Consider the following 144179-nt stretch of genomic DNA (forward strand, 5'->3'; position numbering starts at 1 on the left):
CAGAACCCAATCTTTTGATGAAGCCCAGGGAAATTTGGGATTCAGGTGGGTGGTGTTTGCAATGAGATACTTCTGAAAGTTACGTCTGTGCTTTCTCCTTGGTTTGCTGGTCTTCTTCCACCCCACGCTTGTTCTCGATATACCATGCTGGTGAGGGATGTGAGAGTGCCTGCACAAAGATGTATGCAAATGGGTACTTACCCTGGAAGTTAGTCAAGGAGTAACTCTCAAGCTGCTGCCGCCCCAGATGTGAGAAGCAGGAGGCCAAAGAGGTGGAGGAGAAGGAAGGAAAAATCTGAGAGCAGAAAGTGTAAAGTGCTGCCAGGCTCATCTATGGACATACATCTGTCTAGAACCTTACCTGGGTGCTCAATTCCAACTTCGAATCATTGAGCATGCAAAATTGTGAGGACCACATGAAACATTGGAGTTCATCTGAGCAGTGACACAGACAGTGAGAGACGGAAGAGATACAGTTGTGCTGCTTTTTTTTTTTTGGCAGTACCTCAAGTTTGACAGGATATGACACTGTAAGTGTTCTTACTAGGTCAGGGGTCATAGCTGGGCAGACCAACACCATGTGCGTTACAGTAAGCTAAGATGCGATTTGCTATGAAAGTTAAAATAGGATGAAGCAAAACGTGTCCCACCGCCTATTCTTCAGCCTCTTGGGTCAGCAGCTCCAAATGCAGTTTGTATGGCTTGGAGGAATATACACAGACATTGCTTAGAAACTTGAAGTAAAAGTCTCAGGTTTTTGAAGAACATCCTTCATCTGAAAGGCTCAAGGGGTTGGTTATTAATTACCAGTGACCCTTTGCTTGTAGACCGACAGTCTGACATTATCCCGCTTATTGTCTTAAAGCTATTGCTGTCCCAGAGTGACACAGTGGTGGATGTAGGAAGGACTGTAGGTTTTGTTATACGACTGGTTATACCAGCGTTCGCTGGTGTACCCTCAGAGATGCAAAAGCGAGGATCTCCGGTACAGTGAGGCATTTCAGCACATGCTTAAAAGTAACCGACGCTTAAGCAGGCAGGCTGGCCTCCTGCCTTGCTCAGGGAAACCCCCCACCACCCCCTTGCAGACCCTTGGCAAAGCAGCGTGGGGAACCTCTCCGTGCCATAGCCCGGGCCGTGTTTGTCCTGGATGTGACGCAGGACTTTGCTCTCCCGCGCCGTCAGTCCGGGCGCCTTTCGGGAGCACTGCGTTCGCTTCGCCGAGTGCACACGTGAATTATTGTTTACTCAATAACAAATCAAACAAATCCCCTCTCCTATTCAAAACAAACTGCAATGATAAAAGAGGGCTCGTTTCCAGTATTATTGGCGCCGATTAATGTCTTCCCTTCACTTGATTGTCTCTATTTCACATACAGGTGGCTTTTTTGTCTTTTTTCTTTTTCTTTTTTTTTCATTCAGAAATGTCATCACCACTTAATTAGCAACGCGTTGTTACCTGAAAGTAAAAGCAAGCCTATCTTAGGCCATATGGCAGGAGTTTAATCTGCACTGTCACGGTATAATCCTGTCGAAATGGCTTCCCTTTTCAGTCAAAACTACATTTCACACTTTACTAATATGGGGCTTTTCCTTTCCTGTTCCAGAGTAATATAGCCCGGCCGGTGCAGCAAGTGCAAATTAAAATAGCTCCCAGCTCCAACCAGCAGCAGGAGGGGAGAGCGAGCGAGCGAGTGGTGCGGCTGGAGTGGGGGGGAGGGAGGAGGACCCCATCCCGAAAGGGGAACACGTGCTCTTTCTGTGATCTGCTTCTGTGAAATTGGACCAAATGAGTTTGGGCTCCATTTCAGAAGACAATCCCCACCCCTACCGCAAAGGCCTGGACTGCGCCACTGGGGCTAACTGGCTATAGGGGTCTTTGTCATTTTTACCTTTTCTTCCCTGGTGCTATGGGGAGTTTATAAAAGCAGAAAGCAAGAAAACAACGTGTTGCCGCAAAGTAGGAGTAACCAGCAGAAAACTTGGGTGACTTTACTGCTGCAGTTGTTTACAGGGTCTAAGAGAGAGTTGAAACACACGGGTGACGTTTTTGAAGGAATTTTGATCCCAAGCAGCTTCCAGGTAACGTTTTGGACAACAGGCAGATGTTTGCTCTGATGTTTTAGGGGAAGTGAAGCTCTTCTGGGAAAAATAAGTAACTGTCCCTCTCTGGGGTGGTAGGTGAAGAGCACAAACAGGATTGAATCCTGTTCACCGTGGGATGAAAGGAAACATGGATTATCTGTCCCCCAGAAAAATAAGGCAGACTATTAATATGCACTGGCTCTTCCCACAGCACTTTGCACAAGAGCAGAATCTGGATCTGCGACCCCCTCTGCCCCGCCAGCTTTCTCACGTTCTCCCAGTGCTGCATATCCCCAGGCACCTGTGAGGAACTACTCATGGTCTCTGCTTAGCATTTGTGGATCTCAGGCTAAAAGATTGAGACAGGACCAAATCACAGCCAGCAATGAATCTAGATAGCTTCGGTCCAAGATCAATGCCTTGTTCCAAAATGTCTTGTTTCCCTTAGTTGTCCTTCCCTGAAATTTTCCCCCAACCTCTCCCTCTGCTATTAGTATAGTAAGTACCAGGTAGCCAGAGAGAGGGAGAAAAGGGACCTCATGAAACTTCTCCCATCTCCTGCTCATGGCTCGCGTTTGCCCAGGACAAAAGTGTCAGAGCCCATGAAAGTACCAGCGCTCGGTGGGGCTCTTCCTTTGCTGACATCCTTCTGGGGACACGCCTGGCTCCATGGCCGCAAGAAACGCCTGCCTTCTCTGAAGCGGGGCGGCGAGGACCAGATTGCCTGGATGCTCTGTGCTGCTCCAGGGCGTGAGTGGGCTGGAGCTCCCATCCCCAAGGTCAGAGCTCCTTCCCTGTAGGATATGTAGGAATCGCACGGCTCTAGCCATGGGCAAAGTCTGACTTGTCTTTCTTTCACATGTCGTCTGAGCTGTGTCGCTGTGTCCCTTTACTGATATAACCGCCTAGAACACCTTAGATGAGGTTTGGAGATACTCCTTTTCTTCAGTCACTTCATATTTTGCTGGAATTTTTTTTGTTTTTTCAACCTCCACGCGAATACTACAATACACAGCAGCACTCTCCCCTGCTCTTGCCCCCCTCCAGCAAAAGGCTGGCTGTAGAAGCTGCGCAGTACTGATCTGGTCCTTATCAGGTAGTAACATATACATGTATTTGCAGTGGGACAACAAAGGCAACAAGGGAAAAAAAGAAAAGGGTTTTAGGTGATGGGCTGAGGTTTTGCTTACAGTAAGAGAAGGAACAGAGCTCTCTTGTAATTTAAATGCTTGGGAAAAAATCCATGCTTTGGCCAGGAAAGTCAAAGCCTAGATGTTCACTTACAGGCAGTGCAAGGGAGGCTTTAAATATTTCGATGTCCTCGTCAATAGGTATTTCACTAGGGAAGAGGACTCGAGCATGTCGGTAGTGGATCTGGGTAGTTAAAGCTGTACATTTGAAATACATTTTCCTAAAACAATCTAAAGAGCGAGATAGCTCTGGTGCTATACGTGAGCACGGCTCCTCTGACGTGAGGTGCTTCAGCCCAGCTGCGGGTCAGCCACGCTGGACATCTGCACGGCCACAGACACGGAAACTTAGGAGCGGGACTTTGGAGGGAGCAGAAAGCAAAAGGTGGTAACAGCTCTGCCATGCCGCTGTTTCAGCGGGCACCTCACGTGCGCTTTGCGGGATCGATGCAGGAAAGGGTCGAAGGTGCGGAGCGACGGCGTGAGTGCGTGCGATGATCCTGAGAGAAAATATAATTCTGGAGCATGAAACAGAGGGATGAATATCAAGAGGGAACATCCAGCTGCAGGTCCTTTCCCCTTCTTTTCTTCAGCTTTTGGGTGAACTGCAAAGCTGAGGGGGACTGTTAACTGCCTGGGCCTGTCCATTTGTCTCTCTCTCTTCACTTCTCTGTCCCTAACCCCCCGCTCCCTCTCCCCTCCCGCAGCTCCGGAGGGTGGAGGTGCGATTCGCTATGCCAGTTTTTTATTTCCAGCACGCTTGACAGGCTGGGCGAGGAAGGCGTTAATGTTTTCTGACAGGCCCCCTCTAATTGTTGGAGCTTTTCTTCTCTGCCTTTTCTGTGAAATTCTGACTTAGGCGAGCAGCATAACAAAATGCTCTGGCATTGAAATGTGCGCTTGCACTACACTGGGCTCGGGGAAACAGCATTATTCATGAAGATTTTCAGCTGTTTTTGTCTTTTAACTAACCTTTGAGTTTGATCAGAGGCTAGCCGGGCTCCCTTTCTCAAAAGGCGGTCTTGGCAACCCGACAATGGAGCCAAACTGTTTTCCCTGTTAAAGAGATAACTATGCCGTTGAGTTGGTACATGGGGGAAATTAATCTTCAGGCGCATACAAATGATAGCTTTACCTCGGTCTGCAATCGCCTGCGTGGGATTATTAATAGGACGGGGGTTAGGAGCAGGAGAAATTCAGTCTGGGGCAGGGAACTTTCAAAAAAAAAAAAAAAAAAAAATCCCAACCCCAAACCCATCATCCCTTTTGATTGCATAAAGCCTGCGATTGATTCCTCACCACTTGCCTTTTGCAGCAGGAATTAGCCCTGCATTGTGCGGGCTGACACGCTAAAAGCGAGCTCGCTTGGGAGCAAGAAGTTGCTTTGCGCTGGGACGGACCGGGGTGGTGGTGGTGGTGGGGGGGGGTGGTTGTGGTGGTGGTGGGGGGGTGGTCGCTTTTCCCCGCTCCCCTTTCCAAAAGGCGAGGAGCGGGGGGAGGAGACACAGAATCCCCCCCCCTACACTTCCAAAGCGAACTAATCCTTGAATGCACTGAGTAATACGCGCTGCATTACGGCGAGCCACGCCCCCCCCCCGAATCCTTCCCCCCCCCCCCCGAGCCCCCGCTGCCGGAATAAAGGCTGAGGCGTGACACGCGCGGGGGCAGCGCTGCCCGCTGCCTGCCCGGCCCCCCCCCCCCGCCCCCCCCCCAACCTCCCCCCCCCCCCCGCTTTGTGCCCCTGGGAGCCCGCACACAAAAGGCAGGACCTGCTCCGCGGGGAGAGGGGGGGGGGGAAAAAAAAAAAGGGGGGGAAAAGGGGGGGGGAGGAGGAAAAGGAGAGGAAAAAAGAAATGAAAAAACGGATTAAAAAAAAAAAAAAGGAAAAAGAGAGGAAAAAAGTTTTGGAAAAGGGGGAGAGCGCCCCACGCTCCCCAGAATTTGAGGGGCCGGGTGTGGGTCGGCGGCTTTCTCCGGGGGGGGTGTGGGAGGCTCTCCCGGGTGCCCGTGTCCCTTTCCCGAGTAGGGCCGGGGGGGGGTTTGCCCCTCCGCTCTTACCTGAGCGCCGGAGGGGAGGGGGGCGCGGATGTTCCGCGGGGTCGGCGCTGGTCCCACGCGCGGAAAAAAAAAAGTTTGGGGAGCGGGGATGGGGAGCGAGGGGAAAACCCACGCCGCGGGGGGGGGGGGGGGGGGCCCAACGCGGCCGCCGTGGGGGTCTCGTCGTGTTTCCCCGTCGCTGCCCAAAGGTCTCGATTTGGGGGCGGGGGGGGGGGGGACGACACACGGACTTCGGGGAGAGGTATTTGTTAACGGGACGTTTTTCCAGTGTTACGATAAATAAATACATAGGTAAATAAATTAATAAATCCGTGGCCCAGCAACCTCCATCTGCCCCCCCCCCCCCCCCAGCCCTGAGTAGCTCTAAAACTTATACTGCGCCCAAAGAAGTCCCTGATTTATGGAGTTTACTAATGCTAACTGAATACTGTCTGTCAGGCAGCGCTGAAAGGCTCTCCGCGCTAATACAAGAAAAGGCTTTGTGTTGCTAAGCGATTAGAGCAGATGTAATGAGATTTACCCCAATCCTGCTTTGCCCTTTCCCTATCTTCAGTAAAATTGTGTGTGTGTGTTTTCTTTCTTTCTTTCTTTCTTTCTTTCTTTCTTTCTTTCTTTCTTTTCTTTCTTTCTTTCTTTCGGGAGGGGGCTGAGGGGAAAAAGGAGGGAGGAGGTGGTGAATTTCTGAGCCTGCCTTATACATTGTAGCGAACAACAGCGTAACTTTGCCTTTAGTTTAATGAGTCTGGATATTTACTATTCAGAAGTGAGCAAAAAAGAACACCTGTCTACACAAGGAAGAGAAATTTCGCCTTTGTAAGAGAATGAAACATTATCCTAATGTTATATTCATAGCTATAAATTACTCGCTACACTTTCTTTGCATACCTTATCTGTGCACTTGCAAAAGTGGGTAAATAAAAAAGGAGATGCTGTAAAGGGAGAGCGGATGGAGGCATATAACGGTTATTATTTTCATAACTAAACATTAGTTCCACGAGCGGTTAAAACAATGAGCGTTTGTGCTGAAGTAATGAGGGATTTCGTGACCCCAGCGTGTCCCGTCCCGTCACCCCCCACCCCCCCCGATTAAATCACATATTGATCATTTCAGGGCGTGAGGGGAGGAGGCGAAGGGGCAAATGCGCGTATACGTTTAAAGCAATGCAGAAAGGACTGTACATCGATATGCACCAGTATATATATATGTCCATGTATGCATATATAGTTACATCTACATACACACACAGAGAAAATTCCAGGGTGCTCCACCAAAGTTTTTCCCACCTCTTTTTTAAAAATAGCGCATCCCTCGCAACTCGACGGCACATTTGTAGCGGAGCGGGCTAGATTTTTTTTTTACCTCCGTACAACACACTGGCTCTCCCCGGTCTTTGTTGGGGTTTTTTGTAAGATGCATTTTGCGCTTTGCTTTCCGCTTGGCTTGGTGCACGCAAACTGAATTTGCAAGTGATGCAGGAGCCAGGCGAAAAGGAGAAGGCGAATTCTGGTCACGTCCTTGCTAACTGACAACAAGCAGGCTAGCCAAAAAAAAAAAAAAAAAAAAAAAAAGCAAAAAAAAAAAAGCGGGGAGGGGGAGAGTCCAATTTCTTTTTGAGTCTTGGTAATTGGGTACTTTTACAGGCAGATCACGCTATTGGGGTAGAATACCAAGCTTAGAAAGACCAGTGTCTCTGAGCTGCCACCCATTTCTACTACTTTATTTATTTATTTAATTTTATCTCCCTTCGCCTCTCGCTTCCCGTCTTCCCCCGACGGTTTTATTTCTCCAGGCACTGTTTTTGCAGAGACAACACGGCAGCCGGTGTTTGCGGTGGCCGTGCCTTCCCCCGTGTTTTTCTGCCCCGTTGGGTCAGAGCCGCGGCGGACAGGGTCACGCCGCCGAAATGCGGGATGGAGCGCCCTCTTTTTTTAGGACTTACTTGGGCTTTTGGGGGGAATTCTTGAATGTGCAGTGATTTCGGGAAGGACAATGCAATCATTAATCATCCCCTCGCCTTTTGATTCGGAGACACATTTGCAACACAGAAGGGCAAGAAAACAATGGTGATACCGCTACATCTTTGCATATTTATATAGAGATAGATAAAGATATATATATATGTGTTACATCCATCAGGTACAAACACTTCATACGCAACTTAGCTCCGGCATAACATCATTTAACATTTTGTCCTTACATTCACCGTTGTCAATGGCAGAAAGAAAAAAAAAAATTGCATGCAGTAGGCAGCCGGTCATTTTAATTAAAAAAAGTTTTATTACGAAACTAGTTTGTATAAAACAGGGTTATACAGGACCTTTGTCAGTTTGTAATAAAACAGTAAGAAAAGGCAGTGGCATAGGGGTTTCTTGTTTGTTTGCTTGCTTGCTTGTGTATTTTTCTTTTTTTTTTTTTTTCAAAAGGCAGCATATAAAAACAAATGGCTACCATTTTGCGTTTGGACAATAGCTGCATAAACTTTGTTCACTTTGAACATTGTTTAATAACATTATTAATACATTAACAAAGTTTCTATAAAGTAAGACACGTCGGTGCTAAAGTACATCTGGAGGAAATCCAAGTCCTTTACAAAACCACGTACAAAAATGGCAGTTGTAAGGTAACGTCGACTACAAGTCTAAACATGAAGAGGTAATAAGCATTACATATTAAAAAAAGTATCAAGATATACACATTTTAAACCATTTGTACAAAACCTCTATAAATCTCTCTCTCTCTTATGTACAAAAATAGCTTAATATATCCCCAACCTGGTTAGGATAGATACAAATAGATTTTCTTATAATAAAAAAATTCACAAAAAAGATTGGAAGCATTCTATGATGGAAACGAGAGGAAAGGCTCGGAGGGAGAGGCGCGGGGAGGCCGGGGGGGGGGAGCAGACGGGGCTCCGGGGGCTTCTTTGAGTACAGCATAGCTTAATTTCAACAACTCCACAAACATCGGGGAACTAACTTTGTCCACAGAGTGATGAACGCCAGTCTCTGAAGGGCCGCGGCGGCGGAGATGGGGGGGGGGGGGGGGCTTTTTGCTGGGGAGGACGAGGCCGAGGAGCGCAGCCCCCTTCCCCGCGGCCCGGAGCGACCCGGCCGGGACCTCCGCGGTTCCCCCGCGGGACACCCACTCCTCCGGGGCTCGGTCCGTGGCGGTGCGACGGAGTGCAAAAGCCGGCCGGGTTCCGGGGCTGGGGGCGGCCGCTCCGCCCGCCCCCGCGGCGCGCAGCGCTGCGCCCGCCCGCCGAGAGACGTGCCCGCACCGCCCTCCGACGGCGGGGGAGCGGGAAATGCAACAGGTTCTTTTTTTTTTTTTTTTTTTTTCCTGGCTGGATTTTTGTCTGTCTTTCTGGGTGTGATATATTTTTTGGGGGGTTGTTTGGTGGGTTTTTTTGTTGTTTTTTTTTTTTTTTTTTTTTTTTTTCCCCCTTTTGCAACTGTCCTGTAACAACAAAAGAGAGAGGAGATCAGAGCCGCGCCGGGACCAGCGCAGCGCCGGCCTGCCGGAGCCGCTCGTAAGTCCCGTCCCCCCCCCGGCCTGCGACCCCCCCCCACCCCGGCGGCTTCACCTCCCCCCCCCCCGTCCGCCCCGCGCCCCCCGGCCCTCCGCGGGCGCGTACCCACCTACCGCGGGGCGGGGGGGGGACACGGGGGACACGGACCGCCGGCTCTCAGAACCAGCTGGTGAAGTCGAGCAGCTCCTGCTCCTCGGGGCTGAGCGGGTCGTAGGAGCCCTCGTCGGAGGAGTAGGAGGAGACGGGGGAGCCCGCCATGGAGTTCATGTCGTGGGAGTAGCTGGGCGAGATGGTGGGCGAGAGGACGCCGGCCTGGAAGGCGGCGCTGACGGCGTCGTGCTCGTCGAGGAGCTGCTGCAGGGCGCGGATGTACTCGACGGCGGAGCGGAGGGTCTCCACTTTGCTCATCTTCTTGTTGGCGGCCCCGTTGGGGACGTGCTCCCGCAGGGTGGCGAAGCCCAGGTTGACCAGCTTCACCCGGTTGCGCTCCCGCTCGTTGCGCCGCGCCACGGCCGCCGGCTGCTGCTGCGGCAGGCTGTACCCGAAGCCGCTGAAGTTGAGCCGCCTCTTGCAGCGCATCAGCTCCGGCGAGGCCGAGCGCTGCCGCTTGGCGGCCCGCGGCCCCGAGGCTTTGCCTCCCGGGGAGGGCTGCCCGCCCGCCGGGCTCAGCTGCGGCGGCGGCGGCTGGGGCGGCGGCCCCGGGGGCGGCCCCCGGTGGGGCGGCGGCGGCGGCGGCCACCGCCGCGGCGAAGAAGCACGCCGGCTGCAGGAAGGGCGGCTGCCCGGCGCCGCCGGCCATCCTGGCGGGGCTACCGCTGGCCATGGCCGCGGGGGCGTCCTGCGAGGCGGGGGCGACCGAGCGGCGGCCGGTCCCCGTCCCCCGTCCGTGTCCCCCCCCCCCCCCGGCCCCGAACCCCCCCCAAAAAAAAAAAAAAAAAAGAAAAAAGAGGAGAAAACAAAAAGGAAAAAAAAAAAAAAAAAAGGATTCGCGGCGAGAATGAAAAAGCGAGACACAAAAAGCGGAGGGCAAGGGGGGAAAGGGGCAGCGGCGACCAGAGGGAGCGGGCGGCGGAGCCGGGCGGGCGGCCGGGGCTGGCGGGCGGCTCTGCCCGCCCCCCCTCCCTCCCTCTCGCCCCTCCGTGCGGCGGCCGCGGGGAGGCTCGTGGCGCTCGCGTGTGCGCAGCCTGCTTTAGCAAAGCCCCTTTTGCAAAAAAGCGGCTGGGGATTGTGTCTCTTATAAGGGGCGGACGGGGCTCGCCCCCCCCCCCCCCCGAACACACACACACACACACACACACACGCACGCACTCGCCCCCCCCCCTCCCCACACCCCCCCCCCCGCAGCCCCCGGCGCACACGCGCTGGCCGCCGCTCGGCCCCGCCCCCCCCCCCCCCCCCCTCCCGCCTCACAACCCCTCGCGGGTTTGTTGTTGCAAGTGCGTGCGCCCGGCGCGTGCCGCGCTCCCGGCCCTGAGCAAACACCCGCGCCGGGGCGCCGCGCGCGGGGAGGGGCGGGGCGGGGCGGGGCGGGGAGTGGGGGGGGGGGGGGCGGTGGCGGCCGCGGCCCGACGGGGCGGGAGGCGGCGCGCGTGGGTCGCCGCGGGGAAAGAGGCGGGAGGGGGGGGACACCCCCCCACGCGCACACGGGACACGCAGGTGCGGGGCATCCTCTGCACCTGCCCGGGGTTCGTGAGGGGAGAGCCGCCGCCGTGCGGGGAGCGCTGGCGCGGAGGAATCCCGTGGCGTGGGCAAGGCAGGGTCGGTGCATCCCCACGGGAGAAACGTCCCGGCCGGCGCCGGGAGGCGGCGTGTGGATGTGGGCAGGGGGGCCGGGAAGGGAAACTTCCCCGCGCTCGGCACCGCCGAAGAGCCGGCGGGTTTGTGTTTGCCCCGGGGAAGCGCCGGGATGGCCGGTACCGCTTCCTTCGCTCAGCCGGTGCTGCGAGACCGAAATTTCGTGAGTGTCCGTGACCCGCCGCCCCGGGGACCGCTGCCCTCGCAGCGACGGGAGCCGCACACGCCCCACGGGTGGCCCGACGGCTCTATTAGCTTGAGGCCACGGCGGCGTGGGTGTTGGGAGGAGCGCTGCTCAGAGCGGCGGGTGCAGGACCTCGGGAGAACTGAGTCACCTTGAGTTACCCCTTCGAAAGGCTTCGAGTGCCGAGGGGCGAGCGTGTCTGCAGAGAAAGAACAAACCCCTCTCGGGAGCGTCCAAAGTGGACGGTACCGGGAAGGTCTGGGTGCCACGGTACTGCCGCGGGTGCCGGGGCGGGGGGAGGAATTTTGTCTCAGAGGGCAGCGTGAAGCCTTGCGTGTGCTAAGCAGAGCAAGTGGACGTGGAGTCAGCTCTCCCTTCACTGCCGGAGCCCGTTTCCCAGGCCACGCGGTCCGCTCGCTAGTCCCGGGGGATTCGCCGAGGCCCTCCTGCCCTCCGTGGCACCCCGCAAAGCGGGAGCAGGTCACCACCTTTCCAAGCGGGCGATGGCATTTGCTTGTAACAACTGGGGAGTCGGGATGGACCTGGCCTGTGCCGGGGAAATTATCCCTGCTGCCAGGTAAAGTCTCGCTTGTGGCTCAGGACCAACTGTGGAAAAGCGGTGCTGAGAGCTTGAGGCTGGCACGGCTTGGTGCTCACACCGACCCTTGGGGCTGCAGGGGTGCGGGCAGCCTGGGAGACGTGGCCAGGCTTTGCACTGGGACGTGCTGGTGGCCCCGCTCTTGGCACGAGCAGCAGTGAGGAGCGCAGCGTGGCCTTTCCCTGCCCTCCTGCCTTTCACGTATCCACGTATCTGTGCAAGCTTTAACGCATTTTTGTGTCTTCAGCTCTGCCTCATCTCCACCTCTCCCTGCACCTCTCCACTCTGCAAACTCAGATGCGTGTATGCTCTCTAACCCCCTACAAAAAGCAGAGCCGTGGTACGACAGCCTTGCCGTGGGTGAGATGATTATCCCTCTAGGAAGTCCCTGGCAAGTGGCTTTCATCCCTGCTGCTCACACCAGCCCTAAAGCATGGAAGGAGGGGAGCTGCACGGTCCCTGTTCAGATTTCAGTGGAAATGAGTGCAAAAATAAGCCCTGCGCTGCTGCTGGCCTCGATTACAGCAGCCTGGAGCTGTAAAGATCGCTTCTTCTCATCTGCCACCGGATTCCCCCACCCTGGCTGGGTATGTGACTTTAAACAGTGATAAGCAGCAACGTCGTGTGGCAGAACCTTAATGTGCACCTGCTAACTAGTCTTTCAGTAATTTTTCACGCGGCAGCTTTTAATGCACCTGTATGATGAAAAAGGTGAAGTAGTTCTGTCCGGTCTAACCTCTGTCATATTTATTTCAGGGCCCTCTTCACTGATCACTGAGTTTCTTTCTGATTTTTAGCCTGCTGTCTCATCGCATGTGAAACATATTAAATGATTTTATTCTCTCTTGGGCAGGACAGCCAGACCTAAGCAGGATACCACATTCGGTTTTATTTTCTGTACAGGGAGCTATCCCTCTTCAGTTCCAAGTCTTCTGGCCGGTCTGTTCAACATCCCTTGTCTGACATCAGAATTCTCGGCGCTGGAAATAGTCGTTGCATCATCAGCTCCACGTTGGGACATCACTGGAGCGAGAGCACAGTAATGAACCAGCCTTGTGATTCGCATCCCACCGCTTTGGGAAGCGGCAACAGAAATACCAAAATAATTGCAGCCCTGTAAACGATATACATATTTAAACAGAGTAATTTTTCTGGAGCAGCCTGCTACCAGAACTGGCGTGGAAACACCACGTAGGGAAATTCCTGCCCTTTTTCACCGAAAGTTTCTGGGTCCCTCCTTCTCAAGTCTCGGAGGGCTCTTAAAAAGGCAAAAGACAGAGGTCACCGAGTATAACTCGCGTGTAATTTTCCCTCCGTGGCTCTGTCCCCACGGCCGGGGGGGGATAAGGGGGAGGGCAGAGCCTTTCCCTCCTTTTGCCCAGCACATCCCTCCCCATTCCGCTGCCGCCGGGGAAGGAACTTGCCCCTCGCCTTGTCCGAGGCAATGCCAATCTTACCAGCTCCCCTGTCTGCTCACCGCACAGAGCACGGGCTCTGGGGCTGCCAGATTTATAGATAATAAATATTGTTTCAAGGTCCCCTGCCTCCACCCACTCGTAGGCACAGTCCTGCACCTGCACTTTGAAATTCTTAATTCTAACATAGTGATAAATAGCCCTCGCCCTTTTCATTAGGCTTTTTTTTTTTTTTTTGCTTTTTTTGCCTTTTTTTTTTTTTTTTAATCTGGAACTGTCATTATTTTATAGTGGCTTTTTTGTGTGCCTAAATTGTAGCCACACTCATGAGGTCTTTTGAAGTCCTTGCTTTTTTTTTTTTAAAACTTTGGGATGCCTTTTTTTTTTTTTCACCCCTTTTCTTTTTTAAAGGCCATTTACGTTATGATTAAATGCCGTCTTGGAAAAGCAGAACGAAAGTCGTTAATCTATATAGATCTTCAAAGAATCGATACATTCGGGACTTCTGTAGGATTTGTTACACTCCATTTTGTTACAGTAGGCAGCTCGTCTGGATTTGGGCACATGTGTTTCTCTCCCTCCCCTCGCCCTCCCCCTCCCCTTTCCAGCTTCCCCCCCAAGAGTGAAAATAAAGTAAAAGGTCTTTCATGGTAAACAAAACCAGCTTATTCTCCACATAGAACACATGAATAGCTGGAAAAAAAACTTACAATAAATGGTGCATTTTTTTCTCTGCTGGGTATAGCATTCAAGATCAGTCCAGTATTCAAGAAGCAGTCCATTTTTTGCTCAGCAAGAGAGTTTAGAAAAGAAGCGTGGGGTCTATTCAAGGATCTTTTCCCCCTTCACAATTGCTGGGCTTTATGAAACCTATCTTCCATGCCTTGTCAGAGTATTTCTGGGGACCAATTAGTGCTTTGTTGCAAGGCTTCTTTGCTGAATCTTTGAGCAGCAAGAAAAAGCTCTCTTGAGTCTCCCCTTATTTTGACTATTTCAGTCATTACTCAGTGTAATAATTAATATGACAACTGGACGCTGAAGTTTGTATAGAAACACCTCGGCTGCAGGAGAGAGCGTGCAGTGGGTGGTAACAAGCTACAGATCAGACCGAGAAGCCACACACACAAGGAAGGGGGAAAAAAAAAAAAAAAAAAAAAAGAGGGAGGGAGAATAATGAATGAAAAGAGAGAAAGAATAAAGATAAATAAATAGTTGGCACAACCCGAAGAAACATAATGCAGACTTGGAAGGAGAAAAAAAAAAAAAAAAGGCAATTAGGAGAGAGGGGGAGCGACCCCCGAGAGGTAAGCTTATTTTGAAACAGTTTCTGTGTGAATATAATTTTCAAAACTTTGCTACTTTCAGAAGGCAGGAAAGCGATTTTTCCCTGACGGCTGTTCCTTCGGGTAAGTCATTTTTCAAGGAGCATCTGCCTACACTTTTGCATACTTGATAAACTAACTTTAACGTCTCTTCCTAAGCGTCCGTTTACAGAAAGAAGGACTTTGAGCATTAAACCGTGTTCGTGAGTAATTGTTGCCCATCCTGCCCAGGGTGGAGAGAGGCTAGTCCTCGGGATAGCGAGGCGTATGAGTTCTCTTAGCGTTGTATCCTCTACAAGAGGAATAAAGCCTGTGCCCCAAATGAAGAATTAAAAATGACGTTTGACCAGGGACACTGCTGAATTCTCCTCGAAAGGCGTCTTGGGATGAACACTCATCACTTTGCAGACATTTCTTGGGCTGCCAATTAGGGCATAATAAATAATTAGAGGTTTTAAGCATATTAGATACAGCTCATGCTAATGAGCTACATCAGGTCTTGTGCTAACCTGAAGTGACAGTTTGCATATAGGGCTGCAAAAAAAAAAAAAAAAAAAAAAAAAAAAAAAAGGGAAAAAACGAAAAAAAGGGGAAAAAAAAAAGGGGAAAAAAAAAAAAAAAGAAGCAAGCAAGAAAAAAAAGCAGCAGCAGCCGCGGCAGTTCCCCCCGCCCCGGCCCGGTCCCGGCCGGCTCTCCCCTCCTCCGCTCCCGCGGGTCCCACCGGGCGCTGCCGCCCCCCAGCACCGGGGTACGCGCTCCCCCCCCCCCCCCGGCCCTCCGCGCCCGCGGAGCGGAGCCCTCCGCCCGCCGAGCCCCGCCGGGTGGCCCCATTGAGCGGCCACGCGTCCCGCGTCCATCACAGCCCCGGGGGATAAATCACACCGGGCTGAAACCCCCCCCCTGCGCCTCCCCCCATCGCCACTTTTTTTTTTTTTTTTTGGAGAGCTAAATTTTGGAGGCTGGGGGATGGATTTTTTTTTTTTTTTTTTTTTTTCCCGGCGCCTCCGAGGCGGCAATCCCCTGGCAGGAGGGTTGGGGGGGGGGGTTTGGGTGATGACTGGCTGGGAAGCGGGGAGCCCCCCCCGGGGGGGGGGGGGGGACAGGCAGTGTCACCCCGGGTGTCCCCCCCCCTTCGGCGGTCTCTGCCGTGAGGACACAGTGCCACCTCCCGGCCGCACCGCGCTCCGGAGGGAAGGAGACCGGGGCGGGGGGGGGGGGGGGGGGAGATAATAAATCCTCGGGGGAGAGGATGGGCTGCGGCCAAAAAGCATTTAGCAGCGGGCTGCAGGGGATGTCGGGGAGCCCAGCTCTGCAAGGAATTGGGGGGGGGGGGGGGCGGGGAATGTGGCTGGGTGTTGCAACCACGATGTAGACCCGGGTGTGAGGAAATGCAGCCTGGCTGGCACGTAACGGAGACCTGCAGCACCTGGAGACCTCTGGTAAATGCATACACGATATCGGTAAGGGGGGGCTCACCCCGCTCCCTGCCATCACACATCCCCCCTGGGCTACTCACTGAATCCTCATTTGGGAATTTTTCAGGTTTTACTAGAAAAGCTTCTCTCCATTGCTCGCCGCTCCCTCAAACCGACTGGGACATCCTGAAGCAGCAGGGCAAGGCAGGGAGCTCCAGGCCAAGGATTGTCCCAGTCTCCTTGCCATGGAAAGGGGCATCCCTGCCCAAACCAGAAAATGCACAGCTCTGGGGAAGCCGCCGCTCCGCAAATACTGGCTAAAGGCAGAGGCGGGAAAGAGCAGTCTGAGAAGCAGCCAAAGTCCGTGGCCCTTTGAACTTGCGTCATGCCGGCCAGGGGAACCTGCCAACTTTCAGTGTAAAGAGCCCTCGTAGCTGTGGCTGAGCAGCACAGCCAGGACTGGATGCACGCGTGTGTGTGTCCCAAGAAAGCGTGTGTTTCCGAGGGAGAAAAGGTGGTTTTAGATGAAGGCAATGATGTGGGACATCAGTGCGTATTTGCAGACGGTTGAAAGGAGTGGGCTTGCACGGTGCTGCAGAGCAGGTCTAGTAGACCCGAAACTCAAGTGCTCACCCAGGGCCTGGGGAACCAGACACATGGGGCAACTTGAAACCCGAGTGGGAAATCCCAGTTAGCAATGTCACTGCAGGGGGACGAACCTGTGCTCGGTATGCTGAACTAGTACTTCAAAGAGGTCGGGGAAGCTCAGGGGATTTGGACTCTGAAATGGTCCAAGGTAACCAGTACTGATGCAATTGTGTGTTCGTACTGTAATGGCACTGGGACACACACACACACGCACACAACTTTGCTCCAGAACAAGAGAATTTAGGAATTCTTCCTGGCAAGAAGGAGCTTTGCTTCCTGCAGCCAGTGCCTTTTGCTACCAGGCAACCTCTGACAGTCCAGGCTCATTAAACAGTCAGCTGGTGGCAATACACTGGTGATCGTATTATGATTATGTAGCAATAAGAGTAAGAGATAAGGTTGCAACATAAATAGAAAAAGCAGGGGGTAGGAGGAGGCAAAATAGATAATTATGAGGATTTGGCATAAGCAGTATTTTGCATACCCTATATTTCACTTTGCCTTGCCATTACTGTCAGGGTAGAGTGAACACAGGGTGTAGTAGTTAAGAAAAGGGGTGGAAGCAAGGAAAAAAGACCAAATGCCTGTAAAAAACACAGAGAAGGAAAAAAGATTGATCAAAGGCTAGTGAAAAGAGAAGGAAAAAAGAAAGAAAAAGGAAGGCACAAAAAAATGACAGAAAAAATAGTTTATGACTTTGGATGCCATAGTTATTTTGGCCAGCCTTAGGACATCCATTTCAGTTTTTTAAAATCTGGTTGAAAAATACACCAGGTAGTGAGGCATGGTGTGTGGGGAAAGTAAACAAGACCGGTTGCTGGAGGCTGTCCTGCCCTGCACAGGGACTACTATAAGCAGTGTTGTCACCATCCTCACCTCACTGCTTTTTTTTTTTTTTTTTGCAAGGTGGTCTTCAATGTCCCTATCATAGATAGGACTTGTGCCTGGTGTTGCACAAACACAGGACACAAAATACTGCCTTCCGTAGTGAACTTATTGGCCGAGCAGTTCAAAACCAGTAGTTTTTATACTGCTGGCAATTACTAAGGTTAACCTCCCTTTCCCCTACTGCTCCATCTCTCCGTGCCCCAACCCGCTGCCACGGTGTCAGCAGGACCCGGTGTGTTATGTGTGTATTGTATTTGGCTGCCTACCTTGACCTGCCAGCCCGTACCACAGGCTTGCCGATCACTTCAGAAAGTAACTTTCTATCCCTGCGTGGAGCTGCAGGGTGCCCAAACAAGCAGTTCTTCTGAAAAAGGTATGTATTCATGCCCAAAGCACTGAGTTAGTTACTTCAGGTGCTCATTATACAGTTGATAGTTTTGGTGGGCTGGATTCTGACTCTGCAGTCATGGGGTTCAACATGGGTTCGGACTGAGAGCCCTGAAAGTGGCTCCACTCAGTTTCCCTACTATAAGGCTGATTGGATTTAGCAGCTATTGGATTTTTTAAGTACCAATAATTCATGATAAGTCTTTGTTAGTATTCGTCAATCTGAGTTTGCATTGGTGCATGCAGCAGAGCTTCCCTCAAGGCTAAAATAACTGTAAACAGATGATTTCTCTATTCCATAGAATTTATCTTTGTCACAAAAATATAGCAAGATTACCTGCCTTGACAGAGTTTGTCTCGGTACAGGTAGATACCAAGATAGATACTTGACCAGTTGTTTTTTTTTTCACCTGCCCTCCGGTATTGGGCTACAGCTTTCCATTATTCCCTCAACCCCTTTGATGACTCTTTCTAAACCAAAGCTGGGCTTTTTTATATCAGACCGTTACCAACCTTTTCTGAAATCATTCATGCCCCCCCACTCCCCATGTAGATCTCCGTGGCTGATGCTCTATAGAAGCCCACATACACCTTCTGCAGTTCTTCTGCATCCTCCCGCCCTCTAGCTCTGGTCATCTTTTCCCTGCTTCTTTTCTTCCTTGACCTTCTTCCCTTTCTCCATGATCAGACTCATATCCCAATGTGAGGTTCACGCAGCTAACTCATGTCTCACGTTTCCTTTACACCGGGTCTCTCTCTCCAATGTCTGGCGTGTGGAGCGATGTCTCCTGCTCTCTGACCTCTTGGATACAGCCCAAAAGGTCCTACTAAAGGACAAATCCCTCAGCTGCTGAGCTGTGTCCCAGCCCTCCCTGGCTTGTGTCTGGCACGTGAAGAGCGGATTCTAGAGAACATCTGATCCCTGGTCACGTGGAAGCGAGCCCCGATGGGAAACCCACCTGAGGCTGGACACGCACGCGGCGGTGGGAACGGACGGGGGGGTTGGCTGACCCACAGACGCCGTGTTGACGTGCAAAAATGGAAACAGCAGCTGATGTTGATCAGGAGGAGGAAGGCTGTTAATTCAAAGCATGCCGCTCGTCCACGTTGGGCACAGATAGAAACAATATGCTGGAAAGCAGCTACGTGCCGGGGTGGGACTTTGCAGGGGCCGGCGTGGAGTGGCTTGTCCATGTGCCAGGGGTGGGTGGGGGGGGGTGTAGGGAGAACGCCCCTTTGGCACGCTGTCCAGGGGAGGGAGCTGGGGAACTGGGGGGAAGGGGATGGCTTTGCCTTGCTTGCTCCACTTTAAATACCTTTGCACAGAGCTCTGGCCACTGCAGCAAGGTCAGAAGGCTTCACCTGCAGCGACCAAGGGGCCTCCCTGCGTGGGCATCACTGCTTCTGCAACATGGATGCGCAGCACTGCAAAATGAATGGCGACCCTTTCCAGGTAAGCGATGGGGTCTGTGTGCCCGCTCTTTGTAGGGGGGGGGCTGTGACTGCCTCCCTCCTGCCCCCCACCACCCCCCACCACTTGCAAATCTTGTTCCCCACTCTCCGAGAGGCAGCGTGTCCCAAGATGGGAGGAAACAACGCGCCCGTCTCAATGCTTTGCCTGGTTGCCACCGTTCTCCCTTTTGGCAGCCAGCATGCTTGTCTGTTGTTAATTGTGCTCGCAAAAGTGCAGTGGGAACGAAAATGAACATTGCAATAGTATCCTTGCATATATGGCAGAGCAGCAGCAAAGACCAGCAGTTAATTAGAGGTCTTAAGCCTGCGTGATGAAAGCAAGCTGTCTTCTTCTGTTAAAGGAAAGCAGATGAAGTTATGTGCTCTTCTGGGAGCTATTTGTCAAACTTTGGGACTCCGATGTCCCCTTTTTTAATGTTTACTGACTTACTTTGAACCCTTTGCTTTGGGAAATACAGGAAAGTTCTGAAGCCCATGCCTTTCAATTACAGGCGCTATAGTTACTGCATGGGCAAGTGACATATAACCTGAGGTCAGCTTGGTTAATTATTAGGAACAAACTCTGCATGTACGTGTCCTATGCAATGCTGCTGAACCCAGAGACAAGCTGCAGAAGATGTGCAAAAAAGGGCTTCAGTTTCTACATGCCTTTTTGAGAGCGGAGCAGCTAAAGAATCCTGGTTTCCTACTGCTTTGTGTGCTGAGTCTGAACTCCCACAACAATTCTCTAGGGTCTCACCTTGCTGCTTTTCCAAGTTCTATAATTGCTTGGTCTCAATGGCATCTATGGGAGCCGAGCATCTAAATGCCTTAAGAAGTCTGACTTGGAAACTAGCTCCAGTTTCAGAAGTAACTTGGGAATCTTACTTCCTTTGAAATATTTTTCCCATTTTTTTTTCCTACTATTTTGTATATCTAGTAAGTCTAGAATTTATGACACAGAGGTGAATTTTTTCTCTCATTGAAACTGCAAGCAAAGCTTCCTCTGGCTTTAACAATGTTGGAATTCATTCTGAAGGGCTTTATCTAACCAGATGAGAAATGGATTAGAAGGCTGACAGGTCTGTTTTATTGACCTCCAATGCTGCCACATGTGTCAGAAAGGCAATATTAATCTGTGTGCGAAGTGGTTGACTAAAAATGCAGATTTGCACTGCGCTCAGGTAAACCCATCCTTGTACCTATTATCACCTATCATTGAGACTGTACTAGGTCCAGGAATGGATGTTCACGTTCATCAACTGGTACTTATTTTACTTCCTTAAAAAAAAAAAAAAAAAGGAGCTGGAAGAAAATTAGAGCTTTAATTTATTCCACACTACATTTATAAATCATGTATACATGTCATATAGGCAATATTTCAATGTCAGGGAAACAATTTGTTCAATTCTTAATCATAATCACAGTAGTAATAGAACAGTAGAACTACCCCAAAGTTGCAATTCCTCTCTATATGTTAAAAAGCAAGAAATTAGAATTGAGAATGGATAAACTGTGATCAACGGTTAAAACTATGCATAGGTACTGCAAAAAGCTCAGCAATAGATGTGAGTGCCTGTGTGTATGTTGATGTATATTACCTCCAGTGTATATGTTGATGTATATTATCTCCAGCGTGTATTGATGTATATTGCCTCCATGTATATTGATAAGAACTGGGTGCCAGGAAAGCAGTCATTTTACTCTTCTTTCCCCTTGCAATGAAAGCTGTCATCTCTATGGACAGACTCAGGCATGAACTAACGTTTGTAGAAAGATCTTCCAGTGAACTAAGTGCATATGCAGATGTGCAAGGAGTTAAGCAAGTATCACTCTGTTGCAGGCTTAGTGCCTACTCCCTACTGCAATGTCTTACTTTTAAGCATCAACATAAATCAATTTACTAGAGTGGGAAAATGAGTGAGGACAGATTGAAAGTGACTGATCTCAACACGTCAAGGCTAGTGACCGATGACAATCTGTCTGGGTTGGAAAGAAGGTTTTTAAGGCATTTTTGGGTGTTTGCATGGTATAAAGAGATCAATTAGCATCAGAATTACCTTGCAGGACTTGAACCTTGCATTATATTCCCTGAAGGTGTCCAAACCACACAGTCTTCCTTTGTCAGGTGGATTCAAGTCAACCTGCCATAGAAGTTTGTCTGCGGAGCATGCTTTGGCAATGGTATTTTAAAAACATAACTGTGTGGCATTTAAAACAGTTCAGTGCAGACTATGAAAACCAAATTCTCCGTCCATCGGGCAGACACTGGCGTAGCACAGTCCTGTCCTTAAGATCACTTTTGGTTGTGGTGGGGGAAAGCAGAAGGGCAAAGCAATGCATGGACAGTATTTCAGATGACAGTTTTGGTTACACTATCATAAAATTTCAGGACTACTGATGTTTGGTTTGCCTTTTGACAGACTCCTGTCATTGTTTTCCCTTGTGGTTGCTTGAGGTGTTAATGGGTTTCATTAGCCAGTTGCCACATTACTCCTGATTGCTTTTCCTCTTGGACCCCATCATGTGAGAGCTGGGCTGGCTCCCTGGCTGGGTGGGAACCCAGGAGACACAGGGATGCTGCGGGAAGTGTCACAGTTGAACAGGTGACAATCTTCCTTCTGGTGCATAAAACTAGTATTTCCACTACAGTTCCCGCTAGAGGTTCCCCATAAAGGTGGAAAACTTTTGGATAACCTTTGCAACCGCTGGAAATAAAGCCAGATGGAAGAACCTGTTGCCAGTCTCTGACAATGAATTCTCAGGTTAGCAGCAGCCTCAGATGGCCTGAAGAATCAACAATTATTTACATTACAAGGGAAGGCAGTTCCTTATGACACTGCCTCAGAAAATGTAGCCCCACCAAGAACTTTATGGCTTCAGGGCAGCTGGATTTGATTATTAATTTGTCTGCTACAAAGACTGTCTTTTCTGAGGACAATATTTGGGAACTGAGATTCTTTATACTCTGATTTATATGTTAAATTAAGCAATAGCTATAATGAGGGCAGGGTCTGACTGAAAATACAGATACAAAAATTGAATGGATACCTTGAATCAAGTTTTGGCTCAGGACTTGTTACATCCGTACGGTCTGTGTTGCAGCCGTCTGGTGTGATCTTTGAAATACCAACCAGGGGCAATTTGCCCAAGGCCAGTAGTCGTTAAAGAAACCCCAACCAATAAGGCATTAATGTGACTTCCAAAAGTTTGTGATGGTTGTGCACCCGATTTACGGTGACATCAGAAATATCAAGTGATTCTGGAAATGTCAGTAGGCACTTACCTGCCATGTCAGGTACCCAGATAATTTTGGAAATCTGGCCCCACTCTAGGACTCAGTTTCCTGTTTCTGAAATGGTGAAATAGCTCTTCCCTATTTAACACGGGTTTTGTGAAAAGAAACACATGTACTGAGACATACCAAGGCATTCTGGTAATGAGAACCATGAAAACAATTAAAATAAACATTCTCCTTGTCTGGGAATACTGGAATTTGCCTTTTGGAATTTGCAGAGCATAAAACCAATAAGAGAAAGGGAACAAACATAAATGAAAACACGTCTTGCCCTAACTGAGTCTTTACTCACTGTGGGATTTAGGGAAGACCCAAATGTTTGCTCCAACATTCTTCCCTTTTTGTTGTTGTTGTTATTTTGTTTTTAAACCACCTTCCATATCCCTCTTGTGAATACCACCTCTCCTGCAGCTACCTGGAAGGTACAAGCAGAACTGAAGGGAAACGTAGATTGCGGCCAGCATCTCTGCACAGAGCTCATCTACATTGCTCTGCTTAATCCTGAGTGTTAATGAAAAGAAAGCCTGAGGGAAGGTCTTTGCACTGTAGCTGAAACCAAAGTGCAGAAATGTTTCCAGTCATCCGTGAGCTTGGTACACTTGAGAGGTGAAGCAAGGCAGAGATGATATTAGACTATTTTCATTTCCTTTTTGACTACCTCGCTTCTGCATGGGTCCTAGTTTGAAAGAAGGGATTTGTGTCTCTACCTTCATAAATCAGAGCAGCCCCAGAGCTGCTCTACTTCTGGCAGCAACAGTTGCCTTGGTTCCCACTTAAAGTAACTTCCTACCCTCTTTACATTGCTGATGCCATGCAAAAGGGAAATGGAGTAAAGAATATCTGACTCCTAGGGTTAATGTAAATGTTTTGTTTGTTTGTTTTCTTTTCTTTCAGGAATCTATGTACATTGAAGAGTCCTCAAATAAAAGTGGTGTGATTTCTTTGATTTTCTCTCTGAAAGAAGAAGTTGGGGCATTGGCTAAAGTTCTGCGCACATTTGAGGTAAATATTTTCCTTCAGGAGACCTGACCAAGTCTTTACATTTTTGCATTGCAGCAGCATTTGCTCAGGGTGTTTGTGGTCATGTTTGTGGTTCCATTTCATTGCCATAATGGGGGAAAGCAGCATGCATTTCTTTTCTGGGGTTAAAATCCCTTAAAGTCTTGGAACAGAAGTAGCCTTTTTAAGTTAAAATTTCATTTCAAACTTTTAAATTAAAACCTCTATTTTGAACTGATATGAGGGTGGAAAAACCCCTCATTTTCTCCATTTAAGAAGGAAATATTCCACTGTAAGTGCTTGAGTAAGAGACAGAAGAGAATTGGGCCATAACCTGAGACTGACATATGAGTATGTATGTGTATGTATATTTGTATATGTATAGAAAGGCAAATATAACCTGCATGTGAGCCATGTGACTCATAGTGCATGTTGCATGAAGTATTTCTACTGGGGGCAGCTGCCGTCCCCTTAGCCCTTGTCCACCTCAGTAAATCTGATATAAACAAGCTCACCATCTTCCCACCAGTGGTACTTCTACGGAGTGGGTAGAGGATACCTACAAAACAGCATCAAAATGACAGCACTTGGTTTACACCAAAGGGACCCAGCAACTTGCACTGACTGATTTGGAAACCTTTTGGGGAAACAAGGAGCCATTTACCTTTCAGGACATTGTGTGCCTATTTATTCTTGCAGAAATATTTCCCAGATGTCATGGATGCTGTTTAAAAAGCACGAAATCCTTGCAATTCGGGATGGTTGTGTTGCAACACACAGAGCTCTGTACTCTGTCCTCCCAAGCAAATACAGTGTTATATTGGTTTTGTGACCTTGTTTTTCAGAACATCATCATGTAATAATTGTGCCTGAAAGCAGCTCTTTCTATAGAGCACTGTAAAAAGTTGTGGCCTGCATACTTTCCATTCATAAACTGAATTGACTAGGAAATGAAAGGTTTGTGTGGTATTAGTACAAATGAAAAATAATTCCGAGTTATAGGACATATTTGATTCATTAAGATGAAGGGAAATTCATACCAACGGCAGCAGAGCTAGTCTAAATCTGTGAACTGACAACTGCAATACAGTCCTGCAAAATGTCCGTACGTCGGTGGCGTGCACGTCTGTAAGTGAATTAAGGAGGCTGTTGATATTCTCTGGTTAAATGCATTGCTGTCTACTAACCAAATTGCTGTCAGCCCTGAAGGAAAATCTGCAGGGGAGCTAGTATAGGGAAGAAAGAAGTAGCATCTTCTTGGATGTGACTCTTCTTGCCCCAAAGCAGGTACCTAAACTAGACCGGCTGAGTCATGGTTTTCCCCAGTGACCCTGATGGCAACTGAGGGAAAGGGCCTCAGCTGAAGAAGTCTGCGCTGCTCCCTGGGTGGTTTCCCATCCCAGCGAAGCCAATTCTTTCTGTGCAAACTTGCGGTCTCCCCCAGCACCAAGGCTTGCCAAGAGACCTGGCATAGGTGCTCTTATATCAGATTTGCATGCTGTTAGCAGTGTAGTAGGGAAACGGATGGGTGGCTGGAGGAAAGGGATTTAGTGGTACAAGCCTGACCTGCAGCTTCAGCTCCTCAGGGCTGCCATTAGTGAATTCATAAGCGTTGGGGTGTGTAAACCAGAGCAGCCCTTGGGCTGTTCTAACTCAGTGCAAAGGATCTCGCCCTGTATACAGTGGTGTAAGACTCCTGTGCATGCACGGCTGAGATGATAACCTCCACCCTTCCCCACCTGGGCCATAACCATGGTGCCTCAGAGACGCAGACTTTGTGCTCAGTGACATCCGCAGCAGAGTTGGGGAAGGTGGTGATAAGCAGGTGAAGTGTGGCAACAAGGAGGAAGATCTCGAGAGGATTTTTTCCTCTTGTACCCCTTCCCTGCTTAATAAAATCAACTGTGAGGTGCAGATTAGCTACAGGAGTTAGTTCAGACTCTCTGTTGGTGGTGTCCTCTGGGCAGGGAGGCCCTTCGCCTTGTGCCAGGGTTTCTGTCGCTGGCCCGGGGAATCGCAGTGGGTTTGTCTCAGGGGGATGGCACAAGGAGGAGACGTGGGGAACGGCTGCTCTGGCTGTCATTGCCTCACGCAACCACATAAAGTAGGAAAAAGGAAAACACAAAAGCCACAAAATACGATCAGAGTGTTCCCCGGAGCAGACGCGGCACTGCAGCCGTCGACGGCCACAGAGGGCCAGACCTTGTGTGGCCGCCGGCGCTGACGGCCGTGCGTGGTGCATCTGGAGCACCTCCGATCCTTGCTGAGGCTGCCGGGGTCTCTCTGGGCATTGGCGTGTGGGAATGCGGGCGGACAGCACAGCCCGACCATCTCCTCCTCCCAGCTCGCGCTTGGGAGTGATTAAGGGACAGTCCCTCCGGCACTGGCTTTGAGGATTTTGCCTCTTCTCTAGCCAATCTATAAAACTACTCTGGGACATGAAGCAGGGAGGAGGAGGGTTAAGTGAGCTGTAAATATGAAAGTCTTAAAAATAAATCCTCTCTCAAGACAGGGAAGAAAGCATGGAAGCAAGATCCAGACTGAGGCACAGGGAATTGAGGGGATACCTAAAGAAAGGAGAGACCTCGTGGTACCATCAGCAGCCAGGCTGCCTTTCTGTAAAGGAGTCGTCTGTGTGGACCTGGGAAGGTTCATCCTCTTGTTGGTTTAAGAGCTGGAGAAAAAATTTCTGTTACTCTGGGAGGGCTGTTCAGTCGCTCTTGTGTCCCTATCTGGGAGGCAGGAGCAGCTCCTCACTCCCAGGTTCACATCCCGCCCATGTCCTACTTCTGTGCTGGGATGAAACTTGGCCAGGCATTAGCCCCCACCACAGCCTGATCTCCATGGGGAGCAAGAGCCCAAACTGCAGGTTCATCAAGCACCGTGGCTACTCCCCAGTCTAGATGTCACCTGTACTCACCCAGGAGGCAAACCTCCCAGGGAAGGAAGTAGTGTCCAAACACAGCCCAGATGAACTGGGTAAGCTTCCAGTGTGGGCCAGGATGGACCGAAGGTAGGGGACCCTCATATCCAGGTAGGTGAAAGCACAAAGCCAGTGGCTACAGAGAGAGTGCCCACGGCACAGAATTATGTCCTGTAACCGAGATGCCAAGTTTAAGAGAATTTCAGTGTGTTTTGGGGAAACATTAATGTTTGTCCTACTCAAACATCCCTCAGCGTTGCTCATGCAGTTGACAGAGTGAGTACTGCATGCTCTCATGTTTGTTTTTTTGCTCAAAGACCCAACCTCTTGTTTTCTCTTCAGGTCCCAGTTGCACAAAAATATGTGGCTACAGTGACAACTGTTGTTTTTCCTGTGCAGCTTGAAGGCTTTTTTTTTCTGAGGGATGTCCTCTATGTACTCAGCTCCTTACGTCTGCTGGCTTTATGTCCAAAATGTACCCGATTCTGCCACTTTTTTCGTATGTTTACTCTTGATTCATATTCTCTGTAATGTGTTTCAGTGTTAGGCCAATGCATAATGTCCAAAAAGAGCAAGCAGTCTGTATGGAAGAAGGACTGGACCCTCAGAAGGGCAGGCACATATTTAAAGAAAGACTATATGGCTTTTTAAGCTGAAAGCATTTCTGTCTCTAAAAGCAAACCCAGACCATGCCCGTGGAAGGGTTCAACAACCACTTTGGGTGGGAGGAGAATCCTTTCCCAGTCTCACACACCAAAATAAGCAGCACTCAGGAAGACCCCCCCCCCCAAACACCAGACCTCAGCAGGCTCCTAAGCTCTTCTGATCCCTGGGTCTTGTCCCCTGTCCGTTTTGCAAATCCTTGCCCGGCTGCGTGAACCTGCTCCTCCCGGACTGCTCTGTACGCAGGGTGCCCTACGGCGCTGCTGACAGCACAGTCCCTGCAGCCCCTTCTCCGCCTTCCCTGTGGAGACGCAGCGGCCGCAGGGCCAGACTCCCACTCTGACATGTGCTGTAATGTAATAGCAGCTCAATCATGCCCAGCAATAAGCAGATTGCTAAAACTGAATCCACTTTGCTTCCACGCTAGCTGCTCTGCGTGTATATTGGGATGTGGTAAAGATTCACTTTCTGCTTATCAAACCCAATTATTTTGCACTTGAAAAGCCTATTTGTCCATAATCTTTATCTTGTCCTAGTGTGCATACAGCTTCCTCGTGGGTTCTGCCTGGGCAATACCTCTGACCTTATTGCAGGCTTGAGGGTGGCCATAGAGACAGTATAAACCCACCAGCAGAGTCTTTACACCAACTTTATTTTAATAGGACCTGCTGTACACTAAGGCACTGCTTGGTGCAGCCATACGCTGTTTATTTGTCTCATACTATTACAGAAGACGATAGCTAGGAAGCCAAAACTCGAATAAATACCTTAGTCTGAAGCAGAACATCACACATGAGTAAACCATCATGCTTAAAATCAGGAAGACAGCATAGTCATTGTGGAATTATGTTCCTCTGTAGATTCACTGGACACAGAGTATGAGTCCAGATCAGAAAAAGACAGAAATCTTCCAGGTTTCTTATCAAAACTGAAAAAGCAAAGCAGAGCATTTTGGGTTAACCCAAGTGTTACACTTGATGGGAATGTTTGTTTTTCTCTGTGGTGATAAAAGCCTATTGAAATCGAGATCACTTTTTTAAACAACAAAGTCCATGCTGAAAGAAAAGAAGTAGAGAAAAAAAAAAAAATCTGTCCCCCCTCAAAGAAAGATTGGCATTTCCAAAGTTAAATTCATCATTAAAAATATCAGAACTAAACATTTCAATATGTAAAAAGGATTGCCCTCAGTTTTAATTGAATTTTTTCCACATGAATTTGTGAATACGTTCATCTCCTCTAAAGTTCTTTTCCTGATGGATTTACAAGTAGTAGAAGACGTCAGCTGTAGTACGAGGCAAACATTGGGTTGGAATGTATTACAAATTTGCTCAACCCATTCTCAGAGAGAGGCCTTCCATCTTCTCTTCGCTAACGTGACCTTCCTAAATACAGAGCAGGACTCTAGTACAAGGTCCAGCTGTCAGCGGTGTTACTTACAGTGGTTAGGGCTCTAGCTCCAAAGCAGCCCCATCTATTTGCACTGAGTAGTACTCCTTGCTCCTAGAGTAAGTTACTGCTCCATGGGATGACTGCATGGGAGTCACGGGCTGGGCTAAATAAGACCCTGCACTTTCAGAGCCAGCAAAGATGACTGCGCTCTTTTTCTCTTTGGGAGCTTATTTCATTCAACAGAAAGTCCAAAGTGAGTGTTACCTTTTCGTCCCTCGGGAAGGTACTGGCTCTGCAGTGTTTTGGGTTGTTTCCAAACCAGGAGAAGCGAGCAGTCACTTTGGTCAGGGGGTGTGTTGGAGGTGTCTGCAGCGATAGGTGAACAGACCAGGCATGCCCCTAGCAAGAGACTTGTTTTTTCATCATAGTATGCATATGCACAGCTACAATTATTTTATTACACCTGAACTCACTGCTCCAAACCCGTGTGCTCGGTCTGAGCTCTCCTCTTCCCAGGGCCAGGAAAGCAGGACTCCTTGATCTAGTTAACCAACACGAGTTTAAAGAGAGGAGTGCCCTCTTGCTAGGTGCTTGCGCAGTGCCCCATGCTGTCACATACGCTTTTTGGTTTGTCCGGCCGCACGTGTTTGGTGGCTAGATCGTGCTGAACGCCTCATGCCGAACTTTGGGTTTGGAGCAGAAGTGCAGAGTGTGGGACACCAGGGGCTGCTCCGGGGCCGGCTGCCCTTTGGGGTTTTTTACTGGCAGGGGCCAGCTCTGGGTCCCTTTACCTCCGTGAGTTTGTCATGAGGAAGACCCTAGCAGATGTGAAGGAGAAGATGGGGAAGCACTGTCTTCAGCTGAGAAGTCCCTTGGATGGTAAAACTGAACCAGACGGCTCCCTTTGCCTTCACCTTGGGAAACCACAGCTGAAGGCATCGCTGTAACTTCCTAACAACCCTCTGATCTCCTGTGGAAATTAGGCACTGAGTTTCTACTTGTGCTTCTGAAAGTGTCCTCCTTCAGGAAGCCCTGAACTAGCCCGTGACAAGGGTTAAAAGAACATGTAACTTTTTTTTTTTTTTTTTTTTTTTTTTTTTTTTTATATCAGGAAGGTGCAAGTAAATCCTTGTTTTGGGAGATTTCACCCCAGTTCTCACTGAATGTTGATTAGCGGCACTGTAGCACTGTTGATGGTTCTTCACCTGGTAACAACGTGGGGCCTCCTGATGAAGCCAAACTTACTTAATGACAACAGTCATGAAACCAAGCTGCAGATGAATTTCACATCTGTACTTAGTTTTAACAACCTATACAGGAGCATTTAGTAATGCATAAACAGAAGGACATACGAATGCCGTGGGAAGCAGTAGCCCATAACATTCCCAGAAAGTATCCATCCCCACTGAAAGCTTCCCTATGTAGCTATGAAAACACAACTTTTCTTTTCCAATGATCAGGCCATTAAACTCTCTGAGGGTGGGACTAATTTCTCTTGGCAGTGACCTCTGCAAGACTGCCTACGTAGTGTCACACCACGCTGGTTTGATCCCACCAGTGTGGGGCGGCTGCAGCGTGGGAGATGCTCCATCAGGATGGCATGACTGGAATAACCTGGGGAAGGGGCTGGAGCTGCTTCCCGGCCTCTGAGAGGGAGCCAAGGCTGAGATCTGGCACTGTGGGGTAAGGCAGGCAGGGAGATGGGCAACCTCCTCCTGCGGCCACCTTTGCCTCTGTTGCAAATTGGTATCTGTATCGCTAACCCTGCCATTCAAAAATCATGACTTACACAAAATGGACTTTTAGTTCTAAGTTGATTTTTGAGCTCTGAGAACATGTCTTCAGACTTCTTTCTCTAATGGGCAGTGATAGAGATACAGTTAACTTGGATATTCAAATAATGAAAGCTGAGATCTTTCACCCCCAGGAGTGAAGGTTTTAAGAAAAAAAGCAAGACATTTTGAGTGACTGACTTCTTCAGCTAACGTCAAGGGATCTGGCAGTACTGTACCCCTGTGATCTCCATTAGGTGTTACACCTAATGCTAGCCTCAGTCCTCAAGGCAAAAGCTGTTCTGAATTGTTAATACTTGTTAAAAAGTATATTAGAAATGGCCTAGTATGCTGCTTTGAAATAAATGCAAGGTGAAGAGCTACCCCTCCTCTACCAACACAGAAGCACTCCAGCAGATATGTGGTTGTATGATAGGATGTGTCCATGTAGGAGAGACTCAACCTTCATGCTGGTCATAAACCCGAGGAGAAGTAGGGAAGCACCAACCTGCTGCAAGTTCTTTGCAGCTGCAATGGATGATGGGGTGAAGTCAGCAAAGGCACATCTAATCTCAAGCCATGGTGTCATCTAATTCCTACCAGCTCTAAAATAGGAAAGGCAGAAGAGACGCATGTTAATAGTTCAGGTGTGAATGCAGCCTCAAATATGTGACAGCCCAGATCTTCCAAAACCAGATAGGTTAGGAGTTACGTTCCATCAACAAAAGAATAGCTCAGAAATCATGAAGTTCCATAAAATACAGATTTTTTTTATTAGCTGTCTTTTGAAGGTATACACTGTCAAGATTTCAAGCTCTACTAAAAAACACAGGGAGATTGAAAACTGCTCAAAATAAACAACTAAACCAAAAATGCCCCCATTGTCCTTTCTCAGGTAACCATTTATTTCCAGAAGTTGGAGCTTTAAATAAAGCATCAACTGCTGTGAGCAACCTGATACAATTGCAAGATTTAGCAATACTGACGATACAAAACATTTTTGAACAATGTGGAACTATGAAGATTAAACACTAGATGGAGTAGTTGGACTAGAATGAAACTGAGATTTGTAAAGCAACTCTAGTAACAGAGCCACTGTAAATATTTTGGAATCAGGGGCTTAGTAGCAAGGCACAGCATATGAGAGAGCATGTTTCTCCAGGAGTGCCAGTTCAGGGAGTTGGACGTAAGCTGCTGAATTCTTGCTTTGAAAACAGTCACCAGAAGGGTTCTGCCTTCAGTTGCTCTGCTGTGAGGTCCTGAAGCCTCGACACAAAGGGGTAACGGGTTGGCTCTGCACATTGCTGAGCTGCAGGCACCCCTCAAATAAACAGCAAACCAGCTTCACTCTCTGCGGGAAGCTGTTCTGCTTATCTCAAGTGTAAGAAAGGAGGTGACTGTCTCCAAGAGCTCCTGCTTCCCTGTCGTCTTTTTTTTTTTTTCCTTTTTCCCACTCTCTTAGGTTGTGGGGGTACTTCAGGAGGCATGGATGCTCCTGCTGCCTTAAGCATGCCTTGTGCCCACCCTGCAGCTTGTCTCTTCGTTCCCAACCCCTGCATCGTTCCCTTCATTCTGTGGGCACCGCTGTTTGTGCAGTTGCTCCCTGAGCCAGGTTGGAGAGCTGGTATGGTGGAAAAGTCACCTGGCCAAAAAAAAAAAAGGGATATAGTTAAGGTACCTGTGCGATCTCTCAAACAGCTCTGCTGTCTCCAGGGGAGGGATGCCGAGGCAGGGATGAACACTTGTGGGTGGGGAAGGGAAGCAGGGGATAACAGCCACCCAAGAGTGGTCCGTGTTATCACAGCCTCTGCAAGACGTAGAAATCCCAGTCAGGGCCCAGGACCCCATTCCCCCGTGAATCTACGCCGAGACAAAAATACAACACCCCGACACATCAGTGCAAGGTGAAAGCAAAGCAGCACCTCGGTGCGCCTGAGCTGAGCCTTTGACAGGGGGACGTTTTACACCCACTCTCCACTTTTGTGAGTGGCTACGTAGAGCAGCTGAATAGCCCCGGGCTCCGGGCGCCTGCCCCACTGCTCTCTGCCGAAAGCTTTCCAGCCCCGAGTCATCTAAACTTCCAGCTCCAGGCCGTCCCACCTCCCAGCGCCTCACCAAGCGGAGGGTACAATGGGCGGTCTGTTTGTGAAACGGGGCTTTGGAGGCCTAAAACAAATTGTCCTTGGGGCCCAGGACAGTGGCGAGCATTCTCTTGCCCCAGACGGCCCCGCGAGGACAGCGTCTCTCAAGAGCAGCAGTTGGCGAATGCGCTTTTGACCTTTTCAACTTATTGTATTGGTATCTAGCCAAACAATTTAAGTTCATCTGTAGTGTGCGACACTCAGGAAACAGCGGAATGACATGCATGCTGTTTCCTACCAAGTAATAAACTGGCTTTTGTGGTGGAGTGAATGAGGGCTTTGCTGGTGATGGCCAGATGCCCCCCTGCACTGTGCAAGCACTGAGAGGAGCAAAGAAAACCTTAAAGGGCTTGAGAGCTCAAACTAGAGGGAGGTACAGAAAAAAAGCTTCGCTCTTTCTTCTCTGTAGGTCACAAGTGGATCCTCACAGCGTTTCTTCATGGATGCAATCCTGACCCCGCTGCAGCAGGGGGTTTGACACTGACACCAGCGGGGCCATCATTTCACCCCGTGTAGTTTGGGGTTTTCTTAAACCTGAAAGCAGCAAACCAAAAGCTTCTCCAGGGCTCCTGAGCACCCTGTGTCAGCCTCTCTGACTCTTCTGCGATTGATCTTCAGGCCCAAATTTCCTCCAGGGGTTTGTCTATTCCTCCCAGGGGACAGAAGCCCAGAACTGGCCGCGGCGTGCCGTGGCCACGGCTCCAGTGTGAGCCTGACAGGAAGGTCAGGTGGTAAAGTCAGCACCAACTGAAATCTGTTTAAAGGTTTTTCTCGGAAAAAAAAAAAAAAAAGAAATTCATATTTTTGTATTCAAATTACAGTGCTCAGGAAAACATTTGAGTTCAGCTAAACTGAGGTAGATTTTCTTGGACTTGCGTTTAAGTGACTGGAAAAATAGATGTTTTAGCTGCTTGTTGCTTTACACATTGACATGGCAGCATGTCTGAGGTCAGGTACACACTGGCCGTAGTCATCAAGACTGTAATTGCCAGCGATCCTTTTCTTCAGAGCTAGGAGGCACTGCTGCTGGTCGGTGAAGAGATTTGGTGAGATGGAATTTGCATTTCCGTGCTAAGGAAAAGACTTCTCTGCTGTGAGAGCGATCAGGCTGTGGAGCAGTTGTCCAGAGAGGTTGTGGAGTCTCCATCTGTGGAGATACTGAAGACTCGACTGGACACAGTCCTGAGCAATCTGCTCCAGCAGACCCTTCCTGAGCAGACTGTTGGACGAGATGTTCTCCAGAGGCCCCGTCCAACCTCAGCAACTCTGCGATTCTGTGATTCTGTGATTTAAAACACCCATATTTTTATTTGCACAAACCTGGGCTGCCTTTTTGGTGCAGATCCATGTTTCCCATTGGATCTCTGCCCAGCACCTGCTCACAGCCATGGAAACTGCGCAGGTGGCTTTGCAGGTGACTGTGCAGTGGCTTGGCAGAAGCTTATCTCACAAGGTGCCCAGCTGCTTGCTTTTCCAACCTCCTTTCAGGATGCTCATAAATACAGCATTCACCTTCTCATGAGAGGGTTCTCTACAGGTGGAACGCCTGCTTCCCGTGTTGATCCTGGGGAAATGTTCTTGTCCACACAGACAAGCTCCCATTATGTACTTGCGGTACTGGTACTTTACAATAAAAAGTCTGTTTACAACTTGTATCCTGCTTCCACCTTTTTCAAAGGTTTATGTAGTGCATAGTCTTTCTGTTGGTGCTCTGCACAAGGGTGAATCCCGCATCCTTCTCATTCTACCTTTTTGTCTCTCTCCCTGTTGTGAAAGTCCTTAGTCCAGTGGCCACCAGGGGCAAGTCTCTACTTTTGAGTTATTTGGATCGTATAGTATGAGTTGTTGACTCACACATGAATTTTAGCTAGTCTTTATGTCATATTTCTTCCCCCTAAACCCTGTGGGACCAAAATCTCTCTTTCTCGTAGGAAAAAGGTATAAACCTGACCCACATTGAGTCCCGACCTTCCCGTCTCAACAAAGATGAGTATGAATTCTTCATTAACTTGGAAGGCAAGAATGTCCCAGCGCTGGACAAGATCATCAAGTCCTTGAGAAATGATATCGGAGCAACAGTCCACGAGCTTTCACGAACAAAGAAGAAGGACACTGGTAAGGACACACTGACAAGGATAACATTGACAAGGAATATTTACGTCACGTACTTAAATGACTTCTTTTTCCTGTAGCAGAGGAGTTCCTCTTGGATCTGTACGGCTGCATTTCCCTCCCTCTGCTTATTTTGCCTATGTTGTAAGCTTTTTCTTTCGGAGATTTTCTCTTAGTGTAAACTGCCACGCTCCATCTTTTGTCATGCTTCTGACTAGGTCTCCTGGGAACTGGTGTTATGGTGTTATGTTGTCATCTGTCTGCTTGGTTGGCAGCACTCACAGTCTCTTAAAGACAGCCTTGTTGCAGTAGCTTGTTACCCTACCTGCAGAAGTTAACAGGGATCAAAGGATGACTGCAGTTACAGGCTGTAAATCCCTAAGCAATGGTGCAGGAAGTTGTAGGTACATCTGTTTTCTGCTCCCAGTCTCTGCCCTATTTTAAAATAGGCAGCATTTATATACACAGCTTTTGGCAAGTCGTGCAGGGTGGCAACTTGGTTCTTGATACACACCTGCAATGTGAAGGAATAACAGCGATGCAGGTGGGACCCATACCACCATGTTTAATGCAGACAGGTTAGCTTAATCAAGCCCAATGACACGTCCCCTGAATCTCTGACTACCATCCCACAGCCTTTGGACCACTGAGCACTGAAAGCCACTGCAGGACTTTTGTACACTTTTAGAGTTTTCCTATGTTCTCTGCCCACACGAGAACTTAGAAGAGAGACAACAAGGGTCTCCATGTGGGATGCGCTACGTCTGTCTAGTTACTGTCTGCCCTGATTCAAAAAACCCACATAAACGTGATCACAATTTAAAAGGGCAAACAGTTGCAGCAAAATCTGTAGCTGCGTGCGTGGACTTGGCTTGTAGATGGTGGATCAATTCCCCTGAGAAATCCAGGCCTTGATCTTCCTCCTTTTCCCTCCCACCCCGTCCCCATAATAAATCTGTGTCTGTTCAGTACCCAGCAGACTCAAGCCTCTAAAGTGCCACTCTGTGGAAAAAAGTCACCTATTGAAGCCTGCCTTTCGCCTTCCTAAGGAAGGATGGCTCTCCGGAGTCCCCAGGCAGGTCACCAAGAGGGTGTCCTGGAGACATTTACAACGCTTGTGCATTGTGTGTCCCAGCTGGGGGACTGCCCTCTCTTGAACACTTCTCCCAGAGAGCACTCAGGTGAAAAGAAGCTGTATTTTAACTACTAAGTGATACGCAGACCCTGTGAACCCAGTCAGACTTTATCATCTTGTACAGCGAGCCCATTCAGAGTCAGCCCATATAGAGCCAGCACTGGCAGGTGAGCACATTGTGATAGGGCGCCTTAAAAATAGATGTAAAATTTAAAATTAGAAGACAGGGAGGAAAGTCCTGCAAGGGGTTATGTGGTCTGTCCCCTGGTGAAAGGCAGGACCAGCTAAACCACCATCTGCCCTGAGCGGTGGAGATCTGCCGGGCTGTACGGCTCTGCACCGCGGCGCTGCCCTGCTCTGACCAGTCTCACTTGCTGCCTTGAGAGCTGACGACTTCTCCCCCTGCCTGCCTGGGGCACTGGGAACAGAAGATACTCTTCCACCTTAGACCAGCTTTTTTGGTCTCTAGTGACAGTATCCAGCCCAACCTCAGCCTTCCCTTTTCAGGACGCCCAGTTTTTGGTCTCCTGGCCGGTCTTGTTGCTCTTCCCTGGAGTGTCTCCAGTAGATTAGATAAACCTAGATGTAACTATGGGCTATAAGGACTCTATTGCTCTGGTGAGCAATTAATTAACTATTTAATAAACCAGTTGTTGCTCGTTTGCTGTTTATCCGATGGATCCTTCACACAAAGTCCAGCTGCTTTCCAGATTCCCCTTATTCAGGTAGGAACTGATGGTGAAGAGCAGCATAACAAAACAAAACGTGACAGGGAAGTGCTGTCACAGTGCCTTCCCCCTTGCCAAATATCTGTGGGACCTCCCAAATCACTCTGACACAAACCTTGTGGTGTAGCAGAGACAAGAGCCCAGTCCTGTACAAGGCCTGGTGTGGAGTCAGTGGTGGCATCCTCATGGGGCAGAGGGAGGGCTTGCCCTCCTGCGCTCCCCGGGGCTGGCATGCCCCTTTGAACCCCTGGATTTACTTTCTGATTTTGGTTTCATGGACCCTGGCTGCTGCAGCCCCATCCTTGTGGGACCCTTGTACCTCTGGGCTGAGATGAGAGGAGGAGAGGAAAAGGCCCACGGGGCGACCGTCCCCCCGCTCTCCCTCACACGGGTACGTGTGAGTCCAACACCATCCATCTGCCTCCCCACTTTTTGGGCTTGTGGATGCCCCTCAGTCCTGCTATCGAAACTTGGGAGGGTCTGCCACCCACTTTGGTGGGAGCAGGAATAACTCTCCATTCCTGTAAGAAATCCCAGGGAGGTCAGTTGTAATTCTGCCTTCAGAGGGAAATAAGGAAAGATTTTGTGAGTTGTCCATGCTCCTAATTCTCAGAGATTTGCTGGAGCTGAGGCTGCTTGGTACAGTGGTGGCTGCCCAGCATCCAGTCTGAGACATACTTAAATGCCTCTTCAGATAACAGATGTGATTTTAATAGGATTTCAGACTTTAAATACTTTAGGGCTGGATCTTCCTCTTCCTTCCTAGGAACAACATGAAAGGACATTAATACCTTCTTGAGATCAGTGCTGGTAATCCTTTTACCGTTTCCTTTGTGTCCTACCCATGACATTACATTTGAAGATGAAAAAGAAGAAGGCAGATACTCTTTGGAGTCAGTTCTCTCCATTCATGAGATGAAGGGACAAAAGGTTGATTAGGTGATTTATGATCATGTCAAATCAAAGAGGTTCTCTTTTGGGGGCTTTTTTATTTCCAGAAGAAAGCTACAGGGCCTAGCTGGGCTTGCCATTACTTTTGTTTTTCTAATAATTATTAAGAAGTTAATAATAAACTTTATTAAATAATAAAGTTGTGTATAAGCATAGGCCAGAGTCAGATAGAGATACAGCTCTAAATATCCACCAAGAAAGGCTTGTGAGTGAAATTCTGACCTCACAGAAGTCAAAACTCCTGTGGTCAGCTGTAGGATTAGGATTTCACTGCATGTTACTGTGCTGATCAAAGGTTTTTTGAGCTAGATTATCCTGTCAGTGCTGCAGAAAGGGACTTGATCCCCTTCTGTCTGAGAGGATAACTTGTGTTTGTTTGTTAGTGTCAGAAATAGCATAAAGTGGGAGCAATTTATTGCCAAGGAAAGAGAGGAAGATTGATATTTCTTTTTGCCCTTTCCCTTTTTCTTTTCTTTTCTCCGCCCCCGCCCCAATTTCAACTTCTCTCATGGGTAGTAAGGGTCCAGTCAAACTGAAATCCCCAGAGAGCCATACTTTGAAAGGTCAAAAAGCCCTGCTTAGGGGATGAACTGTGGGTGGCAAATTCTGGACGGAGGCAGCTCCAAGGGCAGAGTGAGACGGGAGCAGCCCGAGCTGTAGAAGTGTGGTAGGATGCTGTCCTTTATCGGTGATGGCATTAACAAGTAACAGGCCTTGTGGTGCCTTTTAGGTCAGCTTGTCTTTCAGACGTATCCTCCCAGCAAATCTGGTCATAATCCACAGATGCACTTGTGTGAAATTTTATGCTTAAAACAGAACGAGAGCAATATGCCTCCAGGGAGCAAAATCTCAGAAATATGGTTTATAAGGATATTGTCACACTCTTCTCAGTGGGCAGGTAAGGGCTGGGAAGGTTTTCTCCTGGAGGCAGTCGGGGCTCCTATGGGACCGATGCTTTCATTGCTGCCTACAGATGCTCTCAGCCCTTCCTTGCTAAGGATTCATTTTGCTCATGCTCATGATTTGAGAGGAAAAACCAACCTGTTTTGCTCAGTTTCCTCTAGGAAGCACACAGTGCCATTCGTGGGGCACTGCTTTGCGGACGGTCAGAGGAAATGTCTGTATTCTGCCCCTTCTGTATAGTTCAGCGTTAAACACGTCGTGTATGTGCTTTATTGGGCAAGGGATAAATGAATGGCTTTTTCTTTTTTTTTTTTTTCCTGGTCACTTTAACTGCTTTTAGAGTCTTTTCTCAATTAAATGCAAAATGTAATTTTGGTTTCCCTTTGACACCCCCAAATAGTTAAAAATACCAGGTTTGGCTCAACAGCGTAATTTTACCTGAGAGCAGGCCAGCAAAATGCTCTAAATCCAAAGGTAGTTTTAAAGCTTCAGATGAGATGGGCTAGCAGTCACTGGGCCAAGAACCCTTTGTAGAGATGGAAAGATTTGTTGTGAAAACACAGTGCATCTCTTCATGGCTCTTTTTGGAAACAAGCAGCGTATCTGCAGTCCATTTGGAGCCCATGAATAAAAAGAATTAAATATTATTCTGTTGCAGCATTAGGGAAATGCAGACAATTTATTGCATTTCTGAGACAGGCTGGGAGCTGAGGTTCTGTAGGGGCCTTGTTTGCTAAACCCTGAGGCTGGCCAAAGCATTCGAGACTGTTTAAAAAAGGGCTAAACCTGGGCCTTGAACTGCTATAAATTGCATAGACCTGTCTTTGACCCTCCTCACAATGGTCCGAATGGAGGAGTTCTGCAGAAGTCCTCACTGCCCCTGCTTCGCTGCCGCTCATATAAATGGCTTATTAGCATTCTGCTAAGCATTTGACCCCACGGTAATTTGGTCACCACTTGGGTGTCCAGCACGATCCCATAAATGCTGCTGTTTCACTTACAGACAAATCAATATTTATTACTGATCAGCCCACGTTTGCTCCTCAGACCTTCACAGAGGCCCAGTGTTGCACCAGCTTGCCCTGGCAATTCATTAGTGGCCGTGCAGACAGACAGCGAGTCTGGCGAAGGGGCTGGAGGAGGATGTTGCAAACAAAATATGGGAAAGATTCAGCCAGGGGGTAATTTGATTTGCTCTTTTAAATAGTTGCTGGGAGGGCTGGGGACGGCCTCCTGGCACACCACAGCTAGGCAGAAGACCCAGTAGGCATTTCTGCACCCTGGTCCCTGACGCGAGGGCTCTATGGACTTGGTGCGGTGCCTGCCCTGGGGCTGCGCTCAGGACCTTCGATTCTTGTTTCCACGAGAGCTGAGAAGGCTCAGGACTTTCCAGGACCCGACTTAAGATCAGCTATGCTGGTGCAAATAGCACTAAGCAGCCTCAGGATTTCCCTTTCACAGCCTGCTCCTTTCAGCCAGTTCTGCGAGCTCAGAGCTGCTCTCTCTTAGCCACCGCCGGCTTCTGGGGATCCTGGGAGGAGGGCAGAGATCTGCTGAAAATAACTAAGTCAGGCACCTAGAGGGGCTGCAGGCCTAGAAGATAAGGTGCTGCTCTTGTGTAGGGCAAAACCAAGCCACCCATTTCCACGCCCAGGACTGACACCGCATCAGCCCGGGAGTCAGTCTGTCCCAGAGTTTTTCACGAGCTCTGTGCCAAATACTTTGGGGATCTTGAGAATAAAATGTATTTAATGGAAGTAAGTCACTATTATATATCCATTTGACCCCTTCTTGTAGTTGCAATAATTCAAACCCTGCCCACCTAGACCTCTCTTATTCAGGGCAGGAAAACCCCACAGACATCACTGCTGAAATCCACCGCAGACTTTAACCCCCACCAATTTGGCTGCACAGCCCGGACCCTTCAGATCACAGCGTGTCCATGAGAATAGCGGTTATTCACTCTAACACTGACAAATCCTTGGCTGTGGGGCTGCCAGAGAGTTTTTTTTTCCCAGTGCTTAATCCCAAAAACATTTATTGGTGGGCCTCACCCCAAGCTGCGAGTGGGGAGTCTGAAGCACGAAAGAGTGAAGCGATTCCCCCCCATCACACGAACGTGGTGCCCGGCCGCCCGTCTAGAAAATAGGGATGGGATTGCTGGGTGTGCTCACCCTTCACGTGGTTTTAGGACTCAAACACACTTTTTTCTACTCACCCCCTCTGACTAGTTTAACTCAAGGGGTTGGAGGTGCGGGAAGGTTACTAACAGCAAAGTGAGAGAGTATTTCTGGAGAAACTAGAGAACTAGCGGTACACCCAGCAAAGAAAGTCATTTGGGGAAGATCTTCCCGGGACTGCTTCTGCCATCTAGTGACTTGTTCGGGTCAAAGCAGAAGGGTGTGCAGCTCGGAAAGGGGTGGGGGGAACCAAAAGCCACTGTAGCAGCCCGGGACCCCCCTCCCGGCTGGCAGCCACCCTCTGCCAGTGCCCTCTGGGGTGTTGGGCTCAGCAGAAAGCAAGGCTGAATAGTCCTGGAGACAGAGGGGTCCTCTTATCCCATAGGTGGTCCGTCAGGCCTGGGGTGAAGCCCATCAGCAAGGCACTGCGGGGAGCTCAGGCGGCAGCTGCAGGATCAGGTTCATTTGGCACAAACCCCAAAATGGGACGGGGAGGCATGGCTGAGTGAGTGCTCCCGGTTGAGCAGGGAGCCACACAGGGGAATGAGCTGTTTTCCAAGCACTGACTGAGCAAGCGGCACTCATTTGTGCGAGAAAGTCATTAAACGAACCGCAAACATTTTATTGATAGAGATATTTATTGATAGAGAGTCTGCTGAGAGCCCCTGGGCTTGGACCAGCAGACCTTTGGGTGATATTAGCCTTGAAGTCCGTGTTGCTGACTTGTACTCAGTGTGCGGAGCATACGGGACATGACTGCATGGCCTGAGCATGGGGTACATCCTTAGGTGGGGGTCTTGTGCTCTTTCCTTAGAAAAAGTATAGTAGAACTGGAACTGGTGCAGAGAGAAGCGGTAAGAGCGCTCAAAGATAGCCCACGGTTTCTGTGCCTGAAATACCCAGGCAAAGTCTCAGCGAGGAAGATGGATGGTAGGTGGAGGATCTGACAGGCAGCTATAAAATCCTAGGTAGCCTGGAGAAGGTGGATAACAACAAGTGATGTTTGTACGCAGGAATTAATTAACATCAAATGAAATAATCCAATTTAAAGCAAAAGGGAGTAATTTTTCATGTCACATGTAAAGAAACGAGCTCTCAGTGCTGCGCAGTTTCCTGCAGACAGATGTGTACATGGGCTCAAAGAGCAGTTAGTTGTATTTGTGAGAAGTTCATCACAGGCTATTAAATTCAGGCATGACTGTAGCCTCTGACTCAGGCAGAAAGGAAGGGAAAAAAGAAAAGAGGCAGGCAGCTATGGTCAAAGGGCCAAAAATGTAAGAACAGGACAGCAGAAGGGAAACCCAAGCAAGCTGAACCCAGCAGCACTGGCGGCTCCCAAGACGTGCCCAGCTGCCAGTGGTACCCGGTGGCGTTACCTACTGATGCGATTCCCGAAGCGATGACGGGAAAAGGGCCCACGGTCCCTCCATCGAGATTCCCTGTCTCAGCATCGCAGAGGGCTGGGGTGGCCAGACCTGGTGGTGACTGACGAGGGGGTCTCTGGCTTGGTATGCAACTGGATCCTACTGGAGGAGATGGAAAAGGGGGCTGAAGCCTGGTACAGCCACTGCATGTGCGTACCAGGCCTCTTGCTGTCGAGGGGACACGTGCCAGGGGACTGCTTGGATCACGCGGCGAATACACTCGTGGCTCCAGGAAGGAGGTCTGACCCGGGATGACTCCTCCATGTACCTCACGAGCTGCAAAGAGCCTCTCCTCGTAGCGCAATTGCCATGAAGACACTTGCCTTCTGCTTTCCCCGATCTGAACACATCGCCTCTGGAAAGCCCTGTGATTCTTCCTTGCCCTCCACCTTATGTCCTTCTGTAAAGAGAGGGCCGTGTGGGCATCACATGCTGTGCAATCAGTGTGGTCCCATTTCATATCCTGGCTGCGCCGCAGGCAGTGTGTATAGTATGTGAGTTACAAGGCCCAGGATGTTAATTAAATGAATGCATTATTGTATAATGACTGCAGTAATACAGTGCTAGTCTGAGGTATTAGGCGGCCATTTATCACTTTATTTCTGCATCCTAGCTTATGTGAGGCCACCAAGTAGGTCTTAGAAAGAGATTTTCAGAGAGTCAAATAATCCTGTATCCTTCTTGTTGTGGGGTTTCTTGCTGTTCCTTTGAAATGGCTGATTCTAGCCACTGTGAAAGGAAGGATACTCTGGAAAAATTCCTGTGTTTTGGTAAGCCAAGAGACCAGAATAATAAACAGAAAATCATAAACATTGCAAGCCAGCTCTGCGCCAAGGGCTAGACATTCTTGATGCTCTGTATTCTTCCAACAGTGCAAACCAGCCACAATTCATGCCAACAGGCAGGGTTTGCTCTTGCCTCCTGTTACAGGGAAAGGCCATTGCTGCCCAAAGAATTTAGCCCCTTGCATATGTTTCTTTGTATTTATGATGAAAAGATGGAAAGACCAGAAGAAGGCCCCAAACCAAGTAATGAAGAAGCATACCAGTCTCTATTTCTTTTCTGTTTTGCAGTGCCGTGGTTCCCAAGAAGTATCCAGGAGCTGGACAGGTTTGCCAATCAGATCCTAAGCTATGGAGCAGAACTGGATGCTGATCATCCTGTAAGAAAGAGAACTTTATTTTTTTAACATGTTTCTAGTTATTGGGACAGATGTTTCTCTAGTTTACATTTGCTCTGCTTTAAGACAGATCTGGTAGACTAAGTCTCACATGGTATAGGACAAGAAGGGTACCCCATTTCTAGGGTTAGAATCAGGCCAGTCCCTGCTTGTGAAGTAAATCAGACCAAAGGTTGCTCTAATGTGAGCAAATACCAGGAGACCTTAAAAGTCATAGCGGTCATCAGAGCACAAGGCCACCACAAGGACACCTCTAGTTTTCCCAGGTGGCTCTGATATGGTGACTTCAGACTCATTTTGTGAATCAGTAGCAACAAAGACTTCAGAAGCAACATATCATAGCCCAGAGATAGGAAGACTGTTTTTTTCATCCTTGATTACATACACACGATTGAGCTTAGTGTCTCGTTACGTGGTTGTTAAATCTGACATGATTCTTGTATGACAAGACACAACAAAAGAAAAGGTCCTTGTTTCAAAAAGTTTGTGGTTTAAATGGTAGGGTCAGAAAGTTTTTTTCATTGGCTTAGCTAATAAAAAAATTTATTCAGCGGTTTTTCAGCTCTTCCAGATACAAGAATACTTTCTGCCTCTATTCCCTCTCCAAGCAAACAACAACTTATTTTCATTTGTCAAAACACACTGAGTTCCATGCAGTGCAACAGAAATTGCTGCTATTAGTTTAATTGAGATAGGGTGATTATAAATAAATTACATGCAGCGCAACAAAAATTGCTGCTATTAGTTTAATTGAGATGGGGTGATTAGTCATTCACTACCTATTGCTTAATTCGAGATGTGTTATGTATCATGTACAATGATTCATGATGTTCAACGTGGTCATATGAAAGGCAGAATGAAAGGAGATACACTGAGTCAATGGCCCCCTTGTGTGTCATGCAGGAATAGACCAAGATTGTATTTGAAAAAAGAAACCAAAAAAAAAAAAAAAGATATTAAAAGGAATGAAGCATCTCTGCTCCAGTTCCTAGAATTAGTTAGTGAGCAGTTTATGCTTTAAAAAGGAAACCCAGCTGCTGGCGTAAGTAGGTGCGACAGTACGTAGAGTGCAGAAAAAGAAATTAAAGGAGCCGGTGGTTTTAGTAGTTAAGTTATGTGGGATTTAATCACAAATACCTCTAGGCCAGGTTAATCTTGGGCAGAGCATTTTTTAGGCCATTGGCTGCCTCTTCTTGACTCACACTCTTAGATCTTCACTCGACTTCAGCTGTCTCCTGTACTTGGTTGTGTTTTGTGGCCCCTCAGTCCAGTTGTGTTGTGCACCACTAAAAGAGCTGCATTCGGGAACTGCCGCAGTGCCCAGTGAGTCGTTGCTATTTGCCCTGCAGAAGCGTGTCCTAGCTTGGAAGGATGTTTCTTCACTTTAGGTGGTGAAGGCACTCCTAGCCCGGAGGAACTTTCAGTCTAAATAGCAGACGCACTGGGATAGGAGAATGGTTATCCTAGACGAAGATTTAGAGATTAGATTTCTTATCCCTGGTTTTATTGGTAATTAGCTGCAAAGGTCAAGCTCCCAACCACAAGGTCTATTAGACATTCTCTGTAGTAATTAAATCCCTTCAAATGATTGAATTTGCAGTGCAAATAGGGCTTTTTGGCCTGCTAAGTGCCTACTGTTCTAACAGTTTGAAAATGGGCACCTTTAAGCATGGTTCGTGCTGAAAATCCACCTAAAATGTCTGACTGAGTTGATGAGTGTGTTTCTAGTGTGTTTTAACTCTGCTCCTCTAGATCAGCCCAGCGGTGCCACGAACTTCAACAAGCTTCATGAGAAACCAGAAGGACATGGTTATCTGAGTGCCGTTAATTGAGTGTGTCGCTCTTCCAGGCAGGAGCACCTTGTCGGCGCTGTAAAGGAGCCCGTTGCCCTTTTTTATAGCAAATGAAAATGAGAAAATGGAAGGACCTGGGGGGTTAGAGGTGCTGGGAGGCTGCGGCAGAGCGGGACGGAGCGGTGGGTGCCCTGTGCGAGCGGAGCTGGGCAGGACGAAGTCAGCTTCCCCACTCACCCTCCTGCGCTTGTCGGACTGCGCCAGCCGTGCCAGAGGGTGCTCAGTGAGAGGAAGGCTGTTCGCCGTCTGCACTTATACGTGGACTTACCATCGCTGGTTCTCTTTAGGGGTTCAAAGATCCTGTGTACCGGGCCCGGAGGAAGGAGTTTGCGGATATCGCCTACAACTACAGACAGTGAGTGCTCAGTGCGTGGGCGGAAAACAAGCCCGCATCTCCTGCCCTCTCCTAGGGCTCTCACTCTGCTGGCAATCCCTATTTTTCCGCAAGCATCCTCCTGCTTTTGGCTTTTCTCTGCCATGCGTTTAAATCTTCCTGTTCATGCATTTATCCCGAAATCGCTGTAAAACAAAAGTAAATTGTTCCAGGCACACGTTCAGAAGAGAACGTTGCCTCCTTTCTTTCCCCACAACACCCCTCTTCCCCGGCTTTGTTGTCTAATTGAGCAGCAGACTCCATTGCTACTACAAAGACCTGAGCATTGAATAAAGCCGCTTCTGGTATTCTCCCCATTACACCAGGGTTGGGGGAGGAGTGCCTATCATTTACATTAAAGCAGGAGCTGCATACACTATTAAAATAATGAATAACTTATGGTTCTGATGCTAATCCAGCGCCTGATACTCTACTTTTATCATGTCTGACCCAGCTGCAATCAGCAATTTGGGCTCTCATTTCCCAAGAAAAAAAAAATGAATAGAGATGATAAATTCAGTTAGAACAGGCTTGCTTGATTGCTTTCAGTGATCAGATCTGGAGGAGATAAAATTCTGTTCCCAGAGCCACTCACACATTTATATCAGTACTACTGGGCCTGATTCTTGCTGAGACTGGTAAAAATTGTGATTGCAAAGGATAAAGTAACATATGTTGTACATTTACGGCTCCACTTTGCACGGGACTGCGATGAAAAGATAGTCCCTGAGCCAAATTGCTAGTAATCTAATCACAAAATGAGAGACAAAATTGGACTGACTGATGGAAGGTGAAAAAAGTCGGGTGAAAAAAGTCAGGAGCCCAGTTTATAGCTAGGAAATTTGGATAAGACTTTGTGGCCAGATGTGGATGGATCTAATGCCCTTTTGTAGGTATCACACAGAAGATTTACATTTCCTGCCTAATGGATGACAAATTTTGCTCTCTAGTTTGCAGGCTTTCACCAAATCCTACATAGAAATAAACCAAAAGACATGTTAACCACCTCCTCCCCGCAAGATTCAAACTGAAACCATCTTAGGAAGATGAAACCATTATATTCCAAGATGTAACTAATTAATATTTAGTCTGTTATCCAGATCCTCAGACTCATTGGAAACAGAGCCTATACAGATTTGGACCTATGTCCCAAAAGCACCTTTTGTGTGAAGTTCTCGGACGTTCCAGTTAAGTCTTTCAGTAACAGAGCAGCAAGTAGGGTGTGAAAGCCCACGTCTGGGCTTCTGGGGCTTGTGGAAAGAAGGCATGCGTTTTTTGTGACTTAGGGTGTGGATTCAGGAAGGCTCAGGTGGATCTGTGATGGCTTTGCCCTGGGTGCTACGCCTGGCAGACGTGCCTTTCAGGGTCTGCAGTGGGGAGGAGAGGTCAAGGGGGTGTCTCCAGCATGGGGGGACAGAGATGCAGAGAACCGGACGGGAGGAGAGGGACAACCAAAGTTATGAGGCTTCATGGAAGTATCCAAAAAGGCAAATGTGCTTAGCTTGTGAAGGTGCTACCCAGCTACAAAGGTGAGGTGGGTCTGTGGTTGCTTGTCTTGTACTCTTCTTCCCACCATCAATTTCATCCTCTTCTGTGTCTCTTCTTTTGCACTTATTTTGTCCTCTTTCCTCCTGCTGTTTGCTTCTCTACTCTGCCTTTGCTCTTTTGCCTTCTCTCCCGATACATTTACCCATTGTTTCTGTTGAATGCTTAACTTCCCCGACTTCTCTTTTTTTTTGCTTTTTTTGCCTCTTCCCTCTGCCTTCCTTTGCTTCTGGCCCTGTTCATCCCTGAAATTTTTTAATTGAAATTTGAAAGGTTTTTAAGCCATAGCTTCCCCCTGTAGCCCTGGAAGGTGGCTGAGGATTACTTAGGAGTGCTATAGGAACAAAAATCCCCCAGCAATCCTCATAATTCAACATGATGTTTAAAGCTCCACAGATCAAGGAGGGCTGATACAGAGAGACAGAAAATGATGACGCTCCAGAGGAGCTGCCCTGAGGCTCAAGGAAAAAATGAGGGAGTGGGAGATGGTGGGGTGTCATCAAGAGTTTAACAATGGGTCTCTGGGGCTTGGAAAGCTCCAGCATTATTCCAGCAGTGATGTTAACCCTATTAAGTTACTTAAAACCCTTTGATTTTTCAAAGCTGCTGGATTCACCTACGGCCCTATCATTATTGCTAAGGAATTGACTATTCACAGGAGGCCAAACTACATTGCTTGTGATTGTCTAATTCCTGCTAACTTCAACATGAGCTAAGCACATGGAGGCCTGAGGGTGGGATTTGACTCAAAATTACTCATTACAATTATAAAAAGTCAAACTGGCTGGAGTCTGCATCTGTTACAGCATAAAGCACAGATCAGAATTTCTCTGCCCCTCCAAGAAACAGAGTTTTCTGGAGCTGACGGTTTCCCTGTTGTAACCAAAACAATTAATGTAAAGTGTATTAGAGCAAGAAATATAACAGCTGCTCCGTATCTAGAAATGCAAATAAATTGAAACCAACACCCAGCAAATATTTTTAGAAGAACATCTTGATAAGACAAATAAGCACTCATTTACTTTTACCACAATAATGCAAGGAGTTGTCTGAAGGTCAGTATTTCAGCTGGGGTCAGTAGAGTCCTTCCCAGCCTGTGTCCAGGGGCAAGCGAGGCTCCTTTTGCACCTGTGTGTCAAACCAGAGACATCTCCTCTCCTGCCCCAGCAGCTTCTGGCCAGCCCATGTAAAATTCTTGAGTATGATGCTGGTGGCATAGGATATTTTCTCTGTCACTCCTACAGTGGGTATCCATTTTCTTTCCAGTGGCCAACCTATTCCTCGAGTCACCTACACTGAAGAAGAAAAGAAAACATGGGGCACTGTCTTCAGGGAGCTGAAGAGTCTCTATCCAACTCATGCTTGTTATGAACACAACCATGTGTTCCCACTGCTGGAGAAGTATTGTGGCTACCGGGAGGACAACATTCCCCAGCTTGAAGATATTTCAAAATTCTTGCAGAGTAAGTTTGAAGCATATAAAAGAACCGAATCAAACGAAAGGCCTCAGCTGTCAGTGGGGGTGGTGCTTCCAGAGGTGGAAAAGCAGTCCCTGCTTTATCACAAGCTCCCTGTGGTGCTCGGGCACACCACTTAGCCTGTGTCCCAGGTCCCTCTCTAAAACTTCTGGGGTTACAATGGTACGGATGCTCAGATACTGTGATGGTGGTATACATGGGTAGAAAATTCCCTGCTCTTTCACAGGTAAACTCTGTTTAACATAAGGAGAGCAAAGAAAACAATTAACAAACTTTTTCCACTGTGAGGAGTCAGAATAAGGATAAATCAAACACACTAGCTGTTTTTAAGATGCCATTTTTTTGTCCCTTCAGCCTGCACTGGCTTTCGCCTGCGTCCTGTTGCAGGCTTGCTCTCCTCTCGGGATTTCTTGGCTGGGCTGGCGTTCCGAGTATTCCACTCTACGCAGTATATTCGCCATGCGTCCAAACCCATGTACACACCAGAGCCGTAAGTACTTTGGCACAGAAAGTGTGTAAAGTTGCAGCAGATGAACGGCAGGGTCAGCCCGACTGGTAATAACTATGGGGGACTCTGGAGCACCCCCGGGAACAGAGCTGATGGAGACCAGCCAGGCGACTGTTCTCTTCTGAAAACATTTTCAGAAGATTTCTAGTCTTTTAACAAGCTGCATCCTCTTCTGCAAGTTCTTATGGGACCGATGAGACAGTTTTGCTACTGAAGGCATGCTTGTGTGGTGGCTGGGATGCCTACAAAGTGTACAAAGGCATTTAGCTTAGCTATTAGCACCCAAACAGTGGTGTGAAATCCAGTGTAGGAATGACTCAACATGTTGCAAGCGAGCTTCTGACAGCAAGTCAGAGGAAGCCAAGATCATTGATCCCTTCTCTTTTTCAGTTTTATGCTGTAGTGTTTCTCTCTGCCCCTGTCCGTCATCCTTTTCCACTTGCTGTTTTCAAAACAGTTTTCTTCTTCTGCTTCATATTGTTGCAATTTTTCCTCCCCTCCCTTACCGTTTCTTTGCTTCCTACTTCTTCCCACAACCTCCTTTCCCCCTCCATTTTTCTATCCCTCATTTTTCTGATTTTCCTCCCTGTTTCTGCTCACCCCCTTCTCATCCTGCACAAAGCCAGGCTGAAATGTCTTCCCCAGACCTGACCCTCCTGGGAGCATCTTATCCCTCTCCCCTTTCCATCTCACCAAATCACTTCTCTGTCGTTGAAAAATCTAGCAGTCCCTAGGTGAGTTCTTCCCCAGACATGCTTGTCCAGCTGCCAACTTCAACTTGTGATGAAAATAGTCCTGCCTGAGGAAGGGTGAGCTTCTACCTCTCAGTGGGAGGCTGTGGGCCTGAAAAGGGACTGGAGTTGAGCTCTTGAGGTACATGTTGACACCATGGTGAATTGTCTTAGCAGCCCGAGCTTCATCTAAAGAGGTTTCTTGTCCTTGAGACTGAAAAGTCCATGTTCTCTTTGGTGGGGTGATTTCTTTCTGGGCTTTCCCGAGCTGGGCGGGCAGTTGAATGGATAGTTTTCTTCCATAAGAAAAAACAAATAATGTATTATCCTTCCTCTGAGGAATGTATGATCATAAAAGCACTGAAAACCTTGGAGCGTGCAAGCGTTTCCATCACAAGAATAATTTTAGAGCAAAAGGTTTTCCCGTGAGTCTTGAGCATTATTTGCTGGTAGGAGCAAATGCACTGCACTCTTGGCTATGCGCTGACTCTAGGGCATTCATCCAGCATTGCTGGACTTTTCCTAAATTAAAGTTATTCAGATCTCATGTTTTCCTGCAGTGATATTTGCCATGAGCTGCTAGGACATGTGCCTCTTTTTGCTGATCCCAGTTTTGCTCAGTTTTCCCAGGTAAGTTACTCAGTGGTTATACTATTTACATAATTGAACACACCAGAGACTAGGTAATTCAGAGGATGAACCAAGAGCTCAGAGGGGTGGGGTAGATTCACCTTTAAGCATACTGTTTAAGAGTGGCTGAAGCTGATTTATTTATTGCTTGAAAACTTGACACAAATCACTTAGGTGAACTCATACGCTCAAACTCCAAACGTCTGTCTTGTGTGAGTTGTTTTTTTACAGGCAAACCCTTTGCGAAGCCATCATCTAAAAACCTTTTTGTAGATGTTGATCCTTCTGAGCAAAGTTAAATGGCTTATGAGTCAGATGAATTATTGCCCCACCATGCAGTCCAAATGTTAGGGAAAGTGGAGATTTTTTTTTTTCTTTTCTATTGAAGCCACAGAGGAGGCTGAGTAAAGTGAGGAACTGTCCCAGCTGCAAGCATGGGAGAAGGCTGGAGAGGAGCTTTCTCTCTGGTAGTGTTAATGTCTCTGGAAAAGAAGCCAAACCTCGGTGAAGGAGTAAACTTTTGGCTGCATCTTACCAGAAAAAATGAAAAGACACAAAGACAGAGAGTCATAAAGACAGAAAGAAGGAAGGAAGGAAGAAAGGAAGGAAGGAAAGCAAGGAAGAAGGAAAAAAGAAAAAATAGAGACATTAAGAGAAAGAAAAAGAGAGAGACAAAGAAAGAAGGAAGGAGGACAGAAGGGTGGAAGGATGGAAGGACAAAGGAAGGAAGGAAGGGAAAATGGACTTAATGTAACATCCTGCTCAAAAGATAAAAGTCAACTTGCTGTAGTCAGTAAGCACTCGGTATTGCCCTCAGGCTCTGCCCTTTCCCAGAACTGGGGTTTCCTTCAAGATAAGCCCCACTGCACCTTGGCTTATTTGGATTTGACATGGTGATGGCTGCTCCCATGCTCTTGGTGTGTGTGTGTGGGGTGCCCTGATTTTTGCACTGTGCAGTCCTCATTGGAGCAAACCGAGAAAGGAACCTGCTTTTATACAGTCTTCTGTGGCTGTCTTCTGAATCCAGCTATTGCATGCCTCCCAGGAAAGTCTCCATTAGCTCCCAAGGTATGAATAAGCTCTTTCAAATCGTGCCCTGTCATTCAGAAAAAACAACTCATTCAAAGCTCCAGGAAAACTCCTGTAATCAGGGCCCACCAAAACAAAGAGAAATATTTAAGGTGTGTGGGTGTGATTGATTTACCTCCTTTTGACCATATCATTCTTCCAGATGTACATTGTAGACTTGATCAAAAGCCTGTCAAAGCAAGAGGAAAATTTTATTTGACCTCAATGGGCTTTGTACAAGGCACAAAGGATCATGCCTTGTAAATGACATTTGGACGAGACCCTTTGTTCATTTCTGGAAAGATTTCTGGTTTAAAATTGATGCTGCACGATAGGAACATGTTCTGTAAACATTTGTGTGTGGTAGTAAGCGATGGTAACATTTAAAATGTGAGAAATTACATAAGACGAGACAGGAAGAATGTTTGCAATAAACAGCTTGAAGAATAATGGTTTATTGTTACAGGAAATTGGACTGGCATCTCTGGGAGCTCCAGATGATTTCATCGAGAAACTCGCTACGGTAATTTAATAAATGAGTGCTCAATTTTCCAAAGCACCCTGTGTTGTCTTGATTCTGCTGCCACTGAAGTCACTGATAGAACTCCCATAGAGTTGAATGGGAACAGAGTGAAGTCCATGATTGGAAAACCCCACCCTGAAACAGTTGCATTAAAGGAAAATAGCTTTGGCACCTCTTATTCAAAGTGACAGTTGTGATTAAACACAGAAGCCCCGACGAGATTTCCTGCAGCACAAACATATTGGGCAAGAAGAGATTACATGTTACTACATCCCCACAGGGAATTTCAGGAGGCAGCTTCAGTAGCTGTTCTACCTGCAAGCGTCTCTTCTCTTCCACCCTGCCAGGCAGATAATGTCCTCTGCGCTCAGTGTGGCTCACCTGAATCCTACGCTGAGACTACTGAGACCCAGAGTCACAAACCTCGAATCAAAACAAGGGTATGCCTATGAGATTAGTGTCCCCAGCACCAACTCACCTGGGCAAAGCCTTGCACCATCTTTGCTGCTTCTGACAGATGAGGTAGTTCTTCTGAGCCAGAGCAGGTATCCCTTCAAAATGAAGACCAAGAAGTCAAGCTAGGCCACACACCACCTTCCTTCAGTATTGCACTAACGGCCCATTCCCTCTCTTGCTGCTGCAGCTGGATGCCCTCTGTGGGAAACAAACTTGTATCAGCTAAGGTTCAAACTTCAACCGGGTTGGCCAGCCAAAATGAAATTTTATTGCTATAGTTTCATTGTCTCTGCTCTGCTGACAAATGTAAGCACAGTGAAACGCAACTGTGTTTGTCAGGCACATTGAGTGTAGCACAGTGCCCCTTCCAGGAGAAGAATTCCGGTCTGTGGGGACGTTTATTGTATTCATACAGTTGGTATTTGACACATGGAAACATTTTAAATAGAAATGCAAACTCCAAATGTATTCAAATCAATGATGTGCACCTACTCTTTTTGATCAAGGAATCATATGTTTCTGTCGAATTTTCTTGCTAGGTTTATTGGTTTACGGTGGAGTTTGGACTATGTAAGGAAGGCGATTCTCTGAAGGCATATGGTGCAGGGCTGCTGTCTTCATTCGGGGAGCTGCAGGTGTGTTCTATAAAACAACATTTCAAAGATGTTTATAATCGCTCAAATTTCTCTTCTGAATGTCTTCAGATCCTTATTATGTCTTCATACTTTGTGCACAGAAGTAGCATGAAGCATCATACTTCACTGAAGAGCTCTAATAAACGTGTCAGTGTACACATACACAGGGGACTCATACCTGCTTCTTTCCTCGTGACATCGTCATTGTATTCCACAGGAGCAACTCCTTCCTGTCTGAAACTGAGTGGCATTCACTAGCTCTGTATTTCTTTCACAGCAAATTCAAGCACTTTTAAACTGAAATAAATGTCTTACCTTTTTGCTTATAGTATTGTTTATCAAGTGAGCCTGAGATTCAGCCTCTTGTCTTGGAGAAGACTGCTGTGCAGAAGTACCCTGTTACTGAGTTCCAGCCTGTCTACTATGTTGCTGAAAGTTTTAAAGATGCAAAAGAAAAGCTAAGGTAATCCACTCAGTCCACAGAAGACCCAATTTCTTGTCCGTTGCCAATACAGTGGATCCCGTTGCCATAACAGGTCTTGGGTTGACAGTAATATTTTCAGAGGCATTAGAAAAAGTTGTGCAATGTTTAGAGAGACTAAGCAGTTGTTACACTCAAAATCTTGTTATGGGCAATAAGGGGAACATACCTTATGCATGAAGCCAAGAATTTGTGGTTAGTCTGGTCAAGAGTTTCATCTGTATAACCAAAATACAACAGAAAATTATTATTAGTCCAGCTGCAGTGATACTAACACTTAGGGTCAAAGCTAGCTAACTAATGCAAAAACAAGTCTCTAACAATACTGTAGTTAAAAGTTCTTGAACAAACAAAGTCTCCTAGTATCTACTCCTTTTCCTCTGAAGTTATGCTTACCCTTGCTCTTTCTTTTGTGTCTTAAGTCAACAGTTTCAGTCTGGTGGGGGGGTGCTGTGAAGTTGTCAAGTAATCAGCATCTTGAAGTCTTCAGAGCAGGGCTGTGATGTTAATGAACGGAGTTTCTTCCTCTTGTTTGTGAGGAGGTGGATGGTGTCGGTGCTTCCTTTCTTCCTGCTCAGCCCAAGGTTTCCTCAGGGCCATTTTTATGTTTTCTGACATGCTTTACATCTTGCTCTTTCTACATCAGTCTACAAATCTGTGTTGCTTCTGACTTTACTATTTATGTTAAATATTTTTTTCTTTGTCCCTTTTGTTTTCCCTAAAACTGTTTTTTTTTCTCAGCTCCTAAGTTTGCTTTACTGTGAATAACTGACCAGTGGGAAGTTGTTGATAGCCCAGGGACCACCAGCATCATCCTATGCTCATGCCTTTAAGGCCTCTGTTACCAGCCCATACTGGTACTCCTTTATGCTTGCATCATTACTTTAGGGTCAGACTTAGTTCACTGTGTACAGTGTGACTACTTGCTGTTCCTGCCTGTATAAAAATTATTAATGATAGGCATTATAGCACACAATTATTCAGAATTAAGCAAAACTAAAACAAATTAGGTAATAGCTACATGGTCATTAGACAATTGTTATTACAGCTAAACAAAACTCCAAGCAAGGCTAATAACCCCAGTCCTGAGGCCTGTGTGGTTAGCTTAATACAGAGCCTCCAGCTTGTTACCAGCAGTGTGTTTACAAGACTACAGGGCTACACAGTAAATCTTTCAGTCATCTGTGACTCAAATACCGATTCAGTTCCAGTTCAACAGGACTTTGAAATAATGGTCCAGGTTCAGTTCTGGTTCTTCAAACAGGAATGGCTCAGACTGTGTTTGGGGTTCAGCCAGCCTGGGTTCCACCTCACAACAATACTTCTATTTCTGTTTAAAAACCCCACCACCGTATTTCTGGATGTTAGCCAAGCCACTGGGGGTTAGCCTTGGTTCACACTCAACAAATTTTTCACTTGGAGATGCCACACAGGGACTTGTCCCAGACCTGCAGTCTCTTCTCTCTCTCTCTCCCATTCACAGATAAACACCTACTGAGACCCAAGATATTCTGCTGCCCCAGGCTCCCCAGCTCCAAGGTCTTCCTAGCTACCTCCCCTGATGCTTCCTCAGTCATCATAAGCCTGCAGCATCTCCTTCTGCTCTTTTCTCTGGGGTAATACATGAGAAAGATTGCCTTCTCTTCTGGCTTGTGCCATTAATATCCCGCACACAGTTTCTACCTTCTCTGTATACTTCTCTAACTGAGTAGCAGGTTCCTTGAGAAAGTGGAAGATGCTGCCTTATTCTATACAAACTATCTGGGAGCTTCTTTAATTTTTTCAATGACCAAATTGGAAAAGTGGTTAAATTGAAGTAGACGAAAATGGTCCAGTGCCTGTGTTCGTGGCTTGCACCTGGACACGTGTGTTTTTGTAGAAACATCCCTGAAATATTACTCTGAGGCTGACCTAAAATATTTCCGCTTAAGGCATTCATCTTCTAATTAGGATCTTACCTTCAGCTGACACTTAGGAAGACTGTCTTCTAACGTTGATCTCTCCCCTTAGAAAAACCGGACTGATGCCACTAAACACTTTCATCATAGCCAACACTATTTTTTTTCCACTGTCACACCTTGTGGCCTGCTCACACTGAACTCTATTTGAGACAATGGCCTTAGCTGATAATAATTAGGACTAAACTGAAGAAGCAATGTGGAGGTGGCATCCAGCATATTCCACTGTTCTGGGCATATGGGATTTACCATGCTGAGTCACAGTCTGTATAGTGGGGCTTCATAAGCAACTGCTGCGTGCTTTCCTTCCTCTTTCAGCAATAACTTCAGTAATCCAAAGCAGATATATCAGCCAGTATCCTGCTGCGGTCTACAAGGAGCCTGGAACAATAGCTCTGGCCATCTCATCCCATTCAGAGTCCTTCTTTCTGCAGTTCTGTGGTTATGCAGATTAATGTTTTCCCAAGATACCAAAATCTTAATGCTTCTGCCATGGAATTAACTATTTTGCAGCAGGGAAGGCTGCAAATAAAGGGTGGCAAGAATGCTGCTTCACTCCATTGACTATCTCCTATCTTTGCAATGACCTGGAAGCCACTATCAACCATGCCAAAAGTTAGCTCTCTGCTTGCTCCTTGGTATGCCAGGATGGCATAGGTACTTGACCTTGTTTTCCCAGAAATTGCAGATGTGGATCAGAATTCCTATATTTTGCACTGCTGAAAGGAAAATGAGGTTTTCAAATCTGGCAAATCCCAATAGCTACATAGTTGGCCTATACCAGGAGCAGTGTTGCCATGCCAATAGCATAATTAGTCCTGTTTGGGGAAAAAACCAAAGGTGGTAAGGACAAATGCAGATTCAAGTATGTTACAGAATGCTGTAGGTCTCAGATCACTCAGCAGGAATTTCAGTTATTTCTCTCACAGATTTTCTTATTCCCCTCATCAGCAAATACACACATCAAGAAAAGAGTGAGTTACTGAAAAAAAGGAGCTTTTCAAGTTTGTATGTGTTTTTGTATTCTTGCCTCAGGAAATTTGCTCAAACGATCCCTCGTCCTTTCTCTGTTCGGTACAATCCCTACACCCAGAGGATTGAAGTCTTGGACAATGCAAAGCAGCTGAAGAACTTAGCCGACACTATCAATAGTAAGGAACTACAGATTTGTTACCTTGAATTCCTCAAAACTTGGGTCAGAAGTAGCAACTGCAAAGCAGATTTCGTCTGGTTGCATTTAATGCTTTGAGCCTGACCAAGATAAAGCAGCACACATCTCCTTTCTGGTGCAAAAATTGCTTCCTAATTCTAGCCAAGCTTTACAATAGCATTTCCACTTGACTGTAGTGTGTTACATCCAAAATATCCAGTTTTAGTGGAGGTGCTGGGAAAGGCCAGAAGGCCTTGTGGTGGATTCTGATGTGTGGCTCTAGCTGTTCTCAATAAGGAAGAAAAGGAAAAGCTTGACTTTAATCACATTTTCTTTTGCCATTCTAACCTTTTTCCTGATACATTTTCCCCCTACCATTGGCTAGCCTGCTGAGAGCCAGCACCCCTGGTCCGGTGAGCCACCCCTGTATGGCTCATGAAGGCGAAGGGCTGACTCGGCAGACCTTACTCCAGTAAGACCCTAATAAATGTGTCCAATCCAGTACTTCTTTGCTCACCTTATTCTTTCAGGGAATGGATATAAAGGGTAAATATATACAGGAGTGTCAGAAATGGGCTAGCTGTAGAATTAACTGCTCTGATTATTTCCTTTGCAGGTGAGATGGGGATCCTTTGCAATGCCCTCCAGAAGATAAAATGAAGATTTTTTGTAACTTGCTAATCACTGGCTACTGACTAGAAGCTGCCATGTGCAAATGCCAGTCTTCATCTAGCCTCAGTCTATTATCTTCCTGCATACTGCATGAATGCTTATGTAATATATCTTAATTACTATAGATTAGCAGAGAAATAGACATCTGCAGGTGACCCTTGACTCTTTTGGCCTTCAGATACTAATCCATTTTTTCTCACTAATGCATAGAAATAACTTTAGTTCTGGGAATCTGGGGAAAGCCTCCATATCTCTTGTGCCAAAGGTTAGCAGAAGGAGGAGATCTCCACCATGCAGAGCTATAGTCTGCTGCAGCTGTGAGATTGCATTACCACCCTGGGCCCAGAGCCAGGATAGCAATGACTAACAGACTAATCCACCTTGCTTTCTCTCACAGTCATTCTTCCCTCAGTCCCTCACATTTGTGCAAGGTTCCCATGGAGTTCCAAACTCTACACCTTTCAGGGGGGATACATATACTGCTTGGCCCTCTGTACCTCTACTTTTACACCCAAGCACCTCTGTCCTGAAATACTTATTTTTTCCTAAAAAGGTGATGTTGTAATTGATCCAAAGCACAGATGCTAGCGGAAAAGACAGCAGCTTTGCTGTAGCCTCATTAACAAAAATTTATCACCGTGTGTAAATATAACATATTTGCACAGGCACCAATCCCTAAAAGGTTTGTGCAAATGAAGAACACTGTATGCTGTGATGTGTCGTTGGTCTGCAGAGCGGAGTCCCTAAGCAAGGCACTGAGACTGCTTATCCAGTGCATGGAGTCTGTGCCTTAATACAGTACCCACAAAAAAACCCCTTCAGAGGAGAGTTACCTAAAGGCAAGTCTATGTGGCTTTTTGCAGTTGGATGTGAGGTCAGTTTGTCAATACTTTGTGCAAGCAAGAAACCATGCAGATGTTTTAACAGGGCATCAAGGCCTTATTAGTCCAGTCTCAGACCTGTAATGTTGTGTAACGTCATGGATTCAGAGCTGATTTAGTACCAGTCAGCTTACAGAAAGGGGAGACCTCCCTTAATAGACATACTCACCTACTCACTGTGGAAGGCTGATGTGTGAAGGCTACCTTGTGTTGTGTGTGTCCTTCTCTGACAGCACCTTATTCAGCACTGCTACAAGGTGTCTCCTAACCCAGAAGGTGGATACCAACACCTTGGAAACGGAGGAGAAGTGGTTCTTACAATGCAGTGAAGACATCAGAGCCTTCCAACTCCTAACTCACTGCATCTGTGGCTAGAGTCCCCACCAAAGCTATGGAAGACCTGGATTAGCTGTGTCCCAGTCTGACTGCATTCAAACCCAAACATGATATCTTTCAAGACAGCTCCTAAGTCATGATACTTTTTGCAGTCTCCTTCCTTCTCCCACTTGAGCTTTAATCTCCCTTTTTTGGTGAAAGCAGTTTTATTCTTCCTGGAGTATAGCTCGACTGAGGCAGCAAATGGAAGCAAGGGTGATTCCAGCTTAACCCAGTGGCTAAGCCATGGATTTTGCTGCTCAGGAGGCTATTTCTGTAGTTTATCCAATAACTTTCACTCAAAGCAGCGAAATGCCCTCTTGGACTGGTCCACATCGTATAATGCCTCCCTGTAGCTCCCTAGTTGAAGGGGGAAGGAGATCAATACTTGTGCATTGGAACAGAATGGAGCAAAGCAGAACACCATTTCCAGCTTGAAACAATTCTGCATCATGATACTAACATGATTCAGAAGCCACAGTTCTGTTAGAAGATCGAAAGATGGAGAGGGATTTGAAAGTCCATGAGTCTCATACCTACTATTGTACTACTCTTGTATTTATGGTTTGAAAATCAATGGAGCTTTAATGTAAGCATCATCCTTTAGGACGATAGAAAGTACAGCTGTTTCCATTATATTTATGGTGGGTAATAACATTAATCTAAGGATACCAGCTGGAACCCTTTTCAATAGACATATACTTATGCAAAATGGTATCATTTTGGTGCTTTGAAGTAAGCTTTTTTATCTCTGTATCTTTTTTCTTCCTTTTTTTTTCTCATGACAATGTCTGTGTAGATCTTTCAATCCTGCTTGGCATGTATTTTCAGTGTGAAAGTAGCCCATATTTTTCTCTCTTAATATAATAGGACCCATAAGGTAACTGCGTACCACAAAGAGAGAATTTCATCCCAAGGGTGAAGTCTTTCAAACTAATCCTCAGACAGCTTTCCAAGCTCCTCTGCTTCTGGCTGTTATGAGTGACAGCAGCAGTAAATCTATAGTGATACTGAGAACCCAGGATTCATGGTTGTCTTTTATGTGCAAGTGGAGTGGTTAAAGATTATTGTTGCCACATGTCTGATTCTGTGTCCCTTAATGCAGGTTTAAATGAGCAATAACTGCAGCCAAAGCAGCCTAACATAGCTGTTCAGCAAGACTGAGAGATGAGAAAAAGTTAAACGTTCAGTTTTAAAAGCAGAGGAAATATACTGAAAGTAGATTTTCTTGCAGAACAAATTAGCTTGTGCATATTTGCTTTAAATAGTACGCATAAGTTGCATTTAAATAGGACTTCTTAATGGGTGACTTCTTATTTCCATGCTTAAAGAAAACAGAAGTTGTGTAGCAAAATGCTTTTTGCATTATCTGGCCAGTCTAACTCCTCTTTGTAAGGTAACCATACAGGGCGATCAGAATTAAATAACCAGGTGGGAGGAATGCCCATCTGAGGTGGTTTCCAACTCAGAAAAGGCTCTCTTGCACTGGCTGACTATCACTCATCCAGACAAGATCAGGAAACTGATATTAAAAAAAATAAATCTCTTGATGTGTGTAATTACCTAGAAATGTACAGCAAAACCTTGCTTGCTCTACCTTTGCATACTCTGTACATCTTTCTATGCTACTCTGACCAACCTATCCCAAGCTAAACTTTTAAGTAAACTTCCTCTCTTCTATCCCACTATGATCACATTTCTTGATGTCCCCATCTGCAGCTCTGTTTCAGGTGATCAAAGAAGCCCTTTCATGAGGCCCTTTTCCTTTTCAGTGACCTTGGCCAAGGTCAGTGATGGTGATGGAGGGAGGGCTTGTCAGTACAGGTTGCACAGGGAGGTGGTCTCCTCTGTGATGGATCATCCTCTAAGATGCCTAGATCTGACAGCTGCCTTGGAGAAGGGACACTTTATTCCCCAAAGGATGCAGAAATTATTGAAAGAGGGATTAAGCACAGGAGCACTCCACAGGAGTGCATTCTTTTAAAGCCTGTCTCTTTGCTGCTTCAAACCATGCTGGCAGTTAGCAGAGAAGACTTTTTTGATGTTCAAATGTAACCATTTAAATTAACCTAAATAAACAGAAATATTAATGCCATATCCATTTCAAATGAATAGCACTGTGCTCATACAGGGTGGAGATATCCACAACGGTAACATCAAAAATGGGCAGGTTGTTTGTGGTGATCAGCCATAGCCTTTTAAAGCACCCACCCCAGGGACTGCATGAGAGGGGCTGAGCCTACTTTTGGGGTGGGAGAGCCCCACCTTCTGCAGGGAGAAGCTGCCTGTCCCCATGGGAAAGGATGATGCACTGTGCTCCAGTCATTGCATAGCCCTTTAAACTGCAGCACCCAGCCCGAGACCTCTCCTCCTGCACTCCTAGAGGTCCCCGAAAGTGCTGAAAGCAGGACTCTGGGATGTCTCAGCAGACTTGACTTACATCATGGGTGAGGCCTTCCTGGGCCTGTCCCAAGCATGGATTCAAGGTGGTATTGAAGTGTCCACTGGCTAGGCAAGGACATTTCACCACCTGGAGGGCCAGGGCTCTTTGTGCTGCTTCTGCAGAGGGCTGCAAAGCTGTGCTGTAAGCTCTGCCTATGCTGCTTCAACTATCACACTGGCTGATTAGTCCAGTCTGGCTCTATAGAGAAAGCTCAATTCATACAGAGAACTTGATTAGTGCTGTACAAACATATAGAGATGGGACTCTGACATAAGAGTCGTAAGAGCATAAAGACAGCCATAGGAGCCTGATGTCCCTGCTCTGCCAGTATTTGCGACCAGTGACGTAAACATGCATCTTGAGCCCTAGGGCTTTCACCTATGTGTCCACATGCAGCTGGAGTAGGACACCTTGTGCCATTCATTGTTTGTGCCACGCCTGTGGCCTGGAGGTGGGGATGCATGCACCCACCCTTCATGGGAAAGGCCCAGTTTGGACTCAGATAGTCAGACTCAGCTCAGCTCATTCTCCTGTGCCCAGCCTTGCCAACACTGGCTGGGGAAACGTGGGAGTGGGAAGAGCCTTTTCCCCCCTTAAAACCCACTTCTTCTCCCCGCCCCCCGCCCCGTTCAGTTTGCAGCCGCAATCGAGCCACCCCTCAATTGCCCCCTTGCCCTCCCGGAGCCCCCTAAGACATGAGCCGGGCCGGGGGTGAGGGGGGGACCCGGGGCACCCCGCGGAGCGGAGGGTGCGGCAGCCCGGAGCCGGGCCGGGATCAGCACCGCGGACAGCGGCTTGCCCTGCCCTGCCCGCGGGCGGCGCCGGGCCCGGGCTGGGCAGGGCCGGGGAGTGGGGGGGGGGGCAGCTCTTTCCCGGCTGGCACTCACCAACCCCTGCAAAGCCCGCGATGTCCCGGGTCTGGATAGGACCGTGTTCCACAGGGTGCTGAGACCTGCCTCCTGGGCACGGTGAGCCAAAATTCACCTCGGGTTTGTCTGTCTCAGGCAGGCGATAGATGGGAAAATCGAGACCAGTGCTCTGGGCCGAGGGGAAATGCTGCGCTGTCATGGTCTCCGGAGAACAAAATTTGGTTGCACTGTCTTTATCTCCACTGGCCTGCGAGGAGGAAAGAGCAATATAGCACTAGGGTGTGTGACCCAGCCAGGATAAGCTAAGGGACACATCAGAAATGGCTCTGTCTGCCAAGGGGGGACAGAGAGGTGGTCTTCTCTGTCAGCCTGCAAGATGACTTTCACGGGGGTTCCAGCACACTGTAACTTGGGGTATGAAGATATGGGTGGTCATACCCAGAAACATGTTTGTGGATGTCAGGTGATGCTGTGCCCTGGCAGGAGCAGAGCTGAATCCCCCCTGAGCTTGCCCTGCCAGCTGTGAGAAAGATGTGACCCTGGGCTTTTTGAGAGTCTACTTCACTGGAGATAAAATCATGACAGAAACAAATTCCAACAGAGGAACTTAGCCTGGAGGCAGCACTCAACTCTTGTAGGGCTAGGGTAGAACAGGTCAGGTCCTGTAGGCAGGAAAAGCTCAGAAGTAGGCAATGAATTTTGACTCTGGCTCAGGTCTCTGGCACTACCACAATTGGGTCTGTGCAGAGGGGACACCACTTGGATTGGGCTAGGGTTTGGGGCAAGAGCCCCTTTGGTTCCCTGGGGGCATGGTCAATGCAGAGAGGGCCCCAGTGAGGCAAGGGAGGGTGAGGAGGAATGGAAATCTCAGACATTGTGCAGGGCAGTCCAGACTGGGACATGTAAGTGGGTCTCAGGCTAATTGCCTCTCCACAAAGGAGCCCATCTCCAGGATTGAATGGCTTGCAGACACCTTCAAACAGAGCAGGAGGGCTGTGCTTTGAAGTTACCCAGAGGAGGAGGGTTACCTTGGGCTCTTGCGCATATCCTACGCAGGCGGTTTCCCTTGATGTGTCTGGCATGGTCAACATAAATGTCCCTACACCTAAGACAGTAGCAACCAGCTTGCTTCACTGATGTCTGGCAGCTCTGATCTCACCACTCACATAGACGCACTGCATCTCCAGTCCCACCACATCCCCTGGCCATTGCTCTGGGAGAAGTACTCACATCCTCAGGCAGTTTCCACTCAACATCTGGCAACTGCAGTCGACTCCCCTGTCTCCCAATGAAGACTGACTTGGTGGGGATCTCAGGCCAAAAGGAAGAGGCCAGCAAGGAGAAGGAGATGTGTGGCATAGAGTCACTGAACAGGCGAGGCAGCCTGGACTCCAACAGGGAGGATGGCGGAGCCACTGTCATCCTGACCCTCACCCTCTTCAATGTGAGGAAGATTGAGCTCTCTAAGGCAGCCAAAGTCTTTGAGGTACAGACCTCACCATTCCCTTCCTCCATTGAGCCCTCTCTTCTGTCCCTATTGCCTTCACCTCTCCCACTCTGCATCTCCCCCTCTCTCACTCTTCTGCTGCTCCCTGCCTGATTTATGCCTCCACCTGCCTTCCCCTTTTCTCATTGTCCCTGTTTTGCTCCAGCTGCTCAGAGAGGTTGGCTGGCCTCTCCAGGTGAAGAAGGAGAGTGCTCTGGAGGGAGGGAGCAGCTGGACACAGTCATGTAGAAGAATCATCATTTTACGTAAGGGCTGTTTAGAGCAGATACCAATCTATTATTTCTTTCTAGCAATCGTGGTGGCCAGCCACAACTAAACAACAGGCCAGCATTTCAAGCACTCAGATTGTGGGGGTGTTAGAAGCCAATGAATTTTCTCTGTATATTTGGCAGGAGATATAGAGAATATAAGAGCTGTAAACCATACAGGCATTATATATTCTGGGCACTTGAAGTATCCCCACCAGGTGCTCACTCTCATCTGTGAAAATGAATAACTCAAAAGAAAATATTATATTAGTTACTTATTTTTAATCATTTGCAATTATTTAATGATTATGGTGTTATTATACATCAATAGATCTGCTTTCATTTTGCCAGGGTCTTAAGAGTTACCCAGCCACTCATTTGTTGTTTTTGCACAGATGAAATGCTACAGTCAACAGTATCTCATCTTTCATCTTCATCTATCTCTACCTAATTCTACAGTGTTTAATCTTTAGCTCTGCCTGTATTTTAGCTCCTTCTAAACTGGGCATTATTAGACTTCATTGCTTAATATGCATTTCTTGTTAAGACCTCTTTTACTAACCTTTAAAAGACATTGTAGAAGTGTATCTAGACTTACCTGGATTTTCAGTCTTTGGAGAAGCTTCATCATATGAACATCTGGCTCTTGCAGGTGTTTGAAACTCAGATCCATCACTTTGAAACCAGACAAGCCAAAAAGCCCAAGAACTCTGCTGATCATCTTGACGTTTTTGTTGAATGTGAAGTTCACAGTGCTGATGTTAGTATTCTTATCACCTCCTTAAAGAGAGTAGCAGAGGATGTGAAAACTAGCAGAGAAGACAAAGGTAAGAAACATATGCATCTGTTAGTGCTGTTTTGTTTCTTTTTGGAGTAACTTTTTTAGCATTAGCCTCATAATAGTAATTTAATTAGTCCAGAAAGCAGGTGAGCATGCATTAATTTTTCTTCACTGCATGGCTGTTTTCCCTGATTTGGGACCATTCCCATTGGTGTGGAAAGGGAGGGACTTCATCATAGCCAGTGGAACTGAGGTGAGAAAAGCGTTCCAGCAAAAAGGGAGATGAGAAGGATAGAGCAGAAAAACAAGAAGCTGAGGGGAAACTGGAAACTCGTCAATAACAGGAAGACTGTGGGCTGAGACCTGTGCAGAGAACTCACCGCTCCGAGGCAAACACAGACACTTGATGGGAACACAGTGATACGGCAGAGGGTCTGAACGTTTCATTTGCTTGTAGTGTGTTGTGTTGGTTCTGTTAAAAGAAGCAGTAGCTGTCTGTTTACGGTGTCCACTGCCATCTGGATCCAGTAGTATTGTCTGTAGGTAGGTTGCTCTTTCACTGAAAAGAGCTAAATGCAACCACCTTGAAGAAGCTTCCAGAGTGCAAGAGGGAGAGAGGGGCAGCAGAAAGCTTGCAAGGCAGATGGGGAGAACCAGGGAATAAGCTTTTTGTAGAGAACAGACACATTGCCAAATCTGGAGTAACAGAGCATCAGGCATTTTCCCAGGCACTTGAAAAGCTTGTTTGGAGGTTGTGCAGCTTCAAAGGTTGCACTTTAGGAACAATATTTCACCTGGCAAAGTGCTGCAAGTAGTTGCTCTGCTGCCTGTGTTGTATTTGAGTCACCATCCCTACCAGTCAGCAGGATGGAAAGTGAGTTTGCCAGAGGTAGACCAGTATTTTTCCTGCTTACAGGCAGGTAGGGGATCAGTGAGTACAACAAGCTGTTAGAGACCTTTAAGACAATCCTGAGGATGCCAGAGACGCCCCTGATAAATGAGAAGGCTGAAGGTCCAGCTCATAGGCTGAGTTCTCTGAATACAGAATTGCCAGGAGGTTTCCCACCCTTGACAAGGCCAGGCAGAAATCCCCAGGGCCCTTTTAGCTAATATAGTCCTGTTTGGACACCTTTGGGTGTTGCTTGAAATTCACCTTCAGGCTAGTGATGACAGCCAGTCCATGCCAAGCTGCTCTCAGGGACTGTGGGGATATCAAAAAGGTATCATTGTCGTCAGGGAAACTGGAGAGCCAAAGAGGATTTTGGAGCTTCATTTTCTTTAGGATTTCCTTGGGAGTTGAGAGGTTTGTGCTCAGAAATAGCAGTTAGTTTCATGTGTGCTGGGACTGGGATCTACAATAAAAACAAGGGACTGTTAAAAGAAGGTGTGTTTATGGTTAAACCAGAGGAATATTAGGGATAGGGATATAATTTTCTCCACATTTCCTTTTCCTTATGGTTTTGAACAGCAATCATAAAAGTCATCAGGCTTATTTTGCATATAATGTCGCTAGAATTAATATACTTGGCATGCAAATGACCAGAGTCTTTCTGTTTCTAAGTTACCTCAGACTTACACACAGCACGCCTTAGTTTGTAGAGTCTTTTCTGGGTGTTTCAGACCCCAGAATTCGGTAGTGCCCTAAGCTCATTCGATTGCAAGATGAAAGGCTCAGAGAGTTGGTATTTGTGGCCCACAGAGATGCCCTAGGTGTAGGCACCAGCAAGAACTGGGGATTTGAAGGTTTTGGCCTTAAAGCTCTTCATGTTTTAGTCCTATTGAGGTGAATTCAGGAGTGCTAAAGTGTCAGAGAACTTTCAGCTCAGCTAGTCACTAGGTCTAAGATTGGCTAGTGGTCCATTTTACTGGTATATCTTATTGAAAGTGGTGGTGCATCTTATTGAAAGAGGCTAGCTGCAGCTTCATGTTCTCGTGGGGTTTGCAGATGCCTGTGAAATCATATTGATAACTAGGAGATATCTAAGTTGTATAAACATACTTACTGGTCAGCAATTATTTTACTGGGAAGATGCAAATATGTATGTTCTGGCTACCCCCGTCACCTGAGGCTCCAGCTCCTTGATTAATCTATTTTTTTTCCCACATGGACTTTTTATTCTTTTCTTCAGAGTTTTTAGGTGAGCCAGACAAGCCTTGCCAGGCAGTCTGCTGAAGGACAGTGATGACACAATGCCCCGCCCATAGTGGCTTTAACCCAAATTAATTTGGTACTCAGTTGAGAAAAGCAGTGGTTATCTCTGCTTCCATGAAGCAGAGACAGATGAAGCTAAACCAGCATCTGTCAGGACTATCCTGTTTTATTGGCTGCATCCATTCCTGTGACCAGGCTAAGAGTTCTGCCATGGTCCTTCCTCCCCTCTCCTTTAGCCTGTCTACCCTCTCCCAGGACTCAGTAAGGGATAGGCAAGACGTGTATGGGGACATACATTGGAGAACTTATGGTCAGGTACAGGTTTTGAGGTGGTACGGCCACAGATGGCAGGACAGGCATCTTGCATGCAGAATCATTGGTACAGTCAAAGACAAAGGCTCAGCAAAAAAAATTCTGGGGTGATGTAAAACATCTGTCAGACTAGTATTTCTTCCTTCTTATAGCAGAATTGGCCACAACTGCATGAAAGAACTGGAATTTCCCAACATCAGTGTGTATTTGTACAATACAAGCCTTGTACCTTTGTGAACTGGCTGTGCCTGGATATAATATAATTGGGCTAAATCTAAATTTGCCATGCAGTACAGAGATGCCTCGTCTTTTGTCAAGCATGAGATTAAGGTGACCCCAAACAGACCTCTTCTGACCTGTAACACAGTAAGTCTGATCACAGCATCAGTCTGACCTCAGAAAGCAGCATCAACTTTGTCTTTTTTAAGTAGTTTTTAAATTCATTGGTTATAAATGCTGGCACTTAAATTAAAATGAGCACACTTTATTTTTATTTTAGTCACCAGAAAAGATCCCCTCTTCAGGGGAAGGAAACTGTTTGGAAATTCTGCTAATGCTAGAATAATTTTGCTGAAAAAAAAAAAAAAAAGAGCCAGAAGGAAGAACTTGAAGTCAAGATACTTCTTGGCCTGTTTTGTTTCTAGAAATGACAAGTTTTCCTTTTCAAATGTCATTTTCACTTTTACAGGTGTGAAAATTTAAGACTACTTTTTAGACATGATCAAGATACTTTCTTAAATCCAAAATGTACAAATAAATTTGTTGTGCTGTGTCAGACAGAACATCTCATTTGCCCTAAAAGGAAATGATTTTGCCTTTAAAAATTGTTTCTACTAATTAAAACTGAGATATTATCATTGCAAGTTAGTTTCAGATCATTTTTCATCCAGTCTGCCAGTTTGGTTGGCAAACAAATTCAGCTACTGACATATGGTGACATGTAGATATGAATATGCTTAAATATTGATGAAAAGAAAGCTTGTAATCTTCAGCACAACTTATATTTTCTGTGTCTCTTAAAAATTATTTGATCCTTTCTCATTTAACTCTTGCTGCTTTCTCTCCAGTGCCCTGGTTCCCCAGAAAAATCCAAGATCTGGACAAGTGTCACCATCTGATCACTAAGAGTGATCCCAGTTTGGACCATGCTCACCCTGTAAGTTTGATGTCACTGTTATTTCATTTTTAAAAAAGAAACTTTCTGTAGGGAAATTTTTGAAGGAAAATTTCAGGAGTAAAGAAATACTCATGAAAGGACAGAAAAAAAGAAGGATCAGATAAAGGCTGATCTTCAGTGGAATTAGAGAGTATAGAATGAATAACTTAATAATGAGAAAAGCTTATGGGTCCTGATTCATCAAGGTACATATGATTAACATCAGACACATGCTGAAGTAATTTCTATTCAACATATTCTTTAGCATGAGTTTACATTTCATTGTTTAGTTTAAAAAACCCTCCTGTTTATTATTTCACCCCGATATATTTGAAGTATGTCCATTTTGTACTAGCCAGTCCACATAACAGTCAGGCTCCCCAGCCTTTGGTGTTTTCTATGGTTTGACCTTTCAGATACTCCATACTGCATTTTTAATTTTGCACATGCCAGGAATCTCATTCAAGCGCGGATGTACAGAGGATGGTAATGAGGACAAGGGGCAAAGAGCTAGTCACTAATAAATACCAGATCCTCAGATCCCACAGAGGGGAGTATTATGCTTAAACTTGCAAAAATCGTCTAGACAGAAAATAAGATAAACACATGACAGCACTGATTAATGGTTAGAATACCTGAACTGAGAATTAAATGTGACTGGAGAACCTCAAAAGGTCTAGTGATTTCAGTTGAGGTAAGCATCTAAAGTTTAAATAGAAAGCAAGTTGGAAAGATTATAATCCTAATTTACATCTGACTTCACAGAAGGTCTTTGGAGCCAGGATTTTGGCAGTATTTATTGATACTACTCTGCAAAATATTGTTAGAATGTTTGTGACAGGCTTTCCCTTAGATTCAGGCAGCAGGTTTTGGTTACAAGTGGGCCACAAAAAGAGCTTTACTCATAACAGTTTTGTATGTGTACTCTTAGCCTTGCCATAAGCAGAAACTCTAAGAGAAGGAAGAGGAAAAATGCACTGTAGAGTCCTGCACTAGTAATGATAATAGTAAGGCAAAGTACTGGGAACAAACAAAGAAACGCTCGTTTCTCATCAAAGTTTTCCAGCTTTAGTACAGATGAGATACGAGTTAGGTACAGACAAATAAGGGACTCCAAAGGGCCATTTGCTGATTGACAAGGTAGGTCGCAGGATTGGTGTGGGGTGTTCTGCCAAACATCACAGAGAAGTGATGCATGAAAAGGAAAAAAAACCTACAGACTTTGCATTGAAAAATACAAGGAAGATTTAGATGGATGTCAACAGAATCTACAAGATTTTGTCATTCCCTTTTCTAAATGTCTGAATTCTATTTAGACCCTTTTGTTAACCTACACGATGTTAACGTTGTTAGCTATGTACATTTCTGTGGTACAAAAAAACTTTCCAAGTCATTCTTCTATTTTTGAGAATCACTTATTAAACTATAATGCTCTAGGAGAGCTTCATATTCTCCTTAACCAGGACATCTTTCATTCTTCCTCACATCTTTCTGATAGAAACAATCCAAGTTATTTGTCATTTTCTTGATGGACTAAACCACGACACCTGAGCTAGCTCTGAGGCTGTTTCTCATGAGATAAATGAATGAACGTTGGGAATTCTTTGAATTGGACTAAGTTCCCCTCCTACTTTGCCAAATAGGAGATATGAGCACTGAAGAGGATGAGAGAAAGAGCCAATGGCGCAGAGTTACCGAAGTTTTGAGTGGGGATAAATCTACGCTGCAGAATGCAGTGCGATGTAGAAATACCTAAACTAGCTTGAAACAAGTTAGCTCAGGCACTGAAAATCATTCGTCTGTGGCAGGAGGAAGCACAATGTGGGCTTATTTACTGTGCCGCTAAGCATGGCTCAAAAACGGACAAGTTGGAGGAAAGTACCAAATACGCCGATGTACAGGTGGCTCAGCAGAGATTTTGCATATACATTTACTGCCAAATAGGCAATTTGGGCCGGCCACCTCAACAGCTTCGCTTTATTCCTTACTGTCTCTTTCATGGCCAGAAAAGCAAACTGGTGACAGCGTGACGCCAGTCTCTGGGGCACCCAGACGCCGGCTGCAGCACTCCCCCAGGGAGCTCCGGCTGCTCAGGGGGTGGGTACGGAGCCCTGGGGGCAGCAGGGACAAAGCTGAGGGGTCACAGCATCAGCGCTGGTCTGGCCTGATGGCTTTTCCATGTGTTTTGCACGGACTTGTTATAGCTACTGACAAACAAGGGTGGCATCTGAATGAACATATTCTCCGTAACACACGACAAAAATAAACATGCTCTCGGGATCCAGTTCTTTCCTCAGATTCATGCACACAATACTCATTAACAGCAGTATTACTGGTATTATTGCTACACTGAAAATTATGTGAATAAACCTAAGGGAGAAATTTGGCTTGTAGTATGCAAAGTGGTTCCAGTAAATTCTGAATATTTTAGAATAATAAATATTTGTACAGTGATGCTGATCAACGCTGCTTTATGAGTTGTATCAGTAACAGTGCCAGATTTCAGATTTTATTCCTATTATGAATGATGTAAAATTCAAAGGAATTTGATTCCACATCTCTATTCATACTTAATAGCTGGAGAAGCCTGCCTGAAGCTCAACTTCTAGTAAACACCGAGGGGGCAAAAAGAAAACTCTGGTATTTAATAAGTAAACTGCCCCTTTAAACAGATACCACTGAATGTGTCTTTAGCATAATATGGTAATAAATGGGTGAGGGGGGTTGAGCTGAAAGCCTGCACTTTCTACAGATTCAGCAGCAGCTTTAATGATTTCTAACCAGTGAGGACCCTTTTTTCGCCCAAAATTTTTCGCAGGGTATGGTGCAGGCGCAGTGTGCTTTTTCTGCCAAGGTGGTACTAGGCTTGGTATCGTCACGTCCATCGCAGCCCTATATTGCAACCTTCATGTTCAGAGCAGGAAAGAAATGATTGAGAGATTCAGCTCTTCCCCAGCAGAAGTGACACCCCTATTTCAATTCCATTTTTAATGTGATTTGCATTTAAATTTGCCTGTAAGTGTAACAGTTTGTGCTGTAGTGTTTATGAACAACTCCAAAACCTTCCCACCAAGCCATGTTACTTTCCTTTCCGGTCACAGGCCCCACATTTCCATCAAAATGTCAGGGATGTAACTGACTGCAGACTTTGGCTTACACTGTTCATAAGCCTCAAGATTCATTGCCTCAGAGAAAAAAAAAACCAACTATTTGAGGCCAAGGTTTTCTGAATGCTTCTGTTAGCAAATTTACGTAGGCCCACAAATCTCTTAATGTAAAACTTTTTTCAAATTATTTTCTAACTCAGGGACACGCCGACCTGGAGTATAAGAAACGGAGGGCATTCTTTGCTGACCTTGCCTTTAATTACAGAGCGTAAGTACAAGGCTGCTGAAGAGAGACTTCAGCGGTCCACATGTGCTTTCAGACATCTTCATGTGCAAGAAATACCAGAGACTTAATCTTTCATCATTGTATCAAAGGGGCTATCTTTTAGAAAACAGAATTCAGCCACAGAAGCTTTCACTCCAAATGGAATAGACTTTTCCCACAACACAGCAAATATACCTTAGGATAAAAATCTTAGAGTTGCATTCGCATCTCCTTCAGTGCTGTATTTTGTCTTAGCAGAGGTGGTTTCTCAATAGGACTCTTGCGTTTCAATTTTGCAGTTCTTTTTAGGACTAGCTCCTGAGCTGAGGCTAATCTTTTTCAAGGAACTATAAGGAACAATGTTTAGGAACACATTTTTGACAAAGAAAAACAATTTACTGTTTTTGTTATTTGTTTGACAAAACGTCTCTAGCCGAGTCCATTAGCTACATAAAAACCTAAAAACCTCTCAGGTCCTGTGTGGGTGGTGGAAAATGTTTCTGCCTTTATGTGTAAAACTTCCCCAGAATCACACTGCTGTCTGACAGAGTCAATCAGATGTATAGGTAGAACTGGTTGTGGCTTATCAGCCTTATGGTGTTCAAGAACTGGTGAAATCTCCCAAGTCTTGAGACACTTCTATTTGAGTACAGTTCTCTCACCGCCACCATATATCACAGCTAGCGCAGCCCAAACCAGCACAAAAGCATGTACTGAACTGACTCGGAGCTACTGAAGAAGCACCAGCGAGGAAGAGGAGAGATGACCGCCCGTCAGAGAAGTTAGCGATAACCACGCAGTGCATGCCAGGGCAGGTCCCTGCTGATGGGTTTGTGAATACTTCTCTGCGATGGTACTGTGCCGATCACAGCCTCCAGGGATGGACCCTCTGGCACACACTGCGCTTTCGTTGCTGAATTGCCTTCAGCTGAGGTGAGGGTAGGCCTGAAGGCCAATTTTTATTTCTGTAAAGCAGAACATGGCTTCCTTTCTTACCATATCCCTCTCTTTTCTCCCCGCACTGGAACAGAGGAGAAAATGCACGCTATAGAGCCTACCAAGACAAAGAAGTTGTTAATTAGATACTGCTTTGCTGTTTCTGTCTTCATTACAGCAAATATTGATGGTGCAGGCAAAGAAAATAATAGTTGGAAACTGAACCTGAAACCTGCTTTAGACACATGCATTATTTCCTCTTTTCATTACAGAGGAGACCCTTTGCCTTGCGTCGAGTACACAGCGCAGGAGATCGCGACTTGGTGAGTTTGTTACTTCCACTCTGACTCCTGGGCCATTCCACTGCAGTCCCAGGAAAGACTGGCAATGTGAGACAGCTACAACATTTTACAATCACATTTATCCATCTCAAATTTTACTTTTTGGTTAAGAGTCACCTTTTGGTCATTTGTTTTGCAGAAAGCCATTCTCAGGGCTGGTCTTACCTATTCACTTTCTAGAGTAAAATGCATTTTCCTGACCACCTTCCTGCCTGCCAATCTCGCCAAGATAACAGAAGCCAGAAAACACCCGGAGCCTATAGTATAACTTCTTCTAACTGACCTCTAATTAACCACAGCTATGGTGGTGACAGAAATATCACCTCTCCAAATCTGTTACCAGGAGAAGATGCCCACTTGCAGGATGTGGCTAATTCAATGTTCATAGGACAGACCAGCCTTGCTTGTCCTCCTCCAAGTGTTCATTGCTGTTAACATGGATAGGTATCATTCTCTGAAACTGAAGGAAAAGGAAATTTTGGAGTGCCCTTCCAGGATACGTTATTTACACTGTAAAAAGGCCTTTGATGTCATATGAAATGATGGCAAGTTACTTTTACACGGGTGCAGCATTTCTTCACTGGGGCTTTGTTTCTCCTGAAGATTTGCCACTCAAAAAAACCCCCAACCAACCAACCAAAATAAATTCAATTCAAAGTATGTTTGCAGACTTTATGTGAAGTATGTGGCAGATGTGAAAGAAAGAAGAATTCTTATTTCATATACCTCTGTTTCTACTTTCTTCCACTAACTTTAACAAATCTCAGTAAGCACCAATAAGTACACATTTGTATGATAATACGAACATAAATATGTCCAAATGTCCCAGCTAAGAGCAGAGCCTCAGGATTGTGCAAGGTGCCACATGTGCACATAATAAGAGAGAGTCTTTGTTCAGAAAAGTTTGTAATTTAAATGGAAAGAGCCTAAAGGTGGGAAAAAGGAAGAATGGTGACCACATTTTATAACTGTGGAACTGAAAAAGCTAGAGCTTAAGTGATTTGCCCAAAATTATACACAAAGTTTATGTCAATGCCAGGAATTAAATCCATACACTAGATGTCTCATGCCAGAACCTCAACCACAGGGCCATCCCATCTTTTTCAGTGATTATTTTATTTTAAATAAAATCCACTGTGCCACAGAAAGCTGGAGGGGTGTTGCCCACAATCACATAGAAACCTTGCATCCAACTCATCCAGGCGGTCACATTTTTATTAAGCTCAAATAGGTTTTTATAGCATCTTTCAATTGTCAAAGATTGATGGTCGGTGTCACGCTCATGATTGCTACCACCAGCCAACAATCTTGGCATGGGATGGTGTGTGGGAATGTCATATTTAAGAAAATTTAATTTTGTGTTCTTTCCTGTTTTTCTCTTTTGTTGCCAACCTCCGTCATTCCAGCCCTTCTCCACCTAGAATTAGTCCCGCTGTGGTAACAGAATAGACCTTTAAAGAAGTATCTGCCCGTTTCCCCAAACAGCCAGCCCCAGCAACCCAGGTTGTCTTGTTATGTAAAGCTATTTCCAAAATTAGACCTCCCGATGGTTATCACGGCCCCCTGGGGTTGTGCCCTGAGGTCAGCTGCATTACAGAACAACTTAATTGAGCACTGTGCAATTGAACGGGAAATTTGTAGCACAGACTAAATTCCCTTGGTGTTCACTCTGAAGAGTTGTTGGATGCCTTCAGTTTGTAGCAACATGGTTATAAAAATGAAAACTAATCAAGTGAAAAAATATGACTTTCAGAAAACAGAGGGTACAGATGATCTGAGTTTCTGTTTTCAGGCAGGCTTCTTGGAAGGCCCTGAAACTAAATAGTCACGAAAGATATCTTCTGGGTAAAAGCTCTACAAGAAAAAGGGAGAATCTAGGAAAAAATTATGGGGATGCACCTGTCACATCTTCATAATAAAGCTGAGTAGTGCCACTTTCTTCTAAATGAATATGGAAATTTATGTAAAATAAGGTCATTCCCTTTAAGGTCTTTCAAGTGGCTGGCTCCATCCTTCGTTATGAGGCTCTTTTCTAGAGTATTTCATAGACTGCGCTTTCAGCAGTTTCTCTTTCCATGTCCAGACTGAAGCATCATCAAGTAGCAGCTTAATGCTCCTTTGAGTGATAGCACCTCCATACGGTGAGGCATTACACCTATTTGAGACACTACATTAGGGCAAACGAAATTGTTGTTTGGAAATATCTGCTACTCTGTTGAGTTTGGAGGGAATTTAGATGATAGCCTTCAAGGTACTTAGAGAGGAGGGACACTTAGGTTTGGATAATTCATCATTAGCCTCTGAAAGTGCTTGTGTTTCTGTGGTAGTCAATGTTTAGACACACAGTAGAATGATACTTTGATAAAAGAGGCCATATGTGCAGAAGTGTAAATAAGCCTCCTCTCTCTAGACTCCAGTCTGGGGATGAACTGTGTACTGGTTCAGATGCTGTGCAATCCCGCTGAAGTCAGTAGTATTCTATGGGGAAATAAGCCAGGGCAACACTTGAACTCTAGTCCTCCTCATTTTTTCCTAATTCTTCTATGGAAATGGCCCAGTCTCCTGCGGCTTTTGCAATAGTGACAGCAGCCACTGTTTCCCTCTGTTCTTTTAATTTTTTTTTTCCTCCTAAGGTTTTCCTCCCCCCCCTCATGCTGGCTCATTACTCCCACACTGTGTAAGACATTGTACAAACGAAGAGAGCCATTACCAGGGACTGGCTATCACCTCCATAGCAACAATAGCGTCACAAAAAAAATACAATACAAAAACAACAAAAGGTCATTTTCCGTAGCCAGCATTTCCAAGAATGATCTCAATTTTCATAAAACAATGTTTATAAAATTGTTAACACCCCAGGGCCATGTCTGAACAAAAATAACCATTTCTATAAGGTTCTTTGCCATCCTATTACTACTTGTTTACTTTGCAACAGCTAAATATATTCCAAACCACAGCTCTAAATCCAAGCACCATCAAGTTTGGGAGAAGCTTGAAGCCTGTGCCCAAATCTGGTTATATATATTTTTCTTCAGCTGATGTCTTTTTGTATAATGGGTAAACATGCTTCAAGAAGTTAGCATGTCTTTCAAATACATAGCCCATGGCAGGCATTTTGAACTGCAAAAGTATGAACCTCTTTGCCTCTCCAGATGTTACTCTTCAGTATCAGAAAATGTGCTGCTTTTTTAGAAGGAAGTTTGCAAGAGTCAAATATCAGCTAGGCTTCAGCATGGAGATGGAGGGACCGGCATTTCAAGTTGTTCCCCAGTGTGGAGAGGGAAGGAATACCTGACTCATTCCATCCCTAAGCTGCGCAACATAGAGCGCCACAGCCTCGGCTTTCTCCCTGGGATTTCCCTGGTACCTCCAACACCCTTACACCTAAGCAAGAAACACTTCTGAATCAGGATTAGAGTCCTGTTACATTAAAGGAGGGCGTAGGAAGGGATAAAACAGATTTGCTGAACAGAACCCACCTTCTGAAGGAAAAGTGAAACAAAACCCCCTTATGCTTTGCTACGTCCACCCAGGCATCAGCTTCTGAGCACCAAGTGTCCTGAGTTCAGATTTTTAGACCATGCTGGGGGTTTATACTTCTCTGTGGATCTATAGATAGGGCAGATAAGTACTGCTTTATTGAGGTGGGTGATGGTATATGGCTTTTGCTTTTCAGGAGAGAGGTTTACAGGAAGCTGAGCAGCCTTTACCCTACACATGCCTGTACGCAGTACCTGGATGCTTTCCAGCAGCTGGAGAAATACTGCGGCTACCAAGAGGATAACATACCTCAACTTCGGGATGTCTCCAGATTTTTAAAAGGTCAGTCATTATGAACCATGGTTTATTCTAGGGTTTCCTGGATATGTTTGCATACCACGTACACACACAAACCATCTCGTAGGACCCAAGCTGGTGAGCAGAGCCGATTAGCTGCAGAATTTCCTCGTGCAAAATGAGCTGTAGCACAGGGCATTAATACCAGGCATATCTAGGGACCAAGCGGTAAGCGAGTTTGTGTTTGCTCTGTGAGCGGCTGCAGTTGGTGTAGCACTAACCAGCTAATTCCAGTGCTAGCAGCAGTACGGCCACAGCAGCACACCGCTCAGCATGACTTCCATACACAGTTTTTCTCTGGGTTTGGCTGTATTTTGTGCTTCTATAGCTATGTTGCTAGTAAAACCTAAACACAAGTACAGGTACATACCTCTCAAATCCATGTTTTTCTGATGCATGAGACAGGACGGCAATGTGTGCTAGAGGAAATGACTTCCAGGAGGTCCGGCTAGTCAGTCAGCAGCTACCTTGGAACAACACTCCTTTTTTTCTTCTCTGCGGCCCCACACTAAACTCTTTGGTACCTCCCGCGTGGCTGACGGGAGAGCACAAAGGCTCTGGTGCCAGCCTGTAAATGCACGAAGATGTGGCCTTAGACGAAAGACCACATAAGAATGCCTGGGCTGACTAGCAATGGGCAGGAGAGGAAAGGAGCCTGCATGTTTTTTATGAGGCTGCAGGCATTCCCGAGGCCAGGTGCTTTGTGTCAACCAGCTGATTTCCTTCCATTATCAAGAGTGGCTAAAGAAAGGTGGTCTTTAAAGCCTCCTTGCTCCTTCTCAGTGACTAGATGTGCAAAAGAGAGGAGGACAGCTGATCACTGTGATAAAATAAATAATAAAAAGTATGGCCTAACTTTAAATAAATTAAATTTAAATACAGTATTTGGGAAATCAAGTGACCTGCTCCATGTATCAGTAGGTGATCCTAGTAAGCTTGTATAAGCTTTGTGTTGCTGAAGAGTTTTCTAAGACATTGCCATTTTTAAGGAAGATTAAGCTGTTAGATGACAAAGTTTTTATTGCACATTCAGTGTAAGGGAATGGAGGGTTGGCATATCAAAAGCATCTCTCATGAGCACCATCACATCCAGCTGTAGGAATTTTCCTGTGTATGTGTTATGTATTTTCTCACTTATTTTCCCTTCTAGTCAACTATCCATCTTACTTCCCTCCTATAGTAACTGGGCTGATAAATATTTTTTCTTATGAATTAATTGTCTCATCTTATCTCAGTTACACAGTAGCTGACAGCAGGGAGCTCCAGAAATCATGTGATGCTGATTTGATTACAACAGATATTCATATTCTTTAAGTGAATCAGGTGATTTCAAAGGGGGAGAATTTAGATAATGTAAGAATATCCTGTCATGATACTATTTGTATTGCTTATGTTGGTTGACAGGATTTGATTGCCTGGAGTCTGGGCCTGCTCACTTCTTTTGTAGGCTCTGGTTCTAAATTTTCTCTATGCCATACAAATTGTCCTAAGCAAAAAAAAATGCAGTAAAAATAGAATTCTGAAAATTTTACTAATAACAGTTGGAAAGATATTCACAGTGAGTTTCAACTCATCTACTATAAACACAGAGTGTCCAGTGTAAGTTAATTGTCTGAACTATTCTGACTGGGAATGAGAATCAGGCACTTCAGAGGCATTTTATTCCATCCTGGAATGGGTGTCTAAGGAAAATGGAAAGAACATCTCTTTGGATCGCTGGTCCTACCCTCCTTAAACTGTAGATAAAACCTAAATTAGCTTAGCCTACAGGCTTTGTAAAAGATTATGCATAGGTGGTACAAAGTTTGTTCAAAAGAACTGTGTTTACAGCTAGACACGATTAAGAGTAAGATATTTTAGTCCCATTATATGGAGTTTTGAACTGATATCTTACTTATCTTCAATAATTCCCTCTAATAAGGTGATTTCACTATGCAGAATACTTTCTAGAAGAGCATGAAGATTGATATTATTGCAAGGTCCCTTTGTAACAAACTCAGTCTGAGTCAGAAGCATCTGCAAGGTCTGTAAAATCTGTGTTAAAGACAGCCTCATGCCAAGCAGCCACTGGGTGAGGGGTATGATTTATAAGGAGTTCTTCTGATTTATTACTAATTTGGGTGGCTTTTACCACCAGTGTCAGCAAGGCCAGAATTTTTGCTCCTTACAACTCATCAATCAACTGTGTGCTTATGCATTTTCCTGTGTTACGGGTGTGCAGAGCTCAACCAACCAAGCCTTAACTAACCTATGCACTGTGATGTGTGTCCCAAAATCCCTTGGCATACAGTGGATGTATTTCAACTACAGCCTATGTGGAAATGCAGAGTGCAGTTGTTCTTGTCACTGGTTAGCTCCGGGTGAGCCCTGAACTGTCCTACTCTCCCATTTAGGACATAAAGCCCAGCATGTATTTAGCCCAGTATTGCTAAAGACTGCCTCTAAGGACTGGACTGTTCTTTAGCATATGTGATGATAAGACTTTATATAGAATAGAATAGAATAGAATAGAATAGAATAGAATAGAATAGCATAGAATAGAATAGAAGAGTAGAAGACTATTTCAGTTGGAAGGGACCTACAACGATCATCTAGTCCAACTGCCCGACCACTTCAGGGCTGACCAAAAGTTAAAGCATGTCGTTAAGGGCATTGTCCAAATGCCTCTTAAACACTGACAGGCTTGGGGCATCGACCACCTCTTTAGGAAGCCTGTTCCAGTGTCTGACCACCCTCTCGGTACAGAAATGCTTCCTAATGCCCAGTCTGAACGTCCACTGGCACAGCTTTGAAAAAACTCTCCTGACGCAGCTTTGAATATAATAAACTAGAGGGATGCAGAGAGAGAGAGAGGGATATCCTGGAGAGAAAGTGGTCATGTTACAACCAGCCCACACAGCCAGATAAACTTCCATCTTCTCTTTTACTCAGCAGTATCTGTGAACTCAAGCAAGCAATTCCTTTTAACAATACAAGTTGAACTACAAGATCTGTCTAGTGTTAGCTGGCCTGCTAGTGAGGCTGGTTTGAACAGAAATAAACTCTACATTGTAAGTATTTCATAATTACTTAAAGGGAATCTCAATGGTTAACCATGTGACCGTTTAACATGGCAAGTGTTTTTCTAAAGGGTTAACTAGATGAACCTAGGCACATCTTTCTTTCTAGGAAAGATGTTTGGATTTAGGTATTCATTGTCCTCCACAGCTGGAAGAAATTACAGCCGGTGAACTCAAGCAAGCTCACACTACAATGCACAGGCCTGTATACATGAGGTTTTTAGGCCAAGAATTAAGCCTTACAGATCACTTTAGGTCAACGGCTCAAGACCTTCTCTTCAACTCATTTTGATTTCAGAGAGCTTTGTGCAGCAGGTCCAATCAGCCACACCCCCAATTCTCTACTGATTGCTGGTTTTATTGTGCAGTAATGAAATAGAAGTTCAGATTTTGCAGATATTACCTTCAGCAGATAACTTTTTCCTACGGCTTTTCAAGGCAACTGGCCAAGTCTGTTCCATCAGCAGACTGTCTGATTCACTGGCCTATATTTAAAAGGGCATCTCAAGGAACATAAGCTGTAATTTTCATTTTCCCTTCTGCTCCTCCAACATGGATGCTAAAGCAATATAAATTTCCCTAGACTCTCTCACAGTCCTTCCAAAACTGAGTTACTTAGGGCTTGGTTCTTGTCTGATATATTTTTCAGCTGGTGCAGTTTTCACTTCACTCAGACTCAGAATTTAGCCCGAAGATGACCAGATTCTGAGATTTTCACATTCCTCTGGATTAGTTTAGTATGGCATCAGCAGCAAGGGAGTACCCTTCTTGGGCCAGCTCCTGGCCAGTGCCTGAGGAGACATAGCTGATGGTCTCTCTATTCCCCCAAACACCCTGCTTTCTTAACTGGGGAGGAGGGAGAATAGTAAGCTGCTTTACAACCGCTTCTGATTCCCTGGTTAACTCTGATGCCTTTGCTCAGCTCATAGACAAAGATAAAGACACAATCTCCATAGGTTTTTTTTGCTGTTGTTCAACTTTGAGGCAGTTCTGTACCCATTACCTTTGAATTCAGTGGAGCAATAGAAGATAACCATGGCAAATGCTAACTGCCTAGTCCCCCACATTGTCAGGTAGAAGTGTGCCTTGCTGTCCACTCTTTTTTTGTCCTGTATAGCTTCAGATGTTTTGTCATTTCTAATTCTTCCAGTGAAGCCTTTTTTTTTCCCCTTTTCTTCTCTCTCTTTTTTTTTTTCTTTCTAATGAGAGAAGTGCTAATAGCCAGACAGAGCAAGACAAGAAATGTTGGAAGAAACATTAAAAACCAAAACAAAACAAATCTTGTAAATGGCTTGGTTTCTGGGTGGGATTTTTTTTGTTTGTTTACATAAAATAAATTAGGTTCCAGGCTTCATGACACAATAGAATATGGATAGAGAAGGGAGAATAAAGCCATTTCTGAATTTTTGTAAAATGTAGTTTTATGCTTTAAAGAAGATGAAATGTCATTTATGGGAGCTGAGAATGCAACACAGATTTTGAATATAGGACTTCAAAAAGATTATCATTGGCTCTCTTTTAAAGCAGCGATTTTCAATTTTCTTAACTTTGCAGACCACCAACATGTTTCCCATGGAAATGTGCATTTTGTATTCTGCTGACCATAGGACTGGTTATTTTGTTAGTCATCTCTCACAGACCTTCTGTAGTAACGCAGGGTGTCCTGGGGTAACACTGATAGCACAAGCTGAAATCATGGTGCAAAAGTATTGCATTCTTCTGTCCTGTCCTATGGACACATGCAAAGCAAAACACATATGATCGCATCACTGGGAGGCTGTGTAGTTAGTTCTAGACACACATAATGGTGGAAAAAACCCAGAGGGGAAAAATAGGTGAGAGCACTGATGGAAACTCTGATGTTAAATGGTTAAGGGCCAAATTCCAGCACCCTTATCTCTGGACCTGTTTGCTCTTTCTCCTATGTGTTCCTATTCTAATGGAGTCCAGGCAGAAAGATAAAATTGATAGCAAGTTTTGCCAGTGCTGAGCTAGTTTATACATGTGGAGCATGCACTGACAAAGGCAAATGAAGCTGAATGGTATGCTGCAACTCTGCCTCTGGGGTATGTTGAACTAGGCCCATTGAGGAACAGAGGAATTGCCCAGACTGGAGCAGACCCATGGTCCACCTACTTGTGACTTCAACACTGCAAGGTGCCAGGGGTTTCAGTGCAGGGAATAAGAAAGTCTGCAGGAGGGGCTAAACAGTAACCTAGCATCAGGGAAGAGCCAGGTGCTCTCAGACAAGTGTAGGGGTGGGACGTGTCCCTTATCTAACTCCTGTTTGTTTTTTTTATATATGCTGTACAGGAAATGACAGAGATAATCCAAGAATTAGTAGACTAGCCAGGACCGAAAATCCAGGTTCTATCCCCTGCTTCATCATAAGGATCGTATGTGACCTCAGACACATCACTGACATGTGATGTAAATGTGCTAAAAATGTAAACTGCGGTAGGCAGTACTCCCATACCTCATATCATTGCTGTGTGAGTACGTGTAGGATGGATGCTGGGTGATTTGATGTTGCAGTAGTTGGACCCATGGCACTACAGGGGCACATCCATAATGATAAGCCAAGATGTTCCTGCTATGCTTTGGTGGAGGGAGCTACTGCAAGAGACCAGAAAGCTCCTCTGAAACTGCTTACCTGAAGTAAGTGTGCCATGTAGTTAACCGTAGATATGCCTAAATTCAGTCTAACTTCCCTTTGCAGAGAGAACAGGTTTCCAGCTGAGACCAGCTGCAGGACTGCTGTCTGCTCGTGACTTCCTTGCCAGCCTGGCATTTCGTGTCTTCCAGAGCACACAGTACATAAGGCATTTCTCTTCTCCTATGCATTCCCCAGAACCGTAAGTTTGATGCCTTGGCACAATCCCATCCTTATGAATGTGCTGGGGATGATTCTCTTGGGAACGGCTCTGGAGCTCTATCCAGTAGTTCACAGAATGAAACAATTTGAGAAACTGGTAGCTGGAGAGTTAGAAGGGGAAGTCATGCATGAGAGGGTGTGGGTCTCTGTCTCTCTTGCAAAGTTGTCTGGGGAAGGAAAAGACTGGAGAATATCTGGTTTAATCTTTTCATCCTGCCTTCAGTTACCATCTGCTGGGGTTTGATTCCCTGCTGTGAAACTCTCCCAGTAAGCGCTGGCCAGACAACAGCAATTACATTTCATGAGAAATTACAAGTTCGCACAGACGCTTTTGTTGTAGGCTGGGACAAAACAGGGGCCTTTCAAAGATGTTGTGACATAGGAGACTAGTGCCCGTGCCATCCCAAGTGAGACAATAGCCAAGGTAGTGGGGGGCAGCTGGCTCCCCATGGCAGAAGGGAATGCTCTGTCATGCTCCCTGCAGAGCCAGGCCAGGTATGGAGACAGCTAGCGCGGAGCAGCCCTCACACTAGCTCCCTTTGGGGGTCTGTCGGCTAAAGTCCTTCATGGGAAGCTCATGTAGGACAGGAGAAGAGACCTTTATTAAACAGGAAAGTCACTTGTTTTCCAGAGACTGCTGCCATGAGTTGTTGGGTCACGTTCCCATGCTAGCTGACAAGGAGTTTGCCCAGTTCTCCCAGGTAAGAAGCTTGTTCTGCTGGCTCTTTAACCAACTGCTCTGGATAGCCGGCCACACATGCCTCAGAGGCACGCAGCTCACCGTGCTTGAAATGCTATTTTAAGACTCGCTTGTGCCCGAGTCACAACCTCCAGGGGTGGTGGGCTAGCAGCGCCCCGGGAGACATCTCCTCCAAGGGAGCGGTAGCACCGCTCCCTACGGACGTGGTGTAAAAGGAGGGGCAGGCAGTGCCTGTGGGACTGCTCCGTGGGAGGGCCGGGTGGTCTGCAGAGGGATGCCAGTGCAGCCTGTTTGGGTTGTACTGACTACGCCGTTCCCCTGGCTTCGGGTCCTACACCGCATGAACCTAACCAGCAACAGCCATCAAGCCCCCAGGCTGGTTCTGTCTCTGGATGTACATTTTTATCTCACATGATACTTTAATTGTGTCCATCACCGTGTCATTCATCAGACTTGTTTTTCCTTTTACAACTCACCAGATTCTCACAGCATTGCTCACGCTGGTGAGGAGGCTCCAAAAAGCAAACAGGGCTTCTTTGTACAATAAGGGGCTATTTAGTATGAGCAGTCAGTGTCAGACCCAAGTGAACTCGATGACCTCGTGTAATTAAAGACTTTGGAACTATGAATGTGCCTCAAAACCATAGCAGAGGGAAGAAGATAACTCGTATTCTAGGCTTATCAGTCAGCGGCCAGTGTGGAAATTGGCAATAAGAGCAGAGGGGTTACATGATGTAGGTCCCTGTCAGAATATTGTAAAAAGAAAGCCAGTTCACCTCATATAATGTGATTTCCAGTTGTATCGACTTGGATACATGCCAGTTTCCATTTTGGTCATAAATATTGGTTATTACCAGATTCAGATGAGTAGTACTTAAAATATTCTAGTGGTCTATAATTTATTCTGGAAGAAACCTCTTCAGTTCAGTTCAATACCAGAACTGAAGACACATTAGAAACAAGAGATTATAGCAATTTCAAGACTTTCAGCTTTCCTCTTTTCCCATCTATAACACAGACTATACAACATGGGATCAGATTAAATGAATTTTCACATTTCACTTTTTTTTTCAAGAAGTATTTTCACAGTTGAAATTCACCCCATGAAATGTCTTTTTTTTTCCATTCAACATGAGACGATGAATGGTGAAAATGCCCTAATTTTGTTTGTTTGCTGCATGATATGGCTCCCTGGATAGCTAAGAAGCGACATCTACAGATTCCTATTGTGACAATAACAATTAACAGGGAGCACAGATGAGAGTAAACAGAATCCTCCCTGCGTGGATCTGACCCACTCATAAGGGCTGTCAGAAAGAGGGTGAGAGACAGAAAGGTAATGGCAAAGATAAAACCCACTTTGCTCTCCTTCCTTCTCATGCCTCTCTATAAATCTCTGCCAGGGATAGTCCAGCATTAAGCCAAGAGATGGTTAACTTTATACAGAGAATGCTGAGGATTAAACACTCATCTAATGTGGCTCCCAGTGGTATGTAGCTGGGGGCCAGGGAGAGGTAGGCATCCTGGAAGCCATGGAAGGTCATTTTGGGTGACAAAAACAATGAATAGTTCATGCTATTCATGCTAGAAATGATGTGGTCCTCCCCCTTCCCCTCTTTCTCTCCCTTGGGCTGAATAATCACACTAATGTAACACTGCCTGCTTGCTTACTTGCTTTAGGATATTGGACTGGCTTCTCTTGGATCATCTGAAGCGGAGATTGAGAAACTGGCCACAGTAAGTACAGATGGCAGTTTAATATCGGAGGCAAAACCCAAACGATTCACTGCATATCCCTTACTGTGCAGGGAAGGCTCTTCTCCAGTATCTCAGATTAGCTACAAAAATGGGAGCATCAGCAGGATTGTCTCTTCTCCTCACCCACAGGTTAGGGAGGTGCTGGAGCAGGGGCTGGAGTCCCTCTGGGGGAGCCCAGAAGCATGTGATTCCACCTGAGGAAATGCTTACACTTTTTGCTTCTATAACAATATCTTGCTGAAGCTGAGCTTCTGCGGTTTCAGCCACAGGAGAGTCCCAACTCACTTTCCAAATTCACCTAATAGACTGGATACCTAATGTGATTCCTGCATTTTCTTCTACAGAAGGTGCAGGGAACCATCAGAATTTGATTCACCCTGTATTCATTAATGTCACAAAATAGGTGAGCACTTAAAAGCAATTTGAGAGCAGGTACTGTCATTCGGTTCTGAGTCACTAGGCTGTATACATCTGCCAAAACAACTCATGCAGCCCCTTGCTGCCATCTTAACTTGTTCTGAAAGTGGGCTGGAGGCCAGATGATTTTTTCTCTGATAATGACAGCCACATCCCCTCTCGATGGTTTTTTTTCAGAGGAGCCTTACCTTCACCCAGCTGGGTGAGGCTCATTCAGGAAAGGGGGTGGATGGGAGGAGACTGTCGCTCCTGAAATTCCTCACCCAGCCCACAGCCCCGCTCACGGTGAAGTGGAACGAGGCACTGTGTGAAGGAGATTCTGGCTCACCTAAAATCTATCTGCACTTATCAGTCTGTGGGTCAGGACTAGGTAAGACTAACAGTATTTTTAGGGTTCGGAGAGCAGAAGGAAGAGGCAGTGACATGTCCATACGTCCTCTGTAATTTCCCCTCTCTGGGTCTAGAGAGGCTAGAGTAAGATCAAGATCCGTGCCTTTGCTAGGGTTAAAAGAATTACGAGTCCTGGAGAGCCATTTTCCATCGTTACCCAGGTCTTGGTGAGACTGGGTGAAGGCCAGTGGCTTACTTAGCACCCTTCCTTGGCTAGGACTAGATTGGAGATAGGGTTAAGTTTAGAAGAATGATGAGTCTCATATCTGAAATTGTCATAGTATCATCTAGGGTTTGGGGAGGTAGAATAAGGGCACCTTTTTGAAAGGGCTACCTGCAGTTCAGGATCTGTGAGAATACAATTTTGTAAGTGCCATTCATGTATTCTGAACAGTAAACATACTCTGGATTAACATCTCAAACTTTAATTATTTAAAAGTTAGACATCTAATCTAGGCTTATTGTTTAGAATAGAAAAGTGAAGAACTTCACTACAAAGTGAAGATAGAGAAGAACCTGTAACGTATTCGTTATCCTGACTTCCCCTCTGGAAGTCCCTGTCATTCTCTGTTCTTTATAAAGAGAATGTAGGTAACCAGCTCAGATGATATGACAGCATTTAAGCTACCTAAAAGTTTATTTAAAGAACATCAACTTTGCTTGTTGCTACGGTCTGTAACATTTGTAAGACAAACTTTGAGATGCCATTATTTCATTCAGTCCCTGGACTTCTCTAAGCAGGTGGATCCACGCACAAGGGATGGGAAGCTGCCAGAGTTCATGTTGTCCACAGCGTGCCACTAGTACCATGTCTTGTACCCTGTTAAAACAGTGAGAGCCAAAAGAACCTCACTAACTAGAAGCCAAATACAGGAAAACACTAAAAACAATTCCTCCTCCTCCCATGTCTCATTCTCCAGTCAAAAAGAGCTTCTGCAAAATGAGGAGATATTCGAAAGACTTTTCACTGTGAAATAATAAGAATCAAGATTATTAACACAATAAGAATGCAGAATTATTAGCTGAACTGTAGAGAAAGCAGCTCAGGATTCTGCAGAAAGAAAGATCCTGGCATGCTGTTTCTTTAGTGGTAAATTTTCAGGCTAAACCCAAGTCATCAAAATTATAAGACATGTGAAAGAGGGTAGGAGAAAGAAAGAGAAAGAAAGAAAGAGGCAGAATAGACAGAATAACATAGAGTTTCACATTATTTTACAAACTGCCTGCAGTTCTTTGAGAAGGGTGCTGAGAATGCAATACTTACGGCTAAATGGAAGCCAAGGTCCAGCCCCGTGTACGAGGCAGCAAAGAGCCATGTGTCCCTAAAGGAACCTCGAAGAGTTGTGACACAAAGCCATATTCTTGAAATGCCTCATGTTTTCCATGTTTTTCTTTTGCACAACACCCATCCAGCTGCTCAGGGGTCAGGCTGTGTCCAGAATTGGTCCTCCACTGTCCATTTCCTTAGATGCTATATTAAGGGAAGGGCAAACGGGTTGGCAGAGCCAAGAGTTGCTTTTCTCCCACTACTGTCCAGCAGGTAAAGGAAATATGGTCCTAAGCATGCTTTATTGCAAGCAAAGCCCTGAGAGATGTATCTTTATTTACTGTGGGAGCATGATAAAGATGTAACTGGCATAATCTGAAAGGGTACATTGCTGCTAAGGGATAAGTCATTCTTCAATTCTGAATGCTATCACACAGACAGAGGAGGAGGGAAACTGTCCTTTCAAGTACCTTTCCTAGGGTCTTGAACCCTCTCTGGGGGTCTACCTGTCCTTCCGCGGATTACGGGTTGAAATCTGCCAGCTTCCACTGACTATAATGAAGCTCAGGGCTGAGAGATTGCAGGGTAATTTGTAACATCTTCCAAAGAAAGAAGGGGATAGGACTTTATGACTTTATTTACCCATGTAATTATCATTAGCAATTTTTTTCTTTTTTGGGTGAGTAAGAATAGGAAGAATGGCCAGCTTTGAAAAAACATGTTATAATTTATGTGTGTTATATAAGTTGAGAGAAAAAAGAATTTTCTTCAAATACACAACTATAAAATTTGAAGATACAAAGACATCAAGGAATAAGGATAAAAGAAAATTAAAGGAAAAATGAGAAGCTTAAGAATCAGCTGCCTGTTGAGACTGTTTTTGACAAATTGTTCTTATTACCAGCTTTATTGGTTCACTGTGGAGTTTGGTCTCTGCAAGCAAAACGGATCGATCAAAGCTTACGGGGCAGGACTGCTTTCATCTTATGGGGAGCTTATGGTATGTGTCAAATGTATGGTATTGAAAGATTTCTATAATCCAGTTTCCTGAACTCTCTGGTAAACACAAAATATTGTTTCCTCACATAAAACAATGTGATTTAAAATACTGATTTTTCTTTTGCAAAGAAATTAATTCTCCCTTCCCAGAAGCTACTGAGTAGGGGGAGAACTACTGTAGAATTGTACCTGTCTTCCACCTAAAGAGATGAAACGCATCGAAAGCAACTGTCCTATAAAGTACTAGATTTGCTTCTTACTGCTCCTGGCCAGTAGTAATACCGTTGACTTTTAACATAAAACTCCTGTACCTTTCTGAATTACTCACTAGAGGGCAATATTATGCCTATTATGAGCTCTGCTACTTCCATTGACAATGCCATTGCCATTCATGCACATATGAATCAGAAAGGCACCGACTGACTGGACCAAATAAAGTGCAAAGAAACTGTAAATAGCATGGGCACTGACAAAAAGAAAATGCTTTAGTATTTTACATTCCTAAATAGATTTCAAAACTAATCCCAGCTCGAGTTTTATGTAGATGAAAATCTGCGTACACAGGTTTGATACTGCCCTGCCTGGACAGATTAACTGTGGAAGGAGGGACTGTACACCTTTACGGAAAGCTTATGGGCTTCCCCTCCTTTGGACAAACAGCTGATAGGGGAGATATTAATTTCTCTTCAGTTTTGCAGAGCACTAAAGCAGATGATCAGTTTCTAAGTGCAAAAGCCCTAAGCTGGTATCAGTAGGTCTCAACTGCATCAGGTTGTGCAGATACTGGATGATTTTTTGGAATTAGTAAGAGCCAAAGGAAATTAAAAAGCACTCTTTTCAAACGTTTCTATAAACCAGAAATAAATTTTTCATGGAAGATATATTTTAAGCTTAACACATAGACTCAGCAGCCTAACAGCCAGCTACATGATACATTCACATGGAACCATGGCTGGACTAGCACAGCTTGGACTCCCGTAACTGGAGATAGTTGGATTGTTATGACAATAAACATATTACAAAACTCTCCTAGTGGTATATGGGTCAGCCTGCTTCCCATTCAATTGACAGAAGGAAGAAACAACATGTTAACATATCTCAAGACATTTATAATAGGCGTCCCAAGAGAGGGGCAGTTGAGAGTTAAAATATAGAAAGGGGAACCCTCCCAGACATCAACCTTCATTTTACCACCTGCTGAGTTTAGCATTGGTTTTCTCCCAACACTTGCAATTTGGAGACTTTTGTGAGCAAACTCTGTGGTATATGATTTGCAGAGCTTTCTCTCTTAATAAGCTGAGAGATCTGCATGCTCATCAGCCCTCTAGAGAAATAAACGTGCCTTCCTTTTTACATAGCAGCATGATGCAGTGTCTGACTGCTCATGAACATGAGCAGAAGTGTGCTAGCGCTATCACAGCACTCGTCTGTAGAACAGTGAAACGTATTGTTTTCAAACAACAGATCAATGAGCTCCCCTACAAATTAGGCTCCAGTGCAATGCATTTCGTTTACATGTCTATCTGTTCTCGAATAAGGCTGAAGCTACTGTTTTTCTGAGAGTCCTTCCGTACTTGCTATGTGCACAGCCAGCAAACAGGAAACCTAGGCTTGCTTTTATTTACCTCGTGAAACCAAAAAGGTCCAATATCAAAGCACAGTTCAAGGCAATATTTATTCTACTCTGCCTGCCTGAATACTTTATAGTTTTAAGTTAAATGCATTTACATGTTAAACTGGGTACTAAAGGGCAGAGGTAATCATGTCTCCAATACTTATGCGGCTTTCATAGTAATATGCCCCACAGAATCTATCTGCAGGATGTTACCTCCTTTTTCTGTTTAATTTTGACAGAGATGAAGGTAAAAGTCCTATCAGAAATGCTCAATTTTGGTGGCTGGAGTTGAGTGTACCAGACTTGTGCTCTCTCTCCTTTCTTTCTATCCTTTTCTTCACCAGACACCAACAAGCTCTTCTGCTTTTGATTAAAGTAGTAGGCAAGAACTGCTTGTTCACAAAACTATGCTATATAACACAAAAGGATAACTGCATCTCAAATTTCCTACCTCTAAGGTTGACAATGGAAGTAGTAACTGCCCTTGAGTTGATAAATGGCAGATTCTTGTCATTACTTTTATCATCAGTAGTTGTTGGGTAATGCTGCTGGATAAACTTTTGATACCGCTGGGCCCACCTAGGTCTTCACCAATCACATTGCTGAAATTACATGCAGATCTGACAGCATTTATATTCAATAGGTAATGAAGAAGGACTACCCACCCTTCCAAAAGTGTGTCCATCTTGCATATAACACCTAAGACAGTCTGAAGATGGGCAAGGAGTTCACCAGCAAGGCTGCTATGTGCCCTGTACAATCCCTGTGTGAGCTCTACAGGTTCATCACTGTGCAGCTTTTGGGACAACAGCTTAGTGGGTTCTGTGCTCTTCACCTTGAGCATCTGAAACGTCTTGTACACAAATTAATTATATCCATGGCCTTAAGTGCTGAAGTTTTCCTTTATGGCTGACTGATTCATCTCACGGATTTTTATTTGGAAGAAAACTGAAATACAGAAATGTTTCCATTTGATCATTCTAGTCTGCATAAGCATCTGATTCTAACTTCAGTATAGATAGCGGCAGCGTGAGTAAAGTGCTGAGGTCCTATGCCTAAGCACCTGCTAGCAACTTGAAAATGTATACCAACTGTTTCTTTTACAGCTGAAGAGAGGAAATATGTGTAATGCAGTGTTTATTTCGTAGAAGGGGTTTTTTTTTAGAAATACAGCAGTGGCTAGGCAGTTCTGTTAAAGATGACGCTTAGAAGATAGCGAGGCTTATGATAGCCGCCTGTTTCTTGCAAAGCTTACTTTGCAGTCTTAGACTGGCTCTCGGGAAAGCTCTAGGTAAGTTTTGCTACTGCTTGGGAGAAAGCCATTGTCCATCCTGATAATTATCTGCCAGTCGTCTTAGTATGGGCTTCTGCACAGAGGCCCAAAACTCAATTCCATATCATTTAGCTGATTGGCATATTTGGCACAAGTAGACTCTCTGCAGCTCACGTGATGGAGGAGACAGGCTGCAGCAACCTGCGCAGAGGAGAGGTTTCCTCATCACTGAAGGCTTCTGAACCAGAAATAGCAGGATGATTTGGTCACTGAGGAGGCAATAAAGGCATAAGTTACTAAGGCTAGGTGGTTGGCTACAAGAAGATAACATCTAACCAGCTGGAGAGGGTGAGCAGCAGTACGTCCAGCTAATGTTATGTGAGAACTTAGCCTCAGCAAGGAGCCTGGGAACATCCCTGAACGGCAGCCTGGACCAGCCTGTCTGTCAGTGTGTGACTGTAATCCAGGGAACCACATCCTGACTATGAAATCTTCAAAATGTTTTCCTCTTCTCCACAGCACCCACTCTGACCAGTTTGAACTCAGCTTCAGGTAGTTATTTTCTGTGGATGAGCTGATCCTGCCCAAACTCAGGGAGTAACTTGGGCGAAAGGCAGAGGATGAGAGGTAGAGCTAGACACCCTCTGCGTGAGACTTGCGCTTGAATCCATGTTGTCTAACAAATGATTCAGTGACAGCGGCTAGGTATCGGAAGGGATGGGATAACCATACCCAAGTCTAAACTGAGCAGTTGTAATGGGTCTGACTGCTGGCCAACCTTGCCTCCTCTGAACTGTAAGAATTCCTCCCCAACAGCTCTCGGTATTGCACTGTTTATTTCACTGTATTCTGTCAGCTGTTCTACATTATCCAAAATGCTTCTCCTGTTAACACTCAGCTGGACTCTGTCCTACATACTGTAAAATCTTATGGCTCATACCACAGTTCTGGCAGCACTCAGTGCTACATATGCTTTTCTTGCAGCACAACAAGTACTTAACTTGTAGAGGCCTTTAAGGCCATCCGGTTTCAAGCTGAACTTCCACTGAAATCAATGGGATTTCAGTTCTGCTTCAACACTGACAGCATAGCGGGACCCCTGTCAGGTTTTGAGTTTCTGAAATCTTTTCCCATTAGTCCCCAGAGCTTCTAAGATTATAAGAGCAGCCTCATGTTTGTGTATACCATCCATCTTAGGTTGTATGAGTGCTCTCCAAGGTTTATTCTTCAATTACACACTGCAAATGAAGAACAGGAAAAACACCATCTTTTAGCATTTTATATTCTTGTTCTTCTCTTTTTTTAAAAAAGCCCTCTATTAATTTCTGCACCAGTTCTCCAGCAAATTGGCCTACTGGTTAAGGCAGGCCTCCAGTGATGGAGAGTTCAGGCTCAGTTCAGTGAAATACCTAAAAAAGTGCTTAAGGGTGCTGTCTGAATTTTTCCAGTTAGCAGATTGAGCTGAAAGTCTTGTGCGGTGTCACCCACTCTTATCAGTTATTTACAAGTACCATGGGAGTTGGCATTTGGATCATAAAATAGCGAAGGGAGCCTTCTGAAGACTGGGGGAGAGGAGAGAAAGACAATCAGGCAGATCTCAAAGAAGGGCTGGGTACCAAAAGACTGTCCCTAGGTGGACAGGGCCCACTGTCCAGGCTGAAGGTGGAAAGAAAGGTCTCGACGTTGACTGGGATGTGTTGGCTTTTTCCTTTTTGTTTGTACCCAGGACACTTCACCAAAGTGGCCATGGCACGCACCAACCTGGCCAGCCGGAGGCCAAACCAGCTTTTAGGCACATCTACGGTGCAGTTCAAATGTCACCGGAGCTGACCTACCTTTAAACTACCTCACTTGGGTTTCAGGGGCAGGCAAACTGTGCAGCAACTCGCTTTAAGCCTGAGCTGCGCCTCCTTCCCAGGACCCTGTGCAAGTCCTAAGCAACCCACACCAATACCCATGCAGTCACACTGTCACCAGTTCTGTTGCTGGCTGGTTTAAAGGCATCTCCAGTACGTGTAAACAAATGATAGATGTGCCTATGGACTGCGGTGTGGACATAAGTGACTTCCACAATCCTCCTGTCTGCCTGAGGAGACAACGTAGAAGAACCTGAGAAGAACATACAGAAGAACCTCTGCGGGCCCAAAACACAAACACACACACACAGAGTATAGTGAATATTTATAACTTGGGTCGCAGGGAAGCTTTTAGGCTGCTTAACTGGCACGGGAGCTGTGCAGAAAATACCAGGAGCATTCTGTCTGTTCGTCAGTGCGGCAGGAAATGTGAGATTTGTGACAGGGGCTGGGGACTTTGAAATAGTGCTGCACAGGACTCTGAATCATCTATGATATTAGCTGAAAAAAGCAGCATGATATTATTTTTTCTTTTAGATATTCAGATTTTGGGGGGTGGCATAGCCTTTCCCCTCCCTGTCTGAGAACATGGCTACGGTACCCAATTGTACATCACTGTAATACAGGAAATATATCTTTCTTTTTTTTTTCCTTATTCTTCTTTTTAAAAATTATTTATTATTTCGTTTATTAACTGCTAATCGTGAAAAGCAGCTTTCACCTGTGAAAGAACAGGACTTGATATTGTGTTTAATTGTTCCACAAAGAGCATTTCACAGCCCAGTAGGCACTAATTCTTGCTATGTTCATTCACCTGCTCTAACCTGTGTTGTTCCCGTTACAAAGTACGCTTTATCAAACAAGCCAGAGTACAAGCCTTTTGATCCAGAAGTGACTGCAGTTCACCCCTATCAGGATCAAGCCTTCCAGCCTGTCTATTTCATAGCAGAAAATTTGGAAGATGCCAAGTCCAAGCTTCAGTAAGTAAAGTGTTTGTGGGTATTTTCATTGAGGGGGGCACACGGGCTTGAATCCTAATCTCAGATACCTCTACCACTGCTGCAATCACCATGCCAGGCTACCTCCCTGCGCACTTCATCTGCACAGCGCCTTTTTTACAACAAAGTTAGACATGAGATTGTTTATCTCAGAAAAGCTTCACGGAAAATCATAACTACATATTGTTATGCCCTGTCCCACGCCTCATTTTAGCAATGCCTCATTTTAGCCACTTCTGAAGTAAATTCTGTAACTGAATAGTCAGAGTAGAGCGCGATCCCACGGTTGGGGTGCCTATGTGCTAGTCCATACAAATAGGAGGTTGTGAAGAACTGATTTACCCAAGGTCACAGGGAAATTTTATAGCAGACTGAGGAATTAACATGGATCAGCAGGGGTCTTAAAAACAAGATTGCCTTTCTCCTCTGATTATATCTGCACAAGAATGCAGAATCAGCATTCACAGGCAATCTAATTTCTACAAAGTAGCTGACTGCAACCTAAATAACATTATTTCAAATTAGCTTGAGGTGTTTCTAAATGCATTTCTTTGTTATGTTATGCAGTAAGGATTTTTTTTTTTTTTTTTTAAAGTAAGCACGGTTTAAATTCTGGCCTTCATCTCCAACAGTTAGAATAACATGACCAATTCTGGCTGGAGGCATGAGGCTGGTTGTGGAGCTACTGGGGAGCATGTAGGAGCTGAAATGAGGAATTTATTAGAGGAAGAGAACCTGGGCCAGACTTCTTCCCTACTCCCCCCACCTCTTCCCCAGCAGCAGTCTGCTGGGGTTACAGCAATGGCAAATTAGGCCCCTCATCTTAAATCTGAAGGTTCACATTAAATTATTAATGTGTGTAAAAACGTGGCTGAGAATTCACTGGCAGAAAAGAGAGGACTTTCAAGAGCATTTGACCCAGGCAGACCTGAAAAGAACTTACAAGGACAAGGAATACACCATTCTCAGACTCGAAGCTTTTTCATACGTTTTTTCAAGATAATTGCACAGCCAAAGCTGCTCAAAATAACCGAAGGCACAAGAATCTGTTAGAACGGAAAACATAAGGCAACATCAGTACAGGGGGTTCCTACCAGCATGTACTTAATGGAAACATTGTCAAAAATGGCAAGCAATCATGTTTTTTCTTTTAATAGAGACAGCAAAATAGCCCAGGATGCCTAGCATCAACAGGTTTTTAGAATTTTACACAGAAAGAGCTACTCCGGGTTATTTCTTGGAAGTGAAGGCAGCAGTCTGTGTTCCTGCATTCCTCAGCTTGTGGTTGTAATAACTCTGAATTGTGTTAACGTAGAGCTGTGAGAGCACAGACGGGTCTGAGCCAGCCACGCTGTAAAGCAGGCACTGCAGATCTTCTGGGCTGCAAGGAGTTCAGCCGTGGGGAGGATGTACTGCACCAGACAACGTTAGAGACTAACAGCGAGGAGGTGTCACGGCAGCTTCTGCTCCCCCATAAGTCCACGCCTACACGCTGAAAAATTAGGTCCTGCAGGTTTTACGCTTCGGGAAATGGCTTCTGAACTAGCAGCTCTGTCTTCTTCCCCACAGAAACTACGTGATGAAGATCAAGAAGCCTTTTTCTCTGCGCTACGACCCCTTCACCAGCAGCATAGAGGTTATGAACGCACCTCAGAAAGTCAAGAGGGCACTCTGTCAAATGAGAGAGGAACTGAAAAACCTCTGCTTGGCCCTTGAAAACCTCTCTTAAAACTACAGCAGTACATCTCACCTGGCACTGAGATACTCGTAGATGGTATCAAGACAGCACTTGAAGATTTAGTGATGAAGTTGTAGTTGCATGCGAAAATCTTTAACCCACAAAACAGGTCTGTCAAGCTGATCTTTTCACTGTAATTTAGGCTGCTGACTTAGCCACATTAATGAGTTCCTATTGAGTCTGTTTCAATGACAAACAAGACCAAATTACTCCAATTTTTGGTAGGTGAGATGGGCTACAGCTGTTTGGAGTGTATTTATCTGTTATTATTGGACTCTTACAGGTTTTTTTATTCACCTGCCACCTTTTCAAGTTATCTGTCACAAAATAGCACAGTAACTCTTCAGCCACACAGTCTTTTACTTGCCGCCTAAATGACATGATCACAGTCTTTTAGGTTGGCTAGCTGCCTACTGTCAGCAACCCTTGCAGCTAACTCATTTCTGCTAGCAATTACTATCAGCTATTGTGCTCACAAACTATGAATGGTTCCCTTACAATGTGCAAATGCAAGAGTTTGTAAGAGGAACCCTGTACTTCTGCTCACTATTTATTTTTTAGACACTCATCTCATTCAGTAGCCTTCAAATATGGCAAAATAATTTCCTGTCATATTGAGATCACAGAATATTTGTCCCTTGGCTAAAAAAAAGCAGAAAATAATAGGCCCATGATACTCTGGCTTTGCCACATACAAGGATGCTTAATTTGAAAGGGAAATTTGGATTCTGGGGAGGAAATTTGGGTGTTAGAAAGGATTTTCAAAGAAGCCTTTAAGAAATAGAGTCCCATTGGTTTTTCATGGGATTCGGATACTCCTGGAGACCTTTAAAAATCTTTGTTTCCTATTGATGTTGTGATGATTGTAGTAATAACACCAAAAGGCCAAATCAACAGAACATCTAGTGTAAAACCTGAGATCACCCACTAGCAGCCCTATAGCTTTGCTATGGAAACAATATCAGATGTGTGCTCCAACTCATCTTGCCTCATCTTGTCCCTCTCTGAGACATGTCTGAAATTTATCTACACTCTGCAGGTCATGTTTCCCAGAATCAATCCCATAACGGCCTTTTCCAGACTTTGATGCTCTTCGTGTCCCGTTCCTTCCTCTCCTACCCACAAGCAGAGACTAGTTCAGGAAAAGACGACGAGGCTCATGCCTAGAAGGGTTCCCTCTCCTCTCAGCAGCACTGCAAACAGCTGGGGTCGATGCAGGTTACGGGTTTGGCATAAGCAGGGCAATGTGGATCTTATGGCTTCAAGCTGTGTGACACCCACAAATGTCAAGGTCGATTTACCCTGCGCAGCTTAGAAGCTCTACTTATTTTTTGAAAAGTATCTTAGCACGTGGCAGACAGCAAGCTTGTCCACTGCTGTCCACTAACTGCCAGTGTACACGGTCTGAACTCTGAGGTAAATGTGAGGTGGTTTGGCTCTTGATGGAACAGGAGTCATCGTCTCTGCCTTAACTGGTCACTGTGGGATAGCAGCATGTACAGAAAGTCACAACAGAGCAATTCACATGCAGTTACTTCATACAGAGCTTATCTCACTGTAATTTGTCCACGTGCCAGGCTCTAAAGAAACTGTCTTATTGAAAGTTAATGGGATTTTGTCTCTTAAATCTTCATGTCTATAAGCACTTCAGAAAATTTTCCCATGGGCAGTAATAGAGTATTCAAGATCTGGGGAGATGCTGCAACTGCTGCGTTTTATTAAAATGTGGTGATGCCTGAAAAATTTGGAAGTATCTTGACAAAAATGGCTATGAGACCCCTTCCTCTCAACAGCAGGAACATCCCAAGTTCTTTCTTTTTTTCATTTAAGTCCAGGATTCTTCTACTCTACTCCAGGAAAACACTTGCATATCATAAACCCTGTTTTGCTAGAGATTCAGATAGGGACAGGGCTGAAGTGAGTTCCTTTGCCTCCAGTACATTTCTGCTGTGATGGAGGATGATCTCTCAGCATACTTTTATGGATTTAATTCTACTTCTCCTGCTCTCTCTCTCTCTCTCTCTCTCTCTCACACACACACACACAAATACCATTTCTCTTCAGAGCAATTTGTTTTGTTACATATTGTAATAATTTATCTGTCCACTTCCTGCCAATTGGTGCATAGGCAAAAATGCTTGATAGCTCACAACAGATTGTTTTCAGAAGTATTATTTTCATCAATCAGTTGTTTTACAGTGAAAATTGAACCATGTGCTCCAGTTTTGTGTGTTTTCTTTCTCTTTTTCTTTCTTTTTAAGTGGAAGATAATGGCAGAGCGGAAGAGCTATCACAATATTTTCTATAGATGGACTCTGTAGGCCATAGGGTCTTTTTCATGTATTCCCTCTGAAACGGTTGAATGTGGAGTTTAGACTTGAGTTTGGCTATTGCTCAGAACAGACCTATATTTGGAAGAAATGAGAGACCTGATGGATTTGTTTTGCCCAAGGCCTCACACTTTCCTTGGAGGGACTCCAGGCCCGCCCACACACCCTTGTCTTTTCCAGTTCCTGTAGCAAGGAGAGAAAAAGAAACCATTTGGAGCCAGATTCTCCCACCCTTACACACGCTGAGTAGTACCCGATCTCTCGAGCAATCCCAGCGACAGCACTGAGCCTATTTAAGGTGTTGTACACACACAGTAAAAGCAGGATTATCAAAACCTCTGTGGGTATACTTGCTTTTTTATTGTCTTAATGACAGTCAGCCGGCATACACGGCTAGGGTAGGCTCCAGTGAAGCTTAGCAAAGCTTCGAAAGTAATGAATTTGGCTACTTGAACTTTTAAGAAGCAGAAATCTTTTTCCAAAGGAGGCGAATCTTTCCCTCCCTACTCTGGCAAAAACTACCCCAGGGTGGCCATGTTTGACACTCCCCTCTAAGGAGGTCCAAATTCTTTTCTGATTCAGTGTAGTGACAAAGCAAAAGCCTTCAGGGTTACATCCTTATGAGGTACACTGGTCACGCTGCTCTTCCAATAGTCATTCTTTCATTTCCTCACCGAAGCCAAGAAGTACCTCATACTCCTGTCAGCCTAAGGCAGGGGTGATGGGGAAGGCAGTGATGGGGCCTCCCGATGAAAATAATGGCACAGTGGAAAAAGCACCAACCGGTAAAAATATGTCTTTTTGTTAGTTTGCATTTCAGCAGTTTCACATTAATCTTGCACAAGAAGGCTCCAAAGACAAGTAAAACACATCTTGTGACTTGAAACTGAACTGATGAACTCCCCGTGGGTCCTTTGCTTATCCCGATAAACTTATTTTTCCTAGATGGAGTGCATTTAGAACAAAACAGTGTATGTTATTAAATCTGTACTGTGTTGTTCTGTTATACATGGGAGAGTTAGTAAATTCAGTTCGTGGCTTTCGGTTTGTTTTGTTTTTTGGCTAACCAAGTCTGTCCTCTACCAATTTTGGTCCACCTTCAAGCCTCCAGCTGCTTCACTGCTTCCCTGCAGATTTACTAGGGATGCCAAGGGTACCACTGTGTAAGGAGAATACACAGTTGTGCAATTTGGGGAATTTGGCAGGACAGGAAGAGGAAATTCAGGCAGGCCTCCCACCCACTCCCATGAGAAATAGTATTGTATTACAAGGCAGAGCTGTCATCCTCAGAAAGACCTTCTCGATCACTTCCCTCTCGTTCCCTTAACATTTCAACCTTTATACTACCTGGTGAATGTAAATCTTACTTAACCAATTAAAGAAATACCAGAGGTGTGGAGGGGCGGGGGGGGGGGGGGGGGGGGGGCGGGGTAAGGAAAAAAAAAAAGACCTTCCAAGAAAGGAAACTTCATTACACCCAGTCTTCCTTGTCTCTGCTGATCCATGAAAGAAAAAGCAAATTAAAAAACCCAAACTTCCATGGAAATGGTAGTGTATTCCTGAAGAAACCTAAACCATGAAATCGTTCCATGTACAGCTATGCACACAAAGATAGCCTTACTCCCATCACTGAAATGCTGTAACTTACCCAGTAAATCACGACCATCAATTAACCACGCACAGAAGTGTTACATGACTGCTTGAGGTAGGAAATGAAGCTCCCAGGAAAAACCCTTCGGTAGCATTGCCTTACGTACGTACTGCAAAAACAGAAGGTTCTCTGGAGCCTGCTTCCGTAGATAACTTACAGCATGGAGAAATTCCAGCTGGCAAAGAAACAGATGGGTATATACATACATCCCTAGTAATCTCACCCACCGCTAATCAGGAGTTTATACGTGGGCTTTGAGATTTAGTTAGACGACATTACTTAGCAGCATTCTTCAGCTGGCGCATGATGAGAGGTTGGCAGAAAGGGTTACTGGCTGTATCGTATTAAATATACATTAACTTTGGGTAATGCTGGTGGCTGAGGCCCAAAGTGAAAGCAAATCTCTGGCACTCTCCCCCACCACAAGAATTCCTCAGGGGAAAGAAAGTCAGACTAGAAAAGGAGTCTGGCTGACAACTGGCAGAGCAAAGGGACAAGGAAGGAAAGGACTGGTAGATAGGCCTAAAACATGTTTGTTTTGCATATGCTGTTTCATCGTATTTGAGAAACATTTCTGTTTGAAAGGGAGCTTTTTAGCATACAAAAGGAAAGTTTGGACCTGTAAGAGTGTAGAGGAGTTGAGTTCAGTTAAGACTTTTTAAGTGTGCCTGAGGAGCGTTAGCCTTATCTAAGGCATTTACTTTCAGCATGGGGTACAAAGGTTAGAAAGAAGAAAAGGGGTCTTTGGGAAACAGTTTTTTACCTGGTGTGTGGGAAAGCTGAAGCTGACCAGGCCTTGCTGTCCTGCCAGACACAAGAGTCCTAAATTTTGAGCGAGGGCTATCTTAGGAGGGGAAAGCGAGCACTGCCGCTCCAGCAGCAGACCGTGAAATTGTTATTGCTGTAGCTGTATGCTAGGTGCTGTCTTTTACCCTGCTTCACTATTTTGTCAAGAGTTTTCTTTTTTTCCTTTATTTAAAATGTTATTTATTAATCCTTTTGACTTGTGTTTGCAAATGGGGAAAATTAGCTCACTGAACATGAGAAAATTCAATATTATTTTCCCAGGGCTTTGGGTGGAACTTGAACAACAAATGGACCCTCTTAAACTTAAACCTGGCCCTTGCCGAAGGCAATTAAGGCCTGGCAAAATGGTTACATTTGGGTAAAAGAGGTGACAGCTACCACTTGATGTATCTAAACCAAATCTCTACTCCCATCCACAACCACTAGTGTCAAGTCTTCAAAGTACGTCTTTCACAAAACTATCCATGTCAGCTTTAAACATAAATGACTAAATATAAAACATAGCACTTAACACCTGTCAAGTACAGTGACTAGAAAAATCCTCCAGTTTGGAAGTTCAGTATCCGAACTGGCTGCTTTGTAACAATTTTGGATACCATTTACAATTATGTGGACTATTTCAGCTGTCGCTGAAGTTGTCGAGTTTGAGCATGGCGTGCAATAAAGCAGGATACGCTGTTGACTTTAGTGGAGCCAGTTTGGCTGATCCCACTTACAGACTCGGAATCAACAGCAAAATTTCTATTGAGCAGGCTATAGCTAAAATGTGGAAGTAAAAATAAAGGATCCATTTACAGTCATATCACTGTGCAGCATTTAGTACTTTCCTCTTACGTTTACTGACAGAGAAAAAAACTCCAACTATCAGTATTAAAGAAATATTCCTTGAAGTGGTAGACTGGCACACACTAAATACTCTGACATAAATAGACAATTAAAATGAACTCATAGAAGGAAAATATCTATTAATTTGTTAATTAACAAGTGCTGTCTTTCAAGAACATCTCACAAGATGACACAGATTACCATCATTATGTTTTGTACAAGAGTGTTAGAAACATTCTCAATAGAACCCATAAAAAATGAAAAAAAAAAGGCCTGTTTTTAAGTATTTCCTGAATGAATCCCAAAACTGATGGGTTAGAAATGGAATGTGTGTTGGATGATGACATGAATTTCGTACAGTGTTTAAGTCTTGTACTTCAGACTTTTCAATTTGGTTCTGACTCTCGCATTAGTTCATATTTCTTGGTTTAAATCTAAGTAAACAAAATTATTTCACTCGATTCTTGTGTCTCTAGTGTCCTACAAAGGCAGGCTTTGTAACCAAATCTGAATTTTAGCCCCTTTTATGAAACACTGTGTTAGCTGCAAGGAACTTGAGGAAGAAGGAATTTCATAAATGAAACTTGCTGGTCACTGTTGCTTGTTGTAACTTTCTTCCAATTACCAGTCTTTATCCCTGGGCAGGAAACAAGTCAAAGGTTACCAGAATGGGCTTTCTATTACAAATGTATCATCCAATACTGCTATCAAGTGCATACACAGTTTGATAATAATTCCACCCCATCACTAATGCGATATTGGCTTTATGATGCTACTGCCTGTTTGGGTTGTGGGCAAACCATTCAAGCACATTTTCTCAGTACTTTCTGATACATCATTAGTTTCTGCATTGCTATCTTGATTAAATAGAGTTAAAGATAGATAAAAAACCAAATTTGGGTGGAGAAAATTGAATTTCATATTGCCTTGACATATTTGTCCAGGAACCAGACTGAAAACATGAAGCAAAGAAGCAATGATGTCATTATGCAGAAAACAGAGAACACATCACTCTTTACTACTTAAATGGCAAAGATGGGCTGTACAAAGACTTTCCTGATTAATTTCTGCAAATTGCTCTTTACATTCCAGCAGTTTACTAAAGCCTTTAGGTGCTAACAGCTGAAGAAACTAAAGTTATTACAGAGGACTGTTGAGCCCAGCATAATTCCCACCCACTAATGGCTTAGTTCCGTATCCTAAGCTGATATAAAATTGTATTACACCACCAGTTTCAGAAGAGCTCTCTTAGGCTATGCTACACGGCCCACTAGGCTGCCTGAGAATACAGGAAAGGAATTTCAGGTTTTGCGCTTTCTAATATATCAGTTTTGAGATTATGGAATCTTGCTTATATTTGTGTGGAATAACACAAATAAAGATAAATTATAGCATTTAGGAAACATGGAGCAAGGAGAAATAGTTTTTTACATAAGGAACCCAACTCACAGAAATGAGGAAGAACGTAGTCCTGTGGCTGAGGGCACCAACAAAACCCAGCCAGAACCGTTTTGCTCTGAATTCCTCCTACAACACCATCACAGAGTCTTCTGCTAGCAATTTCTCTCCAGAGAAACAGATTCAGCATTTGTCACATTACCAGACTTCCACCCTCAGTAAAGAAGTTGTTATTTTCGGCATGACATGAAAATCTTTCAGTAGCAAGATTTTGGTAGATGAAATTAACACATCTTTAAGGTTAAGGTCTTTGGTACGCAGCCCGTTTCTCCATGGCGCCCCTGCTGTCTCACAGTATTGGTCAGTGGAAGAGAGGAGCAAACGGCCAGCAGGTGAGCATAAATGGGAGAGACTCCTAGATTCACGGTAGTCCTGTGTAGCAATTTTGCTCTGATGAGGCAGAGCAAGGGGTGAGGGATCTAATCCCAAATTAAAGGACTTTTCTTCCATAGAGCTGGAGTGGAAGAGCACCTGCAGTGCATTTACTGCCCCTCATGCCCTAAGCTTATCCTGTGCTTCTGCCTAAAAACTAAAAACTAAAAACTAATGTATATAATTTGGTCTTTCCTATCTCCTTGTAAGACAGAAGCTGGGGCCAGAAGGGAGCTGTGATGCTTCAGTAAGTTTCCTTGAGCAACAGGAGAAGTAGGGCAGGGAAATGTGTTGAAGAAAGCACAAGGACTCACTCATGTCCCACAATACCTGTGGGCTGAATGTTATCCTGAAAGCAGAATCAAAAGATAGAAATGTTTTTCCTCTCTCTGCCAAAAAGGGAACAAGAAGTTGTACACAGGAGCCTTGCCTCAATCAGAACTGTGTCTGGAATAACGAACATGTTACTGAACAGAATCACTGAGGTTGGAAGGGACCTCTGGAGATTGTATAGTCCGACACCCTACTCGGAGCAGGGTCAACTAGAGCAGGTTGCTCAGTATTGTGTCCACTCAGGCTTTGAATATCTCCAAGGACAGAGAATCCACAACCTCTCTGGGCAGCCTGTTCTAGTGTTTGACCACTCCTACAGTAAAAAAAAAAACTTTTTACATTTAAATGGAATTTTCTGTATTTGAATTTGTGCCCACTGCCTCTTGTCCTTTCACAGGCTACTGCTGAGAAGAGTCTGTCTCTACCTTCTTTATTCTCACCATCAGGTATTTATACACATTGATAAAATCCCTCTGAGCCTTCTCTTTTCCAGGCTGAACAGTCCCAGCTCTCTCAGCATCTCCCCGTATCTCACACACTCCAATCCCTAAATCATCTTCATGGTCCTTCATTAGACTTGCCCCAGTATGTCCATGTCCTTGTACTGGGGAGCCCAGCGCTGGCTGCAGCACTCCAGATGTGGTTTCACCGGTGGTGAGCAGAAAGGAAGGATCACCTTCCTCCATCTGCCTGCAATCGTCTTCCTAATGCAGCCCAGGATGCTGTTGGCCATCTTTGCCTCAAGGGCAGATTACCGGCTTATAGCCAACTTGTTGTCCACCAGTACCCCCAGGCCAGCAGGCCTTTCCTGCCAAGCTGCTTTTCAGCTGCTGGATCCCCCCAGCCTGCACTGGTGCATGGGGCTAATCGTCTTCAGGTGCAGGATTTTGCACTTTGCTGAATTTTACGAGATTCCTGTTGTCCCATTTCTCCATCCAAGAAGTCAGTGAATTCCTCAGCCTTTTCCATGACCCCATTCAGCAGCATGCCTACATTTCCTCCAGTTTTCTGCTGCAGATATACTTGTAGAAGCCCTTTCTGTTGCTCTTTACATCCCTCACCAGATTCAACTCCAGCTGGGCTTTGTGTTTCCTAACCTCACCTCATCCCTGCATGATATAATGTTTCTATATTCCTTATGGGAGATCTGAAACTAATTCCACCTCTTGCATGTTTCTTTTTTATGTTTGAGGTTTGTCTGGAGTTTCTTGCTTCGTCCTCCTGCCATCTTTCCTTGGCTTCCTGTGTGTTAAGATGGACCATTCTTCGGCTTGGAAGAGGTAATCCTGGAGAAAATGCTCAAAATGTCTTATAAAAATGTAGAGGATGGGGAGGTGAGATGGAAGGAAAGCAGAAGGAATTCTACTGCCTACCATTAAGGCAATCTGTAGTCATGTTAGAGACCTAAGTTCACGTGCTTGCTCCAGTGGACACCTAATTTACCACACGAAGAGAACTACTCTAAGCAAAGAGCAATTGAGGAAGGCTTGTTCTATAATATCAAATAAACTGAGGTTTTTTGGACACGTTCTCTGGATGTGGAAAGCCTCAGTTTGATTTTGTGTCACGGAGACCACAGAGAGAATTTGGCATCAGTATAAATCTGGATCTCTAGCTTATTGACTAACAGGCGGCTCAGTCCCCCAAAAGCTTTTGCCTTCAGCCATGTAAGACCCAAATCAGACCATGCCAATCATCTTCAGCATGTGGTTGAGATGTCTGAGTAACACACTCTGTAGTTTATGTGTGAGGAGGCACATCAGACAGTACATCTCCTGATTGTGCAGAGTTTCAGACCTGCAGGAGGATTCCTTCAGTTTTAGGGAAAAGGAAGATAAGGTTTGGAATACGCTGCCTTCTCCTGCAATCTGTTAAGTGCCACAGAGCACTTCATCCTGATGGGATGAAAAGGCTACCAATAATATTCTTATTAACAACATGTTCAGTAACTGAACTTTTAGGTAACATTCTGGTTTCTACTCTTTCCTGAAGCACAGTATTGAAATGCAAGAGAGCTGCTGTAATCCCAGCATGTGGAGAGACAACCATGGAGGAGTTGGGACTCCGAGGTAATACACTGCCAAGGGACTTGTCAGTTGAGCTAGCAGATAGAAGACAGTGAAGGAAGCTGCAAGTAGCTCTGAGGATTGCAGCTGAGAACAAGCAGATCAGAGGCGGTGCCTATATAAAGGCATTGGTACTCTAGTATCACAGGAACACGATTTCATTCTTACTTGCTTCTCTCTATATCCTAGAGGAGAATCAGAGTGTCATATCCCTTTGAGGGGTACCCGTCACCTTCTATCACACTTCAGAGCTCCAGCAGATTTTCACAATCTGTTTGGCTTCTGTTGGCTGCCCAGATCCTGAACTGGCTCAGTCTGGAGGATTCAGACTATACTGTCCTTGTCAGCTAGACTGCCCACAGTCACCTTCCCAACCAGTGCTCTATTGATTTCACACGGACCGTGTACCTGCGTGTCGAAGAGCTCGGTGCTATTTACCTTTTGTCCACCAGGTGGTAGCGCAGCATTAGCATTAATGTAAACATGGTGGCTGGCTTTATTTTTGCCCCGTTACCTGCCAGACTCCTACTACTGGACAAATGTTGACAATCTTCTTCCTTTTGTTAACTTTCTAATTAAAGAATAGCGTGATATATTAGGCCAAAGACGTATACACCGGCATAGTAAATATTCGTGAAAATAAGGAAGAGATACAGAAATCTATTCCATGCCCCAAAGGGCTATTTGGAAAGGATGAGTGGTAGGGATAAAATCATGTAACCTGGCTTTGAGATTTTGACTTGTTTCCAGAACTGGTGAGGCCAGATATTATCAAATGCTGCTCAAGGGGGATGAGAGCGGCTGGGCTGCAGTGGCCCCTAACGTCACACTTGAGTGGCTCTCTGGCTGCAGGGTGCGGTGGGGTAGAACTTGTCCTTTCAAGGCCCACCAGAACCCAAATCTAGCAGCTTGTAGGACCATATGTTGGTCATCTCTTTGGTGAAATATTTACGCTCTTTTCTAAAGCTAGTTTAGGCTATAGCTCAGCCTTTGGCAACACTACTACTGGCTTCAGACAGTCCCATCTATAAGCTCCTTCCAATTTCCACTGCTCATTGACACCCGCCACACCTAGCAGCATGACTATGACAGATCAGGAAACGACTTCAACATTATTATTATTTTCTCCCTTACACATACTGCTTTTTTTCAACCAAATTTCAGAGGTCTAGTTCACAACACAGGCTCATGAACAGTTGTGCTGCCACTAACGAGAGGGCATTGTGCTTGAAGCCGAGGGTCCGGAGTGGGAAGGAACACGTTAAACTGGAGTTAAGTCCATGAACTCTTTTTATCAAGGACCTGTGGCTGTAGTTCCCCATGGTGAATGAGCCCTCTTGCCAGGATTTGTGTCTTAATTTTCAGTCTGTTGTACCAAATGAGGGAAAATGTCCTTTAAAATATGTATTTCACATTAAAGTTATGGAGATCACTACTTAGAAAGTTACATAACAACAAAATATTTGTTATTTTTTCATACCATTATTACAATATAGCCAAGTTAATGAACACCTCATGAGGATTCATACATGCTCAAACCCTCTTCATACTCTTAGATCAACAAATAAAAGTCAGTTTGAGAGTGATTTTTAGTAGTCAGTCTTTTGTTCAACAGAAAATCAGAGCATTCGTATAAACCCTTTGAGCTGACATCCTACCCCCAGTGAATTGTGCTCAATCCTGGGATCTGTAAACTAATCAAGTAGTGATTTTTGCTGGAGAGGAAGGGGTAGGAAGAGAGCTTTATCTCCTAATTAGTGTGGTCTCTATCTTATCACATCATGGTTAGTGCTGATTAACCAGGCCACTCTCTAGACTGCCTAATTTGAGATCTCCTTTAGCAGGTTACCAAAGTGGCTCTAACGTCAAACCCAGGCTGCTAGGCTTCTTACACAGGGTTGAAAGGACAGAGTGTATTAGTGTCAAAGAGATCAAAAGAAGATTGTCAACCCAGTTGGTACCAGAACTTAGTACTGGAACAAAATTCCCTTGTTTGAGTCTATTTACCAGTAGTTCTAGGTGGTCTCCCATCAAAGTGCTGGAAAGTCCTCCTTAGTGTCATAGTGACTGCCCACAATCCTTACAACCAAGACAAAGTGTTGCACAAACTACGCAGGCTCTTAGTTCCCAAGGGCATTACTACATACCATGGGTCTGACTATAATTCTTCATCTGTTACTGTAACTGTAGCAGGAGGCCTTTATTTATGTCAGAGTACCCTTATAGTGTGCTGATAAAGTATTATGAAGTATTCCAAGGAATGGACATAGCTGTCTCCAAGAAGTGGAACTGCTGTTCCAGTCTAGTGAAACTATCCAGTTGAGTGAAAATACTTATATTGATGGAAACAGTTTTGCCAGTATGCTCATGCCACCTTTGGGGATCTCACACTCCTGACAGACAGAGCCTGGCAGGAATTTGGCCCGTAGATGGGGCCTAGATCAAATGAACAATTTGGAGTTAGAAACATATAGCAATGATCCTTTCAAAATGCTTTTATTTACAGAAACATTCAACTGAAATAAAGTCTCTTAACAGGAGGTCTTGATTACTTTTCCATTTCCAAACCACACATCATAATGGGGATGGAATGTGGTTACCATAAATTGTTGGTTTACAAATCATCACTGACTTGTTAGCAACAGCTAGGATGTTAGAGTTAGAGCAACAGTTTGGATGTGATAAAATAGCAAGAGCCCATTTTTCATGGCATCGTTGGAATGAATATAAATGAATTCATCCCAGAGATTCATTGTGGTGGTTGTGGTAAATAGCAAACTGCATATTTCCTGCTCATGTTGAAATCAATGGGAGTTTTGTTATTGGCATCAGGAGAAGCAGGATTTGACCTTAATAGAAAAGAGAAGAGGAAAAGAGAAAAAGATGAGGAAAAAAGAAAAGAATGAGCCTGAGAGTTCTGAAATGACTAGCAATTCAGCTGCCTGACTGGAGACACTTCAAAAGAGGAGTCTGAAAAGCAAAAAGTACCAACAACCTGAAACTGGGGCCCCTTTTCATTTGGATTTCCTTCCAAATGTTTCTTTGAATTCTCTGCTTGTGAACTTTGAAACTGAGGAATAACCAATACTAGTCACTGCTGAAAATGCAGATTTTCAAATTTTCCTTTTTCTTGGAAATGCTTCTGCCTCTCTAATGGCACTGAAGAGTTCTCTTATTGGGTTTTGGATGAAGCCTATAAAAATCAGCAAAGGCATTCTTTCAGGGAAGCCAGCACAAACTTTCTTCCGTACTTGTGTTTGAGTCATGACATAGATCACTATCAGTCACCTAACCTTGCTCAAGCAAAATCTACATCTGCTCATAGACAGAATTAGCAACCTTGCCTCTGTCATATAGGTAAATCCTTACAAGAGAACTTCTGCATTAGAAATAGAGGAAACAAGAAGCTCTGGCCCCAAAGAGATCACTACTCTTGTTTAACTAGTAGACTAAATTACTCAAACTTATGGATTTCTCCTCAAGTACTCTATAAAAATAGACTAAACCAAACAAAATAACAATGTATGCATTCTCACCACATGGTACAACACATCACAAACTTATTTCCTTTATCAGGTGTATTCAAAGCACTCACCAAGGTCACAATTCCCAAATATAGTTGTTTAAATATTTAAGAGAGTGAGTGAAATCTGGTCTTCTAATGTCAACAACAAAACTTCCAATGACTTCACATAGAACAGATGCTTAGCTGAGTAAATTTAATATCAGTGGGACTAGGATGATCTCTATTAGCTGAACATTTAGTACTTACTTACTTAGGTTTTAACACAACAAACGTACAAGCATCCTTCCCAAAGTATACATGACCTTAAAAAATAGCTAATGGGGGATGCTAATAAAGATATGAAGAGCATATGCAAAGAATAACTCTTCTGCCCAAAAGAAGTATCAGCCCATTTGATTTATGTTCTATCCTTCAATACCCACAAACTGCCTCTCCTGAAATACAAGTCTATGTCCCAGGACTCTGACCCTTAATGTTCACCAAATTACTTGTCACAAACCTCCTTTTGGACCTTCAGACTGGCATGCCGGTGCTGAAAATGATCATTCTGTGCAACTACTATTGATGATGCTGGTAAAGAATTTGGATAATGTATGAGTCTTTCAAACCAGGTCCTGCAGCAATGCAAAGAAGGATGAATTTAATCTTTGCTAACAAAAACTGAAATTGCAGTATACATTAAATGGACTTTAACATATGGAGAGAGAGCAGCCAAGTCCAAAATCACCATGGTTTTTTTTTAAGGTAGAGGGCTAATGCAGTTCATTCTTCCCGTCTGATATTATTTTTTGGTTTTCTATACAAAATTCTCATTAGCTGCAAGACAGCCCTTTAAATAGCACATGTTGTCCCAGCCAAATAAGGAAGGTTTGTAAAGGAAAGTTTTGTCTAATAAATGTCATTTTTCCTTAACAGAGTCAGACATTGTTGAGCTCTAACATGTAAGAGCAGATGATCCAACCGAGATTATCACAGGAAATCCAAGAGGAATTTAATCCAATTCTTTGAACTTTCAATAAGATTTCTTAACTGTGAAGTACACAAGGAACTATGTTGACTATTGTCATGTTTGGCTAGAGACCCCTCGTCTTAAAAAAGTATTCTCTATAAAATGATCCCTTATCCCCAAAGTGTTTCTGATGTTCCTTGAAAGAGACAGCAAACACAGTTGAGACTGATTTTGGAGGAAGGATATATTCTCTGTTCTAGAAAATCATAACCTGTCAAAAAATTCACCCCCTAAAGGTAAAAGGTAGTTAGTGCTTCTCAAAGGATGCACCAGATTTATTAGCTTAATTTACCTTTTGCCTGGACAACTTATCCCAAATCTAGTCACTGGAGTACACAAGATCTCTCCTGAAGAGGTACCCATTGCCCGTTTCACTAGTCTAATAAATTTGTTTCTCATTCCTCCAGAGTGAAACAGAGGTCTTGGGTCCAAAATAGCAAAATACATGCATTTCACAACAAGAAGACTTATCTTCCTCATCAGTTCACTGCTCTGCGGGGGATTTCAGAAACGGCATTTCATATCCATTTTCACTACTTTCCCTGTGACAACTGGGATGTTCAAAAGAGAAGCATTCAAAGTGGTATCTTGGAGGTGTGTTGATCTCCTTTTTTGGAAGTGAATTTGGTTTCACTAGTTTGATTTAATTACTGTGGGGTTTTAAACTCTGAATAAGTCTGGACTATGGTTTTACTAGGTGGTACAATATCCCAGACTCATTATGAATAAAGGTACTGCTATTATAGGAATTCCAAAACATTTCAGCATTTCTCTGCATGGCAGACAGAATGGTTTTGTAATGTAAACTTACCTAACCTAAGCCGCCTTGCTTGAGCACTGGTAGCTGTCTCACTGTGCCAGCGAGGAGCTTAGTAAGGGCTACTTTGCCCATCTTGGGAGAGTTTTGCAGCCTCTGCTGAATTCCCTGCTCCCATGACCAGACTCTCCCTGCTGGCACTCATCTGCAGCCGGAGGCCAAGTCTGCTGCTTTGACATTTCAGTGGAATCAAAGCTCACTCAAAGCTCAATCTTAAGATGTCCTAGTATGTGCCATAGTAATAGCAGTTAATAAAGTACTTGTCTGACCTACATCAGTTTTGATTAATAGCAGAACACCCCAAAACCCAGACGTGGGACTCCAGGAATAATGGATCAGAATATTTAGAGGCTGTGCAGAGCTTACATGGCACACCAAGTTGCCTTTGAATGTACTAAGATTCAGGCATAACAAAGTCATTTTCTCTATCAAGATGTTTAGGGGCAGTTTACCTTAATTCTGTACTTATGTCTATTTGCCAGTAACCGAGGAGTTCAGGTAATGACATTATTTCAGGATTACCCTTTTATCCACAAGCACTTCCACGTCCCCACCTGCCCTTTTAACTACTGCTTTTTCCTTGGCCTTAATTCTAGATTAGGGAACTTCCACATTTCAGCATTCTGGGGCTTAAGAGAAACATGTAAGTGCTTCCCTAAAAGCCACAGTTAATGGAGGGAACTACTCACAACCAAGCGGTAGGCTAGGAGCAGGATGCATTGAGACCTCACTTTTGGGATATGCATGCCCAGAGAGGCACTGAGGAGTCTTCTCAGCCAGCACAATCCTAAGAATGCCCATGAAGTTGACAGACTCTGTAGAAACGCCTGTGGAGATCAGAAGATGCTTCAAACTGAGTGCTTCTTACATCCTGCTTGATGGATATAATAGCAACTGTTCAGGCATCTGGTAGCCTTTGGCTATGTGCTTCCTAAAGAGTGTATAGTACTGCATACTGCTTAAAAAGCACAAAAGCTGTTGGTATGTGGTTTATAAACAATGCACAAGCCAGACTGCGGTATTCAGAAAACCGATGTGTTTCTAATGTATGTAGACATTGTTGTTACTAGTATCTGAATTATAACTACCCCCCGAAACCTTCCAAACTGAGTCCAAAGCACCTATCCTTGCCAGGGACAACAAAGTAACCCAAATTTGGAGTTTCTCGGTCAAGATAGTTTTGAGTCATGACATTTCTTGAAAGTAAACATTAGGAAATTATCCAAAAAGTGAGATCACCCCACTTTTAAAACTATCTTCCTATCTCCCAAATGTTTTGCCTAATATCAGTCAAGTTTTCCTGAAAAACTGTAGTCTGACATAGAAGTTTGCCTGTGCAATTTCAGGTGGATTAATTTCAGCTTGAAGAAGTCAGGGTGGGATTCAAAATCAGGCTCATAATGGAAGATCTTGCATCAAATTAAACTGTGGAAGAAAGAAGCATCTCTCCATCTTGTATTTTCTCTCAGCCAGAGCTAACAATAACTTTGCCTCTGCTACTGAACAGCCGAGCCAAAAAAACAGAAAGACAAAAGCCAAAGACAAACCAAAAAGACAAGAAGCAGAGACAGCAAAGAAGACAGAGAGAGAGAGAAAAAAAAAAATCTGCCCCACATACAAACATTGCTCTGAAAGCTCAAAGATAAGAACAACAGCCTCTGTAAAAGTCAGTTTCGACATTAGGAGATGACAGAAGCAGCAGAGATGGCAAAGCACCTAACCTGACCTACTGTCAAGAAAAGCTAATGAAAACAAGATGGGAAAAATCAGGGAAGTTTCTCACTTTAAAAGAAAAAAGTAATTTTTAACACTGTCAGTAGGCAAACCAATAAAATACTCAGATGTTGGATCAGGTCCATATCAAAGTAACTCAGGCTATAATTACATGAGAATCAAAAAATGTCAAAACACAATAATAAAGATACTGTGGAGTGCTTTGTCTTTTGTGGAGCAAGCCCATCCATACCACCAAATATGGGAAAAAGTTAAATAGGAGTTCAGTATGATAATTACAAGAAGGGAACCATAATGGATGGGAATGGGCAGAAGTGGGAAGAAGAGAAGAAAAAGGGCAGAAATTAACAGCAGTGAAGAGTGGGTGAAAAAAAAGAGGCTGCCTTGTGCTAGACAGATACCTGAGAAAGAGCTGCAACAGACAGTCATATCTTGAAGAAATATCCATATCTAAGTTTGCAGAGAAAGATAGTATCTTTCATCAGTCCAACTAATGCCATTAAAAAACCCCCCTAAACATGCCTTCAGAAATACGGGCCGACCGTTAGGTATGAAATGGAAAAAGGGTTTTATGTGCCCTGAAGGTTGTCTGATTTTCCAACAATATAAGCTGGAGTAACAAATGTATCACCTCTTCCTGCAAAACTGATTTTGCCTGTACACTTAGCCCATCATAGCTATACCAATACTGTCACTAGGAATTCCCAGAACAGAGGGTCATATATAAGTTGATCCAGCTACACTGACTAAAGCGAATGCCTATCAATTTTCATTAGTTGATAAATCACTTCAGGATCTGACCAGCAGCACACTTAGTCCTAATTGCTTGACAGGGAATGCTCCCAAATGTGCTCATCATTTATCTAACTTTGCTCCTATTGAAGTGAACGAAAGCATTAACCTTTCACTTTGGTGGGAGCAGGATGAGGCCAGCCCCAGGTGCTTTGAAAAATCTTACCTATTTCAAAGCAAAATTTCTCTGCCATGTAGGTGTAAATCTCCCACGATTTAAAAATCAGACAATAAAGCGCCTGATTTAACTCCTTGTTTGTTAGTACAACATACAAATTGTTTCTTCATCAGACTTTGAACTGTATATCAAATGCAAAGAAATGGAGAACAGGAAGTCTAAGCAAATTCAAGTCATCACTAACTACTCTACCCAATGGCAAATGGAAGGATCAAAAGGCAAAGCCCCCCAACCAGATAAAATCTCCTATGCCTTCAGATTGCACATTTATACAAAAGGGACAGCAACCTTCTGTCCCCCAAAAGCTAGTCCTTTTTCTTCTTGCAAACACCTCATTTAATCTTGGAGCATAAATAATAATCCTGAACTGCCTGCGTTTTATCCTCGATCTACTACTGCAGTCAATGGGAGTTTTGACAGTGCGAGGAATATGCACTAGGCTAGAGCCTTGGGCTATAAGATCTAAGTCCAAGTCTCTGCCTTTTTCTATGCCTGAAAAGTGCCCACAATTTTATGGGTAACCTATAAAAACAACCGAAGTAATTGTGGTGGTCTTACATTGTTTAGATTGCTTGCTTTCCACTCCCCAACCTTGTAATATGAACAGAGCTATTACAATGATCTATTATCGTTGGGGCTAGTCTCGCTACAGAAAACTCTGTACAAGCTGAGAACCAAATGTAGTCACAGCTCCAAACAGCTTGGGGACGAGATGAATTCTTTGTCTATCCTGCATCCTAAATGGATCCAAATTATTCTAGTATCTGTATATCTACGTGGACCACTTAACTCCCTCTTGAACTCTCCTTAGTGCTTTAAATTGCTTGTCAGCCACATGTGAAAAATCTCTACCTCATGTAAAATTTACATTCCAGAGCTTTCTATCACCGATTTCTCTCAGCAGTAAGGTTTCTTCTGATCTTGGTGCCACTGGAACGATGGGACTGAGTTGCTCCTGCCTTTTGCACAGATACTCAGGGTTGTGTGTGGAGCAGAATAATCAGCCCTGGGCCAGAATTTCAGCAGTCCCTTATTTAGTGCATCAGCATGGGGGAGGGCTAGCTGAGATAACAAGGTAACATGATTGCTCCTGCTGGCAAGAGGACAGATGTCAACATTGCCTCTCCTTTTCATGGAAATATACCTGCTTTATGAAGAATAGGTTAGCAAATATTTTAATACAAATAGTAACCTCAGCTGAGCTGCCAAAGCAGGCTCCAAAGAGACTGACTTGTTTACAGTCTGGACCAGTGCCTTAAAACCTGACGTGCTTATTCAACAGAAAATTAACCCCAAAACGGGTATCATCATTACTGCAGGGAGAAGCTCCAGAAAGATAATATCCTAACTCTCTCCAGCTGAACTCAGGACATTGTCCACGTTTTATCACATCAAGTGCCCTTGTAGTCATTCAGAATAAACAAGCAAATAAAGAAGTGAGGTATATTGCATGTGATAGCTTGGGTCACTGGGACTGCATAGATGTTTGGATGTGGCCCAACCCCCTGCCTTCACTTGAATTACTACTGGAATCTAACTTCTTGCATTGTTTTAAGAGACTAAATTGTTCTCTCTATGTACTTTGGTCATCCCAACTCAGATGTTATCTCTTCCTTTCCCACTCTAGTTTTTTGGCTACAAAAAATATCCACGAAGAAGAGTGCTGAGAAAAGCCTTTTTTTTTTCCAGCTGCGGAGCGTGTGTGTATGTGTCTATGGTACCGTTCTCCTCCAAATGCCTTTGACAAAGATTGTCATTTATGAGGTCATTTGTTTAAGACATTACTAGTGATTCTCATAAAAATGAATGCTGGTATAGATTTGACCTTGGAAGCAACCTTGGTAATACCAAACTGGTGTAGGTAAAAAGGGATAGAAGAAATTGTTTCCAAAGTTACTGTAAACATTCAGTGACAGATGAAACCTTTGTAGGGAATGGTCACTGATCTGGAAAAGTCACTGTGCAGAGGTGTCATAATCTTTAGCTATGAAATTTCTTGGAAGATGGAGAGAAAGAATGGTCCTGGAATTATTATGCAAAGGCCTGTAATACTGGATCTACCAATAGAGACCTCGGTCAGAGTTCGTTGCATAATTCAGTTGATTTTGAGCAACCCCATGGGGGAGCAAGAGAGAGAGATGATGTGGGACAGGTAAGAGCCAGGGCTTTCCTATGTGACCTGGTGGCAGAGCTCTATGGGAGGCCATGCATTGCCCTGCATCCTCCACGAAGGCCAGTGACAGGCACTAGTGTGGCAGCTTCTAGGTCAAAACAAATGGGGGTGGTGTTTTTCATGCCCATTAGTTGGTACGTCAAAATCCACTTCTTTGGGAGAAACTGATCTCAGACCCCCATATAACCTCGAAACTAAATTAACTGGATTTGGATTTCATGCAAGTATTCATGGTTCATGAAACTTTGACTGAAACTGGAAAAAAAGCATTTCTTCTATCCCAGACTATTCCCATTGGGATATGAAGTGAAGCCATTCATGAGGTGTCAGTATTAAAAGACTGCAGTTGTGATCTAGAAGAAAGGGTGAACATAAGGAGTTATTGCTTGGCGTGGTCAAAGGTGATGGTCATTTGTGATGGCCATTCTTGATGACCAGCATGGAGGCACATGACTCACTCCCTCGTTCAACTACTCTATCGGTGAACTTGTAGTTGGAAAAGCAGGCATCCTGGGGCTGCAGCAGTATGTCACTTCTTTTAGGGACAGAGTAACAGTCCTTGTCGAAGTGGTGGACCGTTGTTAAGAATGCAAAACTGAAGCAGCTTGTAGTTATCAGGTCATAGGAAGGTTGGAGATTAAGAACATAATCCAACTAGGTTTTGGTGAGACCTGAAAGCATGTACCCACTTCCACTGAAAATACCTGACGGCACCTCCTCTATATTGAAAGTGTAATAGAAGGCAATGAAAATGGAAAGGTTTCCCATAGTATCCTATAAAACTTTTAAAAGAACTGTATCCCTTTTGTAGAATTCTATAACTGTTTAAAAACAAAACCAGAAAAAAAGAGCATTACTTCCTCTTCTGTCTGTATTTTTAGAGTACTATCCGCAGAAACTTATTAGAGCCAACCCTACTAAATTCCTTACAACTGTCCCACAAGGGTGGTTCTCAAAGTGAAAAAGAGAAAAATGCTGGCAGTTTATGTAATGTCTTTTTCACTTATACAATCTGAGAGGCTATCTAGGAAGTTTAATGGTATACAAATCTCTCGTGGCAAGAATCAAGCTGGAGAGCTTTCTCTACAAGCTCAGCCTTGTTTATCCGCGTGTCCTCCTGTACACCCTTGTCCCATATCTCTCTCTGCTCTTGAGAAGGCAAAGAAAAACCACATTCCCTTGAAAAACAACAGACTGAACTAGAATGCAGTATTTGGATGACTGAAAAAAACCTTGTATGTTTTACGAGAGCTGCTTCTGGGACTGTTTTGCTGGAAGCAAACATTTGCCTACTAAAAAGTCTGGTCGGGTTCAAGTGGCATAGTAAAATGTTCCCTAGCTAATCCTTACTCCATTCCCTGCCTTTCCTATAAGTAGCCCGGGTTCCCTAATCTTTTCTATTTAAACTCACAAAGGGACAGATTCCCCTCCCCTCTCCCTTGCACCATACTTGATCGGGAACTCTGGAGCTTTAAATGCCTAACTTGTACCCCTCTTGCCATTCAGTGTATTAATGACCCTGTGCCCCTCTGCTCTTTTCCCTCCTCACATGTCTGGTACGAAATGTTAAGCATCCTTGTGACCTTTAAACATCCTGCACGGCTCTCCATCTCCTCTTTACGTGAGCCAGACTCATCTCCACCTCCTGTTAGAAAATCCTGTGCATGCACCTGGCTTGATTACATCAGCATATATGCACACAGCTGAGCTAACACATTTCAATGAATCTACTGCAGAAGCAAACGGAAATGAATACCTCTCCTTCTGTCCGCGATCCAACAGTTGCTCTACTATGGTATCAGTTTGGCATGAAATTAGAGTTATCTGTAAATCTGTTTTCACTGTTACCTGAATGCCATGATGTGGGAGCTAGAAAAGAACAATACTGTCAAGATTTTGATGGTGGCCACTAAATAATGAAACTATTTCAGTTCCTTGTGCTTGAAACATCACTTCCTATGGCTGTTAATTTTTTTTCCTCTTTTTCTACTAGATGAAATAGCTACATATTCCAGGAGTAACATGTGAGTAAAGCAAGAATTGCATGAGAGATCCAAGATACATACCAGTCGCTATAAGCTACTACAAAATTTACCTTAACTGCAGACAGCCCAGCAGTTGTATTTCTCAAAATCTCTGCTAGGGACATTGCATTTTTCAGTGTTGTTTTACTGTCCATAAGTGGGTGATAGCTGTTTCTTTAACCTGGACAATGGCCATGCAGGAAACACCACGAAGAGGCCCAAGGATCATATAAATGTACATGCACAGCAATACATTTGATCTGTAATCCTGAGTTTGACTGTAGAGCATACACAGTCCTTTTTCCTTCAAGGGTAGAGGGCTACTGGATTGGAGGGTACTGTAAATAACTCCTGACTACTGCTGAGCGGGATGAACCAGTGAACAGACGTGTGGGTTCATCACAGGCACCAGTTAGCTGAAGGAGAGCAGTAGTGTAGGAAAACAAGTGTTATTAGGAATAAAATGTCTGCTCTGGATTCTTGTTCTGAACTTGACACCAGAGTACCAGGAAAGTCTCTGTGGGAGAGTTTGGAAGACTTCAATTCATGTCTGGTGGAGCAAACAGCAGTTGTAAAATCTCAAGAGATGAGGGCCACCCAGAGTGTGTCAGTTTATCAACTGGACAGCTGCGGTGTGTCTACAAATGCCAAACCATAAGCATATTGGCAGGGGAAGCAGGAATTGTGGCCAGCACACAGAGAAGTGGCTCCTGAGTTTCTGAATTGCCTGCCTCTCAGAATACACTTACGGTCCAGGCCAGCCTGCCAGCTCCGGCAAGACTACCGTGCAGCAGGCCAGTGACATAAACACGCCTCACACCTGGCTTCACAGCCTTTGGGAAGATTTCTCTGATATAGGGGATGGCAACTTGGGAATATCGTAGCACTCTGCTCACCTCCCTGCCTTGGGTAGGGTAGCGAGATAATGACATCGTAGCTGGGCAGACCTTATGCCCTTATTGCTCCTCAGGTGGAGAAATGACCCTTTGGGAGCCATGGGCCGTGTAATACAGGGACCTTCTCGTGGCAGAGAAACACCTGAGAGACTTGATCAAATGCTCTAGGATCAGGGGAGTGTGAGCATAACAGTAAAACTACTTTTGCACAAACACAGTGGTCTTACCACAAAAGAGAGCCCTGTGTCTTAAATGCAAAAGAGTCAGTTGTTGCTGATGGCTGAATTTTCCACCCACAGGAAAAAAGCTGGAAAGCAAACCAAATTAATCTCAAGGGGAAGGCAGAGAATCATGCCTCGAAGAACAACTTGGGCTACTGTGACAAGATAATCAACGTCAACAAAAAATGCCCAAGGAAAGTGGACATGCAGTAGATTAAATATTGAATGAAGTGTTATCCAAAACATACATGATATTTTATATCAGCCTTAGGTGTCCATCAGATACTGTATAAGCTGCGATATTTATGATTATTGGTGTTTATAGGAGTAATAGTAGCAGCATTAATATATCAATAGGCTCGGAAGAGATAAACTCTATTCCTAATGAATGCCTAATGGAGTTCCAGTGAATCCTAATGGATTCCCCTTAATCCATACTGAGGACATTAACTAGGGCTTATTTTGTCTGGATGTTAAGCTCCTAACACTGAAGTATGGGCAGAGGATTATCCAGACTTCTTAAAATCCTCTAACCAGTGAAGAGTTAGGCAAAGGCAGGGGGAAGTAAGCGCCATCGTTGCTGGTCCTCTGCTCCCCTCAGGGCTGGTTTAGTGGGCTGTTAGGTATTCTGGCCTAATGTTTCCTCTTGCTTTCCTATACTTTCACCGGAGAAGGATACACACAAGCAGACTGGGATGCACTCTGGAAATGCCTGCAGTTGTTTTGAGGTTAAAGGAGAGAGGAGGGTGTCTTTGGAGACTAACGAAAGATCCAGCCTGTCTCTCCATTGACTCTGCTTTCTTTGTGAAGGTGTCCAGAATCCTTGCAAGTAACATGGACACTTCTTCCCTGCCAATATAGGGAAACAGTCTCAGGGCACTATATCAACAAGGAACCAGATACTGGTGGCACCATTTTAATGGAACTATTGGTAAAAGTTTGCAGCAATTACTCAAATGTCCCAACCTCCAGCTTATGGTGATAATCACGGCTGCAACATACAGAACACCACGGACTGATTTAAAAGTTTCCCAGAAATGAGGTGAATCAATGTATGTTCCACATCATGGGGGTTGCACTAGATGACCTTTAAAGGTCCCTTCCAGTCCAAACCATTCTATGATCTCTGCAGTTGCATAGGCTTTCTGGGGCTGCAAATTTGAGAGATGGGCATTGGGGCTCATTAGGGAGCAGATGGTGATTTGGGATAGCAGGGGACATCAAGGTGTGTACTAGTGAGAGAACGAGGAGACCCCTACTGCGGTTCTGCTTTTCTATTTCACCGTGCCTGTAAGTTTTTGTGTATTCCTTAAGAACAGCACTGATGCCTGGCCCAGGCAGCTCCTGCAGGTAGGTGCGAGGGAAGGCAGGCAGGGCTGAGCAGGCACCAGCTGTGACCACGTGCACAGCTGTCAACTGGCACCATGGCACTAGGTGAGGACCTGCCACCGGAGCATTCTGTAGTTTGCTGGTTTTGAGGAAGATGTAGATCACCTAATTAATGTGGTCCTGCTACTCAACTGGTGAATCCTTTCTGGTCTCCAAATCTAGTGGAAGTGGAGCCATCTGGCATAGGCTGACTGTACTCATCTTATTCCCTGGATCTTTTGTCATAATCACAGGAAAGGATGAAAAGGGGGGAAAAAACAACCACAAAACCAACCTCACTTGTTTGACCCATAAATACCACATCTATTAAAATAACCTTTTGGTTACTGAGGTCAGAGTGAGCAGTGAATTTTGCCTGAAAAATGCAAACAGAAGGAACTTCTCATTTGAAACTTTTATAGCAATAACGAAGCATAGCCTTGCAACAAAATCCATCTTATTAGTTACAGTGCACAGCTACAGATTTTATTAGGACAGCTCTAACAGGACAGGAGAAGAGGGAAAGGGTTGATGATTAGTCACTAATGAGATGCAGCCACAAAGAAGATGACAGCTATGACTCTAGCATCTTCTCTTGCTAAAGAAAAGGAACTATTAATGTCATTGCAAAAAGCTTTGGCAAGCCTCCATTATGAATACAATACAATTCCGACCACCCATGTGCAACAAAGATGTGTTAAAAATTAAACAGGTACAGGGAATGGCCAAACAGCTGATTAGAGCCTGCCTTGTAAAAGAGGACCTAAACCAATGAGTTCTTCAGCCTAGCAAAACAAAGGCTGCTGGATGTCCCAATGATTGTAAGTTCAGCAGACATAAAGGAAGGTATAAAAGTAGCTACAGAGAAGAAATTTGAAAATCTAAACACAATAACAGTGCCAGTGGTTGTAAATTGGCTAGGACTAAATTTAGGCTGGAAATCAGAAGGTTTCAAACGTTTGGAAAATTGAGTAGAGCTTTGGTGCTCCTCTCCCTGCATTCCCTACTCTCTGTCCTTCATGGTCTCCTCTAGTTGCTATTGCTATTTCTCCCATGCAAATCTCATCCAGCAGCACAAACGTGTTATCAGCCTGAATGGTGCCCCCAGCTTCCATGGTTCCCAGGAAATTACACTCCGTGAGTAGTAGCTGTCTTTCTGTGCACTAGGAGTAAGCAGGTTTTGCCCTACACTGTCCTATAATCCATAGTAGAGTTGAAGGGATCATGTTCCATCCCATTCTGTAACAAGGCATTTAGGTTCGCAAAGCAAAACAACACTTGGGGTTTTTTTGCAGATACGGTAAAAAAGCAAGTCTTAAAAGCAAAGCCACTATGTTTTCCCCTATAACAACAAAAAAGACATAAGGAGAATCAGATTTTTAATAAAGACATAGAATTCTACATAAGCACTGAAGATAGGCTGGACGCTTTATGATTATGCACCACCCAGGACGAAATTTGTTTCCTACTAACTGCTCCACACCAACTATTGATATATCATTTATCCATTCTGTGCACTGCTTTCATCCCTACCACACATTACAAAATGTAATACTAAAGATAAGAAACCATCAACAGCAGCTTTCTTGCTTTCAATACATCTGCTTTCTACTCCTCTAAGAACCAACACCAACATCTGGATTAATCTTTAATTATTTGCAGTAGCAAATCTTTATCGTTAGCCTGAATTCTGGCATAAACTCATATAAACAGAGACTAGTGTAAGAATATTGAAATGCATTTTATTTATCTGCATGGGAACTTGCCATTTTGCTCATAAGCATGGGAACTGTCATATTTAAATATTTCTTCAGTACAGTCATAAATCTCTCTTATAACTGAATGTCTGAGTCTAGCTCTCTCTTTGAACTTTATCTTGCCTTTATGGAAATGTATTGTCTGTGGTTCTTTTTTGGTTTTTAGTTTAGTTGCTTTCTTGTAGTTTTGTCTACTGTCTGTGTTAGAGTTGTCTCCGACTTGTTGAGTATTCCTATGTTACAAATGAAGACACTATATCTGCAAACATAGGTATGCACAAGGATTTACACTGGAAATATTGTATACTTATCATCCTGATCCCAAGTCCAGTGAAGTCAGAAGCAGCTTTTACCCACTCCATTTATTTTTAATTAAGCCTTCTAAAAGAGATTGGCCTGAGGCATGAAGCACAGATCAGAAGTTCATCTTCTGTAGGGGCTCTGATTTGAAGGCTTCATTTAGGCCACACAATACCTATGGAGCAAAGAATGGTGCTGCAACTGAGGAAAAATTCTGGCAAATTTGCAAGATCATATGTAACACTACATAATTCCTACTTTTTATTCCAGATTAGGAACTTCCAAAGAAAAAAAGTGATGTCCACTGTTCTGAATAAATTAGTAGTGAAAAATGAATAATCAAACTACCGTGTTGACATTTAAAGGCAATGATTCTGTCCCGGATTCAGACTTTAACTGGTTTCCACATAGAGAGGCACGGGGAAGGGTAAGTGTGATTGCAAATACCGTGCCAGGAGGCTTGTGTGTAATTATTAGTCTTAACAGAAGCCCATATAAATACCACATGAAAATGTTCTCTCTCAGGATCCTTGAGTGGCAAGAGTTGGCTTAAATGCCAGTGAAACATTTCGTGAGAGGTCCATGAAAATAACTTTTTTTTTTTGGACGTGATATAATTTGCTCTTCTTTAGTCCTTTACATAATGTAACCTTCTGTGTTTCAACTGGATTTTAATGCACAAGGCCTTGCTCCTGCGTACATGGTTAAGACAGCCAGGAGACCCTCCAATTTCACTGGGATTATCTGCATCTTCTAAATAAATTGGGAAAAATGGGAAATTTTCTCCAAGCATGATCATTATCAGGAAGCAGTACAGGGAAAATTTGTTATCATGCCACCCCTTAAGTACAGATTTGATCAGTGGAGATAAGCTTTTAAATCTCCCAAAGCACAGGATTAGCTTAATCTCAGGGCACTCTTTTAAGGTTTGCCCCAAACTATTCATTACTCCTCCCATGAATCAAATACCTGAGCTTTTTCTCTTGCTGCAAAAGGGGATCTAGCATGTAAAATGCCATGGTTTAGTTCCTACTGACAACATGCAAACATAATCACCTGTTTCGATAGGAATATACTCAGCATGTATACCACTGAGAGTTTTGGAAATATGGGAATGATGTTTTAATGAAATGACTGTGAAACTCTCATGTTTGCCTCATCCCATCACAGATAGCAGGGCAGGGAGCAACTCAGACTCTGGGGAACCCCACAATTGAAAGTGTCAACAGTCATAACCAGTTCTGCCCCAAGACTGTGATTAGTGGACAAAGTATTTAAAAAAAATGCCCTTTTCCCCTCATCTATAGGGTTGAAGCGTAATGGCAAACTCAACAAAGTCATTAGAATGTGTTCTATAGGTGTGGTGAAATGCCTGTGTCTATAGCTTGATGCTATAGAAAAGAGGAAAAAAAGAAGGAATTTCACTAGAGTCTACTGGGTCCTGAAGAAGCTAGTGCAGGAATCCAAGAATTTCACTCACTATGCTGTGGTACTGTTCAAAAAAATCAGCAGAAAGAAGGTAAATGGTGATATAGTGCCATTTATTATATACTGCACCAATAGCAAAAGCCTGGGAAGCCAGCCAGTTACACGGGAAGCTTCTCCTGTAATCTGTATGTTCAATACATCTTCTCCCCTGAAATCTCTACAATTTCTATAGGGAGGTTACATTTTCACTTTTTCTTCTGCTGCCCATAATCAAGTGTTCTAGTGCCAGACATCAGTGCTGGCCACAAAAAAATCGTAAGAGCATTCATAAGTTTACAAAATGAATGGGTACTATTGCTAAGAAACAAAAAGCTGAAGGAGAAAAAAACTCTACTAACAGCACCAGAGAAATCAAATTGTCAATAGCCAGTATCACTGCAAACCCTATTTTACCATAGCTGTGAAAAGGACTGTATCACAAGCCACTAGTACCTTGCCAGAGACAACCTGCCTCGTTATCCAAAGTGAAGCCTGCTGGGAAATGCTGTATAAACTCTGCTGGCTTACTGAGGTAAGTGCCTTGTTATCCATTCTGACATAAAGGAGGTGGGAGTGATCCCCCAGAGAAGGGCTCCAGAAAACAGGCCGAAAAATCTGGCGGAAGGAACCCTACAACCAGACAAGCCTGGGGATTTGGCAGAATAAGTGTGAAATTATTGCTAATGCACAGATTAATAACAAAAGCCCAGAGCAGATGGACTCCTGCAGCTTCGGATCCAATCGGAGTACCATTCTGCACCTTCTGATCCCATGCCACCCATCCCAGGCACTTGGAGGGCCAGTAGGGTTCTATTCCGACATACTTGAAGCGCATCCAGCCATTGTCGCTTTCAATACCTCTTTGTAATGTGCGCAGCCTTAAAGTCATCCTGTAGGAAGCAGCTGCTGTATGAAAAGGGAATGAGCTTCCACTGGAAAAAAAAGTGCTGTTATTGAAAATAGTCATTACTTCACCACTCAGCATGCTGAAACATTAAATACAGGAAATTGCCTCTCTCAAATCTAGTATTGCTAGACATATCAAAAAATATACAGTCTTTGCAGGACTCCATCTTTGCTACTCTCAGTTTAAAAATCAACTTGGACCCCCTGTTGTGGAAGCAAGCAACTCTATTTGCTTATTTTTGGAGTATCTGTAAGTATGCTTAATGACACGGATGCTAGCAGCAAGACTGATGTTACTGTGGTCTGCGATGAAGAAAATTATGAAGGTCAGAATAGATTCATGCAGGAGCAGGTCATTCCTTCCGACGGTGCCAATCATGCTGCCTGTGGAAGACCAGAGCCCAAGACAACTTTCATGTACCCATCTGTGTGGGTCATCAGAAAAAAAGGTATGATAAAAGGGAAAACGTAGCAGATCTCCTGGGTCATCTCAAAGGAATATTGTTCCTACAGTACTACCAGCACCTCATCCTGACACAGAGATGTTGTTTCCAGTCCTGCTCTATACGGAATACTTAGCTCAAAATGGTTATTGTAAACTACCACGAAGCACAAGCCAAAAATTATGAAAAAGGTCAAAACCAATTTTTTTTCAAAAGGCACTAAAACCTGAGTAAGGAATCCTTACAGTTTTCTTTTCATCCTTTTTTCTTTTGGGCATGTTACTTATGTCTTTTCCCTGGTCATGTACTATCCTTTCTCAAAGCCAAGGAATAAATAAATGCATACACACATATGTAGTAGGGTCACTGAATGTAGAGAAGGGGAAGAAAAATTTATCAGATCAAGTCTTCAAACTAGAACTGGATCTCCTTCTGAAAGATACCATAGCAATCAAAAAGAAGAAATATGTTAAGTATAGGAATTCCTAGGGAATAATTTATGGCTGGTCTTATATAGAAGAGGCTTGAAATGAAGGGGGAAAGATAGGAGTTCAGTATAGTTCAGCGTAAGGAGGAGCCAACATCATTTGCCTCTCACACAGAGAAGACTCCATCCCTATGGGAATTAGGGCATATGGTAAACTTTGAATTCAGCTGGAACCGAGAGCCAGTACCATGGAGTCAGGATACGGCCTCTGGCGTGAGCCAGCTGCTCCCAGCTCCCAAATTCCTCTGAGGTCTCAGTCCAGGGAGACAGGCAGCTGTGCTTCCCACACTGGGAGGACCACGGCATGTTGGATTGCAGCAGCTCCTCTTCCAGGCTCAGGGCTTTTGGAGTGATTTTGCCATAAAGGAAAGCAAAATATTGCCTCCTACATAACTGGGTCTCACATAAAGCATGCTAAGAAACACAAGAACACCTCTATAAGCTCAGATAAGCTCTGTCTAGCCCAGCAGCCTGTCTCTGACAAGAGATGCCTAGTTAACCGTTTAAGGCCAGGGAAAGTACGCAGTATCAATCTCCCAGGTAGAGGCCAAGGTCCTTTCGAGCTCAGCATTTGGCAAAAGTTGTTCCAATCAGTATTGCCCCTCAAAAAATACAGAACACTGTATATGGGAGAAGCAGCACCTCTGAGCCAGCATGCGTCATCTCCTATGTGTAGAAGGTCTTAACAGGAGCAATCGCTGAATTTCTGGGGTACTGTAAAAAGAGATCTCTCCGCAAATAACGATAAAACACTTGCATTAAAAAAAAAAAAAAAAAAAAAAAAAGGCAAACCAAAACACACCCCAAAATTCCATATGCCCTTGAAATACTTGCTGTAGGAAATCAGATTAAATGAACAGCAGTTGTTCTTTCTGCTCTGCTAGCATTAAAATCTGAGAATTTCTAATGTTTGTTCACCTTTTCAACATAAAATTTATAGAGGGGCTCAAACCTCAGAAACCTCAGGAACATATTTTATCAAGAGTCAAAAAATGGTTTCCATTTCTTACATATAATGCAGTAACTCATCTCAGTCTTTCTTGCATCTGATCGCTATCACTTTTAAGTCAAGGGCCAAGACTGTAGTAGGAAAAATAGAAGTCAGTTTAATCTATACTGGAAGAATGGATATTTGGTCTAGTCGACAGGCTGGCAGGAACTCAGAAGAGCAATATATGAGACAAATCTCAGAAAACGGTTATTTATTCTCATTCAACCGCAGTACAAATTTCCTGATGAAGCTGGAGTTTTGGAATGCTTGACCAGATCTCTGTGAACCTTATTACCAAGGTTGAAATTATCATGAATTACTGTTGTACTCATTAGTGGAATTTCTTAGAGACGTTAAGTCACCTACTGGCTGACCTTCTGGAGTAGTAGATTTACATTACCCAAGACTCAAAAAATACCAATATCAGCACTTAAACACAGAAGATTATTATATAAAGCCTGCCGAGTTAAATCAAAGGATTTAATGTATCAATCTCGGAGACCAGTAACGGTGCATTCACACCTGCTCCAAAAAAAAATTATTGATTAAATTTTGCTAAGCTGGGTTTCATTTTCATAGATTTATGCCAGGTTAAAGGTCACAGTGATCCCAGGTGGTATAATCCAACTTCAATCACGTTTTAAAAGACAGTTCATTATTGGATGCAGGCAGATGGCCAAAGAGAGCATTTGAGTAGGGACTGGAAGAATTTGAAACATCAGTGGTTAGTTCTTATTTACATCTGAGAAAATGACAGCAGAGGAAAGATGAAGAATGCCAGGGGTAAAATCTCAGCCACACTAAGGTTAATGACACCAGAACTTCAACCCTGAAGAAGTGTTTTCAGTAAAATCTCTCCCAAGGTTTTGTCAAAATTAAAGTCATGTGGTTATGACAGTTACGTACATTTTAACAGGCAAGAAGTTTGCATAAATGTTTGAGGTTTGGGGCCAGATTCATTTGAAAGTAAGTAATACAAAATTGGAACAATTAGTCCCTTTTCTTCCAGATCCCAAAAGTTCAGGCAGTAGTTGGAGAAGGTCGGATCTGACCCTTGTTTCCACCTTCACATTGTAAGTTCTAAGTGTACCAAAGAAAACAGCACTGCTCTTCATTACAGCATCTTAACAGAGCCTTTCAATAACTAATTACAAAGATTTCCTAGTGATTTTCCTTTCCACTCCTTTTCCTCAGAATGTCTGATGTAACTTTGTCTTTAACTTACCCATACTAAAATAAACATGATTCCCCTTCCCTGCTGCTGGCTTTTAAAATTCTGCAGCTTTAATCTCATACAGTTCCCTGGCTTTCAAGCTATCAGGTGAATTTCTCTAGATGTGTACAGCTATAGCTCCAGTATATTTTGTTCTTCATTTGTGTTGGACATGAAATTTTACAGTTTGGTGTTATGCATTATGGAGAGGCTGGAAGGGAAGGTTGTTCTCTTTGCGCTTGGCCCTGAGGCTTGGCAGCAACACTGCAAAATGACTTTATCCCCAAACCAGATGTTCAAGTTGTTTTAATAATATCTTATGTTTCCTTCACAAAATAAAACAAAAACTCACTGTATCAGAATGTTCCAGTTAGAACAATGTGATTTTTGCTGTTTGCATTTTGCCCACCAGATGGTAGCACTGAAATGAAGTCAGAAGTTTTCTTATCAAAGCACTTATCACTCTCATAGTTTGGACAAAATTCCCCCTTTGTAATATTTGTAGGATCTAATTGCAGGTAATTCTCTAGGTCACCTGTATCCTACCAGCTACTGTATTATCTGACAGCAAATGCAAAACAAATGTAAGTAAAACGATCTAAGATGGGCCCTCTTCTTTCATGGCTTAGGTGTCAGCTAGTTCACTTGCAATTTATACCCTCCTTATTTCTTTCTCCTCCATCTTAATTTTGTTTCCTGTCATTACAAAAGAGACTAGCAGAAGGAATGGTATTCATATAATGTGACTGCTACTGCTAACTTTAGCAGGCTTTAAATTCAGTAAAACTGAATACACAATGTTGATTTTCCTAGGAAAACCTTGTTCTTGGTTCAGAGAAGACTAAAGACAACCAGAAGACTACTAAAAATACACACACAGAGTAACTAATGTGTTGCCTTATGCAGAAGTTACTTTTCATCTCCATGGTACCTGCTTTTGTGTTTTATTCCTGGACTAAAGATACTAGCCTGATTCACATTTGTGATAAGAACTGCTCAAATGTCATGACAAGCAGCTTTTCTTGGCCTATTATGGATAACAGGCAGCACAGTAAACAGGGGTACTAGAACTTCTACCTAGAATTATTCCGGTATGTCTGTGCATACAACTTTTCATTCAGAAAAGAGCTTTTAATCATATTTAGTCAATTCAAATTCTTACTTTTTTGAATGCTTCATTAAAGAGTCACCATTAGTAGAGTTTCCTAAGAAGAAAGACTGTATAGACATCATAGCGATCTTTTTCACTTGACTTAATTACAATCTTGTGACTATCTAGTTTGGACCTAGGCAGAGTACTCTCATTCTATGAAGCAAGTAGTGCACATATTTTCAGTGAGATATGAACCAGGACCCTTTTCTCTTAAGAGGTAAGTTTGCTCTTTTCCAGGGCTCTTGCTGTACTTAAATGGCCAATATATCATTGTTTGCAGATCTTTATCTAACACCGTGAAGTTTCAGCAAGCACATTTTTAGTTCACAGAAAGGATTATTGTCTCACATTCCACCAAGAAAATAAGGGCCTCATAGAATACCGAAGCTGAAAGCTGTCAACTGTTGCAAGAACAAGACTTCATGAGCTCTAACTCTACCAAAATGACTGGTTTACTGCCTTTCTATAGCCTTGTATTTTTACAGGCACAGGCTGATGGCCTGTCATTAAGGAGAACTCTTGGACTATATTTAATTTAGACCTTAGTATTTTATCTCCTTTGCTGGGGTGGACCTGTCTGGAATTAAAATTCTTGAGAATAAAATTCCAAGGAACACTGGAAGTCATGAGTTTTCTGACAGGATCAACATGAGTCGCTGAGGAAGGAGTTTTAAATGTAAATGCCAAAAAAAAAAAAAAAAAAATCTTAGCAAATGGTTTGGTGGAGGAGACTACAAATGTCTGTTAAGTATCTTGCTACTATACCATCTTAGGTAGCTGCTGGATTTCTGCCAAGCTTTAGAAGTGAAATGAACCTAGAGTGGAGCAGGTTTAAACTATTTTGAACCTTTGCCATCAACCTGGAACTTGAGCAGTATTACTCAATTTTCCATACCTTCTTTCCGAACCTGGCTGCACAGTAAGAAAATTTGAGGTGGTTTTCTATAAACCTGGGTGGCTTCATGGTTTTTTTATATAGAAACCATCTGAAGTGTTGTTTTCACTATGTTTTGACCCCAAACCAGGCAAAAACTTGGTCATTTCAGCTGAATTTCCTTTTGAGGTTTTGGATTCCTTCCAACCCTAAGCTCACACTCAGGCTGCAAAAGGTTCATATGTGCCTTCTTTGTGAACCTGCTGAGTTTACTCATCTCTCACAGTCAGAACTCAGAGATTCTACCAAGAGGCGAAAGGAAAGGATGTACAAGGGACAAACGGCCCAAGCCTGTAGGCCCTCAACGTGCACAACTTCCATTAATTTTGCTGAGAGCGCTGTGCATGGAACACATCTAAATCATCTCACCCCTTTGGCAGGAGGGGTGATGTCACTGGACGGGGGCTCAGAGTTCAATTCCCGTCTCTGATGCAGACTTCCCCTATAGCTTTGGACAAGTCAGCCAGGGAGGAAATCCAGGTCACATAGAAATGAATGACAAAACTCTCATTGACATGAGGCCAGGATTTCATCTTAATCTGCTTGCACTGTAGCTCTTGATCTTCCACCTGAAGCCATTTTACTTCCTTTTTTTTTTTTTTTTTTTTGCCATAGTCATTTGGACTATAAACTCTCTAAGTTAGGGGCTGTGTCTTAGTTTGAGTCTCTGTACAGTATCAAGGATCAGCAGGAGCTGATCTCAGGTGTTCCTGTCATGCAGATGACAGACAGTAATAAATGAGAAGCACGTGCACTTGACCTGAATGGAAACAGATGAAAAATACAAGTCCAGAGGATTTCATTTGACAAGATCACAGCACTGCGCTCCGTTGTTAAACTCTCCAACGTCCTGCAAAAGCACAGAATCTTCCTGTAGACTCTGCTTGCTAACACAGAAGAGCAACACTTCTGGCACAACAGAAGGCTGTATTCATTGACACAGTATTCACATTATAAGTTGTTTTTACTCAATATTTTATTTCAGCTGGTTGGTTGGATCTAGGTACAAAGGCACAAATGACGTAAGCCAGTAAAACAAAATAATTTTTTAAATACATTAATTATAAGTTTATAAAACATCTTTCATCTTCAATATGTTGTGGACATAAACTAAAGCCAACAGGAGGTGAAGAGAGACCTGAAATCTGTGTACTTAATTCCAGGTCTAATTGTACCTAACCTCCAGGTGTCTCCAGGAGATCATCTGCCAATTTGCAGGTTCAGCATTGCACATTTCACAGGAGATTCATGTTGCTTCTAGACTGCATGTCCTGCCTACTGCATCACAATTCACCATGTGCGCTTTCATGAGCATAGCCATCAGAGAAGATGCTAAACAAGTAACACTGCCCACTCCCATGTATAATATTCTGCCCCAGTGCCTATAAGTGTGGGTATGGACAAGACCCCAGATGTTGCCACCTGTACAAATGCAGCACTACTACCTTTCAGCATGGCAGGCAATGGTTTCAGCACATCCAGATACAGCTCTACCTTCAGTTTAGCTCCCCACCGCCCCCCTGCCAAGATTTATACAGGCATTTCTACTTTCACAGTCCCCCATTCTTCCATCGCCTGGAGGTGCTTCTGCTGGTCTGTGTGTATCTTCCCTCTTCCCATTCAGAGACTCGGGGCTGTTCTTCCAGCAGCTTTCTAACTCTTTACCTTTTCCCATCTAAAGGAAGCTGACCTTGTTGTAAGCTAAGGAGTAACTGCATCCTCTCTTTTAAAGAGAGGAAACAATGCACTCTTTGGCTGCATCCATGCTAGTAAACTAAATGTGCTAAGGAATGTTCCCTGGCCCACAGCACATCTGGCACAGAACAGGCTGCCTCAATCCCATTCACTTCCTTTACCCGCCAAACTGGGGCGAGTGCATCCAAACTGCCTACTGGGAACTGCCCTTGGCATGCACTAACTCCCGAGCCATACTTGGGAATTGTCTAGGAGAGTGCTATCTGACCTGGGTCAGAGTGTTGCCAGCATCCATGCTAACAATTTAATAGAGAAAAGTGGTCTTCAGCTCTCAGGAACATTCCCTGGCATTGCTTAATTTGCTAGAGTCAGTCTAGGCTTGATTCCTGTGCTGTTAGCTAAGCACGCATGGTTGACAGTATGTACAGTCATATTCTTCTAGTTTCTGCGTACCAAATCCTCCAGCGGTAGGTATGGCTATCAAACCAACAAAGCTAGAGGTTCAACAGCATTGACAGAGATAGAAAGATCCCACTGTCCTCAGTGGGATATAAAGAAACAGCAGAGAAAAAATAAGGGGGGGAGGGAGAACGGCTTCTTTGCGTGCCTACATCAGCCTGCGTTTTACCCCAAAATATTCCTCCTCACAATTCTGTTATATTTCTCTTAGCTCCTGACTCTTTTCTCATCCCCATGTGTTTTCTGTATCCCCTGCCACTTCCTCTGTGATCTTTTTTCTTCCCTTCACACCTACTCAAAGCTATTATTTCTGAATCAACTTTGACACACATTTCTCAAATCATTACTTTTCTTTCCTATGTTATGTTTCTCTACTTTAAATTCTCCTCTCCTACATATTTTTCCTCCTTCCTCACAACTGCAAAAAGCTCTTCTGTTTGATTCTCTTACTCCTTTGAATTGTTTTCTTCCTTTAGCCTTTAGTCTTGATCATATATTGTTTAAAATCTAGAATCATTCTTGGACTTCCTCCTAGTCTCACAGTTGTTGCCTTCTCTCGCTGTACTCTTCCTGCACCCATTCTTTAAAATTCAAGAGACCACAAAAATATTTCCTGTTTGTTTCATAATCATAGCCCCATTCCACTGTCTGTTGTCTCTGTGCCCCTTGATGCTTCTCCCAGACTTTCCACTATCCATTCTCAAATAAAAACAACAGTAACGGTAAACACCAAAGTTGTTCACAGCCAAGGAAAGTGGAAGAGAGTACTTCCATGAGTGTCAATGGGTTTCATCCTGGTGGGACCACAGCAATGGTGCCATGCAGTTGTTGCTTGTCACTGGCAGGTTGGAGAACTTGGCAAACCTTGAAATTTGTAGTGAGACTTCAGTGAGAGCCTGGTGCATTCACAGCCTGACGCCTACTTCCACTCAAGAAGCTCCAGCGGTAGTTTGCTGTCCTTCTTTGGGGGGTCTGCTTCAGATGTTTCAAGCAATGTGACCCTGCTATTAGCATCCACCTTTCATTTCTATTCAGTCCATAGATTATGCCAGTTTATTGTTTTCCCAGAATACCAATCCCTCTGACTGATATTTTACATTAACTAAGGTCTAGAGCCAGTAAAATATTTAAGCTTGTGTCTAAAGATATCTCTGTTCAGCAGCAAGAACAGCGGTACAGAAATACCGGAGGTGCCTCAGGCAGGAGTTCATCTGCAGCAGGCTGGAGTTCAGTGCAGGCCAAATGCCTAAGGATTTATCCAGGTCCTTGGGTTTGTTTTGCAGCCACAAATCCTGGTATCAAAGCTAGGTGTTTCTGAAGGAGCCCAGGCATGTCTATACCGAAATTCAGCCATTACCGTGAAAGCATTGTAAGATTCGAGGGAAGTATACAGCATTCCTATAGCTCTCCAGTCTTTGCTGGGCAATGGCAAGATTATTAGGCAAGTTTCAAGCGGTGGTCAACAGCACCTGCCAACCTTGGAAAGCTTATGAACAAAATCAAGGTCCACTAGCAATCCCACAAGTCCCACCTTAATTGGGCACAGTTACTAAGCTCAAACAGGAATAACTGGTGACATGCTATGGCCTGCAATCTACAGGAAAACTGGATTATCTGATGGTCCTTCCTGACATTGAAATCTATGACTCTGGAAAAAGCTTTTTTTACAGAAGATATTGATATTGCTATTTCTTACGTGGCTTGAAGTATGAGGGTTTTATCAAATTTTAAATTAAATTTCTATTTTTGAGCCCATTCTATTTCTGTGAACATCATTACTTTATTCAGCAGAAAATCTGCTATTCTGCAACTTTTCAAAGCTTTCTCTACTTTGAAAAAGTTTCAGGGTTACAAATAAATATACTTCCCCCCCCCCCCCCCCCCCCCCCCCCCCCCCCCCTTTTTGTTAACTACCAACATTTCCAATGTTGAGAATGTTTTGGAAGGTCACAAAAAAAACCCCCAACCAAACCACAACCAAAAACCAATCAAAAAAAAATGAACTTAAAATTTTGGGAGTGAGTAGTCCCTAGACATTAGTCTTTACATTGTATTCAATGGCAAAAGAAAGTAGGGTACAGGGAGGAAGGAGAGGGAAAAAAAAAAAAAAAAAAAAAAAGAGAGGAATAGAAGACCAAAATATTTGGTTCCAATAAAAAAATGGAAATTTAGAAGAAACTGAAAGCTTTTCCTGAAAGTTCTGGTTTTGGAAAAAAGCCATTTTATATTGAAATGTTTTGCTCCAAGTATTTTTTCAGTCAGCTCTAGATTAAACTGTTCGAGCTGAACTTTTGCTTCATTAGCTGTTTAGCAGTTTCAGGGCAAATCAACAAGACATAGACAAGTCTTAGCACACTCCCCAAATATTCCTTTGTGGTCCAAACAGTTTAACATTTTTTTTTCTTTGTAGGATTTTACCCCTTCTTTCAATTTTAAGAGCACTTCACAGATTTCATTTGATCTTTCTTGTTCTTTGGGCTGTCTGAAAAATTTTTGTTGAAACTATGTGATAGAAAATTGGGGATTTGGCAAGAAAAAACACACAACAAAACCAACAACCTTTTGCAAGGATACTTGCTTTCTGTAGGGAACTTTCTTAGCGTTTTCTTAAAAAAGAAAAACTATTAAAAAATACAGCCATTTTTCACTTCTGGCTGAATTTTCTGAAGGAAAAGTATTTCAAACCGAACCATTTAAATAATTTTGATGGGGAGTTCTTCAGAACCTTTTAAGTTAATGGAAGTGTATAGGCAATCACAATTTTTGTTGTAATGCTTTCTATTTTTATATGCAAGACGGTCCCACAGTGAGCTACTGAACACTCTCCATTTCAATTTAACTGGGGGATAGTTCTCAGTCCTGCTACTACTCCAGGCATGTAGAGCAACAGCTACTGGCTTAGCACAATCTGTAGTTTCTTTGCAACTGTAGTGATATAAGCATGCAATGGAGGTATAAGCAATACAGAAGAGGTTATAACTGACTCAGAGCAAGCCCACCGTATCTAAACCGAAACATAACTTCCAGAATCATGCAGGTTATGCAACCTATTGACTGCATATGCTGGACACTAATTTTTGGCAGTCTTCTGTTACATTCACTTTGTCTTGCACTTGTTCTCCTCTGTCATTAAAAATTTTGCCAAAGAATATTTCCAAGGAACCTGGGAATCTGGGGACTGTGTACAATCTGAGGAATTTCAGGGTGGAGTTAAATATCTTACTTATCAGGCCCTAAGATCTTATAGTTTGTTGGCTGTTCTTACAGATGTGGTCCTCTACCAGGAGGGGGGTGGAGGTAAACTTATATCCCGATTTCCTCACTCTCTTCCCCCCCACCTTCCCCCTTCTCCCAACACATAGTTACTGTACGGTTATTTACTTTTCTCATGCTAAGATATTTTTGCCCAGAGTTGGATACAGCTGTAATACCAGTAGGGGTGGGGGAAACACAGTGGCTCAGTCCTTCTTCCCAGTTACTTCAAACCAAACACAGCCAAGACAGTACTAGTAAATGGAGCAAAGCAGCCAAGTCTTCTCCCCCGGAAAAAATTATGAACCCCTGTTTCTTTTGCAGATACACAAAAGTTTAAAGAAATAACAACAGTCCTGTGCCTTTCCTGTCTATCTTCTCATTACAAACACCAGATGCTTACGTTCCCTTCCCACTTGCTTACAGGTCTTTTGGGACTGTAATTAATCTGTGGCATACTCCAGTACCCAATATGCAGAGGTCTTTTCTTTATGCCTGTGAGAGAGACCTTCCCTCAAACTTGGTGTTACCCTTTTGGCAAGGGCATGGAGTTACCGAGTCCCATCTTGCTGTTTTCTTTGCTTGTGGCTAGAAACCTTTCTTGGCTCCCTACCCAGCCAGCCAGCACTTATTCTCTCAACAGTAATAATCACATCCAAATTAGATTTGCTGTTAAACAATGTCTCATTTCTTTCAGAAACAGGAAAAATGAAAACATGTATAGGAAAGCCTTTATTCCTATTCACAGCAACAGGATGTGGGGTTACAATGGGTCATGAAAGCATATGGTGCAAAAGGTGAATATTTGTTGAGAACCTCTGCTGTTGAGATCAGACCCTAGAAACTGCATTTTCTCCATATGGGTTTGAACATTCCTACTGGCAATGACTATTTGTTTCGATTCACACAAAAATTTGATTTTGGGCTGACCGCAAGTACTTATTTATTTTGGGTTCAACCACTGAATCTCCCCCCTCCAGCCCCAAGTAACTATTAAAAAAAAAAAAAAAAAAGTAACAACTTCTACAATTCTAATCCAGACTGTATTTCTTAGGCCAGAGTTTCACACTGCTTCCTCCCTCTAAATTAAGGAGCTCCTGATCCTTTCTTCCTTTCTATACCCAACCATTTTTGCCCTGAAAAATGCAGGGCCACACAGTAAATAGGATAAGAGAATTGGGGTTAGCCTTCGCTGTAGACATTTATAACTGACAAAAGAGCTATTCAGCTACTACCTAAACTCTAGGCACTGGGAAAAGAGAGTGATTCTGTATGATAACCTTCTCTAATGTACTTCCTTATGCATCTGCTGTCAAAACCAAAACAGAAAACATCATGAAGCCACCATGTAAGTGGTTCTGGTGACGACTTCTCAAAAAGAATATGCCAGAACTAGAAAGAGTACAAAGAAGGATGACAAGAAAGATCAAAAGCATCGGGTAGCCTTTTGCAGGATTCGGGGAAAAAAAAAAAAAAAAAGCATACATGAGCTCATGAAGTGTTTTCATATATTTTTATAAGAGGCAAATAAATCAAACTCCATTAAATAAAGAGATGCAGCATCTGGGCTTGTAAGCTTCTATACCAGGGAGTTATACTAGTGGAAGTATCTGTCTGTATGCTACTTTTTTATGTTCTTTCCCTAAGTATGTGCCATCAGCCAGAGACAGAAGACTGGGGCAGACAGATTTTGTCTGACCTGATACAGCCATGCTTACAAAATACTGTCTGGTTTATCCCACCAGCTCCCAAAATAACTTGTATCCTTCATCTCTTAGACTGCATGCAGAATTTTCACTATTTTCCTAAAAATCTCAGAACTGGCAGACAAACAAGAAGTGTTTTGATTTACCTTTATTTCTTAACTGGGATAAGAAAATTTCCATTGGTGACTGAAGGCTGACATCTGTTGCTGTTGCATGCAACAATTTAGTTTAGTGATAGAATATAAAGTTTTCCCATTTATCTGAAAACTAAATTAACCTTCCCTCAGAAAGTTAATTATCCCTGTTAAAGACACCCTTTTCAGCATTACAGTTGTTACAGATACTGCTACATTGCTGATAAAGGTAAATCACTACACTTAAACCTTTCTGAATCCATCAGGACCTGAAAATTACTTCTCTTTCCCATGTCTGCAAGGGAGAAACTGCTTCTGTCATTTTTATTTACAAGAGGAAAATACCTCCTGTTCTGTCTTCTTTTCTAGGAATATAATTACTATGCTTCTTTACTAGAATGTTGGCTTTACACTTTATTTAATATTAAAGGGTTTCAGCAAGGATGAATGTATACACATGCAGAAAGAATGAAAGTTTAGGGTCCTGCAGCAGACGACATAGATACACTTTAAAGAACAAGTTTATTGGAAAAGACTGCAGCTGTCTCATAACATTAAAAATACTGATCAATAATGTAGGAATATGTGATATAAGCATAATTATGTCCTAATATATCTTGAAAAATATTTGAAAATATTTCTAGGCAAAGTTATTTGAATCTGAGGAGTGGCACAGGCAGGACCCCACTGAAGAGTTAAAACTGGTTGATTTTTTTCCAAATAGGTACATTGCTTCATTGAAAAGGCGTGTGATATGCCAGAGGAACTACTAACAACTTAGAGTTCATTCACACGAATACTTATGGTTACATGACATCAGTAGTTCTCTGCCAGTGGGCACCAGTAATATCAGAGCAACAATAGATTACCCATTAAAAGAGCCCTACTATTATGGCTTAGAAGCTGGGCGACAATTCTGAACTGCAAAGCGAGCATCTCAGCCCTTACTGCGGAACAAAAAATTGCTGGTTATGACTTATTTGAGGAGCTGCTGAAAGATTGTTTCATTTAATGAAAGACAATATTCTTTCATCATATTAGACATTGTAATGCAACACAAAGGAGTTGTGGCATTAGCCATAGGATATGGGTTGGGTCATAAAAGACCCAACCACTGGATTTAGTAGCTAAATTATATCCCCTTGCCCTCCAGGTATTTTCTAATCTGGGAAAGTTAGATAAGAAAAGCAAATGTTTCAACCAAACCCAACAACTACCACAGATGAATTCAAGCAATTGGTAAAGCACAAATCAATATCTATAGAAGAGAAGACAGGGTAAACTCTCAGAATTCCTCACACCCATAAGCAGACTGTACTGATGCCTTTTGGATCTCCGTTAGCAATAATCACCTCTGATCCTCCATGGTTTACCATCACAGTGTCACTACACACACTGAAGCTCATGAGGCTGCCTAACCAACTCTGGAAGCAGAAGCGCTGCTGGAGGTTCATACTTGCTGTTCTGTGGCTTTCCATTTCTAATGGCCGCATTGGCTTCTTTACATTTGTTCTCAAGGAACAGAAAGCCAGTGACTCCTGATGTTCTATTCTGAGAGCATTCACCATCATGAATGCTTATAAGAAAGGGTATTGTTAAGATCATCAACTTATTCCCTTAGCAGAAGTCCCATCGCTTTACTTGAAATATTCTCAGACACATTAATGGTAACTATTGTACATTCTTGGAGTAAGTTTTCTGCCCTATTCGTCATTCTTGATGTATAGTTCTTTTGGCTAACCACGGTTAACCACCTTCGGTTCAAGAAACCCATTACATTCTGGCACTGAAACTTTTGTTCTTCTGCCCCTAAGTCTCTAACATCATCTTTGTACAGCAAGATGTATGATATGTTTTGCAATAGTGCTCCATGTGAATAAATTTGTTAAACTCTCCAGAATATATTCTCATAACCAAACTATTTCTGCTAACCCATGCAAATATTCATAAGAGGTTGGCTGAAAAGAGTAGAAATTTATGGACTGCTGAACACAATTGGTTATTAATTCATCTGGAATCCTGTATGTGGGGGAAGTGGGGTTAGACTACAAATTTATAAACGGTTGCTTTATGAAATGTAACATACAGTAATTTAAATTCAAACAAGACCTTTTTCATTAAAAACATAATGTATTCTATACAAATTATGAATAAAATTCAGACAAAACCAACCAAGATCTGTCTATTGTTTCAACTTCTTGTTTGTTTTCCAGCATTCTGTTTCTTAGAAACATGTTAATGCTTAAACCCTGATAAAGTACTCAGGTCCTTGGAGTAAAGAAAGCTACACATTATGAGACCTAAGGAGCAGAAAAGATTATTTAAAATTCCATTAGCACTTCTCCAACAGTCAGCACAGGGACATTTTGACACCAGCTAGTGACTCCCTCCCGATCTCAGCATGTTCCATTGCACTTCCAACACCTTTACAAAAATCTATGCTTAGGCAAGGATCTCCCTGAAAAGAGCCCTTATAGACCACTTCATGTTTCCTCTCCTAATCATGGATATTCTAATCATGCCCTTTTCAAGCCAGGATTTTAAATTGAAGGGTTTTTTCAATTTCATGGACATTTTCTGAGGCTAAAATGGCTATCTGTAGAGTAGTTTCTATCACATAGATTCCTGTGGTACATGGTCTGTTTTTACCTCAAGTGATTTACAAACATATTCATGAAACCACTCATAAATCAATCCAATAACCAGCAGTTGTATTTCCCAATCTGACTATGGTTGTATTGCAGTTAAATCTGTGTGTTGAAAGGATATGCCCCCAGATTGTCTCCTTTCAGAAGGGCAGTCTCTAATCCACATAAATTTGTATCAACTTGGACTCTTCGTTAAACTGAGAAAAATTAGTTTCAGCTCCTCTATGGCAGGTCCCCAAGGGAAAGACCCTTGTAATCACAGCAGCATTCACTATTGTTCCCTAGCAATATGCTCAGTGGAATATTTATGATAAATTAGGGAATAGGCTTGCTTAGAAACGGTAGCAAGTCTGTGACTCTTCGGGTGGCCTTTTTCTTTTGAAGTCTTTCCACTTGTCCAATTACCTTACTTGCATTCAGTCAAATTCCTTTGCCACGACGCACAAATCATAGTAGGTTTCCTAAATAACCAGTCTTACTCATCCCAATTGGATATTAGTTCTCACTCAATTTAAGGCTTTTTGTTATTGTTGTTTGGCATAGATTACATTGATTTTTATAACACATAATAATTTCTGTCCCAAATAAGCACATCACCAATCATTATTTCCAGTCAAAGAGATTTTGGTACATCTTATGTGTCAGTGGAATCCTGCAGTGAAAGCACTTGAACTTACATGCCCAAGGAGAAGATTCTAACTCAAGATGACAAAACCATAGGCTAGAGAAAAAGAAAATTAAAAAAATAAAATAATAACAAAAAAATTTAAAATCTAGGTTTGGCTGTCAGCTCTTCTCACAGGCTAAGAGATAACTTGATAGCTTTGCCTCCTTCCATATGTGTATATGGTGGCCATACCACCACTTCAGTCAGCTGGCATCTGACTTCATTCAGCACATTCTAATTCTGCTAAACCTTTTACTTTCTTCCACAAGGCACTGAAAGGATTGTTTGCACTGCATGTACATTTTGGCACAAAACTAGGATCTGTAATGTTGTTGTATTATGTCCTTAGTACATTTTTCTCACCATTAAATTACTCACACATTTTTAAGACTATTTATGTCCCATTCAGTAGATCTGCTAAACACCTTCTAGTTATCAGAATGGCATTCAATTTTCTTTGCCACTATTTTAAAACCTGAGTGATATTCATTTAGCTTTACTATGTTAGTGTGATTTTTGCCACTCAGGCTCCTATTATCTTTGCTGCATAAGAATAGTTTCGCAGTTTTAATAATAAACAGCCGCTAACCTTTCTGTTAACTATTTTATATTTCAATTGCGCTATTTTGCAGGTGACTCTCTGGGTACAGTTGGTGTCACAAAACACTACTTTGAAGAAAACAGATACACCACAGCAGAGAACAATCACATCCATTGCACCCTACAGCTGCTCCACACCCAAGCTCCCACCACTCTTAGAAACAGGACACATAGAAACAGATTGAGACTCACCTCTCTTTCCTCTGTGCTCTAGCTTCTCAGCCTCGTTCTTGAAACCTTCATCTGGGAAAGCCATTTTCTCTTGTTCCATGCATGCCCCAAGAAAGCACATAAACCCTGCTGAGCAGTTCCTACTTCCTTATGGAAGTGTTCCACGTTAGGACAGTCAAGGAATGGACCAGGTGACCTAAGAAGGTTGGAGGTTTGCAAGACCAGACTAGATAAAGCTCTAAGCGACCTGGTCTGATCTCAGAGCTGGCCCTGCTTTGAGCAGGCAGCCCCTTCCACCTTGAATTATTCCCTGATTCTACACTTCAAGCTGTGATAAATTTATCACTCCTTCATTACTGAGTTTAAAGAAAAATCCCAAACATAATCATGACAATCCTCCTAAAAACATCCTAGAAGCTCCATCTTCCCAACCTGCCTTAAGGTAGTCAGCCTTCATTTTCTTTATTCAGACCTAGCATTGCAATCAGCTGTGGATTTTAGCAATCTGCGTGTCTGTTAAGGATGTGCCAACTAAAATGTTATTCACAGGTGTATCACCTTTACACAACAAGAAGCATGCAGTACTCTTCCTCTGATTACTGACCCATTCTTATGATCATTGAGACAACAAATGAGATAGCTATTACTTCCTATAAACTTTTTGCATCTTGGTTTTAGAGTAGAAATATGCCAGAGAGCAAGGCCTGAAACAAAATACAAGGTTACAGGAAAGTGCTCTGGAAGTCCCCAAAGAAAACCTTAAAACATACATGTATTCCTTTCAGTTTATGGAAGCTCATATATCATGGATACCAGTGCAAATCCTGACTCTGCTAATGCCAATGGGAATTCAATGAGAAAGTCAGGTTTTCATCCTTGCCCAGAGAACCTTATCCTGCTAATATTACATATCTTAAAACTTTTTCAGATATGGTGAAATTAAACATGCATTAAGTATTTGCAAGATTAGGACCTAAGATCTAAACCATGCATTTAGTTCTGGGCAGACAAAGTAATAAACTGGACCAGAAACTAAAATAAGATCCAGATCTAATAACCTTCTTCTGCAAATTCTTAGACTCATAAATATCTGTCCATATCTGAGCAGTTACACTGAACCTATTATATATGTGAGTAGTTTTAACTTTTATACCCCTTTTTGGAAATTTGACCCCAAATATGTGACTCATTTAGGTCGATGCCCCTCCTAAGCAAAATGGTCCAATTTGCATACTGAAGTGTTTGCAGAACCGGGGTCTTACACATTGAAATATTGTTACTCATGTGAGAAAAACCACTCACAGTTATTGCAGTGTGAAATCAAGACTGTATTTTCCTACATATCCATCCAATGTCTAAAATATTTTAAATTTTCAACATGAAAAATAGTGCAATAATAGATGTATTATTTTTGTTTTTATTTTAACTATTATGTTTTGTTTGTTTTTTAAATACAGTATTGCTTATATAAAGGCATCATTTTGACTAGTTCCATGTCATATAAGTATGTTTGCATTGCTTTTTTTATTTGTATACGGAATTTAAACACCACAAGGACAGGCAGAACATTAAAAAATGAAACTAAGATAACAATGTAGCAAAATATTATCCCGGAAAAATCTCTTTAGCAAAGAAGAACATCCAGACCTTTGATTCCCAGTAAGCGCCTGGAATAATTCACTTAAGATTCTGTGTTTAAGGAAGGTGAGAAAAGATAATTCTAAATAACAATTTCTGACAAGAGACTCAAGTCTAGCCTGCCTTATCAGGCGGTGTACTTCTACCTTCTTGAAGTATGAAATATTTCCTGATTTTAATTTTCATCACAGGTCTCCTTCTAGAATCTGTGCTCTTAAATACTGACCATTGAGCTCAATTCTCCCTTCTAATTCTTGTTTTCACAGTTTTATGACTTTGGTCTGGCTCAGTTCATCCTTTTAGACTACTGTTGGAGCCTCATTTTGAGCTACTCTCCTAATTCTTAGATGAATTATAACCCCTAATGTCACTATATGCATTGGTGGAAGAAGTGATTTACTATGATCACTCTGCAAAGCAATAGTCTGTGACCCTTAAAAGAATCGTGCCTTGGTTGCCCTTATCTTCCTTATCTGAGACTGCTGCCAGAATTCTTTTCCCCCCACTCCCTGCAACCCCTCCCTGCTGAGTAACTACTCCAGGTATTTATTTGGCCTTTACTTACCTACCTGGGACATATGAAATTGTAGCTGGCCTTGCAAACTGTGTCCTGTCATATTAAAAGACCAGTTCCTCATTTTAATTTTTCTACTATTAGAGTAAATCAGAAAGAGACAAGAATGAGAGTGTTCAAACCCTACTGTAGGACTGGACTTATAATAGGAAGGATTTCTTCAATGTGAATGGAAATTATAATTCCTCACTATTGATTTGGGGATTACTTTTTAGAAGAGTGCATGTCTTCCACTCTCACCCCACCATCCAAACCAGACTTTCAGAAGACTTCAACATTTGGGAGTATCTGTTGAATATCTGACTCTTGTTTCTCAAAAAAATCATCCAGAGTTCTACACTTCTGAGAGAAGAGTTCCACGCTGAAAAATAACCCCGTCGTACCAGAAACTGGCAAATGTCACCTTGGCAGACATTATTTTTAAATAAATGTGCTTGTCTTTTTATGGATGTTCCATCTTCTTAAAGAACATTATTTCAAAAGGCTATGGTTTCTTATTTTGAACATACAGTTACTTTATATGCAGCACTAGTCTTTCCCTTAGAGAAGCAGGGGGCAAGGACGAGCGGGTACAGAGACCAGAGACCAGCTGGTACCGAAGCAGCACTAGGAAGGTAGAGGGCTGCTGTAGGCTTACTGGGGCACAATACAATTTTGCAAGCATATTCAGGCAACTGTGGCAGCAGGGAGGTGAGAGGTAACCATAACTTCAAGCCCTCCCTTTCCCAGTCACTTGTGAGAGAGAGTCAAGAGTCACATTTTGGTCCTGTCAGTGCCTGGGGCCAAGACCCTAGCCATGACAACCTGGCCATCTCTATTTGTCTGCAAGGCTCCGGACCTGTGCACAGTTCAGCTCTGACTTATCCCCAAACACCCCAGACACATCAGGGCTCTGTGACATTTAGCCAATCTTCAATGTTCCTCTTGAACCAGATTTACAGCCGTGCCTCTTAAATTTTTCCAGAAGACTGTAACTGTCTATTATTAACAGCTCACTGAACACAGTAGGTTACTAGTATCACCCTCCCTCCACTGTGTAATTTCATAATCAGATAAAGTTGTATTTCACTTTTATTTCCCATAATCATTACAATCTTCTTTTGTCATATGCTAGACACTTTACATTATTTCTAACATCTCCTATTTTTTTCTCTTATGCGCATAGATTGTGAGCTAAGACTGTTGGATAAGGCAGTACAAGTATTTTGTGACAGTAATATACTGTTCCCCTTTCTAAAATGACTCCTTTAGGAAGCACTGGGATTCTGGCAGTCACCGTGAATGACCCTTTGGTCACATCTACAGTGCTAAAACAGAGTGTTCCCAAGCACTGCTCTTGTCATGGTATTTGGCTGAAATGCCCCTTCTGTCCTCACAGTGCAGCCCTTTAGTGCACCTTAAACGAAGCCAAGTTTAGTCCATAT

General features: G+C 44.1%; 3 protein-coding genes and 2 long non-coding RNA genes across 5 annotated transcripts; 2 read left to right on the forward strand and 3 right to left on the reverse strand.

Moving 5' to 3' along the window:
* Positions 1-8940: 8940 nt before the first annotated feature.
* ASCL1 (achaete-scute family bHLH transcription factor 1) lies at positions 8941-9754 on the reverse strand. The gene is given in 2 exon segments (XM_030040846.2): positions 8941-9575; positions 9577-9754. Coding segments are annotated over 2 exon segments (666 nt in total). The 5' UTR covers positions 9687-9754; the 3' UTR covers positions 8941-9019.
* Positions 9755-12308: 2554 nt separating this feature from the next.
* On the reverse strand, positions 12309-15894 carry LOC121233896. Its single transcript, XR_005934242.1, has 2 exons — positions 15693-15894; positions 12309-12553 (listed from the first exon to the last, which is right to left on the reverse strand). It is a non-coding gene; the product is annotated as an uncharacterized LOC121233896 (long non-coding RNA).
* Positions 15895-18627: 2733 nt separating this feature from the next.
* On the forward strand, positions 18628-60176 carry PAH (phenylalanine hydroxylase). Its single transcript, XM_030040845.2, has 14 exons — positions 18628-18668; positions 18841-18967; positions 23159-23266; positions 34083-34266; positions 42658-42746; positions 44905-44972; positions 47802-47998; positions 48368-48503; positions 49813-49882; positions 51417-51473; positions 52469-52564; positions 52894-53027; positions 56039-56154; positions 56770-60176. The coding sequence occupies exons 1-14, from the start codon at positions 18643-18645 to the stop codon at positions 56811-56813; spliced, it is 1452 nt and encodes a 483-aa protein (XP_029896705.1). The 5' UTR covers positions 18628-18642; the 3' UTR covers positions 56814-60176.
* LOC115352526 lies at positions 48007-53553 on the reverse strand. Its single transcript, XR_003927177.2, has 3 exons — positions 53442-53553; positions 53215-53263; positions 48007-48246 (listed from the first exon to the last, which is right to left on the reverse strand). It is a non-coding gene; the product is annotated as an uncharacterized LOC115352526 (long non-coding RNA).
* A 1726-nt stretch (positions 60177-61902) lies between the features above and the next one.
* LOC115352761 (tyrosine 3-monooxygenase-like) lies at positions 61903-98382 on the forward strand. The gene is made up of 12 exons (XM_030041379.2): positions 61903-62879; positions 63801-63975; positions 67461-67549; positions 70857-70924; positions 72130-72180; positions 75875-76020; positions 81814-81949; positions 82601-82670; positions 84350-84406; positions 87406-87501; positions 93091-93224; positions 94812-98382. The coding sequence occupies exons 1-12, from the start codon at positions 62682-62684 to the stop codon at positions 94969-94971; spliced, it is 1380 nt and encodes a 459-aa protein (XP_029897239.1). The 5' UTR covers positions 61903-62681; the 3' UTR covers positions 94972-98382.
* Positions 98383-144179: the final 45797 nt, after the last annotated feature.

Source organism: Aquila chrysaetos, chromosome 17 (genome assembly GCF_900496995.4).
Source record: "Aquila chrysaetos chrysaetos chromosome 17, bAquChr1.4, whole genome shotgun sequence".
NCBI classification, from domain to species: Eukaryota; Metazoa; Chordata; class Aves; order Accipitriformes; family Accipitridae; genus Aquila; species Aquila chrysaetos.

Bases quoted from the DNA above. Each gene is read 5' to 3' on its own strand.
- LOC115352761 (XM_030041379.2), top strand. From the start codon at position 62,682: ATGAAGACTGACTTGGTGGGGATCTCAGGCCAAAAGGAAGAGGCCAGC. The intron at 62,880-63,800 runs GTACAGACCTCA...TGGCTCTTGCAG, and splicing joins AGGCAGCCAAAGTCTTTGAG to GTGTTTGAAACTCAGATCCA. The intron at 93,225-94,811 runs GTAAGTAAAGTG...TCTTCCCCACAG, and splicing joins GATGCCAAGTCCAAGCTTCA to AAACTACGTGATGAAGATCA.
- PAH (XM_030040845.2), top strand. From the start codon at position 18,643: ATGCTGGAAAGCAGCTACGTGCCGGG. The intron at 48,504-49,812 runs GTAAGTACTTTG...GTTTTCCTGCAG, and splicing joins CCCATGTACACACCAGAGCC to TGATATTTGCCATGAGCTGC. The intron at 51,474-52,468 runs GTAATTTAATAA...TTTTCTTGCTAG, and splicing joins TCATCGAGAAACTCGCTACG to GTTTATTGGTTTACGGTGGA.